This window comes from Piliocolobus tephrosceles, chromosome X (genome assembly GCF_002776525.5).
Source record: "Piliocolobus tephrosceles isolate RC106 chromosome X, ASM277652v3, whole genome shotgun sequence".
Classification (NCBI taxonomy): domain Eukaryota; kingdom Metazoa; phylum Chordata; class Mammalia; order Primates; family Cercopithecidae; genus Piliocolobus; species Piliocolobus tephrosceles.
The window spans coordinates 85,370,624-85,492,673 of NC_045455.1; the positions used below are offsets into that span (position 1 = coordinate 85,370,624).

The window sequence follows — 122,050 nt, forward strand, 5'->3', positions numbered from 1 at the left end:
GAGACACCGTGCCTGAAAATAGACAATGCAGTGGAAACCCTCACCAGGCTCCCCACTCTTCCCGTCTTATCTAGAAGCAGACAATTGAGGCTTACCAGATGTGTGAGTCTGTTTTGCATTGCCATAAAGGAATGCCTGAAACTAGGTGATGTATAGGAAAGAGTTTATTTGGTTCACAGTTCTACAGGAGGTCCAAGCATGGCACCAGCATCTGCAAGGCTTCTGGTGGGGCCTCAGGAAGCTTTTAATGACAAAGGGAAGAAGAGAGGAGCAAGAGAAAGAGCGGAAGCTGCCAGGCTCCTTTAAAAAACCAGCTCTTATGTGAACTGCCAGAGCAAGAACTCACTCGTTACGATGGGGATGGCACCAAGCCATTCAAGAGGGACCTACCTGATGACGCAGACACCTCCCACCAGGCCCCACGTCCAACTTTGGAGATCACATTTCAACGTGAGATTTGGAGGTGCCGAACATCCGAACTATACAACCAGGCAACTGAGGGACTAAACTCCTGAGCGAGGCACAATGAGGTGGGTGACATCACCCTGAGGGCCAGGCTTTAAGTGAAAGTCCTGCAGGCTAAGTCATGAGCCTCCCAGTTCTATTGTACTCATGCAACAAGTAGGGGTTGCTGTAAAACTGGAACACACAATCACAAAAGAATGCTGATGAATTTCAAAATTCCACCTACCACCAGTGTAAGTAGTAAGTCCTGGCAAGAGGGTGGTGGCCTGGGGTGCTGAAAACGAAAGCTTCGTACTGAGCAGTTGAAAGATAACGTCTAATGTTTCTAAGTGAATAAACAGAGGTAAGTATATTTATTCTAGAGTTAGGAAGGTAACCACAAAAAGGGCTGTATAAAGAAACTGTTAGAAGAAAAACAAAAAAGTTCTCTCTGAGTTGGGGATTTCAGGAGAGCTGGGAGGCCATTCTCTTCCAATGTAATTTGCTCGGTACTGTTTGATCTGGTGCTACACACGTGTACTACTTTATTAAAAACAAATGGAAAAAAGCAAATAGGATGATTGTGTCTCTAGTAATGAAGCCTGGAAATTCAGTCGCACCGTAGGCATCAAAGGCATGCTTATTAAGACTCAACAGGATTGGTAAGTTCCTAGGAGACACAGCCACCTGGTCAGAAACAATCCAAGACAGAAACACTTGGAGCCACTGTACAATAAGAGCAAACACTTAGTGGCGCTTACTGGATGCAAGGCTCTCTTGTGAGATATGTATTTGCCTATCTTCTCTAATTCATATAACAACTCTAGGACTTAGGTGTGTTTACAGCATCATCTGTGTTTTACAGAGGAGGAAACTAAAGCAGAGAAATAAGCGTCCCCAAGTCCACAGGCTTAGCAAGTGCTGTGATCAAATTTTAATATGGTCAGTCTGCCTGCAAAGCTACAACCTTAACCGCTGGGCAGTGTTGCATGTAAGCTAGTGCCCCAAACATTATCTAAGAGAATACTGGGCCATAACAATAGTGGGAGGTGAGTCCTACATTCTGTAATTACAGTTAAAGTCACATTGCCGGGTGTGGTGGCTCATGTCTGTAATCCCAGCATTTTGGGAGGCTAAGGCAGGTGGATCATGAGGTCAGGAGTTCGAGACCAGCCTGACCAACATAGGGAAACCCCATCTCTACTAAAAAACAAACAAACAAACAAAAAAACAAAAACAAACAAAAAAAAACACACAAAAATTAGCCGGGTACGGTGGCATGCACTTGTAGTCCCAGCTACTCGGGAGACTGAGGTGGGAGAATCGCTTGAATCCAGGAGGCAGAGGTTGCAGTGAGCTGAGACAATGCCATTGCACTCCAGCCTGGGTGACAGAGTGAGACTCCGTCTCAAAAATAGTAATAATAATAAACATAAAATAAAGTCACATCATTGGCATTCATTTATTTTGGGGGGGAAGGGGACTGATTGTTTTGCCCAAGAAACAGCAGCCCTTGCTCTGCCCACAGCATACACCATCTACGATGTGGTCATTTAGGGAATTCCACGGACTTATGCAACTTGATTTCTTGTACAAAGTTTTATACTGCGCACTGAGAGGCAACGTGCCTATGAGGGATAAGCATTGAGCTGGGAGCCTCGACTCTCTCATCCCTGAGTTGCACATCACCCTGAGCAGGTCACCAGCCTCTAGAGGCTGAGTTTTTGTATTTGTGAGAGGAGAGAGTGCACAACTTGCCTCTGGGCTGTAGTATGGATGTCATAAGGAATTTATGGAAAGGGCCTTGTAAACTGTGACTGTCTATTACGAAACGAAAGATGTCAAAATGCTATTTTCTTCAGGTCATTACCACGATTGGGAACCTTTATTGGATCCTCTCTAAGGCCCCCAATAAAGCCCTACCTTCACCAAGCTACCAAGCTCACAGGTCCTCCCCACTCTGTTGTTTCATCCAATCTTTTTTTATTCTCTCTCTCTCTCTCTTTTTTTTTCTAAAGACAGAGTTTCAGCCGGGCATGGTGGCTCATGCCTGTAATTCCAGCACTTTGGGAGGCTGAGGCAGGTAGATCGTGAGGTCAGGAGTTCGAGGCCAGCCTGACCAACATGGGGGAAACCCTACCTCTACTAAAAATATAAAAATTAGCCGTGCGTGGTGGCATATGCCTGTAATCCCAGCTACTCCAGAGGCTGAGGCAGGAGACTCGCTTGAAGCTAGGAGGCAGAGGTTGCAGTAAGCCGAGATCGTGTCACTGCACTCCAGCCTGGGCGATAGACTCCATCCCAAAAAGAAGAAGACAGAGTCTCACCCTGTTGCCTAGGCTGGAGTGCAGTGGCATGATCTCTGCTCACTGCAACCTCTACTTCCTGGGTTCAAGCGATTCTCGTGCCTCAGCCTCCTGAGTAGCTATAACTACAGGCACACACCAACACACCCAGCTAATTTTTGTATTTTTAATAGAGACCCGGTTTCACTATGTTAGCCAGGCTGGTCTTGAACTCCTGGCCTCAAGTGATCCGCCCACCTTGGCCTCCCAAAGTACTGGGATTACAGGCGTGAGCCACCGTGCCCAGCTTCTTCCAGTCTTTTTCTTGTCTCCAGGACTACTCATCTTCATCCCCACTTTGCCTCACTCAAATTAAACCCTGAATCCTCTGTGGTTTCTGTCAAATCTTGCATTATTTAACCATTGTCTCTGTTTTATAATTTAATTATAGAGGCCCCAACCAAGGGAAACAAACATTCTGAGAACTTGTGATTTCCTCAAATAAGAAGAGCCTTACAGCAGATTACATTTCCCATAAAATGCAAACTCACACTAGAACAAGCAACCCACTAAGATGTCCATGGCCAGTGTCGGGCTGGCTTGGCTCACCAGCCTAAGGAACTTGTTCCTGTTACCAGAAAGCAATGCTCAGGGCAAACCATGGCTCCTCATGGACTCTTGCCAAGAGTTGAAACCTTGAGGGTTAAATCCTACCACATTGCAATCCACTAGGAGCAGGTAGGTTCTGTCCCAGTTGTTCCTGACCCAGGCTGGGGCTGTTCTTCTAGGGCAGTGGCTCTCCTATTTTTGGTCACAGGACCCCTTGACAACTCAAAAAAAAGTACTGAGGACCCCAAGAGCTTTTATTAATGTGGGGCACACCTATCAATACTTACTGTATTAGAAATTAAAACTGAGAACTTTAAAAAAAAGTATGTATATTTCATTTTTTAATTATAATAATAAACCTATTACTGATAAACTCAAAAACATTTCTATGAAAAATAACTCTATTTTCTGAAACAAAAATACCATGAGGAAGATAGCATTGTTTTTTGATTTTTGCAAATCTCTTTCATGTCTGGTTTGATTGAGAAAACTAGGTTCTCCTCTTTGCTTCTGCATTGAGTTAGGTTCATTATCGCACACTCTGTCGCCTGGAAAATGCCACTGTTCACATGTGAGAAAGTGAGAGTGAAAAAAGACAGATAACATCTTAGTATTATTAGGACCTTAGTTTTAACCCTGATGATCCCCTCAAAGGTCTCAGGGACAATCAGGGGTCCCTGGACCATGTTTTCAGAACAGCTACTTTAAAGAGAGTTTGGAAACAGAAGGACCGTTTCTGATTGTCCCATTTATGAGCAGAGAGAGGTGCCCAGGTGTCAGAATGACCTATACAGCCCTAGATGGTTCTACACAGGAAAGAACTGCCCAGCCCAAAACAACAGAGTGCCCAGAAAGGAAGCTAGATTAGTTCCTGCGGTAGGTGATCTGGACTTCTGCATATTTGCCCAGCATAACTTTGTAAGAGCTTAATAAACCTTTTTACGTTTGTTAAATGAAAATAGTAGAACCAAATTGCAGATGAAATGGCTCACCTAATCATCCAAATCAGATAGCTTTCATCATGCAGCGTTTTAACTACCACAGACTGTGTAAGAGAAATTATTGCATGTCCCAGGCAATGCCTAAGAAACTGCTGTTTGTAACCCAAACAGTCTGGCAGTGGTTAATCACACGGCTTTCCTCATTTTCTGTTGTAAACTTCTGCTGGACCTATGACCAGCTATCTGTGCGAGATGGCAAGCCTTCCCTACCCCACAGGAAGGAGCAGATCTGATGGGGCTCCCTGATTAGGATACCGAGGGAACAGGCAGCACTCTGTAAACCTTAGTGGACAATGTATAAGATAAGCTGTGATAGGCTAGCATCCCTGCAATTTGGTGTTTAAAACCCCACAGTAAGTCATAAATCTGACTTGGTGTGGAATTGGTGGAATGAACAGGGATGTCGGGATCTGATTGTAGCCTGGAAGCCCCTGCTTTCTGAGGACCACACTGGAGGTGCACTCAGGATTCAGAAGGGTAGATCCTCCCACCCAGCCTCCCTCACCAGCTCCCTGGAGGTAACCAGTAGCTTTTCTCCTTTTGATAGTGTTTGTCATCAAGTCAATTTTACTAGTTGTTTGCTCTTTTTTGCATCCTGATTAACCTCCTCAGAACCTTGCCATTATCAAGTCTCTCTGTTGTTCAAAATGTTCAGTGCATCCTGTTGGCACATTGTATAAATATGCCATAGTTGTTTATACATCACCCTTTGATGACTGTCTAGGCCGTGTAAAATTTTCTGCAATTATGAGCACTGTTCCTAATGCAGTTTCCAGCCTGGTATTCAAGAGCCTCCATGCTGTGTCACCTATTAGGTTTCTTTACATCAGGCTCCACCCTTTGTAATCCTCTGCTTCAGCTGTGCTCCTGCGCCTGTGCCCACCCATCCATGCCTCTGTTCCTTTTCCTCAACATCACTAAAGGATCCTCTCACTTGTGGTCCCTGCGACTTGGGAGGCTGAGGCAGGAGGATCTCTTGAGCCCAGGACTTTGAGGCTTCAGTGAGCTATGATGGCACCACTGTACCCAGCCTGGGTAAAAGAGCAAGACCCTGACTCTAAAAAAAAGAAGAAGAAAAAAAAAAGCATCCTCTCCAATGGCTCAGTACTCATTGGTCCTGTGTAAGAGCGGCCCTCTCACTACAGCCTGACTGCGTGTTCGTATTCCCTTTCTTTCTCCTGTGCCATTTGGGGAAATAAATTTTTTTATTTCATTTAATTTTGATTTTTATTACTAGTGAGACTAATGATTCTTCCCGACTCACATTTGTGAAGCATTTACCATCGGTGCCATGCCGTGGCACTTACTGCCTTGAAACGTTTTTGTGTATATCCTGTTTCCACAAGTGGATTAATAAAGTAGACTGAGTGGGGTGGCTCAGGCCTATAATCCCAGCATTTTGGGAGGCCGAGGAGGAAGGATCGCTTGAGGTCAGGAGTTTGAGACCAGCCTGGCCAACATGGCGAACCCCTGACTCCACTAAATATACAAAAAATAACTGGGTGTGGTGGTCTGCCCCTGTAATCCCAGCTACTCAGGAGGCTGAGGCAGGAGAATCGCTTGAGCCCAGGAGGTGGAGGTTGCAGTGAGCTGAGATTATGCCACTGCACTCCAGCCTGGGCAACAGAGTGAGACTCTGTCCCAAAAAATATATATAAAATAAAATAAGTAAAAATTTAAAATTTAAAAATAATACAGTGACCTGCAGTCAGGAATAGTCTCTCGGAGAGTCTTAAATGGAAGGGAGATCCCTGAAGCATCAGCTCAATTCAGTCAATATCTGCTGGCTGTCATTTAACACAAAATGTATTAAGTATTGAAAGTATACTTTTTAAAATTAAAAACGTCTTAATATTCTCCTGTAGATTGAGTTATCCCACCCAAATGAAAACAACTCATAAAAAGGAAAAAAAAATCAGTGCAAATAGATTTTTTAAAAATGTTTTAAAAGGGTAGAAGTTATCTCTAATCTCAGGCACTCCAGTTCTTTTTGAATGAAAGCAACTTCATCACTGACGATTCACACCTTGTAAAATTCTCCCACAGAAGTGTGCGTGGCCCATAGACACCCTTTTCTCAGGTGAGTGAAAGAGTTGAGAAGAGAGACCAGCGTGACAGTTCCACCGTGTCTGGCAAAGCCCCCCGGTGTCCCTACCCACACACGGGCACTCCTCTACCCCAGACAGAGATCTGGCCAAGCATAACCACCTACCTCCCTCTATCTGTAATTTAGGGAAACTGCTGCTGCCTCTCAACCCTGGCCCTGCAAAGGACTGCTTGCAGCAAACTCTTGAGCACATACTGGAAAAGGAATAAAAATCACCACCCAGAGATAACTACTAATAATATTTCACAGAACTTTCCAAATACTGCACATGTGCACACACACATCCCATGTTGGGGCTCACATCGCGTATACAACGTGAGACAAAATTATAATATAATAATAATATCTGCCACCTAGGGCTGCTGAGCTTAAATGAGGTGATGCGTGCAAAGTGTTCTAGCAGCACCAGCACACGGAAAGGAGTATGCAACTACAAACTGTCAGATTATACAGTGCCACACAGTTCTCCGTTCTCCATCTTACCTTTGAACTTTACATTTTATCATGATCCTATGTTTTTAAATATCCCTTGAAAATATTGTTTTTGATGTCTATATAAGTCATATATTCTATTTTTAAAATATATCGCTTTTTTTTTTTTAAGACAGGGTCTTGCTCTCTCACTCAGGCTGGAGTGGAGTGGCGCAATCATAGCTTGCTGCAGCCTTAAATTCTTGGGCTCAAGCGATCCCCAACTTCAGCCTCTGGAATAGCTGGGACTACGGGCGTATAGCACCATGCCCAGCTAATTTTTTCTTTCTTTATTTCTTTCCTTTTTTTTTTTTTTTTTTTTTTGAGACAGGGTCCCGCCCAGGCTGGAGTGCGGTGGCATGATATTGGCTGACTGCATCATAAATAGAACTATCATATAATCCAGCCATCCCACCCCTGGGTATATTTCTAAAGGAAACGAAATCAGTACGCCAAAGAGATGTCTGCAGTCCCATGTTGATTGCAGTGTTAGTCACAACACCCAAGATATGGAATGAACCCATCAGTAGATGAAAGGATAAAGGACATGTGATACATATATGCAATGGAGTAGTATTCAGCCTTAAAAAAGAAGAAAATCCTGTCATTTGCAACAACATGGATGAGCCTAGAGAACCTACTAAATGAAATAAGCCAGGCATAGAAAGACAAATGCTGCATAATCTCTCTTATGTGTGTAATCGAAAAAAGTCAAATTAAAAAAAAATGTCAAGCAGAGAATAGAATGGTGGTTGCCAGGGACTCTGGGAAGTAGCAGGGGTCGGGGTGGAGGGGAGGGGATGGGGAGAAGTTGGTCAAAAGGTACAGAGTTTCAGGTAGACAGGTGTAAGTTCTAGGGATCTATTGTACAGCATGGTGACTGTAGTTAATACTATATTGCATGCTTAAAAATGGCTCACCAAAAATGTTCTCACCAAAAAAAATGATGTTTGGATATGTTAAACAGTTTGATTTAATCATTTTGACGTGTGTGTGTGTGTGTATACATCAAAACATCATATTATATACCATATACAATTAATATATACAATTTTTGTCAAAGAAAAAAGGCACATGACCAATATAATCATAAAAGTTTAGTCTAACTAGTAATAAAAATCAAAATTAAATGAAATAAAAAATTTCTTTCCCCAGATCGCAGCGTTGCACTCCAGCAACAGGGCAAGACTCTGTTTCCAAAAAAAAAAAAAAAAAAAATTCAGAAGTCAGGGAAAGGGAGAAGCCTTCAATGGCCATTTCAAACTGGAAGGTTATCTTAATTGCCACTCCCTCTATAAGGCTTTTTTGATGTCCCCTAAACCATGCATTCTCAACGGAGGCTATATCCCCCAAAATGGGGTGCGAATTGGTTCTTAGGAGGTGGCAAAAATCTTTATTCTTTTTATGTACGGAGCACAGATCTACATACAGTATACACCGATACACAACCTATCTATGTTCGTTGCATTTTATGGGGTGAGAGGTGATGAGATGAAAAACTGTCTAAAGAGAAGGGACAGTAGCAGCAACCCAGAAAAAGGGTTAGGCCCCCGAAGTCTGGGGCCTAAGCGGACGTGATGCTCCATCCTTTCAACCTGTGCAGCACGTGGTTCTTCCCTCCAAGCGTGTCGTATTCTGTCCCTGTGACCTGCTCCCTTTGGCAGGTTCTCCCCTGGGTCCCCGGTTACTGGTGGCGCTCCCGGCCGGCCGGGTGCCCGCCGCAGAGCAGGCACAGCGCGCAGCCATTGCCGAGTCCGGGCCGGCTGCGGACCACTGGCCGCTGCAGCCACGAGGGGCGCGCTTCCTCCCCAGAGAATCCCGGGGTCACGCGGCCTCGCCCGCCCCCTCCCTCGCGCCGGGGCTCGGCCTCTCCCCTCGCGATGGCCGCCGGGCACCTCGGCCGCTTCCGCCGCCTCCTCGGCACGCCCCGCCGCTGCTCTGCCAGTGCTTGGGGTGGCGACACCGAGGGTGGCGAAAGCCGCTGCCGGCTCCGCGGAAATCTGTACACACCGCGGCGAGGTCTGAGTAACTGGGTCTCTGTGGCGCAATCGGTTAGCGCGTTCGGCTGTTAACCGAAAGGTTGGTGGTTCGAGCCCACCCAGGGACGGCCAGTGCTTCTTTTCCCGAGACAATATTTACGAGATGGTTCATTTTAAAACTGCAATAGTGAGATTTTTAATCGAATAGGAGCATGACGCTACAACGTGTTTAGGACAAGGACAGGCAAATATCATCTTAATGTGTGGTGCATAGTGGCTGGGCCCAAGGGACAGGCTGTGTCTGCACTGCAAGCCATGGTTTGGTGATTTTATTCCTACCACTTATCCAAGGGAAACTTGCACGTGTGCTTCAGGAGACCTTCCCAATAATGCTCACAAATGGCAGTCTTTGAAATAGCAAAACATCAACTCAATTGCTCATTGACCTGTGAATTTATAAATTCCATTGGTGACTCTCAGAAAAATCTGGCACCACCGAAAAGCAAGTGTAGTTATTTCAGATTGCCTTCTTTGCTTCCAAAAGCATGAGCAGCCTTCCAGATGAAAACGTGTAGAGGAGTCATTTTAAAGCATATGGAACCTTACCATCTTAAGAAACTATTTATTCAGTTAAGATCTGTTACAGCTTTTGGACAACGGATTTAAATCTAGGGAAAAATGTTAATGTTTACCTTAGATTGCTGACAGAATTAACCCTGAAATTAGACTCCAGCAGAAAGTGTACGGATTCCTGTTACAAGCTCTTGAATGACATATTTTCAACTCTGGTCTAACAGAGGACACATATTTTTCAAGCAGAATATTCACATAAGACTTTAAGTAAAGACAGAAACACACATAATATGATCACATGATGATTTAATTTATTTCTACTAAGATTCAGGTCCTATGGTAGGTGCTTTGTCTCTGGGATCTACTTACCTCCAACAGAACTTAGAGGCCTGGAAGAAAGAGTAGTTAACAGAGTCACTAGGCTGTCTTTAAGGGAATGCCTTGGCAAATGTTTGCTGATAGTTATCAATCAAATAATTGTTGATAACACAATACCCTCTGTTGTTTAGTTAGTAGCCCTGGAGAAAGAGATACAATGTTGTGCTTACGGTGGAATTCCAGGCAACAGAAAAAGTAGCTCTCAAAAATTTTCTTGGAGGCTGGACACGGTGGCTCACACCTGTAATCCCAATACTTTGGGAGTCCGAGGTGGGTGGATCACCAGGTCAGGAGTTCAAGACCAGCCTGGCTAACATAGTGAATCCCTGCCTCTATTACAAATATAAAAATTAAATAGGCAGGCCGGGCGCGGTGACTCACACCTGTAATCCCAGCACTTAGGGAGGCCGAGGCCGGCAGATCACGAGGTCAGAAGATCGAGACCATGCTGGCTAACGTGGTGAAACCCCGTCTCTACTAGAAAATACAGGCAGTTGGCCGGTCGTGGTGGTGGGTGCCTGTAGTCTCAGCTACTCAGGAGGCCAAGGCAGGAGAATGGCGTGAACCCAGGAGGCGGAGCTTGCAGTGAGCTGAGATCACGCCACTGCACTCCAGCCTGGGCGACAGAGTGAGACGCCATCTAAAAAAAAAAAAAAAATTTTAACCAGGCATGGTGATGCACACCTGTAGTCCCAGCGGGAGGCTGAGGCAGGAGAATCACTTGAACCTGGGAGGTGGAGGTTACAGTGAGCTGAGATCGTGCCACTGCACTCCAGCCTGGATGACACAGCAAGGCTCTGTCTCAGAGAAAAAAAAAAGACAGTTCCTAGGTAGGAATCTTTCTGATGCCCATCAAATTCCAAACGTCCTATCTACACTTCTGGGTATCTTATAGTGGAAACAACACAATGAGGAGAAATTAGGTCATAAGATAATGTATGTATTGTTCAAACCTAGTTTCACATTTCAAGATGCAGGGCATAATATTTGCTATCACTACAATTACAGGGACTTAGAAAACATGCCCTTCCACTTTGAAGCTGAATATATTTACCCTAGGTGACAAGCTCCTTGGGGGCAGAGATCATCTTCTGTTATAAATGATCATGTTTAGGCTCCAAGGGATTTCCTTCAGGATACATTTCAAATTCTTGAGCTTAGCAAAAGGACTTGTATGGTCCACACCCTAGTCTCCTACCATGTTCCTTCATGAAAGCTTCACACAGTTACATGCAGTTACCAAGGGCTCCCTGAATGACCCACGCAGGCTTACACGCCCCACTTTGATGCCTCTCCTTGCTCTGCCCTTGTCCACCTCTGCCCCACTTACCTGGGAGACATCCACTGAGACGTCACCTTCTCAGGGAACCTCCCCTGAGGCTGCTTCGATCTGACGTAGACACTCCTTCTCCCAGCAGTCACCACAACCCCCGGAAATAGTGAGCTGCTTGTCACCTGCACTGAGACGAACTCCTTGAGAGTAGGGACCAGTTCTGCATTCACAGCACTTGCCCCTCTAGCACAGACCTGTCCCCTAGCACATGCTCAGTGCAGAGGCACTCTCTGCCTTCCCAGGGTATGGTTCACAGATGGACAACCAGATAAAAATGCATCTGATGGAGTGTCAGCAAGTCAGCCACAGAATAATGTTCACAGGCCGCGAACTCAGCGGCCAACATAGACTGGGGCTGTGAGTCTTCATGGAAGATTTGAAACAACCCTGAGAGATGTGGACAGGCAGGCGAGAGCCACTTAAGGCCAAGGAAAATTCAAGACAAAATGAGAGTGGAGGGTAAGAAATGAACATAACCAGTACATAGGACAAGTGTACTTCAAGAAGGTGCAGGGGAAATGTTCTTAGCTCCTGGAAGGTGCTTGAATACCTAGGATGTGGCTAACTTTACCCCATAAAGGAAGGGAGTAACTTATTAGAGGTTTCTGTTTCAGGGTTGAATGAAATAATATTATTTTAGGTGATTGGTGTGGCAACAGTGTAGGGCAAATAGTAGATCAGAGACTAGTTAGGAGGAAATTTTATTTCCAAGGAGGTGCAATGAGGCTCTGGGCTCAAATGGGCCTGGAGAAGGCAGTGTGGGTGGAATTCAAGGGAAAATTGGGCAAGTCTTGGGGACTGCAGCAGGAGGGAAGTGTCTATGGTGATGCTTACATTTAGAGCCTTGCTAACGCTACTAATAGGAATTCAAAATCTGAAAGGGTCTTAAAGAAACCTAGGAATAAATATTACAAATTGTCCAAACTCTTACCTTACCTTACATGTGGCTGATTCCCTACCATGGAGTTGCTCTGGAACCTAGAACCTAATTTCAGAAAGAATCTTTGGCTTTGAGGTGTTTTTTGTTTTGTTTTGTTTTTAATGCATAAAAAAACATCTTTCATTGGTTTCTGTTTTTCACTGAGATTTCATTTTAAGTTAAACTTCATTTATTGAAGTCAAATTGCCCAAGAGACTACCTTGTGGGTACATGGAGCCCTGTGAAAATACAAATGACAACCTGAAGACCCTCTCCCTAAAATATCCATATTCAGAGATGAGATTTTGTTCACAGTGTCCAAGAGAGTCACGGGCCCTCTAAAGCAGAGTTCTTGGCCCCCAGGTTTTGAAGACCTGGCTTTTACTTTATTTATTGGATTTACATTCTAACTACTGATAAAGGCCACAAAGCATGTCAAATCCGAAGTGTTTAGGTACAGAAAAATTACTGAACTGGAGTCTTTAAGGTAACACAAAAATTAAAAACCAGAATAGTTTAATACTATTGACAAGTCACAAAAAGAAACAAGTTTGATTTTTTTTTTTTTTTTTGGCTTAGTAATTAAGTAGGTCTATAAAATTAATAATAAAGGGGACAAAAAAAAAAAAAACCTACCTTGAGGTTTTAACACTTAATGCTTTATTGTTACAATCTGGAATGACCAGCTGGGAAGGGCTTTAATATATTGATCCTTTCAGAGTCACTTCCACAGAGATTTACTCCATCAGCAGATACCAATTTGCATTTTTTTTCCTTGTGAGTTACTTTAATGACACCCAGCAAATTGCCATATTTTAGTTACCTCTCACAGAAATGGAGCCATTTTTCACCATGCTTTTGTAGTAAAAACAAAACAACAAAAATTACTGTCTGTCAAAGATGACAAACTAGTTATTCCCAAACAGGTATATCAAATGAACACTTCAAAATAAGGAGATTCTGAATTACCTTAGCAATAAACTGAGCATATTATCATATGTGTGAATATGAGCATAATGATGGTTTATACTTAATTGAATGATATATTCACTTATACTTGAGTATAGGTCTAATCATTGGAATTCACTATAATAAATATCACATAGGGCCAGGCACGGTGGCTCACACCTGTAATACCTGCACTTTGGGAGGCCAAGGCGGGCGGATTGCCTAAGCTCAGAAATTCAAGACCAGCCTGGGCAACACGGTGAAACCCTGACTCTACTAAAATACAAAAAATTAGCCAGGCATGGTGGCGTGCACCTGTAGTCCCAGCTACTTGGGAGGCTGAGGCAGAATTGCTTGAGCCCAAGAGGCGGAGGCTGCAGTGGGCCAAGATCGCGCCACCGCAGTCCAGCCTGGGTGACAAAGGGAGACTCTGGCTCAAAATAAATAAATAAAAAATCACATAGGTGAAAATCTGCCATGGATAAGAGCCAATATAGAACTGAAGTTTAAAATATAGAATTTCTCTATTAATTACCAAGCACAGGGATTCTTTACACCACAAGCGCCACAACCAATGGGACACCAGTTTACAACTGCAAACATTTTGCTATCCTGCCGAACAGGGCTGGTTTATATTGCCTTAGGGCCGAGGGGAACATTCACTCTCAGGTGAGTTGTGGAGACACTTGAACCTCCTCAGCATATTTAGATACCATCAGCCTCCCAGCCCAGTAAAAAGACTTGTGAGAAAGAGAAAGCTGGCAAGAAGGATACTTTACCAAGCTTTTACATGCTTGCACTGCCTAAACAGGAAATGAGTGTTCGCTTTCGGATTTGAAGTATTCCATAGGGTTCCTTTTCTCCCTAGGAGCTCTGGCTTCTGTGTTAATCTACTGATTATTTTGAACTTCTCCAATACCAGATTTATCGTCACTGCAGTACTTTGCTATCCTGCAAATGTTAGTAAGTGCCTTTTCATGGATGTGTGGTACTTACAAGCATCCTAACGGGCTTTCAGCCGCCCTTGCTTCTTCCGTGGTTCCCTGAGGGAACACTGGCTGGGGAAGTAGGGATGTGAACCTCTTGGTGTTTTTGAAAAGCTGTCAAAACAGCAGAATTCCAACACATCGAGTGTAATACTTTAATTGGCTTTTACTAGCGATACATGAGTTGGGCAGCATCCCATCTATAAATAGAAGGGTACTTCAATGAGCTGAGCAGAGGAGATAGGTTTCATAGGCAGAAATAGACCAAAGAAAGCAGAAACCAAGAATAAAAGTAGATTGATCATTTCAAAGTTTCTTTCCTTGTAGGATTAAAGCAGAAGAGCCTCATCATGCTGGCCCAGGTTGACTGGGCCTCTTCTAATTGGTTGCTGTGAATCTTATGCTTTTTTTTGGAAAACCGACCTGTTTCAAAGTTCAATTTGAGTACATAGCACCTAGGACAAGTGAAGCCATTCAGGTTTGGTCTGTTCTTTGGGCCTAGGGCAGGAGCAAACTAATGGTCTCTTTAAATTTTACTCAATACAGCTAAAACAGACAGAGAAACAGTGCCAGATACGTTCACTGCGCAGGCCTGTTCAGAGTCCACGAACCGTGGGTGACTCTTTATACGTGGCAGGGGTGCCCAAACAGGCATTGCCTCTGAAAACAGCTCAGAATTTAGTCGTTAGTTTAATACAACTTTGGGATACTTTCTGTAATCCACCAGATTGGTTCCGCCTCTTCTACCGTGAACTCCCAGAGCATCCTCTTCCTCCAATGCCATAACACATGTCTTTTGGCCCTATGGCCTCTGACTATAGTCTTTTGGATTACAGCCTCTGACTCTAAGCTTGAAAAGGCTGTTCCATTTTGTGTTGATTTCTTCCATAGTATCCAGCAAAACTCTCTGGTCAATTGTATCTTTTACTTTTCTTACTCTTTTCCTGACAGTGCATGACCGTGATATGTTAGGTGGATGAAAGTTTGGCTAAAACTTAATAGACCTTCCTCCTGGCCTTTTTCCTTCTGAAAAATTGTTATTGAATCATTGTATTTACACTTTTAATTTGGCATTCAATAATAGATCACTGAAAAATTTTCCCTGATAATTTCAACGTATTATGGGAATTAAATGCAATAACAAATAACATTTGTTGGCTGGGTTGGTGGGTCACATTTTGTAATCCCAGCACTTTGAGAGGCCAAGGCGGGCAGACTGCTTGAGCCCAGGAGTTCAAGACCAGCCTTGGCAACATAATGAATTTCAGTATTTACCAAAAACACAAAAATTAGCCAGTTTCATAACCTGGTCTCAAACTAAATACATCAGTAGAATAAATGTTTTTAAATTTAAAAAAGTTATTAAATGTAGTATGAAAGATATGTGAATGGTGTATTCTAAATGGTTAAAGAATAGTGAAGGTTGTTCAGTAACTATTTGAACAATAAATTTACTATTTGGGGAAAAAATAGTACAAAATAGAAACTTCAGTGTTACACATCAAAATACATTACAAATAATTAAAGATTCATACACCAAAAGAGAAAGCAAAGGAAAAAAAAGAAACGTAGTTTCATTAGAAGATACATATTTTTTTTGGTGGAAACAATCTTGCTAAAAAACATGATGCCAGAAGGAAAAGAATATAAAATAATATTAAACTTCTACATGTTGAAACATTAAAAATGATGATCAAGCATAAACCAAAATTGCCAAATGACAGAGAAGATTTAATATCGTTACACCTAGAGCTGGCATAAATGAGATCCCATTTCAAGGACCCCAAGTCTGAAGGTAGGCCCACAGAGCTTCTCACACTTCTTGTTCAGACACACCCTGCGCCCAGTCTCTTTCTTCAAAAGATTCCTTGCCTTGCCTTTTAAACTGCCCAGGAGGCCAATCCCAAGAGAGATACAACAATTAGAACTCAGCCTCCCCCGCCTGGGTGTGGTGGCTCACGCCCATAGTCCCAGCACTTTGAGAGGCAGGTGAATCCCCAAAACCCTCTCACCAGGAGATCCGTCATAAGTTGCACTCTTTTCTTTGTTGTTGTTGTGGTTGTTTTTGAGACAGGGTCTCACGCTGTTGTCCAGGCTGGAGTGCAATGGCACGATCTCAGCTCACTGCCACCTCCACCTCCCAGGTTCAAGTGATTCTCTTGCCTCAGCCTCCTGAGTAGCTGAGACTACAGGTGCGCGCCACCACACGCGGTTGATTTTTGTACTTTTCGTAGAGATGGGGTTTTGCCGTGCTGGTCAGACTGGTCTCCAACTCCTGGCTTCAAGCAATCTGCCTGCCTTGGCCTCCCAAAGTGCTGAGACTACAGGCATGAGCCACTGCACCCGACCTAAGCTGCACTCTTGTTGATCTCTGTCACCCTGTGAAGACTGAACCTCCCAGAAATTGAAGCCTAGACCTAACCTTGCCCCCTGACCCTCCCATGGTGCCTTTTGGAATGTGTGGTCTGTCCTTAATCCCACTGTCCCAGATTTTTTCTGCCAACAGTTCCTTCCCTGCCCTCATGCTAAGTGGAACCTGAATATTCGCTGAATGTCCCTCTACAGCCCTGGCCAGTGGTGACTGTCTTATCTCCCACATTCCACATACTGTTGGGCCTGGAGATCAGAGAGGTTCTTCCCTGTCGCCATTTCAGCCACTCCCTCCCCTGCCCACTCAACCCTCCAGTGGCTCTGAAGCACTTTGGACTGAACCCCTGCCCCTGCTCCTTTGACGGTCATCTGCTGTTTTCATGGCATTCTGCCTGTCCTTGAGGATTTTTGCTCTGGTTCACTGTATATTTCTTTCTGCTAGGGCCACTGCTGCCATTTAGATCACTTTGCCTTGCACAGACACAATCCATGTGCCATCCCGACCTCTTGGTGCCTCTTTCTCCTCATTTTCCACAAATTCTTGCCAACTCTGGCCCTGCAGTTTCCTTGTCGTACTTCCGACTTTGTCATCACCTGTAACCTTGCTATCTCTGGAAGCTTAATTTCAAGCACACTACTTTCTAGTCAGCTTATTCCTCCACAAGTGCCTCTCTGCCATTCTTTGAACCTTGCTCCAATCCACTGAGCTCTGCCACCACTCAGCAGACAGCCACTTCCTGTGTTCCTTACTAATCCATCCCTACAATCATTACCCTTGCAGGAAGCTTTAGTTCCTTTTCTCCTCTATCTCCTTGTCCCATTTGCCTGACAATTCCTCTACGCTGGCTGAAACTAACTTCACACTTACTCTCTCTGTCCTGCACCTGAGCAGTTAAATACGACTAGAGAAAAACAAACCACCATCTTAGCTGGTCTCCATTAAATTGATGACCATAAACTTCCCATGGGCTCTCCACACAGCTTAGCAAGCCCACTGCATGCCCCTATTCAATTAGCTCTCCATTCTGAGACCAGTGTTTCATACCTGTCTTCCTCCATGTTCAACTCCTCCTCCCCTCATACCGTCAGCTGATGATCCATTTATTTCCCCAAAAATCAGAAGAGACCTTTCTCATTCTTTTATCAGCAAATCTCCTAGCATCTGAGCCTAAGTACTTTGTCTTTCCTGTTAATAAAATACTTTTTCTAGCTCTTAGGGTCACACCACCTCCTCTTAGACACTGGGTCCCATCCCTGGAGAAGTTTGCTCCCGCAAGTGCCCCTTCTCTCACCTACAACATCCGTGCATCTGCCTCTCCCATCTTCAGAACAGTAACAAAAACCTTGACCTCACATTGCCCCACGAGGCACCAGAAAATGTTTTAAGAGTGAGTCCATAGCTCTACTTTCTCACCATCCCTTCTCTTGAACCCACTCACACTTGTTCATGTGAAACCATTCATGTGGAGTTAGCGGGGACTTCCCTATTGCCAGAGCCAGTGGCCAATTCTCAGTCCTCCTATTACTCTTCTTCAGCAGCATCTGACAGATAATCATCCCTTCCATTAAAAAAAAGAAAAGAAAAGCATTCTTCCTTGTATTTTCAGGGCACCACACTCCTATTGAATGAAGCTAGGCAGACAACCGTGTGACTAAAGGAAAAACATTCCAGGAAGAGCAGAAGTCAGGAGAAAGTGTGCTTGGCCTTTGCCTTTGTCTGCTTGGGCTGCTATCACAAAATATCTTAGACTGGATAATTTATAAATATTAGAAATTTAGGCTGGGCATGGTAGCTCACGCCTATAATCCGAGCACTTTGGGAGGCCAAGGTGGGCAGATCACTTGAGGTCAGGAGTTTGAGACCAGCCTGGCCAACATGGCAAAACCCCGTCTCTACAAAAAATACAAAAATTAGTCAGGCATGGTGTCGTCCGCCTGTAGTCCCAACCACTTGGGAGGCTTAGGCACCAGAATTGCTTGAATCACGAAGTGGAGGTTGCAGTGAGCTGATATCATGCCATTGTACTCCAGCCTGGATGACAAAGCAAGGCTCTGTCTCAAAAAAAAAAAAAAAAAAATATATATATATATATATATATATATATATATATTTATATTTCTCCAGAGCCCCATTTTTGTTCTCCAGAGCTGTTTTAAGTTCCTAATGACCCCATCCTATACCATGATCCACACACTCCTAATTCCCAAATGGCTATCTCCAGTGTGTCCCTCTCCACTGACCTCTAGTGTTGCAGATCTATCTTCCTATTAAATCATCTCCACTTGGAAGTCAAATAGGAATCTCACACTTAACACACTCCGAATGGGATTATCTTATCCCCTTTAAATTCTCCTTCCCAAATCTGACCCATCTCAGGAAATAGCACATTTGCCCAGTCAATAAAACCTGGAATTCATTTTGACTCCTCTTCTACCTCACAGCCAATGCACACATTGTGTTGCCTCTACTTTTGAAATGCAACAATGATCCAACTACTCTTGAACACCTCCAGTTACCACTCTAAACTCCAAGGACATTGTACTAGACTAGGACTCCTATTCAGACCATCTGCAGACAGTCTCCCCATTTCAGTGATCCTTTTAAAACCCAGACCAGACCATGTTACTCTCTTGCCTGAAACTTTCCTGAGGTTATTCTTCTCAGCTTAGACAAAGTCCTCACTATGGCCTACAAAGCCATATAAGATCTGGTGTCTGCCAGCCCCTTTACTCATGTTCTAACTCTGCCTCCCTGATTACTCTGCTCAACCACACTGGCTTCTTCCTTGTCCTCAGTCATGCTGCTGTGGTCTCAGTGTTTGTGTTCCCCCAAAATTAGTGAAGTCTAAATCCCCAATCCAGCAGTACTAAGAGATGGGGCCACTGGAGAGACGGTTACATTCAGAGCTCTGTGCCCCTCTTACGCCATGTGAGGACACAGTGAGAGGAACCAGCCAGGAAGCAGAGCAGCTTTCACCAGAATGTGCTGATAACTTGATCTTGGACTTCCCAGCTTCCAGAACTGTAAGCAATACACTTCTATTATTTATACATTTTTACCCAGTCTAAGGTATTTTGTTATAGCAGCCCAACCAGACCAGACACATGCCTAACACTCACTCTTCATGACTTTTGCTCTCCTGGAACGCTATTCCTGCAATCACATGGTGAACTCCGTAACTTTATTGAAGCCTCTTCTTAAATGTCACCCACCTCCAAGAAACCTTCCAAGTCTACCTAGTCTAAAATACTTCTCCCTCTCATCCACTCCTCTTCTCTATAGTATTTAGTGCCATCTGACATGATAAGAATCAGTCCTCGTTACTCACAGATTGCATATTTGTGAATTAGTTTACTTGCTAAAATTAATTTGTAACCCTAAAAATCAATGCTTTCAGTGCTTCTTGTGGTCATTTGTGGACATGCATGCACAGAACAGAGAAAAATTTGAGTCACGTGACGTGCACATTTCCAGCTGAGGTCAAACAAGTCAATACTCCACCTTCCTCTTTCAGTTCACACTGTAAACAAGTGTATTTTGGGCCGGGGTCGGGGGGGCGGCTATTTAATGTCTTTTTGTTATTGTTGCATTTTTTTGTGTGTGCTTTTTGATTTCACTGTTTTTAAAACGTCCTCAAGTGCAGTGCTGAAGTGCCGTTTAGTGTTCCTAAGCACAGGAGGCTATGATGTGCCTTATGGAGAACATCATGTGTTAGATAAGCTTTGTTCAGGCTGAGTTACAGTGCTGTTGGCCATGTTAATGTAAAGAATCAACCATAGAGATCAAATAACATATCTTTAAACAGAAACAAAAAAGCTTATATATAGTGATTGTTTGACAAAAATGTCATGACCACAGGATAGCAGGAACCTGTTTCTCCCAGGAACGGTATTTCAGTTTATGCTAATTCAGTGTTCAAGGCGACTTTATTGACCGTAACTACTAAAAACGACACAAGTCAACTGTATGTATCTCCTATTACCATCTAACGTTATATATTGATCTCCATCTTTGGAAGGCAAACTCAAAAGGAGCAAGGATTTCCTTCTAGTGTACTGCCTTATCTCAGGTTTATAACAGTGCTTGGTCCTTAGCAGTAATCCAGAAATATTTGTTGAAAAGATAATTAGTACAAGCAAAGGATGGGCAATTCTTAAACTCTCCCCTACCAACCCCCCCAACAACAACAACAAAAACTCAAGTGGACAATAGTTACAGAAAATGTTCAGGCTCACTGGTAATCGTGGAGCAGCCAGGGTTGGTTCCCCCCTTCTCTCAGTACTACTACCTAGTGTTGGCGAGGGCCCAGGGAAGTCAGTCATGCAATCATCAAAAAACCTTAAATGTGCATTTCCTGTGACCAAGCAACTTCACTCCTGGAAAACAAAACTTGGATCCATGCAAAAATTTATCAACAAGGATACCTGCTGCAATTAACAATGGCAAGAGAGTATAAATCACCTCAGAATTTTAAAACATTAGTGAAACAATGATTATCCATAAAAACAGATACAATAGGATCTCACTTTTATTTAAAGTCTATATGCATAAAATAGGAAAATGTTTGTAGTCGCTATCACTAAGTATTAAAATGCATTGTCAAAAATCTTTTTTTTTTTTTTGTATTTTCCTAGTTTTTCCTTGACAATATGCACTACTTTTGTCAGAAAAAAAAGTAAAACAACACGAAAGCTTAGGAGAAAATTTGACAAATAAATTATGAAGTACTGAGTCCCTAGCAAATAATTTTACCACAAGGACACTGGCTGCCAGCCTTAAACCTCAGTAAGTACTGCTGTTAACTCAAATCTCTAGGGCAGTGGTGCTGTTTGGGCATCCTACTTTAAATGAAGCCTGAGGAGTGGAACATATATTGGTAAGCTCAGCATTCAAATGCTGTGGTAGCCACTCTACTCAATCTCAGCTCCACAACTGAATAAGTATAGTCTCCTTATCTGTAAGATGTGATAAAAGTATGTCATTCACAAGAATGTTGAGGTCTAAACGAAATAACATCTATCTAACAACCAACATATAACAAGCCTTATAAGCACTGGTTATTATTGTCTCCCAAAACAGAACCGTTAGATGGTGTCCCACTTTGGTTACAGAAGTAAATGTCTTGGGAAGAAAGATTGTATTTGTGATAACATGTAAACTTTTTGTACATCATCACAAAAATAGGTAACTTTTTTGTTATTATTTATAGATTTATTGATCACTTAACACTACTAAAGTTTAATAAGGTTTCCTGCCCTCCTCTGTATGAAAAGATAAAGGAGATAAGTGATATAGGGAAAGTTTACATTCCACAGCACTCTACGGGTGTAACAAACGGGTGTAGGCTCTTATAGAAGGCCACACCACCACAAGGAAAACTGTCATACATTCATATACCGTACACAACTTAAATTTGCATAAACTCTTGAATGAATGATGGTGGCAGGTGCTCCAGCCAGCCTATCATTCCAGCTGCAGCAGCCAGGCATGGCTGGGGCCGCCTGTTCCCTGGAGCAGGCAGGATCCCTGCCCTCCTGGGTGCCGCTGCAGACTCAGGAATCCCTGCACTTTTGGGAGCCTGCTTTTGCAGGTTGGGAAGTGCGTGTCCCCGCTGCTTGGCTTCTCCCTGCTGTTGGCAGCGGCTCTTGGATCAAAGCAATGGGGGAAACCTAGAAGCCACAAACAGGGAGGGCCTGAGGACTGGGGGCCAGGCTGCCAGTCCCACCTATAGGAGTGGGAACTGGTGCCTTTTCCAGACTCACCTGTGCCCACCCATGGGCCAGTCAGTATGTACTTCCTCCCCTCTGAGGCCCATAAAAAGCCCTGGGCTCAGCCAGAGCTGAGCAGAGGGTGGGATGACCAGCAACAGGGAGGAGACCACCTCTCTGCTAAGAGCTTCAGAGACCTGCAGAGACAGCAGAACCACCTGCCTATAGAGAGAAGCTATCCTTTCCAGGGCCTCCTCTCTCCTGAGAGCAGCAGACCTCGGGACAACCTGCCTGTGAACACAAGCTACCTTCTCCGGGCCTTTTTCTCTGCTGAGAGCTGAGAAGAGTTACTCTCTCCAGGGCCTTTTCTCTGCTAAGAGCTGAACACTTGAGGGATGACTCACCTGCCTAGAGGGGAGCTACCCACCGTGGGTCCCCTTCTGAGCTGTTCTAACACCAGATAAAGCTCCTCTTCATCTACTTCACCCTTCGTCTGCATAACCTGGACGGAGGACAAGAACTCGGGCACCGCGGGCAAAGGTGCCAACCAGCAACAGGTTTCCAGAGGAAGAAAACCACCCCAAAGATCACTCATAACATTAACATAACCAAAACTTCAAATCTGAAAAAAACTGTCAGTTTAATGCATCCAACTGTACAAACTGTCAGAAACTGATGCCACTTTTCACCTTTAACATTTTGAAATTCTCATACTCTCAACAAGAACAAAATGAAACCAAAAAGGAGAACATATTAAATGATTTTAATTTGTAAGACAGATTACATGCTTCATGGGCAGAACCAAAGGTCAAACCTTGCATTTTGTTTGTTATTACACAAGTAATTACACAAGTCCAGTGTATAAACACTATCTGAACACATAGTGAGTTCTTCTAAGAATAAATATTATATGAAAAAAAGTTAACAAGCATTAATTCAATAATTCTCAAACAGATATTCATCAAAATGAGGTAGGTCTAATGTGTCATTTGCTAAAGCGTTTAATGCTGAGGAGGAAAAAAACTCATCGAAAATATCAGTCTTCATGGGACTCTCCAAGTTTAATGTTCTAACGCAGGCATTGTTTGTCAGAGAGTCTGGCTGAACTTCACATGGATTTTTCTTGGTGGGGCTACAATAATTATGGTCCTGTCTCAGATGTGTGTTCTGGGAAACATCATTTAATTCACTTGGTACTGGAGGTGGGATATGACCATCTCCCATTCCCAAATACCTAAAGTCACCTTCCCCATTTTCTGACAGCTCTGTTGGAACAGTTGTAGGAGACAATAATTCTGCTAAAATTTCTTCGTGAGTTTGACTACCGTACAGGGAAACACCAGCAACAGTGGTGCATGCAGACTCACTGGCAGTATCAACTGGATATGGTAGCTCATTTAACAAGTCCTCTATTGATTCACAATCATTTGGAGACCCACCCTGGGGCACCTGTTCTAGATTTTCACTTGGAACTGTTCTGCTTTGCGGGGAAGACATAAGAGCAGCTAATTTCTTCTTTTCTGCCTTTAGCTTTTTACGAAGTTTTAGACGGAGTTTATGAATCTGACCTTCCACCAAATCTTCATGGTTTGCTGGAGACAGACCATTTCCATGAGAACTGTGGTTGAGTTGAGCTCCACACGAGGTGCTTCCAGACTTTTCCAAAACTTCTGAAGCAGCATGAGCATGTGGGTGGGCAGCTGTGCCATTAGACGATGGAGGGCCTGGTGGTGGCTTACTCTCGGGAGGAGGCTTATTTGCACTCCCATGCGCTTTCTTGGATACGTGGCGGGCCTTCTGGTTTATACCTTTAGTTTTAAAGCCACCAAAATTATTTACTCCTTTAACTGAAGGCTGTAAATCAGTTATAGTGTTTCTATTATGAGCTGAAACACAGAGTGGCATAAAAGAAGCACCCCTGCTTATTAAGCCTTTAACCCAACTTCCTACAAATGGCTTCTTCTGATTTTCTTTCAGAGACTGATTCTGCAATGACTTAGATGTTGTGGTTTGAGAATCTGCTGTAGTTTCTTTTTTCTTCAAATTAGATACCTGAGATGTGACATGTTCTGGTTTTAATTGTTCAGTTTTTGGTGTAAGGAACTGTTGTAACTGAGCATCCTTCTCAATTTCTACTGACTTCACTCCCTGTATAAGACCAGCAGCATCAGTATTATTCACAGATTTCGTATTTACAGTATCTTTTGTATTCAGCTGTACTGACTGCATGTTTGTATTTACAACTTGGGATGGAAAACTTATGTCCACAAATTGGTCTGGGATAAGCTTTTCATGACATGGAGCTGATACTGAAGAAGCCATTAGTGATTCTTGTGATTGCAAAGTATTTGTTTCGAGAATCCTTGTATTTTCTGCTACAGGTTTACTTTCTGACAGGAAAGCTTCAGAATTTAACTGTGAAACTGAGGTTGTTTTCTGGAGAGTTTCTTCAAGTGTCAAAGGTAAAATATTATTGTCAACCAGACCTTTTGGACCTGACAGTAAATGATCTCCATGAGTTACAGCTGTGTCCTGTGAAAAAGTATGAGGGGCAACTGATGTATCTTTAGGGTGAGTTACGGGGGCTGTTTCAGCTGAGGCAGCATCACCCACAGAACACGATGTTGAAGATACTGGTTTCTCATTACCGAGAGCGTGTTGGTCGTTAGTCTTTTTAAGTGGAAGACAGGCAGCTTCTTTATCTGTCACTTGGGATGTTTTTCTTTCCCAGATAACAATATGTATCTCTGAAGCAGGAACTTCAAATTTCTTGTGCCTTTCAGAACATGGGCCTTTTAAGTCATCACATTCCAGCCAACTTCCTGGAGGATGGGAAAGAAGTGAAGGTTAGATATCCAAAAACCACCATCCTAGGTTAACTTTCTTCTGGCCTTTTCAACTGTTGTATCATTGAATACCCACCAAAGGAGAAGACTCTAAAACATGGTCTTGACCTTGTCACCATCATCTGCCATGTTAAAGTCCTTAGACAGAGTATATTTAACTTTTGGAACTAAGAATTTCACCTAATTTATCCAATAACATCAGTAAACAGAATGTTTCATATATATAAATTTTCAGGATAAATGAAGCTTGTTACCTGAAGGATCAATACTCGTTTTAATTCTTATTTTGGAGCTTCCATTTTCACATTTGTCAAGAGAGAATGAGATGATGGATGACAAGGGAAGAGTTTAAAAACTAGGAGTAGGATGCACTGCCAAATATTGAAATATTAATACAAAACTTGGGAAAAGTCCATTACTTATAGCAGTGTGGTCGCTGGCAGTTATTTTTGCCTGCACAATTTCAGTGGTGCAGTAGGGACAGGGGTCCTTATGTAGTCAACTAAAGCATGAATGAGGAGTAAGAAGGTAACCATTCCTTTAAAAAAAAAAAAAAAAAAAAGGACATGCATTAGGATGGATATTATCAATTAAAACAAACAAACAAACAAAAAAACCAGAAAATAGCAAATGTTGGCAAGGATGTGAAGAAACTGGAATCCTGTGTAATGGTGGTGGGGATGTAAAATGGTACAACTGCTGTGGAAACAGTCTGGCAAAAGTTAAACACAGAATTACCATTAAGACCCTGCAATTCCTCTTGTAGGTAGATACCAAAAAGAACGAAAAGCAGGGATTTTCAATTCCTTGTCCAGCAATGTTCAGAGCAGCATTATTCACAATAGTCAAATATCCATAACACATAAATGGATAACATAAAATACTATTCAGCCTTAGAAAGGAATGACATTCTGCTCCATGCCACAATACAAATGAATCTTGAAAATATGCTGAGTAAAATAAGCCAGACACAAAAGGACAAATAACGTATGATTCCACTTCTATGAGGTATCTAGAATAGACACATTCACAGAGACAGAAAGTAGAATAGTGGTTACCAGGGGTTTGGGGTGGGAGGATGCGGAGTTATTGTGTAATGAGTAGTTTCTGTTTGGGTTGATGAAAGAGTCCTGATGGTGACGGTGGTTGCATAGCATTGTGGTTGCACACAATGTATTCAACGCCAATGAACTGTATACTTACAAATATTAAAATGGTAAATTTTATGTTATATGTATTTTACCACTACAACAAAAAAATACAAAAAGTACGGCTGAGAAGTAAAGGAAGGCGGCTAGGTGCTAACAGGTGGTGTGGGGTTAAGGGAGGGTATATTTCTTTACAGTTTACTTACTACCACATGATAATTTGGGAAAAGCTAACCACAGGCTTGGATGAGTAACAACTTTTAATCAATAATCAACAAATATCTGTACTTTCATTAGAAACTTATCAAAACAATCCACACTTCCACTGTATATATCAATATCTACACGTCTATGAAACAGAAATAGATACAAGAAGTGTAATGTCATGGCAATTGTGGCACAGCAAATACGCAGCTTACTCTATTTCTATGAAACCAAATGTGATAAATTAATAAATTATGATGTCAAACACCATCGTACTTACTACAAAACATTTCCTATTCCCTGGATTACAATAGTGCACACCCAAAGTACTGTAGTTTTTCTAAGGAGTATATTCTTTTAGAAAACATTGTTTTAGCAGTAGAGAAGTAATGACCAACACAGTGGTCATCATTTCATGTTGCAAAACATGTTTAGAGACACTTAATCTTAAATATTGAAAGTGCGCTCAGTTTCTCTTTTCCTTACACATGTGCATCTATCCTTTTTTGAAAAAAGATTTCTCAGAGCACACATAGAAAACTCGTTTGACGTATCTCCCATAGTCACTTTTTAATGCTGAGAAAGACCTTAAGATTGTGAGGGAAAAAGGGTACTTGCCACCAGGCTTCAAAGGCTTCCTACAAAGAACTAATATTAAGGAACGAGAAGATTAAGAAAGGAGAAAGAGACCTTTCCTTAGTTGTCAATTCAGGCCAATTTAGTTGCCAACAGGCTGGTTAATGTTAAGGTATCACTAGTGACTATCTGAGAACAACAAAGGTCTAGGACTCAACACAGACTTAAACCACATTCCCTAAAGAGAGAAATTTACAGATCAAATTAAAATATTTATTAAAATATAAGATATGGCTGGTTGTGGTGGCTCATGCCTGTAATCCCAGCACTTTAGGAGGCTGAGGCGGGTGGGTCACCTGAGGTCGGGAGTTCGAGACCAACCTGACCAACATGGAGAAGTCCCATCTCTACTAAAAATACAAAATTAACCGGGCATGGTGGTGCATGCCTGTATTCCAGCTACTCAGGAGGCTGAGGCAGGAGAATCACTTGAACCCAGGATGCAGAGGTGACGGTGAGTCAAGACTGCGCCAATGCACTCCAGCCTGGGCAACAAGAGCAAAACTCCATCTCAGAAAAAAACATGATATTAAAAAAAAAGTAAACGAGAGCATTAGTCCCGTAACAGACAAATGAATTCTCTGATAAGTTTCAAAAGGGAAAACAAAATATACTCAGAGATCTGCTAATCCCTCACATATACACAAAACAATACTGTTCATTAAGCACGTGGTTTATGTGGCTACACTCTTATCTACTACCTGCACCTACCCGTTAAATAGAAAACTTTATGTATCTTTTGTTTGCCTTTGTCAGTGGTTCTCTACCACATGACCCACACTGGAATTACCTGGGGAGCCTTGAAAACAATGTTTAAAACAGTATTGCCATAGCATGTGCCTGTAGTCCTAGCTACTCAGGAGGCTGAGGTAGGAGGATCACTTGAGCTCAGGAGTTTGAGAACAGCCTAGGCAATATAGTGAGACCTTGTCTCAAATAAAATAAAATAAAGAAGAAAATTAGGAGAGAAGGAAAGAAGGAGCAAAGAAGGAGACAGAGAGAGAGAATGAGACTGGGGAAGGGAAGGAAAGGGGAGAGGGAGGGGGAGGGAAGGGGGAGGGAAGGGAAGGGAGACTGCTCGGCCAAAAACAAATACCAAAAACACCCAATATTGATATTTGGGCCTAATCCCCAAGGCTGGTCTCCAGGGTACAGCCTGGACATCTTTAGAAGCTAACTAAATGTTTCTTCCATGCCGTCAGGGTTGGAAACCATGCTGCACCTGAAGTGGACTGATCATTCTTTGAAATGCAAAAAAAGTTAAAGTAAGTTGGTTTGTATTGTGAAGAACTACTGCCACTCAAATCTGAAACAGGGTAAAACCTTAAGGTAATAATTACATTTTATAATATAAGTTACAGTTTGTAAAGTGCTTTTATAATACAGTATTGTGTCATCCATTCAAACCATCCTCAGGAGGAAAATAGCAAGTATGAAAGAGTGTCCAAGTAACAGAAAATGGTTATATCAAAGTGAGCCCTTATCAATGGCTTGATACAACCCTTTAAGGGGACTGAATTATCTTGTCTAAGACAGAGTGAACATTATGAGAAAACAAACTCAGTATTTTACCACATCAGACAAATGCAAGGCGAAAATTCCCAAAATCCATGAACTGTGCTTACTTAGCTTTCTACTAAGAAGTTTAATTACTTAAATAAAGGCTTTATCTTGAAGGTAGCTGTTAGTAAACTGTATTCCACAATGACAGAAGGGCTACATAAGTCTCATGTTTAATAGTCCTAGAAATGTATGTCTAAAAAATAAAAGCAAAGATGTTAAGTAGGAAAACAAACTAAGCAAACATTAGTAAGCTCATCCTTTGTCTAAAAAAGAAGTATGCACATGCACATGTGTTTACCTATAATACATGATGTAAGGAAAGGAAAGAATGAGAAAGGATACTAAAACCACCACGTTTAATAGGTGTGAGGAGGGGCAGAAGGCAAAGGCTAGAATGGAGAGAGAAAGAGTCACAGCAAAGTTTGTCTTTTTTTTAAAAAACAAAACTAAAAAGTCCCCACATGCTAGAATTTAGTTTCCATGCCAATTATCTTAAAAGAAAACCTCTAAACACTTACCATCAGCATCTAAAATCCATGTTATAAAATGATTATTTGCTCGATACTGAATTACAGAAGTTATTTGATAAGGACAGCCTTCAAAATGAAATGTGTAGTGCTGCAAGTCATTCTGCGGTAAGCCTTCTACAAAGTGCAACATGAATATGGGAGATACTCTGTGGGAGAGAAAAGCAAGAGAATTTAAACAAATTTAATGCCATGTGTCTGGTTACACAAAAGATGTCTGAAGTGAACTAGTCACACATAACACTTCCAAGGCGAACTGCACTAATTTTTCTTGAGCACCTCCAGATGTGTGCCTTAATTAGAAATGGAGAACTCTCTCTAAGAAGTATGTAACACGGAACCCTTTTGAGAATGGTATCCCAGACAGTTGGAAGTCATCATGCAGTACGACTCTAATACAGACCATTAAACAAAAATTGCTCTGTAAGCAGCAATGCGGCTTTGGCTTAAAGATCTCATGGCTTAAAGACATACATTTCTAAGACTATTAAACTTTGTAAACTCCAAGGAAAAAATCCAGACCTTTTAGAATTTTCTTTGGCATCAAGTGCTCAGATTAATTGCTTTTGTTAAGCGGTGTAGGTAATATGTGAAAGAAAGCAACAAACCTAAGATATTCAAATAAGCATTAATTTGGCCTACTTCAGTTATCTCAGGAAGCAAAGGGAGTCTGTCAGATTAAAAGTTCTACTTAGGGAAAGTTCAATTTGTAACTAAGTAGAGAAAAAAATACAACATATCGGTCAATTTATTATTAACTTCAAGACAACTGTAATTTCAAAATTATATTTTACCATTACAGCAACATGCTGAACCAGAAAATAGAACCCAGTGGGTCTCAAATAGCTAAATTTAACAAAGCTCTTAGGATGTAAGAAAAATGTTGAATAGCCCTTTTCCCAATATTTAAACAGCTGTCAAAACTTACTTAGTTTATCAAAATTTATTCAGCCCAAATGAACTTGAATCATTGTCCAAACTGCAGATTATTCAGACTGACAAGGAATAATTTATAAATTAATCCTTGTCAATCATTTTGTTAGAGAATAATCAAGTCCTCAAAATTTAAGTACATATAAAATAAAAAGTCCTGCAAACTGTCTATAACACTAAACTTTCCCACTTTAAAAAATCATATTTCATCAAATCTAAGATTTCACTAATTATCAAATGTACCACTATGAAAACATGCTGCCACTTAAACTATATCATGGCATCAATTTCACGTATGACCTTTTCAGACAGGTTAAAATGTGAGCTGCACGTCTGAATCAATGAACCACAGGAAAACTTGAGATGTATTCTCATAGCGGGATATGCAGGCTTTAGGCACCTATCTGATTATTATTATTATTATTATTATTAGGCACCTATCTGATTATTATTATATTTAGGCATCTATCTGATTATTATTATTATTTTTTTTTTTTTTTGAGACGGACACTAGCTCTGTCACCCAGGTTGGAGTGCAGTGGCGTGATCTCAGCTCACTGCAATCTCCGCCTTCTGGGCTCAGGTGATTCTCCCACCACAGACTCCTGAGTAGCTGGATTACAGGCATGTACCACCACACCACACGCTACTATTTTTAGTACAGACAGGGTTTCACCATGTTGGCCAGGCTGGTCTCGAACTCCTGACTTCAAGTGATCTGCCTGCCTTGGCCTCCCAAAATGCTGCGATTACAGGCATAAGCCACCATGCCTGGCCTGACTCTTACCTAATATTTAGTTCCTTGACCTTATACAATACCTTTCAAGATACTTTCTGAGGCTAGTTACAAAAACAATCCCTTGATCCCTAGACTATGACATCTCACTAGTTTCCTGCCTTTACATAAGTTTACATGTGGAAAAAGATTTTAAGACATATTGACGTGATAAATAATGCATATAAAACCATCTGACACATTTTTATGCTTCTTGTACATTCCAAGTCTTCTATTCCTTTGCAAATTAATAAAAGTAAAAACTGCCAAGACCAAAATCCACACTCAGCCCAATTCCCTGGATGTCGAAGATACTCTGACTCTAGCTGAGTACAAGTACATTCCCCTAGGTAGTAAGAAATGACTTGTCAGAAACCTCCAAAGTCTTCTATGAGATTCAGATAGGATAGAAATTTGATTTTCTTAACCAGCAAAAAAACAGACAACAACAACTGGAGCAATTATATGTTAAGTTTTAAAATATCCTCTTAATTACACTAGCCTTACTGCCACAAGATGGACCAGTACACCAAAGCTATCCAGGGCCTGATGTGGGGTGACATGATGCAGAACAGAGATGATGCAGAATACAGCCATAATGTAGAGTTTTATGTCGAAAATCTTAGTGTGGCTTCCATACTACTTTACGTAACTATGAAACTTTGTTTTTTTGTTTGTTTTTGAGATGGAGTCCCACTCTGTTGCCCAAGTCTGAGTGCAGTGGCACAATCTCAGCTCACTGCAACCTCTGCTCCCTGTGTAACAAGCGATTCTCCTGCCTCAGTCTCCCGAGTAGTTGGGACTACCGGCACATGTCACCACACCTCACTAATGTTTGTATTTTTAGTAGAGATGGGGTTTCACCATGTTGGCCAGATTGCTCTCGAACTCCGGACCTCAGGTAATCCACCCACCTCAGCCTCCCAAAGTGATTACAGGCGTAAGCCACCGTGCCCGGCCAAAACTTTGCAAGTTCCAAATGCTGAATGAATTACAAATTTTTTCCTGTATGTTAACATCTCTGAAGTTGGGATACACCTTATCATTGATGGGACACAATTAAATAGGCAGCATTTCTGTCTTTCTTTTTTTCTTTGAGACAGTCTCACTCTGTTGCCCAGGCTGGAGTGCAGTAGCACAATCTCTGTTCACTGCAACCTCTGCCTCCCCAGTTCAAGCAATACTCATGTCTGAGCCTCCTGAATAGCTGGGACTATAGGCATGTGTCACCATACCAAGCTGATTTTTGTATTTTTAGTAGAGATGGGGTTTCACCACGTTGGCCAGGATGGTCTCAAATTCCTAGTCTCAGGAGATTCGCCTGCCTCGGTCTCCCAAAGTGCTGGGACTACAGGCATGAGGCACCGTGTCCAGCCAGCCTTTCTTAATGGCATATTTTTTAAAAGGTGCAACTTACAAACAGTAGTATCTTGGAGTCAATCAAATGATATCCTTCCCCTTCCTTTTTCTGTTCATATTCCTCTTTGATTCCCCTAGACTCTAGTGTCCTACCTACAATTCCAGCATGTCTTATTTCCAGCTTCACTGTGGGAGGCCAAGGCGGGTGGATTACCTGAGGTCAGGAGTTCGAGACCAAACTAGCCAACATGGTGAAACCCCATCTCTACTAAACTTTATCCCTAGGTTTTGTTCTCAGACTTCTTCCTATCCACAATGTCTGAAGTGTCAATGAAGAATGATGCTCAGAGTCTAGGAGAGCAAGTCAGGTTCTCCCTCAACCACTGGAAAAAGGGATGAAAGGAATTAACCAAACTGGAACCAAGAGTGAACCAGAGACTTCAGGCTAAGATCCATTTGCATTCACCTAACAACATGTGGTTAAACTCCTCCTATTTAAAGATCTACCCTCAGGAAAAGAACAGAAAACAGAAAAGAGAGAAAGAAAGCACAAGGGAGCTGTGTTAACCTCTGCTACCCAAAGATAGCAGAGAAACACTGCATCCCTGACCCACAAAGCGCGGCCACGGCCTTGCACTCAGAGAGATTGTGGCAGGAACCTTTGAAGAGTTTGTCAAGTAAAATGAAATCTGATTCTAAGTTCTTGGTGCTCCATGTCACCATGGTCTGAATGTAACTCCTAAACAACTTACTTAAAGAAAAGTAGCAGATTTGGGCAGGGTAGGCATAATTCACCTGATTTATCTATCAATGGACTCTTTTCCCAGTGGCGAGACATTAGAGATGTGGGTTATCTGAGATACGGTGTCCAAGGAACTTGATTAGTTTTTAGAATCCTATATGTTTTAATTACATATGATACCATGATGAACCCAATCACTTTTAGGTTATCCCTAAAAACTATATTAAATTTGTTTCTAAATTCAATTAGATACAAACAAATCAAGTTATACAAATTTCAAAATAAAAAAAAAAACACAAAGGACTTATATAAAGACCTTGTTATTTAAAATTTAAGTGAAACTTCACATACTAGTTCAATTTACTTTTGAAGAAAACAGAAAATGTCCACATTATAAATTCTACTCATAAATTGGCCCACTGGAACTCAAAACACGTTTTCCATTAAAAAACTGTTTTACCTAATGAATCCATTTCCAGATCACAACGTGAATCTTTAAGGAAAGCAACTTACTTGTACAGTTAAAAAATACATATGCTGCAAGGCAACCAATTAACAGATTAAACAAAACAATGGTATGAGTCTATGTTCAGTGCTGGGGCATGGGAAAAAGCAGGTATGAACAGCTAGATGAAATCATATCCACCAAGCAGCCTAAAGCAGACCCATGGTCTAGGGCAGGATGGCAGATCCCATGCTCTGCTGCTCTTCCCCTCACCTCATCGTCAACATTTACATCTCAAAACTGACACCTGGCAGCCAAGGCAGATTATAGACTTCTGTAATCTTCAGACACATACAGACACCTCCTCTTCCTTCCCACTTCGCCCTCCTACACAAATGCTATCAAATAATAGTGAGGGGCAAAAGAGATATGAGTCCAAAAGGTCAAAGAAAGGAAAATAAGCAAATAAGAAGTCAATAAATATTTAGAGGACAGAAAGCAAACAGAGAAGTGGCACCTTACCCAGCGGAATGGACAAAGTGAAGACATGAGTACTGTGGAATACGTATGCTGATGACAAAGAAGAGCTTATTTTTCCCAGAGAACCCCTAAAAGGCTGGATATTTATGGGCAACAGACGTGGTACAATGTGGGGATGAGGCCTTGGGCTAAAAACTAGGATAGTGACTGGAAGTGTGTACATAATAAAGGGCACCCTATGCCCCAGGCCCAGAGAGGAACCAGCACGGACTGCAGCAGAGAGTGAAAGCTGACAGGAAAGAGTTTCCAGGAAAAAAAGGGGAGGGGAACAGGGGTAAAAAACTGTGAAGCATCTGAGTATTGGAAATTTATTAATAAGTCTAAAGTATTTGGCAAAAACTCAGTACATAATAAAACAAATGAAAATAAGGCAAATAATTCCCAGAAAAATAAAGAATTGTAAAAGTGAAACCTAACTATGTATACTGCTTAGCTGAAGAGGGAATAACATACGTATATTAATAACAATGCAAACACCGAGTACTGACTTAGCCAAATGCACAATTGCATTGGAAGGACAGGGAAAGGCTAGACAGAGATGGGGCCCAGGTATTGGTGTGAGAACCCTAGTCTCAACTACCATAAAAGGAGAACAGACTGCATTATGGTAGAATAGGCACATCAATTTGAAATGTCAATGTAAATACTACCTTAATTTGAAGATTTAGAGTAGATCCCTGGGGGAGGGGACAGGGGACTACTGCCCTTTTTTCCTTTTGAGACTGTGAGCACTAATGAACTGAGAATTTATTACTTCAATGAGAATAAACCTTTAGGAAAGATTCTGAGGGGTTTCTGGCACATTCAAGGGCATAAAGGTTAATGTTCCTGGTTCTTTATTACATCAAATTAGACCTCAAAACATTTCCTTAACGTACAATTAGACTGAAAATGAAGAGTAAAGAGGCTGTGTACATGTGTGAGTGCATTAATGAGAGAGAGGCAAACTGCCTGAGATGGAACTGACCTGTGAGTTTAAAGAGATGGTGCTCTGGTAACACTGGAAAAGGTAATGCTGACCAACCTCCCCAACTGAGGACAAACAGCAAAGCTGGCAAAATATAATGAAAACATATCTGCCCAAGGCCTCCAGATAGCTTACAAGATGACGAGGAATTAGCATGCTGAGAGATCTAGGAGAAGATGGAAATTCAGAAAGATCAGCCTGTGGCTCATCTTTGAATCATCTTAGTTCTTGAAATCTGATTAAGGAAATCCCAGAATTCTAGAAACTCCATACACTTGGCAGAGGAGAGAAAAACTGAAGCTTGATACCCTTAAAGGGAGAAAAAAGGCGAAAAGAAGGAAAGACGCTAGGAGAGGGGGGCCAGAGAGTCAGCCTACGTTGGCTCTTCAGTGGCTTCACCTGTGACAGTGGGCTCACTGGCCAGACAGAGCGAGGCAGTTGGCAACCCAGAAATAGATGTTAACTCAGATTTCACAAAGGTAGATTATTGTCACCATTTTCAATCCTACAAAGAGGAAAATGTAAATCCACCTTCATTTTGTACTAAAAATTATAAGACAATTTTAACTCACTTTTCCAATACCATTTTTCTTATTTGTGATTTACTCTTGCAATTGTTACATGGACCAAAATGGGCAGCATTAAGTGGGTGCCACTCGGGGATGATATTTGTAAAGGTGACCAGACTCTTCATATGCCTACAAAAAAATGACATAATAAATTCATTAATGTTAAATGCATTTACATTAATTTAAACCAATGTCTAAAAGTATTCCTCCCCTTTTTCGTGATTCATACTTTCTTAATTCCCCAAATCATGTTAATATGGCAATGTTCCTCCCTACTACCCCTAGTAAAGAAGCTCTGTGAGGATGCTCCATGTTAATTTCCCATAGCTTTCAACTATGAGATGAAGCAAGAAAAAAAGACAGGGTTCCTCAACACCACCACTGACATTTTTCACCGGTCTTTGCTGTGAAGCACTGCCCTGTGCACTGTAGGAGGTTAAGCATCATCCCTGGCATCTACTCACCAGATGCCAGTAACGGCATCCAGTTGTCTCCAGATGTTGCCAAATGTCCCGAGGGGTACAAAATAGCCCTTGGTTAAGAACCACTATTCTAAGGTTGTCATATTTATTAGAGCTCACCCCTTACTCAAGTAACTCAAACTGCCTAGCCATTACAGACAACCAAAAATGAAAAGTGGAGTTTCTAAACATAAAATCAGGAATACATACAACTTAACTTTTTTTAATCCTTAAAAAAAAAAAGCACTGTGAACAAATTTTGTTTTCATAGGTTATACAAGTTCTAAATTTGCACTTTAGTCTGAATACTTGAAAGCATGGCACATGTATACATGTGTAACAAACCTGCACGTTGTGCACATGTACCCTAGAACTTAAAGTATAATTAAAAAAAAAAAAACAAAAAAAGATGACCTTTAAAGATGTACACTAAACCTCAACTGCATCCACTTTAATACAAATACTTGTAATTTAAAGAGCAGTTACGTATTACTTAAGAGACACAAGCTTCCTTGCTAAACAATAGCAAATACTGACAAATCCTGAGAGAAAGCAGTCTGTTAAAAACAGATTAGTACTCAGGGAAGTTAACATTTTAAAGAAAAGCAACATAAAGATATCAACAAAGGCACTGACTGTATTTCTGCTAAATTCTTAAATTTTCAAAGACAATTGTTATGTAAAGGCTCCTATGTTTTAGTTTATAAAAAGGAGACTGTCTCAGCAAGTAAGTGTTAATTCTCCGTAAGACATCTGACGTTTCTGAACACTTCCTATGCAAGGAGGGCATGGCACTGGACACTCACCCTCCAACCAACTCTCAGAGGCAGGTGCCATTCTTATCCCCATTTTACAGATGGGGAAGGTGACACATAGAGTGTAGTGATAAATAACAGACCTGAGATCTGCCTCTGAAGACTGTTTTTAACTACCTCTGGGTTACATTTTCCAAGTTGAGTAAAAAGCCCTTACGCTGGCACTAAAAACAGCTTCACAAAAACAGAGGAATTTGCTGGATGTTCTCCTTCAGATTAAGTGGAAGTAAGTTTTAAGTGATGACATATCAAGATATATTTAAGAAAATGTCACTTCATTTTAGCTTTTCCTCTATAACTACTTTCATTTTTTAGAACAAAGTAAGATTATTATTATTATTATTTTTTTTTTTGAGATGGAGTCTCGCTCTGTGGCCCAGGCTGGAGTGCAGTGGCCGGATCTCAGCTCACTGCAAGCTCCGCCTCCCGGGTTCACGCCATTCTCTTGCCTCAGCCTCCTGAGTAGCTGGGACTACAGGCGCCCGCCACCTTGCCTGGCTAGTTTTTTCTATTTTTTAGTAGAGACGGGGTTTCACCGTGTTAGCCAGGATGGTCTCGATCTCCTGACCTCGTGATCCGCCCGTCTCGGCCTCCCAAAGTGCTGGGATTACAGGCTTGAGCCACCACGCCCGGCCCAAAGTAAGATTATTTTTAAAAAAGAAAAAAGCAAACTAAAGCGGCTAGTGGCTTCCTTGAGCTCTCACAGTTTGTGCTATCTATCCCTAAACTGCATTTAACATCTTGCATTCAAAGTTAAGGTTAAGCAGCCCAAAGATCAGATTAATTACGAACTCTCCGGACCTCTATTATGTGGTCATGTATTATCTCACTACCTAATTAGTAAATTTGGCAAAGATACACTATTTCCAGTGCCTGAGTTCCTAGCACACAGAACATACTCAACCGAAAACTGTCAAACAACTAAGATATGGATTCCAGAAGAGCTACAATTAAGCTGATTTTAATCAGCAAGCTTATTTATATTATTTAAAACCCAGGTAGTGATTAAGGAGTATAGCACAGTGAGCAAGAAAGTCTGCGAGGCCAGAAAAGCCTAAGTGTGTCTCCTGACTCTGCCACTTACAGTGTGTCATCTTAGGAATCAATCTAACCCCTTTCAAGCTGTCATATCCACAACTGCCAAATGAGGACACTAGGATCTTCCTTACTGAGTTACTGTGAGGAGAAAACCAGGTAATTTCCATAAATGAATGATAGAAGACTGGAAACAGATGTGTTCTCATACTCACTTGCTTACACTAAATTATTTATGTCCTAGGTATGAATAAAACGTTAATACTCACCCTGTTCTAGTGGGGGTTTGGGGGACTATTACAAAAGTTTACTTAACAAAAAGCTTAATATGAAAATGTATCTGGGCCAGGCGCAGTGGCTCAAGCCTGTAATCCCAGCACTTTGGGAGGCCGAGGCAGGTGGATCACAAGGTCAGGAGATCGAGACCATTCTGGCTAACATGGTGAAACCCCGTCTCTACTAAAAATACAAAAAACTAGCCGGGTGTGGTGGCGGGCGCCTGTAGTCCCAGCTACTCGGAGGCTGAGGCGGGAGAATGGCGGGAACCCGGGAGGCGGAGCTTGCAGTGAGCCGAGATCGTGCCACTGCACTCCAGCCTGGGCGACACAGCAAGACTTCGTCTCAAAAAAAAAAAAAAAAAAATGTATCTGACCCAATTTTTACATCAGAGTAAAACAGGCCCTTTGGAGAGGGGACACGGATTTTTCTGCAGAGCAGCCATGATATATCTTTGTTCCACGGCTTCTAACACGATCAAACGATTTCCCTGTATCACCACCATGCCAGTATCACTCTGTTGCCTATCAGCTGCCATCTCCACACATTCATCTATCTCAGGATGCGTAAAGGGACCAAATCCTTGCGATATTCCTTGGATATGTCGGCCAACAGTTATTTTCAAGATAACTTCTTGTCCATAATTTTTTTCAACTCAGGAGGGTTAGCTTTGCTCATGGTGTCTACTCCGTGGCCTCCCTTACCCTGTTCTAGTAGATCTAACCAGTTAAAAACAAACAAACAAACATTTTGTTGCCTGCATTCCCTGGAGCATCCTCCCAGACTGAACTCTCCTTGACTACTCCTTAAATACATAAAAAATATTTCATATTTAGATAACGAATAGCTAAGTAATTTTTTTTTTTTTTTTTTTTGAGACACAGTGTCACTCTTGCTGCCCAGGCTGGAGTACAGTGGCATGATCTCAGCTTACTGCAACCTCCGCCTTTGGGTTTCAACTTATTCTCCTGCCTCAGCCTCCCAAGTAGCTGGGAATACAGGCATCCGCCACCATGCCCAGCTACTTTTTGTATTTTTAGTAGAGACGGGGTTTCACCATGTTGGCCAGGTTGGTATCAAACTCCTGACCTCATGATCTTACCTGCCTCAGCCTCTCAAAGTGCTGGGATTACAGACGTGAGCCACCATGCCCAGCCTTCAAAAGTAATATTTTTATATCACATTTTACTTTAGTAACTTAAGGAGACTTCAAGTTTTCTAACTTAAGCAGTTAAGTTAAAGAAAAGTGTGGCTGGGCATGGTGGCTCACACCTGTAATCCCAGTAATTTGGGAGGCTGAGGCAGCTGGATCACTTGAGGTCAGGAGTTTAAGACCCATCCTGGGCAACATGGTGAAACCCTGTCTCTACTAAAAACACAAAAATTAGCCAGGCATGGTGGCACACACCTGTAATTCCTGCTACTCAGGAAGCTGAGGAAGGAGAATCGCTTGAACCCAGGAGGTGGAGGCTGCAGTGAGCCAAGATCGCACTGCTGCACTCCAGCCTGCGCGACGGGAGTGAGACTCTATCTCAAAAAAAAAAAAAAAAAAAGTGGAAAAGAGTTATTTCTACTGTAATAATTTGAATACATGACCAATTGAGCCAGTTTGGTCATTTTCAATACCTTGCCTCCCTGACTCCTCTTCTAAAACCTGTTCCTCTCCTTCCGTGGTAGGTACAGGTTGAATATCTCTTATCTGAAATGTATGGGACCAGAAGTGTCTCCAAGATAAAGAGAGAACCTGGAGATGGGACCTGGGCCTAAACATGAAATTCATTATGTTTCATATACACCTCATGCAAAGCCTGAAGGTAACAGGTCCATCAATCATGGCCTTTCTAATACGCCGCTGAGAGGCATTAGGAAAAGTAGAAAGTATGGCTGAGACAGTTCACGTGTAAGGCTTCTGGAGGTGGTTGGTGTTTCACAGAACTATGGGAAGAAATGAGGAAGCTTGCATTACCTCTGAGAATTGCTGCTGGCCTCCAGGAGTCTAAAACCAGTGTCTATAATGTTAGAAACCTAAAGTAAACAAGCAAAACCCCTCGTCTCTAATAGAGGAATAAGCAAAAATGCCTATAGTTTCACAGCATTCTGAGAGGTATTCTTACTCAGCAAGGACTCTGGAGAAGGGAGGTGTACTATTCCCCTCATCATCCCTATTTCCCACTGAAGAACTCCTTAAGAAATCTCCTACTACCAGTCTATCAAACCATGAGGTTTTGACCCTTCCAGTTTAAGGAAGCAAGCAACTGCAGTGTCTGGAGCTCAAATTGTTCTCTTAACCTTAGTGGTAGAGAAACTAGAAGGACCCATTTTAAAAAACAAAAGAAACTAACCTTTTTTGATATTGGTGTCCACACTGCGAACATTCAAAGTCCCAAGAAAAAGAATATAGGAAGAGCTTCTCAATGTGGGGTTCTAGTTTTAAGAGCAGGGGAAATGCAAACACAGGGCTTTCCATATCACCTTCAATAAGAAAAGGAAAAATTACTGCTCATAATCAATAATGGCAAAAATTAAACCAAAATGATGAACTACTGTCTTTTTTTTTACCATATTTACAGCATGAATATGTGTTAACACAGTATGACAGAGTAAGTCACCCAGAGCTGGGAGAGGGGAAGTTTACAAAGCATTTCTCTAAAAATGTCCATCATAAATATTTAATTAACACTTTGATCTCTTTCCTTTTCCTTGGCAGACATTTACGAAAATGTCTTAAGACAAAAAAACACAAAAGACCCATACTGTCTTCCATCTTTCTAGATTTCTCAGGAAAAAAAAAAAAAAAAATCTCGGAACTATAATAGCCTTAGAGTATATTAAAACAAAAATTGATGAGGTGTGGTGGCTCACACCTTGGAATCCCAGCACACTGGGAGGCCAAGGCAGGAGGACTGCTTGCGTAAATTACCTCCGAGAATTGCTGCCAGCCTCTAGGAACCTAAAACCAGTTTCTGTGATGTTCGAGACCAGCCTGGCCAATATAGCGAGGCACTGTCTCTACAAAAAATAAAATGAAATAAATCAGCTGAGAGTGGTGCCACACACCTGTAGTCCAAGCTACTCAGGAGGCTAAGGCAGGAGGCTCATTTGAACCCAGGAATTTGAGGCTGCAGTGAGCTATGATCATGCCGCTGCATACCAGCCTGAGTGACAGAGCAACACCCGTCTCTAAAAAAAACAAAAAAAAAGAAAAAAAATTATGGAAATGGTTTGCCATAGATGTTAAAAAAATGTAACCAGTGAAACACTGTAGAAACACATCAGAATTGGCCATTTCTATTCTGATCATCTTGTTCCACCTGTGGAAAGGGCATGGCCACACAATGTTAAATGACCAGCCTCAACTCTTTGGACTCTTCATCTACCGTTTTTCTTAACTTTTCAGTCAATCCTTTCCTTTAACAACTTTACGATTGAAGATTTGAATCTTGTTGTCATTGAAAATAACTGAACAGTGAATGCTGGCTTCCAGCTTTGAGACTGGAAAGTAAGGTAAGTAGCAAAATCTACATGCTTCTCTTACATTATTTCTCCAATTGGTTTCTCTCCTTCCTATTCTCAGAGGAGCTTAGATGCTGCCTTACTGATTTGGCCCAAGAGACTGAGTCCTTCATGCCTTCCCTAACCTGGACAGAGCCTCACTTCCACGGTCCAGTTCTCCCCCTAGTCTGGAACTACAGTTGCCTGGAACAGTAACCTTGGCAGGACCACAAGGCAGACAGTAGGTGTTATTACCTAAGTAATAACAATCATGTGGGGTTTCTAAAAACTACTGATTTCCTGAGCCCCATCCCTGAGATTGTAATTCAAATGTCCCTATGATTGGTATTTACTTTTCAATTCCCTTGGTGCTTTTTAATGCACAGTTGAGGTTAAAAATGGTAGATCTGTCTACTGGGAAAAGTACTAAAGAAGCAACTAACAACTTGCCCCCTAAATATTCTCCTGGTTCTGAGAACTGCACCCACTCTCAAGAGGTGGGACACCAGCCTGCATATTTCTAGGAAACAGCTCTGCCCTACAATAACGTACCCAGTGGTAGATTCCTAAGTCAGACCACTCCGATTCTCTCTCCCAAGAAGATGATCATCCAAGGTAATCAGTGTTATACTTCCTTATGATGTACATATTTCTACATGGTAGATGAGTATAATACAAGCAAGCTATACCCTAACCCTAAGCATATTCTACAAATATCAATAGTTACAAAGGCTACTTTGGTCACCTTTGTGGGACAGTCTCACTGCTACTTTTGAAAAAAAACATAAAGTTTTTATTTTTTATTTATTTATTTATTTTTGAGACGGAGTTTCGCACTTGTTGCTCAGGCTGGAGTGCAGTGGCGCAATCTTGGCTCACTGCAACCACCGCCTCCTGGGTTCAAGCAATTCTCCTGCCTCAGCCCCCCCGAGTAGCTGGGATTACAGGCTCCTACACCACGCCTGGCTAATTTTTTGTATTTTTAGTAGAGACAGGGTTTCACCATGTTGGTCAGGTTGATCTTGAACTCCTGACCTCAGGTGATCCACCTGCCTCTGACTCCCAAAGTGCTGAGAATACAGGTGTGAGCCACCGGGCCCAGCCATAAAATAAGTTTTAAAAAGCTTTTTTGTAAGTAGAAATAAAAATAAATCTCCTAGAAATGAAAATATGCAACACTGTATGCATAAACAGTGCGTCACATAGCACAATTTTGTGATTCATTACCGCCCTTTAAATCCACATTCTAAGTAAAGATTAATTGAAAAAGCAAACAATTTACATTTCATAATCATAATATAAAATCTTCAGGTCGAAAATACATAAAGTTCTCCGTGAATTAAAATATCATGAAAGAGTTCAAAACACATGGTTAAGTAAGTTATATTTAATTAGTAAGATCTTCAGCTAAAATATAGCACCTATCCTTGAATGGGCAGTGAAACAAGAGAGGAATCCTCCTGCACTGAAAGAGCTGTATGCTTGCCCAATTATTATGATTACACAAAATAATAATTTAAAAATTCCTTCTGTTACACAGAAAATCAGGCCCATGGCGGAGGTGGAGCAAAAGATGTAACTTCGTTCCAAAAATAATTATCTGGGATAAGAAGGGCAGTGATTCAGGCTGGGGGAGAAACCATTCTTTAATTCAACTGGGAACTGAAGTAGGGACTCCAGAAGGGAAATGGTACCTGCTAAATGCACCACAAAAGCCCCTCCATCTAAACTCTAGGACCTTATGGAAAACGCTCCTTCGAAACGAGTATTTGCTCAACAGATCAGCGGCTGGGGGTGATGAACCTGGTTAACCACAAGGAGCCTGGTGAAAAGTTTTAGAGTGACAGAGTCCTACATCTTGACTGTAGTGAAGGTTACAGAGCTATACACGCTTAAAAAGGGTCTCACTATATGTAAATTATACTTTGATAAAAAGAAAAAAGAATATTCATTCCATCTCAGAGTCTATCTGATGCATAAATTAGAACAGTTCTTTAGGCCTAGAGGAGGAAACGTCAGAAATCTGGAATATGAAAAATCAGATTTTTATAAGAACAGAATATATATGTAAAAGTCCATAAAAACAAAGCAGATATACAATAATTATATATCAATTTTAATAAAATGTAGGAAAAAAGTGAAAATTAGGGGACAGAAGCATGAGTCAAAGAAATACGTCAAAAGCTGTCCAGCATGTACAAAAGACACCATGCTTCCAGATATATTATAAAATATATATATATATATATATTTTTTTTTTTTGGAGACAAGAGTCTCACTCTGTCCCCAGGCTGGAGTGCAGTGGCGCGATCTCGGCTCACTGAAACCTGTCTCCCAGGTTCAAGCGATTCTCCTGCCTCAGTCTCCTGGGTAGCTGGGACTATAGGCACGTGCCACCACACCCAGCTAATTTTTGTATTTTTAGTAGATACCGGGTTTCACCATGTTGGCCAGGATGGTCTCGATCTCTTGACCTTGTGATCTGCCTGCCTCAGCCTCCCAAAGTGCTGGGATTACAGGCGTGAGCCACCATGCCCGGCTGTATAAGTATATAAATATGTTATAAATATATTGTCAATATATTATAAAATATCATATTTTATAATGATCTGGAAGCATGGTGTCTTTTGTACATGCTAGACAAATCAGTTGCAACAACTGATTTTATTATAAAATATAAAAATCATTTTTTAATATAAGTTAAATGTCACTCATTGAGAGAAAAACTAGAAGGCACTGATATTTTACATAATATGGGTAATTACTAAGAGGGAGTATCGTATTCTGCTACTCTAACATTAATAGAAGAGTTAATACAAGAATAAAAGGAAAATAAAACAAAAAGCCCTTTCAAAACAAAAACAAACAAAAAACCCCACAGCTCCTTTTTGTAATACTAAAAAAATGTAGAAAGGTTTGGTCAGACACTCTAACTCACTTGCTGCACACCACTCCCACAGGCCAAACACCAAGTCACAGAGAACAAAGAGGTCCCATCCTGTGCCCTTTCTAAAGGTGAGGAAGCTTTCTCACAATGCCATCAGCATATTTCTCTTAATACACACTGGCCAAAACTGTACCATATGTCCATTCCCACAGCAATCACTGGTAGGGAAAAATAATTACTATGGTTGGTTTAGATGAGATTCTAAACCCTGTGTACATGTAACAATCATGTGGGGTTTCTAAAAATTACTGATTTCCTGAGCCCCATCCCTGAGATTCTAATTCAAATGCCCCTAGCATTGGCATTTACTTTTAAATTCCCTCGGTGCTTTTTAATGCACAATTGAGGTTAAAAATGCTAGATCTATCTGCTAGGAAACGTACTAGAGAAGCTATTAATGATATGCCCCCTAAAATTCTCCTGGTTCTGAGAACTGCACCCACTCTCAAGAGGTGGGACACCAGCCTGCATATTTATATAGAACGGCTCTGCCTGCAATAACCTACCCAGTGGTAGATTCCTAAGTCAGACCACTCCGATTCTCTCTCCCAAGAAGATGATCATCCAAGGTAATCAGTGTTATACTTCCTTATGATGTACATATTTCTACATGGTAGATGAGTATAATACAAGCAAGCTATACCAATTACTTACCTAATTTGCATCTAAGCTGGGGTTGAAGGCTAATGAAAATTTCATCTCTAACTTCATTCAGACAGGTCTCTATCTCTGCAAATATTTCTGAGGTAAGTTTTTTACAATCTCCATCTAAGAAAATACAAAGAACATTATCAATTCCTCATCGATGTATATCTTGCCACAGAAAACTGAGACATTCCTAAGAATGAAAGCTGAGTCAGTAAGTTCTGCAAACAGAAACAAAAAGCAAAACACAAAATTTCCTTAATTCTCTCTGTGGTATACCATATATTCCCTTAATGTATGTTATCAGCACAATATCATTAGTACTTACTGAATGGGTAAAATCTCAGGGAAAGCCTTTCTCACCCATATAATCACAGGTCTAGCAAAATAACCTTTCAGATACTACGTCTATATCTAAAACAGCTAAAGAAGTTACCTCCTTATGTGCAATTACTTATACTACAAATGATTTACTCATTTATTCCACTCTGCGTAACTTTTATTGAACTTAGCCAGGTCATAGGAACAGATAACTTTATAAGGAGTCTTAATAAAGTTACAATTATTTCCCAAACTAATACCTCGTATAGTTCTCTTCTCTGTCATTTTTGAGGGGTCTGAAGGGGTCTTCAGTGGCAACATAGTGTTTATTCGGTTCCACATCCTGCTTTGTCTACACAAATTTGCTTCATTAAAAACTCTGACCAGCCTGGGCAACAGAGTGACACCCCTATCTCTTAAAAAGAAAGCTGGGTATGGTGGTACACACCTGTAGTCCCAGCTACTCAGGAGGCTGAGGTAGGAGGATCGCTTGAGCCCAGGAGGGTTAGGGTTCTACAGGGTGCAGTGAGCCGTGATCTTACTACTGCGCTCCAACCTGGGCAAGTGAGACACTCAAAACAAAAACAAAAACAGAACAACAACAAAAAAAACTGGCTAGTTATACAGTGACTGAAACATAGCACTTGTGTGTGTGTGTGTGTGTGTGTGTGTGTGTGTGGTGTGTGTGTTTGTAGACAGGGTCTTGCTATGTTGCCTGGGCTGATCATGAACTCCTGGGCTCAAGCAATCTTGCAGCCTCAACCTTCGGAGTAGCTGGGCCTTATAGGCGCATGCCACTATACTCAGCCGAAACACTGCTTTATTTGTTCTGGTGTTAATCATTCTCCTATTGCCAAACATTTTAGTTATTTCTTTTTTCACTATTATAAATACTATCGTGATAAATACCTTTGGGCACATATCTATGTTTTGGATCACTTCTTTATGGTAATATTTATTATCTTCAAAATGGAATTACTGTGACAAGAAACTATCCAAGATTAGTAAGAAAATTATTTTGAATAAAAGACTCTACATGCATCTGACTCTACTTACTCTTAAGCTACAAATAGATCTTTTCACTCACATCTCTTATAAATAATTCATACAGCCTGATCACACTCTGCTTATATGTTTCCCTAATGAAAATATCTGGATTCTCCTGTAATATGAAATAAGCATTAACCAGAATTTTTGTTATCTGACCATGCCAAAAAACACTTACACTGCAAAGTAATGCAGCTCAAACATATAAACAACCAGATTATAAAAACTAAATTTATTCTGTAAAAAATTAGTAACAGATAAAAACATAAACTGAAAGTTAATTCCAATATTGAACTGCTGCTCTTCTGCAACAAACAACTGAACTGTCACCTACTTAACACTGGGGTTCCTGTAATTAGAGAAAGCAGAAATAGAAGAAAAGTCAAGGCAAAAATGCTTGTGAGAAACTGAATTTTAAAAATTGCAAAAAACTGTAAATGACTGACACATACAAAAAAGTTCAAAGAAAACCTACATTGAAACAAAGTATTTCTTACCAAAACCATAACGTCTTGAATGTTCTAACCAAAGGTGGTTAGAAAGCACTGAGGTATTTTTTTCTACATAATGAAAATGGAATTATATATCGGTACAACCATTCTGGAAAACTGTATTTAGCAAGACCTTTAATATTCATATTTTAGTATCTCTCCTAGGATACTAGTCAGTAATGAATTTGAAAGATATATGGATATTTGTTCTGGTGTTAATTTATAACAGCAAAAACTAGTAACAGCCTGAATGGTTAATAACAGGGAAACAATGTATAAGATCCATATAAAAGATTGTAAGACCAACTCAAAATTTTTAGCACATTAATGAATAAGAAAATACCTACAATGTCAAGCAAAGAAAGCTTGGTATGATGTCACATCTGTCCCCAAAATATATATGGCCAAGTAAGATCAGAAAAAATATGTTATCAAGACACTTCAAAAGAAGTTGAATGAAAGTAAGGATTCTTGCCCTACAAGGTAGCCGTAATAATTTTAAAAGTATGAGTGCTGGGTTAGACAAAGTAACTAAGAGGATAAAATTGAGAGTTAAGGAACAGCTGCACACATACATGAAATGTTGATACATGCTAGAGGTGGCAAGGCAGATCAAGTGAGAAAATAAAGTGGAGCTACAAAAACTGGCTATGCAAATGGAACAAAAATGGATCCTTACCTCATACCACACATCAATATGAATTCCAACTGAAAGAGGAATTTCAATGTCAAAAGCAAAACTTTGTAACTTTTCAGTGAAAATATAGGTGAATAATTTTCTGACCTTGGGAATAGCAATAATTTCTTTAAAAAGCCATAAACATTACTAGCTCCAAATGGAAAAATAAAGACTTCCCTATAAATCAAGATAGCTTAGAAAAAGTAAAAACACAAGCTGCAAATTAGGAGCAGATTCAGCAAAACATCTGATGTAACTCTAGCAACAATGATACAAGAACAAACTCATACACATCGATTAAAATGTGACAATCAATAGAACAAATAGGGATAAGATACAAAAGGCATTTCACAGAAGAGGGAACAAATATGAGCAATATATACACAGAGAGCCAACAACCTTTTCAAAATGTAGAAATGGCAAATCAAGATCACAGATGATTTTATACCACTCAAAGAGCAAAAATCTCAAGTGTGAAAATAAACCAAGGAGAATATATGGATCAGGAAGAGCTCTCATATACACTGTTAATGGGAGAACTGATTGGTACAACCACTTTGGAAAACTACTGTCATTATCTTGTAAATTTGGACACGAGAATCTGTAATTTTCCATTCCTCTGGTATACAGAAGGGAAACTCTTACACTGTGCCTCAGGAGACTTGCCCCCAAATGGTCACGGCAGCAGCATTTATAATGGCAAAAAAAAAAAAAAAAAAAATAAAACCAACTGTCCACTGACAGGTAGATGAATATACTGTTATATTTACAAAATGGAAGTATTATATAGTAATGAAAAATCAATGAGCCACAACTACAAGCAGTCCTATAAATTTTTACAAGAAAAAAAGGTCCCAGAAGACCTACTGTACAACCCCCTTGTTTAAAGTTCAAAACAAACTAAATTAGGCAATACAGTGGCCCCTCTTCGTCCATGGTTTTGCTTCCTATGATTTCAGTTACCTGAAGTCAACCATGGTCTGAAAATATTAAATGGAAAATTCCAGAAACAATTTATAAGCTTTAAATTTCAAGCTGTGTAGCATCATGAACTATCTTGCTGTCCTGCTGTCTTCCATTGGCAACGTGAATCTTCCCTTCGTCCAGTGTATCCAAGCTGTCTACACTCCCTGCCTGTGGTTCACTTAGTAGCCATCTGGGTGACGCGATCTATTGCCATGGTGTTGTAGTGCTCGTGTTCAAGGAACCCTTATTTGACTTAACAATGGCCCCAAAGCACAAGCATAGTGATGCTGGCAATTCAGATACGCCAAAGAGAAGCTGTAAAATGCTTCTTTTAAGTGAAAAGGTCAAAGTTCTCAACTTAAAGAAAAAAATCATATGCTGAGGTTGCTGAGATCTAAGAACAAATCTCTTATCCTTGAAACTGTGAAGAAGGAAAAAGAAATTGGTGCTAATTTTGCTGCCGCATCTCAACTGCTAAACTTATGGCCACAGTGCCTGATAAGTGGTAAGATGGAAAAAGCATTCAATTTGTGGGTGGAAGACACAGTAAGAAACAAGTGTTCCAATTGACAGCAACGTGTTGAGCCACATTTACTTTACTTTTTTTTTTTTTTTTTTGAGACAGAGTCTCACTCTATCACCCAGGCAGGCTGGAGTGCAGTGGTGTGATCCCAGGTTCAAGTGATTGTTCAACCGCTGCCTCCTGGGTTCAAGCAATTCTCCTGCCTCAGCCTCCCAGAGTAGCTGGACTACAGGCGTGTGCCACCACGCCTAGTCAATTTTTATGTTTTTTAGTAGAGATGGGGTTTCACCATGTTGGCCAGGCTGGTCTTGAATTCTTGACCTCAGGAGATCTGCCCGCTTCAGCTTCCTAAAGTGCTGGGATTACAGGTATGAGCCACTGCACCTGGCCCACATTTAATTTATTCTTAATTAAACTTGATCATAATTATGTAGGCATAGGGAAAAACACTATATATACAGGGTTTAGTACTATCCGTCCCCCATTATCTGAGAGGAATACCTTCCAAGACCCCAGTGGATGCCTAAAACCTTGAATAGTAACTAAACCCTTTACACATTATGCTTTTTCCTATAACTGCATACCTATGATCAAGTTTTATAATTAGGCATAGTAAGATTAACAACAACTAATAATAGAACAATTATAACAATACGCTGTAATGAAAGTTACGTGAGGCCGGGCGCAGTGGTTCAAGCCTGTAATCCCAGCACTTTGGGAGGCCGAGACGGGCAGATCACGAGGTCAGGAGATCGAGACCATCCTGGCTAACACGGTGAAACCCCGTCTCTGCTAAAAACTACAAAAAACTAGCCGGGCGAGGTGGCGGGCACCTGTAGTCCCAGCTACCCGGGAGGCTGAGGCAGGAGAATGGCGTGAACCCGGTAGGCGGAGCTTGCAGTGAGCTGAGATCCAGCCATAGCACTCCAGCCTGGGCGACAGAGCGAGACTCCGTCTCAAAAAAAAAAAAAAAAAGTTACATGAATGTGGTGTCCTCTCTCTCTCTCTCTCTCAAAATATATTAGTGTACTATACTCATCTACTTTCAGACCTTGGGTTAAATGAAACCAAGAAAAGTACAACTGTGATAAGCGGAGACTACTGTATACTGTTTAGATATATACATGTAAGAAAAACTGAGAAAAGATGGAATGATAAAACACACTCAGATGATGATTACTTATGGGGGGAGGTAGAGAATGGGATGAGAGGAACACATAAGTAAATGTAAGTTATTGGGAGCGTCTTAATTCTTCATACGTTGGGAGGTGGGTTCATAAGTATGCTATTTTACAGAGAATAAAATGAAAAACATATCCCTTAGGGTGACAAGAGATCTTAGGAGGTTGTGTGATTATGGGTGATTTTTATTCACTTCTTCATTCTGCTTTTCAGTACACTTAAAACTAACCACTATTATCCTGACAGGCTAAGTAAGATAGAAGCACAGTCTCACAGTTTTGAAAAAGACTGCCTAGGCCGGGTGTGGTGGCTCACGCCTGTAATCTTAGCACTTTGGGAGGCCAAGGCAGGCAGATCATGAGGTCAGGAGTTCAAGACCAGCCTGACCAACATAGTGAAACCCTGTCTCTACTAAAAATACAAAAATTAGCCGGGCCTGGTGGCAGGCACCTGTAGTCTCAGCTACTCATGAGGTTGAGGCAGGAGAATTGCTTGAACTTGGGAGGCGGAGGTTGCAGTGAGCTGAGATTATGCCACTGCATTCCAGCGTAAGGAACAGTGAGACTCCCTCTCAAAAAAAAAAAAATCACAATAGCAAAGACTTGGAACCAACCCAAATGACTATCAATGATAGACTGGATAAAGAAACTATGGCACATATACACCACAGAATACTATGCAGCCATTAAAAAGGATGAGTTCATGTCCTTTGCAGGGACATGGATAAAGCTGGAAACCATCATTCTCAGCAAACTAACACAAGAACAGAAAACCAAACACCACATATTCTTACTTATAAGTGGGAGCTGAACAATGAGAACATATGGACACAGGGAGGGGAACATCACACAATGGGGCCTGCTGGGGAGTGGAGGGATTGGGGAGAGATAGCATTAGGAGAAACACCTAATGTAGGTGACAGGTTGTTGGGTGCAACAAACCACCATGGCACACGCATACCTATGTGACAAAACTGCACGTTCTGCACATGTACCCCAGAACTTAAAAAAAAAAAAAAAAAGACTGACTTTAGGGCTGTCAGGATAATGTAACTGGTATTATCTCAAGCTTCGTGATACTGTTCCTGGGCTCCTTGCTCCTAGGCCTCCAGAAAACAGAAGCAATGGACGGTATCTTTCCCACATGCTGGGAGACAAAACTCAACATTAATGTTTTTAAGGAGTAAAGACAAATAGGCTGGAATGGTGGCTCATGCCTGTAATCCCAGTACTTTGGGAGGCCAAAGCAGGAAGGGTGCTTGAGCCCAGGAAATCAAGTCCAGCCTGGGCAAGATAGGGAGGCCCCCATCTCACTATCTTAGCTGGGTATGGTGGTGCACGAATGTAGTTCCAGCTACTTGGGAGGCTGAGGTGGGAGGCTCATTTGAGCAGGGGAAGTCAAGGCTGCAAGGAGATGTGATCACACCAGTGCACTCCAGCCTGGGTGCCAGAGTAAGACCCTGCCTCCAAATAAATAAATAAGTAAATAAAAATATTAGTACCAACCTTTAACGCCACTCAACTGATTGGTATACAGAAGTGTATTTGCTTGATTATATTTTGTAAACAACCGCCAGAATATAGATTCCTCCTTTGAGCACAGTCCAGTCACGGTGTTCTTTAACTCTTCCAAGTGCACCAAAGCTGACAGGATACAGTCTAACCAACAGAGAGCATAAGCATTTTTCCACTGGACACATAAAGTCTGGGGAAATGATGTACATTTGCTCTCCAACGGCATTTCCGGTTTAGATGTACATCCTTCATTTTGAGGGGAAAGTCCGTCAGTTCCAGAGACATCAACTGTAGCAGGATCTTTTGTAGTAACCATACCAACAGTATCAGCTTTCAAAATCTCATTTCGCTCCAAGGAATCAGCTGTCCTAATTGGATTCTGTTGACCACTACTATCAGGTAAGTTTGATGAGCTTTCATCATATACTTCTCCATTATGCTTGCTGTTCAAAATCTGTTCACCATCAGTAACAATATGATTTCTAGTCTTTTTGGAATTTGCTAAAAGAAACGAATCTTTATAGCTGCTTTCCATACTTTTCCTTTTCTGAGGCTTATGTGGAGTGTGACATTCTTCCGAATCAGGAGAAATTAGGTTATTAAGTGATTTAGAGCCCAAAGGATAGATGCACTGGAAAATAAAAATAAAATGATAAAAACGACAAAAATTCAAATAACTTCGTTTTATAGTTTTCATATCATGAAAAACATGTATAGAATTTTAGCGTTAATTTGATGACAGGTTATATTTATACACATAAATTTGAAAAAATTAGAGACAAACTACTTAATCAAAAATTGGGCCTCCAAAAGAATTTTTCAGTTTAATTTGAACAATCAAGGGTTTAATCTGAGTTACGCAAGGGTAAGCTAATAAGGAAAACATATTTTTGCTTTAATAAAAATCTAATGTTAAGTGAATTTAAAATTTTCCACAATGTAAAGAAACACTCTACAAGGAATGTTACTCTTTTGGGACAGACACATTACACTACACATTTTAAAAGTATTTTCAAATTAAAAGTGCATGGAGTAATTTCTATGTCTCCTATATTTTGAAACTGAATATGCATCTCAGAGCACTGCTGTTTTACATCTTTATTGGGTTTAGAGTCCAACTGGCTGAATTTTAATGACTTCATCAAATCTTACTGTGCATTAATACAATACATATCACTAAAAGAATCAACGGATCTTTCCTAAGTTTAAAAACTACCAGAATATTTTCAATAAAAGATCTGCTTTTTAAATATGCCTTATTTTTCAGGTGGGCATGGCAGTACACTCCTGTATTCCCAGCTACTTGGGAGGCTGAGGTGGGAGGACTGCTTAAGCCCAGGACTTGGAGGCTGCAATGAGCTATGATTACCCCACTCTATTGCTCCAGCCTGGGCAATAGAGCAAGACCCTGTCTCTAAAATAGTAATAATAATGATAATAATAAATTAATGCCTCATTTTACACAAGTATGGTAGACTACTATCTTGATGGCCCTCCTAAGACTAGAGAACTACATCTCCTGGTAATTTATGCCCTCCTGCAGCCAGTCCCTGCACTGTACAGAGTTGGCTTGGCCATGTGACTAGCTTTGAAGGAACATTAGCACACATGATATACATAGAGGCCTGATAAGCACTGGCTCAGGAGGACAAGCCCTTCTTCTGGAACACTCCTTCTTAGTCCCAGTTATCACACTGTGAAGAGCCCAGTTGGCCTCATGGAGAGAACCTCATGGAAAATAACTGAGACCCCTGGCTGACTACTTGAGCTCAACTGCCAGCTATCAGCTAGTACCAACTGCCAGCCATGTGGACATTTCAGCTGTCCCAGCTGACATGGTATGATGTAAAAGAATTCCTTAGTCAACTCACATAATCATATGAAATAATAAATGAAGCCACTAAAATTTTTCTTTGAGACAGGGTCTGGCTCTGTCATCCAGGCTGGAGTATAGTGGCACGATCCCAGCTCACTGCAACCTCTGGCTCCTGAGCTCAAGAGAACCTACAACCTCAGCCTCCCAAGTAGCTGGTACTACAGGCACCTGCCAAGGTATTTTCTGTAGAGACAAGGTTTCACTACATGGCCCAGGCTGCTCTCAAACTCCTGAGTTCAAGCAATCTGCATGCCTTGGCCTCCCAAAGTGCTGGAGTTCCAGATATGAGCTACCGTGCCCAGCCACCATTAAAATTTTTGAGCGACTAAGTTGCAGGGTGATTCGTTTCACACCAACAGGTAACTGAAATGCACTAAATCCACTCAGATAGCATCTTCTACCAATTGAACATTACTCTCATAATACTGTACTTACTATGAAATTCTTTAGTATAAATGGACAAGTTCTAGATTCTTCTGACCTTCCACCTAGCTGCAGTCACCATCAACTAACAACCTGTCAACATTATGCTTTGAGATTACTTCCTAAGTCCTACCATATGTCAGAAAACTGAGAATCCTTTAAAAATAGCATGTATGTATTCAAAGCATCATAAAAAGGTACATATACAAAAAAACCTCTAAAGCTGAATCTCGAAGAGATACCTGCACACCCACATTCATTGCAGCATTACTCCCAATACCCAAAAAGTGAAAGCAACTCAAACATCTGCAGATAAGTGAATGGATAAAGAAAATGTGGCATACACATACGGTGGAATATTATTCAACCTTAAAAATAAGGAATTCCTCCTGTCCTTTGCAGGGACATGTACGAAGCTGGAAACCATCATTCTCAGCAAACTAACACAGGAACAGAAAACCAAACACTGCATGTTCTCACTCGTAAGTGGGAGCTGAACAATGAGAACACATGGACACAGAGAGGGGAACATCAGACACCGGCGCCTGTCTTGGGGTAGGGAGGTAGGAGGATAGGGGAGGGACAGCATTACCTAATGTAGATGACAGGCTGAGGGGTGCAGCAAACCACCATGGCACGTGTATACCTATGTAACAAGCCTGCATGTTCTGCACATGTATCCCAGAACTTAAAGTATAATAAACAGAAATACACTGGAGATTAAAACTTAAAAAAAAACAAAACAAAAAGTAAGGAACTCCTATCACATGCTACAACATGGATGAATCTTGAGGACATTATGTCAAGCGAAATAAGCCAGTCACAAAAAAAGGCAAATACTGTATGATTCCGTTTATATGAGGTACTGAGTCAGATTCATAGAAACAGAAACTAGAGGCCGGGTGCAGTGGCTCAAGCCTGTAATCCCAGCACTTTGGGAGGCTGAGGCAAGAACACCTGAGGTCAGGAGTTCGAGACCAGCTGGCCAACATGGTGAAACCCTGTCTCTACTAAAAATACAAAAAAAAAAAAAAATTAGCCAGGCATGGTGGCATGCCCCTGTAGTCCCAGCTACTCAGGAGGCTGAGGGAGGAGAACTGCTTGAACCCACAGGCAGAGGTCGCAGTGAGCCGAGATCGCACCACTGCACTCCAGCCTGGGCGACAGAGCAAGACTCGAGACTCCGTCTCAAAAGAAAAAAAAGAAACAGACACTAGAATGGTTGCCAGAAGCTGGGGGAGAGGAAAATGGGAAGTAGTTGTTTAATGGGTACAGAGTTTCAGTTTTGCAAGATGAAAAAAAGTTCCAGAGATCTGCTGCACAAGTGAATATACCTAATACTCCTGAACTCTATACTTAAAAATGGTTAAGATGATAAATTTTTTGACAATTTAAAAATCAAAACAAATTTTTTTTTTTTTTTTTGAGACGGAGTCTCGCTCTGTCGCCCAGGCTGGAGTGCAGTGGCCGAATCTCGGCTCACTGCAAGCTCAGCCTCCTGGGTTTATGCCATTCTCCTGCCTCAGCCTCCCAAGTAGCTGAGACTACAGGCGCGCACCACCCTGCCCGTCTAGTTTTTTTGCATTTTTTAGTAGAGACGGGGTTTCACCATGTTAGCCAGGATGGTCTCGATCTCCTGACCTCGTGATCCGCCCGTCTCGGCCTCCCAAAGTGCTGGGATTACAGGCTTGAGCCACCGCGCCCGGCCAAATTTTTTTAAGAGAAAAAAAAATCCTGAGCTGAAAACCCTTTGTGAATCTCAAGCAGTCAAGACTATGGTATATGCATCCTACTTATACCTCTACTTTATTCAAAACAGTAATAAACCTTTAGTTCCAAAAGAATGTATATTTAAAAGAAAAAAAAAAAACAAAACAGTAATAAACCATAAGAGGCCCCAGAACTGCAAAACTTAGTGATTTCCACCCACACTCTTTGCAAGTGTCTTCACTGACTTTTCTTTATATAATCTGTGCTCCCACCATAGGCCAATCTGGAATATAATTTGTCCTTGCCCTGATTTTTCCCTTATAAATTAATGATTTCAGATTTTTATCTTTTTCTTTTTATGAAATTTTGTTGCCTCTTTCCACATGTTCTAAAGATTTGTATTTCTTTATACCTGACTTGTTTCTATTTACAGTGAACAGGTATCATTTTTATAACTAGAATAAAGCTTTTAAGCTGTCTTCAAAAAAGTCATAGAAATATACACACAGCATTAGTATTTTAGCCCAGCACAACCATCTATTATCATTTAAAAGCCAATGCCGAAAAAAACCTAATCCTGTCTCTTTCACTGAGTTTTGGAGCAGCTTAAGCAAATTCCTGTACTTATTCTTGTGAAATAGGAGAAAGGAAAACATATCATGTCTTCTTATATAAGTAATTATCAACAAGGTATGGCCAAAGACAAATTATAATAATAATGTATTCGTTTTACAAACGGAGAAAACAAAAAAATGTTTTATTTGATTACTTAACCTTAATGATTTAAAAACTTTATTATAAATTTCATGGGTTTTTAAAAAAGACTAATAAAATGTTCCAAAGTAAACGCTGAATGACAGACTACTCCACGAAAAAAAAAAAAAAGTTAAAACTTCCTGTTTAAAAACACTTGAGAGTTTCAATTTGGTATAATTTTGGACCAATCTTGAATATTAGTGTTTTTCACAAATCAAGGAACATTTTAATGTAAAGACCTGATTAAAAGGGGTTTTCCAAATGGTTCTTTGCAATTTATAGCACAGTAAACTCCAAATTTTATAACAGAACTCTTTGGAAATAATTTGATTCAGAGGACTTATACAGGGATCAGCAGAGTTTACTGATAAAAAGCTAGATGATAAATATTTAGATTTTATGAGCCACATAGTCTGTGACAACTACCCAACTCTGTTGTTGTATGCAAAAGAAGCCATGAACAATACATAAATGATTGAGCATGGCTATGTTCCGGTAAAACTTTATTTATGAACATTGAAATTTGAATTTCATTTAATTTTCACTTATTATGAAAGGGTATTCCTTTTTTTGTTGTTGTTGTTTGAGATAGTCTCCTCTGTCACCCAGGCTGGAGTGCAGTGGCTCAAATCTTGGCTCACTGCAACCTCTGCCCCTGGCTTCAAGCGATTCTCCTGCCTCAGCTTCCCAAGTAGCAGGGATTACAGGCACATGCCACCACACCTGGCCATTTTGGATTTTTAGTAGAGACGAGGTTTCACCATGTTGGCCAGGCTGGTCTCAAATTCCCGACCTCAAGAGAATCCACCCGCCTCAGCCTCCCAAAGTGCTGGGATTACAGGTGTGAGCCACCGCACCCGGCCCTTCTTTTGATTTTTTTCTGACATTTTTTCTTTTGATACTTTCCTAACCATTTAAAAAACATAAAAATCATTCCTTGCTTGTGCATCATACAAAATGTTTGCTCACCCCTGGTGTAAAGCAATCTACTTCATAAAGTACACTGGGCTCTCATTGCTGACTAGAAATTAAAAAAATAATAATAAATTACTCACGTTCCTTTTAATATTTCCAAAGTATATACCTAAAATTCTTGATAATATATTTTTTGCCTTATCACTTAAAAAAGAATGCTTCCAAAACCAAAAGTCCGGGCCAGGCGTGGTGGCTCACCCCAGCATTTTGGGAGGCCGAGGTGGGTGGATCACCTGAGGTCAGGAGATCAAGATCATCCTGGCCATAGTGAAACCCCATCTCTACTAAAAATACAAAAATTAGCTGGGCGTGGTCACGCATGCCTGTAATCTCAGCTACTCAGGAGGTTGAGGCAGAAGAATCCCTTGAACCATGGAGTCGGAGGCTGTGGTGAGCCAAGATCGTGCCACTGCATCCCAGCCTGGTGACAGAGCAAGACTCTGTCTCTCAAAACAAAACAAAACAAAACAAACAAAATTAAAAATCCATGTAGTACAGGCCGGGCGTGGTGGCTCAAGCCTGTAATCCCAGCACTTTGGGAGGCCGAGATGGGCGGATCATGAGGTCAGGAGATTGAGACCATTCTAGCTAACACGGTGAAACCCTGTCTCTACTAAAAACTACAAAAAAACTAGCCGGGCGAGGTGGCGGGCGCCTGTAGTCCCAGCTACCAGGGAGGCTGAGTCAGGAGAATGGCGTGAACCCGGAAGGCGGAGCTTGCAGTGAGCTGAGATCCCGCCACAGCACTCCAGCCTGGGTGACAGAGCGAGACTCCATCTCAAAAAAAAAAAAAACAACAAAACAAAACTCCATGTAGTACATCTAACTTTAACAGCCAAAAACCTACCTCCTGAGGACTAGGACTTCTCTATTCTTAGTCTGATCTTCTCCCCAAAACCTTGCTCTTCCAGGTCTTCCCAGTTCAGTAATTAGCGATTCCATTCTTCTAATTTTTTAAGCCAAAAATCTTGGAACCATCCTTGATTCCTCTTTCCAACCCCATATTCCAATCTTTCAGCAAATCCTGTTGGCTTTACCTTCAAAGTATAAATAAACTCCAACCATGCCTCAACACCTCTGCCACCACCCTCTACCCCAGAATACTGCAACTGCCTTTGACTAGTCCAAAGGGGAAAAAGCTTTTTTCCTTTCTACTCATCAATCTAAATAAAAAGAAAGAGAGAGGAGCTTTTAAAAAGAAAGTGACATTTATTCAGGAATCAAGTATTCCAATGGGAATACACATGCCATAGTAAACTGTGTTCAGGGAGATAAGGGAAGACAAAAGGTTTTTAAAGGAAAACGAGGAGGATCACATACTTGTTTTGAGATTATTACCCTTGGCTACATGGATCAATAACAAGGATGACACCAGTCCACGGCTGGACCAGGCAGTTGTTGGGCAGATGTTCTTGCAGAAGTATCTTCTGTGTAAGTGATGACGGTCTTTGTGCAAGGCTGTGGTTTTTGCAGTCTTTTGGGATATTTTGGTATTTATGCATGAAAGCTCTCTCTTCATAGCCTTTCCTGGCTCTATTTGTCTTTTTTTTTTTAATAGAGACAGGGTCTCACACTCTGTCATCCTGGCTGGAATGCAGTGGCACAATCATAGCTCACTGCAGCCTGGACCTCCTGGGTATGGTGCTGTGCAGCTGCAGTCCCCCTCCCAAGTAGCTGGGACTACAGACGCACACCACCATGCCCAGCTAATTTAAAATTTTTTTTAGAGACAAGGCCACACTATGTTGCATAGGCTGGTCTCCATTTCCTAGGATCAAGCAATCCTCCTGCCTGCCTCAGTCTCCCAAAGTGTTGGGATTACAGTTGTCAGCCACTTGCCTGACCAGGCAGGAAGTTTTTTTTTGGAACACAAATGACTCCATTTGGATTCTGACAATTTTCATATATTCTATCCTCCCAGCACAGTTTTGTGACCAGAGGTGTGGGGGCTTTTTCCCCACACCAAGCAATTCTCCAGAGGACACCAAATGGGTATCCTATAATCCAATTCCATTTTGATGTTATCTACCTAGAGACCGTGTCAGATCCTACAGGTTGAGGGCTCGGTTCCACGACTCCCTTCACTTCAGATGCCAATCCCACATCCAGAACACCAGTATATCTGACTGACTGGCTACAAAGGTTCCCACTCCTGCTTCTTGGGCATAACTAGTTTGCAAGGACGGCTCACAGAACTCAAACACGTACGTTTACTGGTTTATCCTAAAGGATATTCTAAAGGATACAGATGAAGAAATGAGTAGGGCAAGGTACGGGGCAGAAGAGGTGTGAAGCTTCCCCTTCCTCTCGGCACACCACCTCCCACATGGCACCAGCCCCTCCAGCAACCCAGACACTCATCAAATCCAAATCTTGATATTTTTATACAGCGTAATCTCCAGCCCCTCCACTCCTTTCCTGGAGGCCTGCAGGTGGGGCTAAAAGTTCTCACTCATTAATTCTCCAATCATGTGGGCTTTCCAGCTACTTGCCCCATCTGAGGCTACCCATGGCTCCATCCTAGGTCACCACATTAGTATGAACCCCAGTGTTAGCCAACAGGCTCATTATGAATAACAGGACACTCTTGTCACTCAGGAAATTCCAAGAGTTTTAGCTCTGTGACAGAAACCAGAGGCAAGGACCAAATATAATTCATATTATACTATAACTAATCTCCCTGCTTTAGATCTTGCCCATTACATATATTTTCAACAGTGCAGCCACAGTAATGCTTTTAACACTGAAGTCAACTTGTGTCACTCCTCTGCCAACATCTCTGCCATGGTTCCTGGTTCCACCCATAGTAAAAGCCAGAAAGCTTACAATGGCCTATAAGACCCTACTTGGCCCAGCTCCCCCATTATTTTTCTGATCCACCTTCTATTGCCCTGCTGGTTTCATTGCAGTAGCACAAATATCACAGGCAGCCTCCATTCTCTCAGGGTCTCCCTGGAACTTGCTTCCCCTGCCTAGCAAGCTCACTGCTCTTCACCTCTTTCAGGCTTTTGCTCGAATTTCACTTTCTCATTGAAGCATTGCCCTCACCAACTTAATTAAAATTGCAAACTCCCCCTACTTTGGCATTCCAGTACCTACTGCCTTATTTTTCTCCACAGCACTTTTTATCACATGACACAGAAACACATATTTGTTTATTGTCTTTCCCACTCTACAACATAACCTCCTTAAGGGCAAGAAATTTTTGTTTTATTATTGTATCCTAACATTGTATCTGGAACAATGCCAAACAGTGACACTCATAAAAAAATTATTGAATATATGCATAAAGAAATTTATATTTGTAGACATGCCTGGGATTACTTTACTTCAAATTATACCCAGCATAAGTATCTATTAACAACCACGTGATTAAGTCTAGTATTTTCCAAACCTGGCTGGCTGATGATCAGACTCATCCTCAAATGTTACAAAACCACAGAATTCTGGGCCAACTCTACTGAACCAGCATCTGGGGTTGATACTCAGAAATTTATTAAAAGCACTCTAGGTAATTCTGATGAACTGTTAATTTTTTGCTGGAATAAACAGATCCAAAATTAGAAGTCTGTATTCCAACCGCAGCTCTGCCACTGTATCAGGATCCTATGTTCCTAAACCCTCTGAAATCCATCTATTTTCTTATTCATGAAATAGGAATACAAATCCTGCAAAGTTCTGAGAATTAAATGTGTATGAGACAGTCTCATAAACTGTCAAATACAATAAAATGTGGAGTATTATAGAATTTAATGAGCTGCTATATAAAAGCTGTACCAGTGGGTACAAATTACTGTAATTTTAAAAGCTATCTAGAGCTTCTAAAAGGGTCTTTTAGAATTTACAAGATTCTATGTTCTATTTGGTTCAGAGTATATATACTGGTTTTAGACTAACCAATTTTCAAAATAATCTTCCAGGTACATTAGAGATTCGCAACTTTTCCCATCAGTTGCAAAGATAAACCAAAGAGATGAGAGAGTAACTACTAGATGCTAATAGCTAACAAAGACCTCCAAAAGGTTAAAAAAAAGAACTTGAAATGTATTTTCTCCTCTCTCAAGTCAAACAGCAATAAAAACAAAGATCTTTATGCAACCAGGGAAAGGTAGGTGGAAAAATAACATTGTATACCACACAGATTTAGAAACTGAGATTACATATTAAAAATCCAGCCTAAAAAACAAAAAATGAGTAAACTTTTAAAAAAACAAAAAAGAAAAATCTTATATATACTATATAAGATTAATACTTTACCTGCAGATCCTCACACAAAAAGATAGATTCTTGAAAACTAATTCGGTAAGTCTTTAAGGCTTTTAACTTTCCCTTCTCTCTACAAGCAGGGCAATACCCATCTGATGGAACTTTAGCTGAATCATAATTCTAAAAGAGAAATAAAGCAAATTAAAATACAGACATTCCTAGAATAATTCAAAATATTAAAAGTTAGATGGAAAGGTAACCAGAAAAAATTATAATTTTCTATTACAAGTATCCTGGCAAGATATTTTAAATATGGCAAATAAAAGAAATGCATATAAGCCTTTAAATACAGCTATTATTCCAGAAAGAATTATGTTATGGTTTTAAATATTAAATGTTAAATGTTAAGAATAGCATCAATTTTATTTGCAAGAAAAAAAGTAACATCAACTACCAGGGAGATTTTATGTACCATATTTTCAAAGAACAGTAAATCATAAGGTCTATGTTTTATTTCCACTTTCATGTATCAATAAAACACAAGAGAGGTAAAAACATTAAAACAATCTTTCGCCATTACTATAAGATTTCCGTGGAAGACACTATTTTTTTAGAAGTTAACTGGTAACATCAAAATTGAATTTAAGTCTCAAAAATACAGAAAAAAAAAAAAAACTTTGCACTCAGGCAAAAAATAAGTTCACTAACTTTTCCCAAATACCCCACCATGTGGAGTGAAGATATCCCTATATCAGTCCCTGGTCCAATCACTGGCAAACCATTTCCAATCTTCGGAGAATCCATCATTCCGAGTCATTGGCTAATTTATGTCACTTGAGACATGTCAATATCACTAACGATTTTTTCAATGAACCCTGGAAAAAAAAAGTCAATATACAATTAAATAAAAATTCTATTTACTATAAAAAAGAACCATGCTATTTTACAAGACATATATATTAAGTAGATTTTGAGGGCTATATGTCCTGGAATAAACATATTCTAAAATTATAATCTTGAAGTGCAAATGATACCTACATTTACAAACCTAGCAAATTTGTGAACAGAGGGCAGTGACCAGTTTTCATAGCAGACTCATTTGTGAACAAATTAAATAAAACTTGCAGCAGAGGTAGCTACTATTTAAGGCAAACTATATTGACCAGAATTGGAAAACCTAACTTCTTAGAGTCTATGTACACTTTGAAACAAATATGCCAGCATTATACAGAGAAAAACCCCAGATCCATTGTGCCACTATCTGACAGGAACAAAAGAAACAATGAACCATCTATTCCATACATTCCTATTGTTTTCAACTACCAAGAACATGAATACTCATCAGTTGGGAAAAATACTACAATACTACTTATTAAAAGCTGCTAACAAATTATTATTTGTAAATGATCTAATTTACACCACATTTAACTGCTTCTGTTATCAGAACAAAAATATAAACACCGTCCTAGTACAAATTACATATGTGGCAAGCTTGTTTTGAGCTTAGTCCCATGGCGTAGAACTACATTTAATAGAGTAAAAATTACGAGAGACCGGAGCTCAGTGTAAGCAAAAAATAATTAAGAGTATTTTAATTGTGGGTTTACAATTATAGGAAAATCAAATACAGGAGACCTTTAGGGCAGAGGAGAATTACCACTTAGCAGAAATGTTGTAAAATAATTCTAGGCATAAGTCTTTCCCAAATCCGAATCCATGATTCTATGACACCCATCTCCTGGGAATCGATGGCTCATAATTCACTTTAAAAGCTAATTATGCTATTCTGGTTCAGCTGTAGAAACTTCACAAACCTTTCAAGCCAAGGAATAACTTCAAAAATAAAACTGCTTTTTAAAGAAAATCAGTGAATCTTAAGTTTCTATTCCTTTAGAAATAACCGTAAGACAGCGTTTCTCAACTGCAACATCACAGATAACTTTGACCAAATAATTGTTTATGAAGGCTGTCCTATGCACTGACGATGTGTAGCAGCGTCACTGACCTTTACCCTCTAGATCCAACAGCCAAAAGTTTCCTGACTTGCCAAATGTCCCCCGGTAGGCAAAATCACCCCTTCTGGTGAGAACTACTGATGCTAACTTTTTTCTTTCTTTTTAGGCACAGACAACTTATTACCCTTTGGCTGGTTCTATTTATAATCTACTTACAAAAGGGAACAATGTAGGAGTCAAACTTCCACGGTTCCTGCTTCGCAGGCTTTGTACCTGTGGATGTTGGTTCCGAAACTTACTTGTAAAATTAGTTTCTTCTAAGAATTAAATGAGATACAGCATGTAAAAAGTTTAGCACCTGACAAATTAAAGCTACTATTTGGTGCTCATGTTATACTTCATTCTGCGTAGAGAAGCAGTACACGTTGTATCATTCTGCGGTACTCTCAAATAGGAAACTAGTAGGCTATGTACCTTGAATAAACTGTTTTTGATGAAAATTTCCAACTACCTGAGGGAACCTAGAAAACTTTTTCAAATCAAACGGTTTTCTCTTTGTCTCTCTCAATTATAAAATATAAAGAGCCTCCAAATCTGCTCTCCTGATTCCGTCACCCAACATTTCAGCGGGAAAAAGATAGGCTGGTGGTTGAAATCCTGAATATAAGAATCCCCCAAAAGAAAATTCATTTACTACCAGAGGTTTATTTGTCCATACGGGGGACATAAAAAAAATACCAGAGGTGGGCTCCCCAGGTCTTCTTCCAAATACAATTCACTTTGAGTTACATACAAAATTCTGGGGTGGATTTTACAACTTAATTTGACCCTAAGTAGCTGCTCTTCCTCCCTTCAAAAACAATCTGCTCCTCCTTCCCAGATCGCACTTAAATGTGGGCGTCTCCATCCTTCGAAACACACAGGCTAGAAAGTCTGAGTTGTTCCCTATTCCTTATTTCCCTGTTCGCACAGTAAGTCACCAAATTCTGTGGACAGTCTCAAATCTCTACCTCTTTCCCTTCCATACCACTGTCAAAATGATGCCACCATAAGATAAGTCTAAGCCTGTCAATGCTTAGCTTAAAATTCTCTATTTACTCCAGCCTGATTACAGCAAAGTCCGTCAAAACAGCCCATTATAACCTAAAGGTAGTACTATAACCTAAAGCTCATTGTACTGTGAAAACAACCCAGCTTTCCAGTTCTATCTTCCTCAGCTCTACTTCACCCCCAGCATCTTTCTTCTAATATCCCCTTTTCATACTTCTGTGGGCCACTTATACTCCAGAAGCCTTAATGTGAATTATTAGCCAAGCATGAAGCCAGTTATATAGCACAATGAAAGTGTCAAGCTGGCCCTGGGAACTGCAGAAACTATGCAATTAAACTTAATTCACACTCCTGAGTGCAAAATGGAGAAACCCAGGGAAACAGCTGTTCGAAGAGGGGGCCTTATACCCACCCATTTGAGCTTGCCGAGCGAGTAGGCTCGGCACGTGAACTGTCAAGAGCGAGGCCACAACCGACCTGGAAGCCGAGGAACAGGGTCGGCTTTCTGCACCCAGCCCTGTCTGGTACCAAACCCAACTATCTTGAATCAGAGACTAACAGCACCAAAGGAGGTAAGTTTCAACACCCAACCTAAGAAGCCCCAAGAGGCGGAGGGTCCGTTAACCCTGCCCAACTCAACGCTCGTTGGAAAACGAAAACAAACTCTGGTTTCTCTTCAGCGTTCACCTCTCTGAGCCCAAACGGATCTGTAAGTCCAACTCTATACTTTAATCATCAATCTTTCCCACTTGAACCTCGTCCCAGCCCAGCCCACCCTTTCAGCGCGCCGACTACCCCATAGGTCATCCCAGCTCTGTTTCTTTTCCCAATTTCGGGAGCGGAAAGAAACCCCTCCCTCTTCTCCGTTACCTGCCGCGGGCACTTCCCCTTCTTGGTACCGGGTCGATCGGAACTCTTGTTCCAGCTTGACCTCCACCCTAGTTGCAACGTTCAACCCACGTTCCCCTCGGACTGCTCCTCCCCCACTCGCGTCTCCACTAGGAAGGCGGCTTCCGGCTTCAGTCCGCAGTAAAAGAGTCCTCCTTCCTGCTGCACGCAGGGCCTGAAAGAACGGATGCGTGGCGGGGAAGGTGAAGACATGAGCACTTCCGGTTGCGCTCCGCAGAGGCGTGGCTGTCCGCCCTGTGGCCGCAGACGCAGTTGCGACTGCGGCGACGAGGAGGGGCGGGGCCGGTGGTTGTTGAGCCCGCCATGTGTGAGTGGCTGGGTTTGGGGAGGCGACGTTTCTGGAAGCTGCTGGAAAGCGCCCGAGTGGCGGAGGTGGCGCCAGCGGCCAGGGGGTGGGGCGTGATTAAAACTAGTGCGCGGCCTGCTGCGGAGGGATTACACTGAGGAAAGAGACCGGCTTCTGCGTCGCTGTTGCGTGGTCCGCGCGAGCGTGATCGGGAGCCGCTGGGCCCTGGGGTGACCCGCGGAGGTGGGAGAGGGAAGGGCTCCGGAAGCTGGCGGGGGTGCCATGGAGCCTCTCCGCCGGCGCGGCCTTCACAGCTGGGTCGCGCTGGGCATCCGTAGTCCGCTCTCCCAAAGCCTCGGTGGAGCCGAAGCTGCCACAGAGTGCATGTTCACAAAGGGTCATCACACACGGAGCTGCCCCTCCCTGTCTCCCTAGAGCCCATCTTCGAGGCCAGGGGCTTTTCTACCAGGATTCTGGGGTGTTTCTCCTCCTTTCCTCCCTCCCAGATCTTCTCACGGTAAGGGGAGCAGCGAAAGCACAGGGACTTTGCATTCCACGACCCGTTCTGACTAGTCAGCAGCCGTTCTGTCCCTGCTGCACTAATTCCAGCTGCCCTGCCTTGTTTTAACTTCAGAGAAAGGGGGAGTTCTCATTTATAAGTTTAAGCCTCTGCTTTCGTAGGAAGGTCATGTGGCTTAAGGGACATCGTGACCGCGTATGCTATTTCTGCCTGTGCATTCTAAATCTTGGGGGCAGCATATTCCAGAAGTCCTTTTGGTCGATTGGTTGTGTGTCCTAGGATAACATTTTGTAGTTTCAGACCATTTCTTTACAGACTAACCACAATTGGTATTTTGGAGTGTGGGGTTTTTTAGTCGTTTCAAACTAAATGATTATATTCTGGAATAATGCTGATAATTTGGGTAGGGTGGTATGGAGGAAACAAGTCTCGTGTGGAATAAATTATTTAGTAAAAAGGATTTTAGTTTTTGGTGCTTCTGAATGCATATAGCCAAGGAATCCAGCAGAGTTTGTTGGGGTTTCTCCAGACAAAAATAGGCTGGTTAGTTTACCTTTATCTGTTGCTTTACTAGATTATTAATGTATTTGTATATTTCTAGCTAGTTAGGTTTTTCTTTTTTATGAATTGTGAATAAAATTGGAGAAAGTAGTGCTTCCTCCTGAAACAGCCAAAACTCAGAGGGTTGTTTTCTTGCTCACCACTGCTACTTCCATTTTTAGAATGGAATACACTATTTGTAAAAAACACACTTGCTGAGTATTAACTTATAAATTGAACAAAACAATTGGTTCAGTTAAAATATAGCTGAAATTGTAAGACTGCAAAACAACATCACCAAACTGAATTATGTTTTTTAAAACATTGTTGTCTGCAAAGTTGAATTTTAGTCTTTTAGTGTGAATTTAATATTTTTTCAGAAAAATAATTAGTAACAAACAAAATGGAAGTGGGGCTTGAGTTGTAAAGAGAAAGGAAGGGACTTTAGCGTGTTCTGTGTTTTCGCTCTGGAGCTTTTTCCCTTTGTAAAAGATAGTACAAGACTCACAAGAACTTTGATACAGGAGATCAGCAGAGATTGACTAGAAAACAAACCCCTTTCGTTTATATTACAGAGTAACGGTCCCAAGTTGAGAATAGTGTATACCTATCTCCTCATTCCTATATATTTGAAATGCTTTTTTCTACATATCCTGGTCCTAGACAGAGTGCAGTACCTTCCAGTGGGATTAAAGCTCATTGCCTCCATCCGCTTGTGAGCAGTGTGGGACAGAAATTTTATTGACCTATTTCCAGTTATAAACTCCTGGTTTAAAGGGAGGAAGCTTTTATTAAATTAATAACTAACGAACAGCTGCAGTAGTTCAGTGCTGTATGATTAGGATTTTCTTTTTTTTCTCCCCCTCATTTTAGCCACTCACGATGTCAGCTCTTGCGTCTTCTGCTAAGTTAGATTCCTTAACCACAGTACAAGTCTTTGGCCCAAACCTGGAATATAAAAGCTACTTGCTATGATTTATTTTTCTAGTCTCATCAAAAAGATAAGAGTCGAAGTGACTGGCTGTGCTTTCTAGAAGCACTCTATGAGTACAGTCTGTAATCCCACATCTCAGACTAACATTCAGAAAGCTCTGAAAACCAAAAACTTTTTAAGCTTGGCAACAAAATTCATTTGGTAGCAAAATATGACCTGAACTATTGAGAAGCTGTATATAGTCTTTAGCCCATGTGTTTTGCTGAAACTATATTAATATGTTTGATTATGGGGCGCTGCCCTTGGCCCCTGGTATGTGGGATGTTATATATTGGTTTATATACCTTGTAACACTTAAAAATTGTATGAAATTCTTATTTCTAAAACACATCCAACCCTTGGGTTGTAGTTAAGGAATTGTAAACCTGTATTCATATTTTTGGCAACACACTTGTGCTATGCATGTGTATATTTAAAAAATGAAGACATTTTAGTTCTTTCAGTAAATTCAGATATGGTAGGATAGAAAAAGTACGTGTATCATATTGTGTATCTGTCATATCGTGCATCTATCATATTGTATACATGCAATGATAGAGGTATGCACAGCATATTTGTAAGTTTAGCCATATAGTGATCCAAATAAGAAATTAGTAGTTTCAGGGCTGAAGGTTAGTTTATACTTTAGGCTCTAAAATTTAGATAAAACATGACAACTCGGCTGGGCATGGTGGCTCACACCTGTAATCCCAGCACATTGGGAGGCTTAATCATGAGGTCAGGAGTTCAAGACCAGCCTGGCCAAGGTGGTGAAACCCCGTCTCTGCTAAAAAAAAAAAAAACACAAAAATTAACTGGGCACAGTGGGAGGCGCCTGTAATCCCAGCTACACGGGAGGCTAAGACAAGGAGAATTGCTTGAACCCCGGAGGTTAGAGATTGCAATGAGCTGAGATCACACCACTGCACTCCAGCCTGGGTGACAGAGCGAGACTCTTGTCTCAAAAAAAAAAAAAAATGACAGCTTGTAATGTAGCCCAAACTTACTTGGTTCTGTTTTGCCCATAGAAAATGAGAAGATGGTATGATAATAGTGTAAAGTTGATACTGGAATGTCTGACATCTAATCCCATCTCTTCTGCTGTGTGACCTTACGCAAGTCACTAAATTTTTAAGGTCTCAGTTTACAGATCTATAAAATGAGAAGTTTGGAATAGATGGCTGTCTTAAGGAAAGTTCCTTACAGTTTCAATATTCCATGTATGGGTATTTACTCTTAGAAGTACCGCCTACTTCAAAAAGTTTTTCCTACTAAGGGTGTGATCACATTTCATCTCAAACTGCTGTCTTGCTGATCTAAACTTGTCATTTTTGTTCATAGGAAACACATTTATTCACATGGTTCAAAATTCAAAAGGTACAAAAGGATACTCAGTGAAGTCATTTTCTGCCTAGGAAGCAACGAGTGCTACCAGTTTCTGGTACATTTTTCAGAAAAATTTTGCACATGTGAGAGCAAATAAATTACTATATATATTTTAATTGTCTTCCCCTTTTCTATGTAAATGGTACATACCATGCATGGTGATTATGTACCTTATTTGTTCACTTAACCTTAAAAGTTGTTCTGTTATTATTTAAGGTATTTCCTGATTTTTATGGCTGCATAATCTTCCATTTTATAATGTACCATTCTTTCATCAACCCTATCCTTTTGAACATTTAGGTGTTTTTTTTTTCAGATCTTTATTAAAGAGCATTGTACAATGAAGACCTTTCTACGTACATCGTTCTGCACATATGTGAATGTATTTGTGCCCTAGCCAATGGTACAGCTGGGTCCTGTGTACTTTGACTTATGTGTTCTCTATGCCAGTATTGTATAGTGGAGTCAACACCCTGTTGACTCTAAAGTAAGCGTATGAGATAAATCACATCACCTGAATGGCTGTTTTTTCATGTGAGCACTGATAGCATGTATGTACATACATAATATACATATGTATGTATATGAAGCAAGTAGATTATGTGTAGGGACTTTGTCCTAAACAAACAAACAAATAAATCTTCTTTAAACACTAAAATCATGCCACTGAGCAAGATTTACAATGAGCGGCATGTGAGAACAGAAATGAGTGATGTAACAACAGGTTTGTTCTTTCCAGCTCATGCTTATTCCAAGGCATGTACTCTATTAGTACTCTTAAGCTGATACTTTTCTTTAAAATTTTTTGCCAAGCATATATGGTTGAATTTGTGTAGCATGCAAATTCTAGATATTTCTACTTTACCAGTAAGAAAACAAGGTGTAAGGCTAGGCACAGTGGCTCACACCTGTAATCCCAGCACTTTGGGAGGCTGAGGCAAGTGGATCACTTGAGGTCAGGAGTTCGAGGGTGTGGTGGCACATGCCTGTAATCCCAGCTACTCAGGAGGCTGAGGCACGAAAATGGCTTGAACCTGGGAGGTAGAGACTGCAGGGACCCGATCGCGTGCCTCAGCACTCCAGCGTGGAGCACAGAGACAAGGCTCTGTCAAAAAAAAAAAACAAGGCCTAAAAGAAATAAACCATTTACTCAAATTTGCGTTAACAAGGTGGCTGACCTGGTACTAAAACCTACATCCTCTCATTTCTAATCCAGGGCTTTTTCCAGTATATTCTCATAATTGGATGTGTAGCTCTAGCAGATTTGAGACTGTCCAGTAATTAGGAACTGCTTTAGGTACATTCACTCTTCCTAGACTCTAGAGCAACCTAAACTTCAGAAAGCAGCAGAGCGTTTTTCCAGTGACAGAATAACGTTCTGTAAGTACTTGTTGAAGTAATCACACAACATGCTGATTAGCAATCAGGAAGCCTCCAAATCAAAAAATTAAGTGCATATAAAGAAACACTCTTTCCTAATTGGGACGTAGTTGTCACTTCAAGATGAATTGATCAGTCATAAGGACTGGAAGGAATTTAGGATTATTTGGAAATAGGTAGTCTTAGTTTCCCCAGAGTTCATGCCATCATTTTAATTTAGCCAGAAAATTTAAAATAATTATCACCAGAAAAGGAGAAGTGGTAGTAGAAACAATAGCAAAAGAAAAATAGAAAGTTGGAGGATATGCTTTAGTAACTACATTCACATAGGAGGTTAGATATGCTTTAGTAACTGTGTTCGCTTGAAGCTGGCATTGCAGCACATGACCCTCCCCTTTAGGGCCTCAGCTACCTGCTGACCATGCTAGTCCCCTTCTCTTTACGTAACTGACTCTTCTCATCCTTGGAGTCTTAGCTCGAGTGTCTTGTGTCAAGCTGTCCACCCTATTTGAGAAGCCCTCTGTCCTCTACCCCCACTCTAATTGTTACCACCTATTTGTTTTCCTTATAGCGTGTGTGTGTGTGTATGTGTATATGTATATATACGTGTATGTGTGTGTATATATGTATACATATATTTTTGGCCCCATAGTAGGTTGTGAGATCTGTGAGAGCAAGGACGACATCTCTTTGGTTCACCATCACCTACGTAGTGTCTAGTATACATAGTGCATATTTGTTGATGAATTATCTTGGTGACTCCCAATTTTCAATTTACATGGCTGATCAAACCTACATTTAAAACAATGTATTAAATAGCCTATTTCCTTCATGTTTGTTAGTTCAGATGTATGCATAATTGATAAGCTTTTCTTATTGAGAAACCTATTATTCATCAATGGCCTTTTTTTTTTTTTTTTTTTTTACACTTACTGGTTTTTTATAAAGGATGTTTTAGAGGGTACAGATGAAGAGATGCACAGGGCCAAAAAGCTTGTATTGAATGTGCAAAGGGCTGCCATAAATGCAGGGAGAATACAATGGTGAATAATGTACAGTCCTTATTCCTAAAGAGAAGTAGAAATGTTTGTAAACAAATAGCTTTCATACAAGGTGGAATGAAATAAGTGCTAAATAGAGTTGTACAAGTAATGTTTTGTAGAAGCTATGGAGGAAAAAATGATTAATTTTAATTATAGGAAGGCCCTCACAAAAGTGAATTTTTACTTTGGTCTTCAAAGAAAAATGGAGCACAAGTCCCTATAGATGAAGAATAGGGATGAATAAATGTTTAGCTTCACTTTTTAAAAAGTCCTTAAAATAGCTGTAATCCCAGCACTTTGGAAGGCTGAGGTGGGCGGATCACAGGGTTGGAGACCAGCCTGGGCAGCATGGTGAAACCCCATCTTTACTAAAAATACAAAGAATTAGCTGGGCATGGTGGCACGTACCTGTAGTCCCAACTACTCGGGAAGCTGAGGCAGGAGCCTCAGATCCAAGATTGCACCACCGCACTTCAGTCTGGGCAACAGAGCGAGACTCCGTCTCAAAAAAAAAAAAAGCAGTATTAACCACAAAGAACTCTTACAATGCATTGTTATAAAGCAATCTTTTAAAAAAATTAGTTAAAAATGACTCCAGCCATAAATATTATACTTCTGCAACTGAGGATGACTGTAAAATCACTTTGTTTTGACTAGGTTGACAGCTAAGTTGAGGTTCAATTTAATGATTGAATTGTAACTGAGTGCTAATTGGAGCTAGTAATTGTTTAGTAAATGTATCAGTTGAGACAAAAACTATTGAATAATGAAAACAGATTCATTTTTTAAAAAGAGATTTTTTAGCCACTTGGTGGTCTTTAATATATAGTTCTCTGACCACATAAGTTAAAATGGGGACTGGTTTTTGGTGGTCTAATCTGATTTTTTAAGTTTATATTTGCTTCCCTAGGTCTGTTTTGCTAAGCAATATAGACCTTCCCACTCTTTTTTTTTTTTTAGTGTAGGTATTAGTTTTACAGATCTCATTTAAACTTGGCCATATATTAATCCCAGTTTTGTTACTTCATACAGAATATGTAACCTCCCTGAGGCTCAGTTTCACTGATAAAATGAAAACATCTACTAATCCCACTTCTGTCATTTAACTAATTTTGTGGCCTCAGGCAAATTATTTAACCTGTCTGAGCTTCAGTTTTTCCATGTATGAAATGAAATTCTCTTAAACGAGGTAAGACATAGGACAATGTCTGGCAGTTCATATGCCCTCACAGCAGATGTTGGTTTTCCCTCACGCTTCCACCTCATCTAAACCTTGCATGTCCTTTACAGATTGCTTTAAATTGTTTTCTCTTTCCTTTGCCAGCTCCTAGCACTCTCTTCTAGAGTTGTTGCACTTACCATATATACCATGGATTCTTAAGTAGGTATTATTACAATTGACCCTTGAGCAATACAGGGGTTAGGGACCACCCCCTCCTTCCCCATGCTGTTAAAAATCTGCATATAACTTTTGACTGCCCAGAAAATGTAGCTGCTAATAGCCCACTGATGACCGGAAGCTTGCTGATAGCATATATTGTTGACTAACACGTATTTTATATTTCATATGTATTATATACTGTATTCTTACAATAAAGTAAGTTACAGAAAAAAAGTTACTAAGAAAATCATAAGGAAAAGTAAATATATTTACTTTTCTTTAAGTGGAAGTGGATCATCATAAAGATCTTCATCCTTGTCACCTTCACATTGAGTAGACTGAAGAAGAGGAGCCGAATGGATAAAGAAAATGTTTATGTACACCATGGAATACTATTCAGCCATACAAAGGAATGAAATAATATCTTTTTCAGCAACTTGGATGGAGCTGGAGGCCAGTATTCTAAGTGAAGTAACTCAGGAATGGGAAACCAAAAATGGTATGTTCTCCCTTAAAAGTGGGAGCTAAGCTATGAAAACACAGAGGCGTAAGATTCATGCAATGGACTTTGGGGATTGGGGTTGTGGAGGAAGGTTGGAAGGGGGTTAAAAGACTACATATTGGATACAGTATACACTGTTCAGGTGACAGTTGCGCCAAAATCTCAGAAATTACCGTTAACAAACTTATCCATGTAACCAGAAAACATCTGCACCCCCCAAAACTACTGAAATAAAGAGGATGGGTTGTTCTTACTGTCTTAAGCCTCATGGCAGAGGCTTAAGAGCAGGAGCATGTTGGGAGGGAGGAGAGGCAGGCACACTTGGTGTAACTCTTACTGAAAAAAATCACATCCATTTATAAGTGGACCCAGGCAGTTACAAACCTGCATTGATCAAGGGTCAACTATGTATTGGGAACTTGTTAAAACTGCAGCTGCTTGGCTCCCATGCATGATTCCATGAAGTTGGCATGGGTCCTGGGCATCTATACTTTTTTCTCCCTCAGATTTTCTTACGCTTACCAATGATCACAGTTTTTCACCTGTTTGTTAATCATGTGTTTTTTATAGTTTATATTTAAAGCCATTCAGGTGTTTTAGTTTAAACCTCAAATATACTATAAACTCCATGAGGGCACAAAATTAAACTTAGTTTAGAGGTTGATAAGCAATGCCCCCACCTTTTTTATCTGCCTATGTTTGGATTCAGTTAAATCAGATAGATGAAGATTGAAATGTAAGTTTACTGAAAAAAGTTGTTTGGAAAAGGTAGCTGAGATTTGCAGCAACAACGAGCTCCAAAGAACTAGGCAGATTTAAAATTAAGAGTTTTTCTATCAGCAAGAATAGAGCTTGTCCCACTGCATCTACTGTGTAACAGCAGGCCAAAACAAATGACCCTCTTCAGTCAGCCAAATCCCAAGTGGAAAGGAGAGAGAAAGTTGGCCGAGCCTCCGAATTTTTTCTCCGAAACCTGCTGTCAGATCATTTAGCCCCTCCTATCCTAGAAAGAAGTTAAGAGTAGAGGTCAGCCATGAATATTACAGTAAGGAAGTTTTATGTGGAGTATGAAAGAGCTTTCCTCATGCCTTCAACAATACTCAATAGGTATTAATGGATTTTTTTTAATACTTTGCATTGGGTTGCTATGATTTTTAGTACCTAAATAAGTTATGAAGTTACAACTTCAGTTAGATCAGTATATATTATTGTATTAGTTATACTTTGGTATGTAACAAATTATTTCCCAAACAGCTTAAAACAACATTTGTCATTTCATACATGGTGCATGAAATGATACGTGGTCAGGAATCTGGGAGTGGTTTAGCTGAGTGGCTCCAGTTCAGAGCCTCTTATGTGGTTGCAGTCATCTAAAGGCTGCTTGAGTGTCTTCACAACATGGCACCAGAGCACGTGATCTGAGAGAGAGGCAGAAACCACAGTGTCTTTTACAACCTAACTTTAGAAGTGACCTACTGTCACTGTGTTGTATTCTGTGGGTTACACAGACCTACCTACACAAGAGTATGAATACCAAGAGGTGTAGGATTCATTGGAGGCCATCTTGAGGGCCGACTACCACACTTTTATGACATGTTAGTTTCACTTTATATCTCACAGAACGAGTAATTCAGTAATGTCTAATATCCCAATAAAATTGTTTCATGGTAATTTTGTGAAATAATTGTATTTTTATATATATTACAAAATTTCCTACCTAGAGATCAGGCTGTGAGAATATGTCCAGAGGATGATTCTCTACTCCCAGCCCCTTCCTGTCTAGTTCTGTTTCTGAGTCAGAAATTTATATAGCATGATCAAGAACTACTCTGGTTGCATGTTCTAGATAGTCTGTGAAAGTTCAGGTGATTTATAGACAGACTTACCATAAGGTGATTGTATTAGTCTATTTTCACACTGCTGTAAAGAACTACCTGAGACTAGGTAATTTACAAAGAAAAGAGGTTTAATTGACTCACACTTCTGCATGGCTGGGGAGGCCTCAGGAAACTTGCAATTGTGGCAGAAGGCGAAGGGGAAACAAGGCACATCTTACATGGTGGCAGGAGAGAGCGAGAGCGAGGAGGAGGAAGTCCCATGCATTTAAACCATCAGCCCTCGTGAGAACTCTATCACCAGAACAGCAAGGGGGAAGGCCAGCCCAATGATCCAGTCCCTTCACACCAGGCTTCTCCTTTGATACTTGGGGATTACAATTCAAGATGAGATTTGGATGGGGACACAGAGCCAAACCATATGAGTGATAACAGCTACAATTTTGATTTTAGTATGAGTTAATATTCTAGTCTCTTGGGAGGTGCCTCATGAAGTCTGATTTCCATCTACTGATTTATTCAAGTGAAGGTTTCTTTTGCAGTGGTAATTAGAATAAGGTGGACTAGATGGCTAGTGAAAGTCACTGAAATAGTCCATAGGCCCAAAGGAGCCAAAAACCATCACTGTAAGCAAGTGGCAGTGCTTTGATTAAAATTCTATTGTCAAAGCTTAAAAGAAGTTCAGTAAGTGAAATAAAATGATTAAGAATGTAATTTATTTCTTAAAATATGCTAAGTAATCTTAGTTTTTGTAAGATAGCAAAAAATACTACAGTGTAAGTGAGGAAACTTGAAATGTTCATTGAATTCAGGAGTGCACAATTCATTTGTCCTCTATAGCTACTCAACACAATAGAAAAGATAATAACTTGAAGATTGTGACAGAAGATGTTCTAACATAACCTGACAATGCCTAAACATTCTTTGGAATTCTAACCATAAGCATTGTTAGGTGAGTTTGCATGTTAAGTTGTTTTGAGTCCTTACAGATGAATGACCAGTTGTAGAAACCCAAATATTTGTATAATCCATTTTCTCATCCAGATGTAAGCTGTTTATTACATAGGCATAAGCGTGTAGAGCATATTATTACCAGACCCAGTGAACTCATTTGGATGTCATAATTTCCAGTCATGTAGGCATATTTGACAGCAACTTTCACCCCCAAGTGTTAGGAGGCACTATTTTGCTAATCGGGGAAGAAATTTTAGGAAATTCATTTTGCTTTCCAAACATAATTTGTCATGATCAATAAAATGTTTGGTTTGGTTATTGATCAGCTTTAAGACATGCTCTCCTATGAATTCTTAGGGTAGATGAGAGATGGTAGTAGTTTTTTTCTGAATATAGAGTATATAAACCCTGAAAGTTGCTCAGTTGAGTCTTCAGAGCTAATAAGTGATGATAAATGAAAAACAAATCTTGGAATAATTGATTTTCTGAAAATGAAAGGGCAGAGAGGTATAAGGAGATCGGGAAATGTTAATTTTAGACTACTGTGCCAATAGTAATAAATGTATTCACTACCCGAAAAAACTATCCTTGTAGAATAGAAAAACAAGTTAAATGACATAATCAGTCAGATTTATTCTATAAGACAGGTCTTCTCAAAAAGTCGTTATTATTAATAGAGACCAAAGACACATGACAACAAAATGCTGTTCATGGACTTTGACTTGATCCTGGTTTGCAAATCACATATTGGGGAAATTGTAATATACCCAGCTATAGAATATATTTGGGAATAAATTTTTTATTTTCCTAGGTGTGTTCCTGGTTACTATGGCTATGTAGGAGAATGGACTTATTTTAGGAGGTATATCAGGTATATTTACAGGGGAAGTTATCTTCAAACAATACACAGTACATACAGGGAAAACAAATACGGCATTAAATGTTGAATCCGTGGTAAAAATAAGTGTGGTTGTCAAACAGTTCTTTCAGCTTTTTTATATGTTTGCATATGTAAAACGAGAGAAAAAAAAATTCCTCTCTGGAACCCTGTTTCTTCATTCAGCTTTGCAAGAAAAGACCTCAAGAGAATGTCTCATTGTTTATGGCTACCACCTCTACCCTTCCTCTGCTGTTCTCTCTCTTGAATTCAGACCTGTGAGACTTGTATTGCTCTCTTCCCACCAAAACTCTCATTTCCACATCAGCATTGGCCTCCATGTTGCCAGACCTGGTGGTCCTTGCTTAGTCCTCAGTTTGCCTGACCTCTAAGCAGCATTTGTTGCAGTCGATCAAATGAGTATGATTCTCTCAGACTCTCAGTCCTGCTGCTTCTTGGTTTCTCCTTAGTATCTTTTGGTGTCCTCTTTTTTAAACATGGGAGTGCCTCTGGGCTCAGATCTCACCTCAATTTGTGTTTAGTTCCTGTATCACCTTATCCTGTTCTATAGCTTTCAATAGTATTTAGATGTGGAGACTCCCAAGTTCATATTGCCACCCCAGCCTCTCCCCTGAACTTCGTACTCATTTATCCATCTGCCTACCTGATATGTTCACTTGGTGCCAAATAGGCATTTCAAGTTTAATATATCCAGAACTGAGCACATTGGTGCCATCAGTCTCTGCTGCACATGCCCCAACAAAGCAAGCACATGCTATTTATCTGCTGTTCCACGTTTTTCCTCATCTCCATATGAGGAACTTCATTCTTCTAATTGCTCAGGCAGTAAACCCTGGTGTCTGATTAATATTTTCCCCTCATACCTTACATTTAATCCCTCAGCGAATATGGTCAGCCATACTTTAAAAACATTCAGGCCGGTCGCGGTGGCTCACGCCTGTAATCCCAGCACTTTGGGAGGCCGAGGCAGGCAGATAATGAGGTCAGGAGATCGAGACCATCCTGGCCAACACAGTGAAACCCCATCTCTACTAAAAATACAAAAAATGAGCCAGGCGTGGTGGCGGGCGCCTGTAGTCCCAGCTACTCGGGAGGCTGAGGCCAGAAAATGGCGTGAACCCGGGAGGTGGAGCTTGCAGTGAGCTGAGATCGCACCACTGCACTCCAACCTGGGGCGACAGAGCTAGACTCCATCTCAAAAAAAAAAAAAAAAAATTCAGAAGCTAAGCAGTTCTCCAGATCTTACCACTACCATCTCAATCCAAGGTACATTCTAGGACAGATTATAACAGAGTTTCTCAACGTTGGTACTATCAACGTTTTGGGCCAGCAATGTTGGGGTGAAGGGCTGTCTTGTGCATCGTAGGATGTTTAGCAGCATCCCTAGCTTCTACCTGCTAGATGCAGTTAGCAGCCTGCCCCAACAGTTGTGACAGCCAGAAATGTCACCAGACATTGCAAAACTGTTCCTTGGGAGGACGTTGGATTATGAACCACTGGATTATGGCAAAATCCACCTATCGTCTCTGCTTCCTCTCTTGCCCCATACAGCTTGTTCTCCATCTAGCAGCCAGTGTGTCAGATAGAAACATGAATCAGATCATGTCATTTATTTTCTTCAAAACTTTCCTGAGGCTTCCCATCTCATTAGCGTCAAATCTGTAAGTGCCTACAGATCCCTTCCTGACCAACGTACATACCTGACCCGCCCAACCCCCAACTTGGAGAGCAGCTTTTTCTCTTTGTGCAGATCGAAAAGGGCATCATTTCCACTGGATGGATGCAGCCTCTTCCCCTGCTTTGTTTTTCATCACAGCATTACCACCACTTTACATGTTCTATTTGTTGAATGCATGGTAAGATGAGAAGTATAATTGTCAAAATGTGCACAGTCGGCCCTTGGTAACCATGGGTTCCACATCTGTGGATTCAGTCAACTGTGGATCCATAATATTAGAGGGGAAAAAAAGGCATCTATTCTGAACGCGTGTGGACTTTTTTCTTGTCATTCCCTAAACAATACAGTGTAACAACTATTTAGTATTTTCATCGTATTAGGTATTATAAACTAGAGATGATTTGAAGTATACAGGAAGACATGTAGGTTATATGCCAATACTATACCATTTTATATAAAGGACTTTGTGGCTTAAACATGATTTATTATTTGTCACGATCATGTAGGTGACTATAAAGTGCCTCTGCTGGTCTCACCTGGGCTGCTCATGCAGATTTTGATATCTTTAGGGAGTCCTAGAACCAATTCCCCACAGATACTGAGGGATGACTGTTTTTAGTAAAAAGGTAAGTTGCTAAAAGTTCACCTAACCCAATCTGAGAATGTCAAGAAAACCTTAGTGCCTGTCATAACCTCAGAGATTCTACAAAGGTCTCCCAGAAGAAACGATGCCTAAATAAGGCTTAGTGTGGTCGTGTAGAAGGAGAGAAAGGGAATTAATAGTAAAGAGGAGAAGGAGTGGAGCCAATGCCCAGTTCAGTTTTGAACTGCCTCCTTGATACTTGCAAGAGGAGAGAGACTTCCAAGAGGAGTTTCTGCCATCAGGTAGTTAGAGAAACGAGTCTTGATCTTAGGAGAGACAGCTAGACTGTAAACACAGATTTGGGAATAATCACTAGATAAGCAGAAATGAGGGACTGTTTACATGTCAAAATCGGAAGGAAAGCCTTGAGATTTAGTCTGATAAACTAAAGAAACTCCCTAAACAATTTGCCAGAGAGAAAAATACAGAGGAAAATTTAAAACAAGATAGAAGGCCGCACGGTGGCTCATACCGGTAATCCTAGCACTTGGGGAGGCCAGGGCAGGCCTATTGCTTTAGCCCAGGAAGTCAAGATCAACTTGGGGCAATAAGGCAAAACTCAGTCTCTACCAAAAAAAAGACAAAAATTAGCTGGACATGGTAGCATGTGCCTGTGGTCCCAGCTCCTTGGGAGGCTGAGGTGAGGATCATCTGAACCTGGGGAAGTCGTGGCTGCAGTGAGCTGTGATCACACCACTGCCCTCTGGCCTGGTGACAGAAAAAGGTAAAACGGGAGACTCCTAATGTGTTTCTGTCAGACAAGGAAAACGAAACGAGATAAGGTTATTTGTTCTTGAGGAAGAACAATTATTTAGCTTAAACCAGACTAAAGCCAGGGAAAGAGTTCTAAATCTGAAGAGTTCTAAAACCTCAGTGATTGTTGAAGTGTTGAGTACAACAGATAATAAAGCCAGCTAGCTGTGCTACTCATATAAATTCTAAGGTTATTTTAATTTTTATGCATTATAAAAATCAGTTTTTCAAAGTTGGAAGTTTTTGGAGGAAAAAATAACTTTTACAGTATGAAGTGTTCTTTTTCTCTCATTCTTACACTTTTAATTTAGTATTGTAAATGAACATGTTTTTAGTCGAACTGTAATGGTTATCTAATTTTGTGTAACAAACGCCACTCCAAATCTTTGTGGTTTAAAAAACATTTATTATTTGTCATGATCTAGTAGGTGACTGGAAGATTCCTCTGGTCTCGCCTAGTTCTGTTCATGTGGCTGTAGTCAGTTAGCAGCTGGGCTGAGGCTGAAGGGTCTAAGCGGCCCTTGGGGACATGTCTGAGGCCGTGGTGCTGGTGTCCGTGGTGACATGTCTGAGGCCGTGGTGCTGGTGTCCGTGGTGACATGTCTGAGGCCGTGGTGCTGGTGTCCCCGGGGACATGTCTGAGGCCGTGGTGCTGGTGTCCCCGGTGACATGTCTGAGGCCGTGGTGCTGGTGTCCCCGGGGACATGTCTGAGGCCGTGGTGCTGGTGTCCCCGGTGACATGTCTGAGGCTGTGGTGCTGGTGTCCCCGGTGACATGTCTGAGGCTGTGGTGCTGGTGTCACCTGGCTTGTATGCTCGTACATGTGCACGTTCTGTTCACCCCCCTGCTCCGAGTATGCTCTCTTCATTCATAGTCTCCCCAGAGTTTTTTTTAACATGGCAACAGGAGTGTTCCAAGAGGGCAAAAGCAAAAACTGCAGGTCTCTTAAGGAGTAGTCTTAGTCACACGTCATCATTTCTGCTGCATTCTATCACACTATAATATATGTAGATTAATTCATTTCAACTTCACTACAATGCTGTAACAAGTAGGTAGGTACCTTATTACCCTCATTTTTAAAGTGAGGACACTAAAACTCAGTACTTGTAGTTTGACCCACAGGCCCCCAACAGGTAAGCCACAGAACCAGGTGGGGTTTCAGTCTCTCCTTTGCTATCAACAAGCTCTGAGATGTTCATTTATCTGAGCCTGTTTCTTCTTCTGTAAAATGGGATTAATACAACTTGAGTGTCCCTTGCCTGAAATGTTTGGGACCAGAAGTGTTTCAGATTTGGGTTTTTTCAGATTTTGAAATACTTGCATTATATTTAGCCAGTTGAGTATCCCTAATCACTTGAACCCGGGAGGCGGAGGTTGCAGTGAGTCAAGATTGTGCCATTGCACTCCAGCTTGGGCAACAAGAGCGAAACTCCATCTCAGAAAAAAAAATAAATAAAAGTTTCAGATTTTTGGATTAGGGATACTCAACCTATACTATTATACAGAATAATTTTTAGGATTGAATTGAGATGATTTCTAAAATATCCAGCGAATGCTTGATTCCTAGCAGGTACTCAAAAATGTTAATTTCATCACATTCTTCTTACTGTTCTCAGGTTGCTTTATTAGATGAGGAAATGTTTTTATACCTGCTATTTGTCTCATTATCTTCAACAAAATTTAAATGACCTACACCAGAATTATTATTAAAGGAGACAGTGATTTAACATTCCAGTAGTAGAGCAGTAATAAAGAAAATTTCATACTGATGGAGTTTATTTTAAGACTGTGATCTGAGCTGTTCTACCCTAAAGTGTTAGTGGCTGATGATCACTTACTAGATTGCTCTCCCAGAGATTGTTTACATTTTCAGGGGAAATAGAATGCCAATGAAAGAATAGAGTAGAAGAATTTTAGGTTTTGTGGCAAGCCAGTGAGGAAACTATGATTAGGAAAGGGATCTTTCAGTGGTGATCTTTGTGGTCTATCTACCACCATAGATGAGTCCTGGCAAGGTATCAAGTAACTCACCACAGTTTGTATATAATTTATAGGTTTGGGTTTCTATAGGAAAAAAATGCCTTTTAATAAATTCAGATCATCATGCTATATTATTTCATTTGGGTATGACATTTAGATAAGCACAGATGCAGTTAATATACTATAAATCCAGCTGGCGTGTTGACAAGTTAAGGTCTAGGCCTGTTATGGGCTGAGTTGTGCCCCACCCCCAATTCATATGTTGAAACCCTAATCCCCTGGACCTCGGAATGTGACTGTATTTGGACCATAAAAAGGTGATTAAGTTTAAATGAGGTCTTTATGGTGGACCCTAATCCAATATGACTAGTATCTTGATAAGAAGAGGAAATGTGGATACATGGGGAGACACCAGAAACAGACAGAGGGACAGCCATGTGAAGACATTTCAAGAAAGCAGCCATCTGCAAGTTAAGGAGAAAGGCCTCAGAGAAACCAAACCAGCCAACAACTTTATCCTAGACTTCTAGCCTCCAGAACTGTGAGAAAATAAATTTCTGTTGGTCCAGCTACCCAGTTTGTAGTGTTATCGGGGCTTTTTTTGTTTTGTTTTGTTTTGTTTTGTTTTTGAGACAGAGTTTCGTTTCTTGTTGCCCAGCCTGGAGTACAATGGCCTAATCTCAACTCACCGCAACCTCCGCCTCCCAGGTTCAAGTGATTCTCCTGCCTCAGCCTCCCAAGTAGCTGGGATTACAGGCATGTGCTACCACACATGGCTAATTTTGTATTTTTAGTAGAGACGGGGTTTCTCCATGTTGGTCAGACTGGTCTCAAACTCCTGACCTCAGGTAATCCACCCACCTCGACCTCGTAAAGTGCAGGGATTACAGGCATGAGCCATTGTGCCTGGCCTGTAGTGTTATGTTATGGCAGCCCAAGCAGACTAACACAGGGCCCAGTACCGACCCTTCCACATGGGTGTTTAACATTTGTTATTTTTTCAAAACCAAAACTGTTGCTACTTGGGAGGCTGAGGTGGAGAATTGCTTGAGCCCAGGAGTTCAAGTCCAGCCTGGGCAACATAGTGAGACCCTATTCTTTTAAAAAAATTATACACATACAGACATGTACAATGTATTGTATATGTATATACACATATATATGTATATACATATATAATATATACATATATAAATATACATGTGTACATGTTATATATAAAAGATCTACACACAAATATATAAAATAAATAATAAATTTTTGTTGTAGAAAAATCAGGGATGGATTATAGATGCTGTTTCTCATGAAATAATCAAATTCAGTTACACAACCCAGCATTTGAAACAGACCATTTTAAAAGAGTCTTCTTATCCTTTATTTTGCCACCAAGGCTATAGCCCCTTTCCTTCCATTTCTCTGTCCTCTTCACCCTACCCTCCACTATTCTGTCCTGTTCCAACATACGTGCATATAAGCCAGCTAGAGCTAGCCCTTTTACCCTCACTTCCTATATTTTCAGGTGTATTCTGTCTAGAAAGCTTTAGTTATTTTTCCTAAGCAACAGGATAATCTTCCATGTTGTTTTTCTATTTCACTCTGTAAAAAATGAGGAGGCCAGTTAAAGAAGGAGAGAAGGCCTTAACATTTATTGAGCACCTATTTTATGCCGGGTACTGTTATTCACTTTACATAAAACATTTCCTTTAGTGAGAAAACAGCAGTGGCCACATTTAGAAAAATGAAAAGCAACAGTGACGATCTTGTAACATTGCTTTAAAATGAGTGTCTGGCCATTGCCCTACTTTCTGTACATGTGCTTAGCTCTGCCATTATCAGATCTACTGTACCTGGTAGTTATGAAAAGTACCTTAGTTATTTAAATCTCTAGATGTAAGTCATTTTGTGAGATGAGAAAGCAAGATAACCTTGGGGTATATGTCTTTTAGAACGGGTTTAGAAACAACGCAGGGACGCTGGTGCTTCTGAGAGTATGTCATTGATATAGTCACAAGTAATTTGCTGGTGCGTACCTTCTTAATGGAAAGGAATTGAAGGAAAAATGGAAAAAGTTACTAACTTCTGGACAATTAGACAGTAATCTGAGGAAGGGACAGCTACTCTAAGGCTATCGGAAGCATGCCTGGGTTGGTGTAAGGTGTCCCACTTAGGAGAGAAAAGGATTTGAAAAAGATAGTTTCCTTTGGCTTGGAACGCTGAAAAAAAGGAGCCCAAGGGAAAGGAGGCTTGTTAACCCTACACACCAGGGGTCAGACTATGGGTCAAATGTGGCCTGAGGTCTGCTCTTGCAGTCCTTTGGGATGAAAGTGATTTTTACATTTTTAAACAGTTGTAAAAAAAAAAAAAAATGTAACAGAGACCTTATTTGTCTCACAAAGCCTAAAATGTTTACTATCTGACCTTTTGCAGAAAAAGTGTGCTATTCCTTGCATCTGAGTGTAGAGGATTATGAGGGTCTGTTTGTATTTTCAACTGACAGGCTTGTGGTATAGTGTAAACAGTTGAATATGAGAAATCTTCCCAAACATTTGTAGCGTTTCATAGAATCATCCTCTTTTAGCCCAGTGTTAAGAGTTCATTTGTATTAGTTTGCTAGGACTGCTGTAACAAAGTACCACAAATTGGGTAGCTTGAACAACAAAAATTTATTGTCGCATGGTTCTGAAGACTAGAAGTCTAAAATGATGTATTGACATGGTGGCTTTCTTCTGAGGACTGTGAGAATCTGTCCCATGTCTCTTTCTAACTTCTGGTGATTTGCTGAAAACCTTTGGTGTCCCTTGGCTTGTAGGTATATCAGCCCGATCTCTGCCTTCATGTTCGTGTGATATTCTCCTTGTTTGTGTGTATCCAGATTTCCTTTTTTTAATAAGGACACTGGTCATATTGGATTAGGTCACTCCATGACCTCATCTTTATCACTTGCAAAGACCCAATTTCCAGATAAAGTCACATTCACAGGTATTGCAGTTTAGGACTTCAGCATCTTTTGGAAGGGACATAATCCAACCCATAATATCTTCTAGGCCTTTGTTTTACAGACAAGAACAGAGAAACTATGAAAGTATAAAGAAGTCATTCAAATCGTACAGCTGTCTAGGAGCAGAACCAGTATTATAATGTAGGTCCACTGACCGACCCAGTATTTGTTCACCCACATACTTTATAATCAATTGCAGTGTAATGAGGTTCAATCAAGTGTAATACTTGTTTGTACCAGTTACACTATTCCAGTCATCTTTCCTATGCCTTCCATTAATCATGGAGCAAAAATAAATTACAGATGGATCAGAATTAATTCATTTCCAATACAGAAATGAGCACATCATGCACCATTGTTAGTGTATTCCATTCTGTATCCTTCGTGTATTCAGTTCTGAAAGAATTGACTCAAGGCCTGCTGTTTGCTAAGGAGTATCTAAGCATACTTGCATAGTAAAGTTGTAGAGAATGCGCTTTGGTCTGGATTTCTACATTGCCTATTTCAACAGGTTCTAGTCACAACTCCGCTACAAATTCTAAACTCAAGTCTTGCTGGTTTTGTCCGTTGATAAATCACTTTCTTAAGCCTTAATTCTCATGAGTTGTTCCCATGAGATTTTCAGAAACCCCAGGTAACTTTAGGATTCTATGATTCTGTGACTGTGGTGAGACATGTTTGCATTTGGAGCATCTGATGGCTAAGGAAAGTACATGTAACTTCGGGCTAAGGCGTGTATGGTAAACCACTCTAAAGACAGACTTATCTGGCCAACATGGAGTGATGTTTGTGAATGCTAATTGTAGGGCCCTAGTATCTGATTATAAAAATAATACCAAACAATTACTTGTGACTTTGTAAGTCTTCATATTTATTCTGGTGTGTAATTGATTATAAGAGGGAGAGAATATTGTCAGAGTGTCATATTTTGTATTATAATTACTGGCCAGATTATTCAATGAAGAACTAAATTAAAAAGGTTACACCCCAGAGATCACCTACTAGTTCTTACTATTGGCATATACCAAGGAATTGAGTTTAATTGCACCTTCTTTGCACTTCCCTCGTGTTTTCTGTGTAGCCAGCTTCCAAGATGGCCCTCAAGGATTCTTGCCTCTTATTACTCGTGCCCTTTTGAAGTCCCTTCCCAGACTAAATAGGATTAACTTGTACAACCAGTAGAATACTGTGTAAATGACAGTATGTCACTTCTGAGGCTAGGTCATAAAAGACATTGTGGCGTTCACTTTCCTGTCTTGGAATACTGACTGTAGGGAAGGTCATGAGGACATTCCAGAAGCCCTGTGGAGAGGTCCGTGTGATAAGAAACTAAGGTCTCCTCCCAGCACCCAGCAGTGACTTACCCACCATGTGAGTGAGCCATCTTGCAAGTGGATCCTGCAGCCCTCAAAGCCCTCCAAGGACGACTGTCCCAGCCGACATCTTGTCTGCAGCTGAGCCGGATCCACCCGGTTAAGCTGCTCCTGGATTTCTGACCACAGAAACTTTATGAAATAATAAATGTGTTTTGTTTTAAGCTACTAAGAGTTAGGGAAATATGCTACACAACATGCTACACAACAATAGATAGGCTACACAACAACAGATAAAAATACAACCTTTGTTGATTCTGCCTTTTTCTCAGATCATTGTTTATATCGTCTGCCACTAGATTTTTACCGAGCAGAGCTTGTGTCTGAACTCATTTTTGTAGGCCTTACAGAAGTCATTACCGCCTTCAGATACTTCTTAAATTGCATGTGGTTGACTTGGATCATGGCTAGAACATCTGGGTTGCTCCTATTGCTTCTGTTTGGAAAGGTGCAAATTACCTCTACCATTTTATTTAGAAACAAATGCAGTATTTTAAATGAATTTCCTTTAAAAAGAATTTAGAGCATTTGAAATATGTAAAGGAAATAAAAATACAATTTTTAATCTGAGGCTACATTTCAACACAGATCTAAACAAATGGGGACAAACTCACTAGAACCAGGAACAACTGTTGAAGGGGGTGGTAATCTTTGAAGAGTTTACTAAAGAATGACTTTTTTTGCTTGCTTTTATTCGTTTGAAAATAATTTCAAACTTAAGTTGAAGAAAACAACACAAAGAACATCTGTATGCCTTTTACCTAGATTCACCTGTCATTAAGATTTTGTCTTATTTGGATGCAAATCAAAACCACAATGAGACACCATCTCTAACCAGTTCAAAATGGCTACTATTAAAAAGTCAGAAAAGAACGTATATTGGCAAGGCTGTGGAGAAAAGGGAACACTTATACGCCATTGGTGGGAATGCAAATTAGTTCCACCCCTGTGGAGAGCAACTAAAAATAGAAATACTTATTTGAGCTAGCAATCCCATTAGTGGGTATATACCCACAGGAAAATCAATCATTCTACCAGAAAGACACCTGCACTCAGATGTGCATCGCAGCACCATTCACAATAGCAAACACATGAAAGCAATGTAAGTGCCCATTAACTGATGAGTGGATAAAGAAAATGTGGAATACTACACAGCCATTAAAAAGAATGAAATCAAATCCTTTGCATAACATGAATGTAACTGGAGGCAATTATCCTAACTGAACTAACGCAGAACAAGAAAACTAAATATTGCATGTTCTCACTTGTAAGTGGGAGATAAGCCTTGGGTACACATGGACATAAAGATGGGAACAGTAGATGCTGGGGACTCCAAAAGCGAAGAGGGATGGCAGGTGGGAGGGGGCAAGGGCTGAAAAACTCCCTGCTGGGTACTGTGTTCACTGTTCGGGCAACAAGAACATTAGAGGTCCAATACCTCAGCTTCATACTATATACCCATGTAATAACCTACGCATGTATCCCCTGAATCTAAAAGTTTAAAAAGCTGAAACTTTAAAAATTAAATTTAAAAATAAAGATTTCATCTCATTTGCTTTATCGCTTATGCACATGTGTGCCTTGCTCTCTTCCACTAATACACGTGTATGTAGGTACGTATGTTAATGAATATATACACATTTTTGTCTAAACCATTTAAGGGTAACTTACATACTTACATATCTGTGTGCCTAATTTCTTAGGTGAATAATTCCTAAGAAATACAGTTAGCAACTTCAGGAAGTTTAACATTGATGCTTTACTATTGTAATCCAATTTTGTCAGTCAATTCAGTACTGTCCTATATGCCATTTTTTCTGTTCTTGCATTTAACTTTAGTCTCCTTCAATCTGTAGCATTTCCATAGCCGTTCTTTGTCTTTTATGGCATTGATATTTTTGGAAGAATAAAGACCTCTCCCCACTCCTTTTTTAGTAGAATGTTCCACATTTTGGATCTGTCTGATTTTTTTTTATGATTAGACTCAGGTTGTAGATATCTTTTTAAATGTTCTAAAATGTGGAAACAGTATTCCATTCAAAGGATCAATGTAAAAATTTAGGTCACACAAACTTTGAAAGAATTATTAGAAGCCAAATCGAAAAACTGCAACGTGTTGTAGAATCAACTTCCTAGAAAATGTTTAGAGCACGATAGTTTTCAGTCTTTCACGTTTCTGTAGATAGTGGTTCAACAACTGGATTTTCCAAAATCGAGAAATGTCTTGGCATTGAGGTGAACTTAGGTGGCTTTCTTTAGCTTCATCATGAGCTCTGGCTCCCCAAAAAAGCCAGTGATACCTTTCTGTAGAAACAGGATTTTTCTTTCAACTTCTGCTACATTTATTCAACAAACATTACTAAATTCTTATTATCCTGACATTGAGGTGAAACCTGGGAATACAAAGAAGGGCATAACAGAGACTTAATATGCCACACTGTTTATTAAAAGATAATCAGAGGCTAACGTGCCACAGAGGACAGGAGCAGCTTCTGTGGGGGGTTGAGGGGCGGGGGATGGTCTGTAACTGCGCTGGAGGGGGAATACCTAAATGCTACTTTCTGCCCAAAGTGGGAAATCCCTGTTGTTCCTGTAAGAGTCACATCTGTCTGCAAAAACACTCCGGCTGGTGCTTGGCATGTTTACCTATTCTGGCGCATTAAAAATGACTAAGCCATACTGAATAGTTTAGTACAGGCAATCCTTTTCAGAGACTGGCGGATAAGAGATTATTTCTTTCGATGCTTGAATTCTTGAATTGTTGTTTTGTACAATATGAAATGTCCTAGGGATTTGCTTTATTTTTTTTTCTTTTAAACTCTAAATTTTAAATTATTTTTTTCATCATTTCCAACAGTATCACAGGTAAACAGTAAAATTATTTTAAAATGGAAAATTTTTTTTAGTTTGAAGACAAAGCAACTTTGCATCTTCTGATGCTATGATCCTAGTTGTGGCTTTGTTCCTGCTTTCTTTAGATTTAAGAAAGATGCTTTACGACCTTTAGCAAAGTCTTAACCAGGTCATTTTATCTGAAGACTACCATATTCTAAACCACAACTTCATTTCTCTGGTTTCTGCAGGGAATAATTCATTAAACTTGGGGTGCCCAAAATACTGTAACTTTAACCTGGAAATAAAATACCAATATGCTGAACCTGGGATAATTTCTAAGAGTACTACTAAAGATACTTCTGTTTTTTTCCAAACATAACATAGGGGAATGGGTATTGGTTGTACTATGTAGATGTTCTTTAACTTCAATTGTATCACCTGGGAACACTGGTAACTTTCATGTCATTCTCAGTGTAAGAATAAAGAAAATATAATAGTTATCCATTCTAAATTCTGTTATACATTTTCTTAATATAGTAACTAAATATGCCAAAGAAAAGGAGCTGTGATTTCATATTGTCAGAAATATGACTTTTGAAAGCACCTAGATAACAGGAATTCAAGAAGACCCATGAATGTAATACGGGGAAATTTTTTTTTTAATTTTGTGACGATATTATTTACTTCTATATTGGCAAGTATTGACCAAAGAGAAGTATTTTATTGACTAAAAATATATTTTAATCAAAATAATTCTGATAGGACATTCTAAATAAGCTAATTTTGACAATTTTCCTTCTGTTAAAATTGAGAGGAAAGAACACAGTTGCTTTCTCCCATGCAATTGAAATGCAGTAAATTATATTATATACTATAACTGGTCTTTCAGATTACCTTAGTTATTGCGCTACCCACAATAGGACAGTATTATAAAGCACAAGGGAAGCTCTGAATCTGAATATAAATGAAATAGAGATTACTTAGAGGTTATTTGTTGTCTATATTGTTAATATAGAATAAGAGTTGACTAGGTTGTCTTACATTTTAAAATCCCTGTTGCGACCGGGCGTGCGTGGTGGACCAAGGTGAGAGGATCGATTGAGCCCAGGAGTTCAAGACCAGCCTGGGCAACATGGCAAAACACCATCTCTACAAAAAATTAGCTGGATGTAGTGGCATGCGCCTGTGGTCCCAACCACTCGGGAGGCTGAGGTGGAAGAATCGCTGAGCCCGAGAGGCAGAGGTTGCAGTGAGCCAAGATTGCGCCACTGCACTCCAGGCTGGCTGACAGAGCAAGACCCTGTTCAAAAAGAAAAAAAAAAAAATCCCTGGTGCTCTTTACAGAGCTTAGAGAGCAGAATGTAAAGTGCTTAAAATTCCTTAGCACAATATATTATATAAAATTGCCAGGTGTTTCTTTTTTATATCAAGACTTACTGGATATCATGCATTTTATATGATTCAACGTTGAACAGGCTTATCTGTAAAAAGATTCTGCCTCGGCCAGGTGCAGTAGTTCACACCTGTAATCCCAGCACTTTGGGAGGCTGAGGCAGGTGGATCATTTAAAGTCAAGAGTTCAAGACTAGCCTGGCCAACATGGTGAAACCCCGTCTCTAAATACAAAAATTTAGCTGGGTGTGGTGGTGCATGCCTGTAATCCCAGCTATTGGGAGGCCGAGACAGGAGAATTGCTTGAACCCGGGAGGCAGAGGTTGCAGTGAGCCAAGATCGTGCCATTGTACTCCAGCCTGGATGGCAGAATGAGGCTTTGTCTTTGTCTCAAAAAAAAAAAAGAAAAAAGGCTCTGCCTCCTTTTCTAACCTGCTTCCTGCCTTAGTCCACCTTTGTCGTAGTCTATTCAGGCTGCTATAACAAAATACTTTATACTGGATAATTGATAAACAGCAGACGTTTATTGCTCACAGTTCTGTAGGCTGGGAAGCCCAGCATCAGGATGTGGCAGATTCAGCGTCCGGTGAGTGCTCACTCTCTGCTTCCAACATGGTGCCTTCGTGGTGTGTCCTCACATGGTGGAAGGGTCAAAGAGGCTACCTCAGGTGCTCATCCCATTCATGAGGGCTCCACCCTCAAACCCAAATTACCTCCTAAAGCCCCAAATTCTTAATACTGTTGCATTGGGGATTAAGATTTCAACATATGGATTTGAGGAGACACAGAAGTGCAGATCATTTCAACCTTGAATTTCATCCTCGAACAGCATTGAACGGCTTGTCATTTCTTTGCTCACGTCTGACTTTCACATCTCACAGTTGCATGTGCAGTATGGTAGCCACTACCTGCATGTCACTATTTAAATTTAAGTTTAGGTCGGGCATGGTGACTCACACCTGTAATCAATCCCAGCACTTTGCAGGGAGGCCAAGGCAGGTGGATCACTTGAGCCCAGGAGTTTGAGACTAGCTTGGGCAACATGGTGAAATGCCGTCTCTACCAAAAATACAAAAATTAGCCAGTCTCATAACCCAGTCTCTAAATAAATAATAGATTAAAATTTAAAAATAAAGTTTAAAATGCTGTATTGCAAATAAATTTGTTTAAATTCATTAAATTAAATTTAAAATTCAGCCTCTCAGTTGTACTAGCTACATTCCAAATACTCAGTGGCCACATGTGCTAGCAGCTACACCTTACTGGACAGTGCAGATATCAAACACTTGCATCATAGAAAGTGCTGTTGGACGGTGCTGCCTTACAGCGCTTTGTTCCAAGTAATCTCTATTTCATTTATAATCAGATTCAGAGACCAGCCTGAGTAACCAACCTAAGTAATCTCTGATTACTTAAGGTGGTCTCCTCTCACTGCCCACCTCTCTCCTTTCGTATCTATTTAAAGCATTCTTCTTCAAGATTTATATCAGGTGCAAGAAGCATTTTCAGCCAGTCCTGCTCATTCCCAATTTCAGGGTTCTAGTCCTCGAGTCTTCCTTTTTTTTTTTTTTTTGAGACAGTCTCCCTCTGTTACCCAGGCTAGAGTGCAGTGGCACAGTCTTGGCTCACGGCAACCTCTGCCTCCCAGGTTCAAGTGACTCTCGTGCCTCAGCCTCCTGAGTAGCTGGGATTACAGGTGTGTACCACCATTACCAGCTAATTTTTTGTATTTTTAGTAGAGATGGGGTTTCCCTGTGTTGCCCAGGTTGGTTTCAAACTCCTGGGCTCAAGTGATCTTCCTGCCTCAGCCTCCCAAAGTGCTGGGATTACAGGCATGAGCCACCATGCACGGCCTCTGTCATTTTGGCATTATGCCTTTATTATTGACACTTTACTGTGTGAAAATTTAGGTTTACATATATGTCTTCTCTTCTGACTGTACACTTTTGAAATTTCACCTCCTAAATATTTCTTTAGTCCATCTACTTCACTCTAAATATAGTGGAAATGGTACAGGCTTAGGAGTCAAGCAGGTCTCATTTTGAATTCTAGCCCCTCCACTTACAATATTTGTGACCTTAGACAGCTTTAATCTTGTTGAACCTTAGTTTCCTAATGCATAAAATAAGAATGGTAGGCTGTGTGTGGTGGCTCACACTTGTAATCCCAGCCCTTTGGGAGGCTGAGGCGGGTGGATCACCTGAGGTTGGGACTTAAAGACCAACCTGACCAACGTGGAGAAACCCCATCTCTACTAAAAATACAAAATTAGCTGGGCATGGTGGCACATGCCTGTAATCCCTGCTACTCGGGAGGCTGAGGCTGGAGAATCACTTAAATCTGGGAGGCAGAGGTCACGGTGAGCTGAGATCGTGCCATTGCATTCCAACCTGGGCAATAAGAGCAAGACTCGGTCTCAAAAAAAAAAAAGAATGGTAAACTAGGCATTCAGCTTTACAATTAGAGGCCAGCCATACATATCATCAGAAAACAATAGTAAATGTTGTTTATTTTTATCATTTTTTTTTTAAACGGAGTCTTGCTCTGTCACCCAGGCCGGAGTGCAGTGGTGCGATATCGGCTCACTACAATCTCCGCCTCCTGGGTTCAAGCGATTCTCCTGCCTCAGCCTCCTAAGTAGCTGGGACTACAGGCATGAGCCATCATACCCGCGTAATTTCACCATGTTGGCCAGGCTGGTCTCAAACTCTTGACCTCAAGTGATCTACCCGCCTTGGCCTCCCAGAGTGCTGGGATTACAGGCATGAGCCACTGTGCCCAGCCTAATTGTGTTTAATCTTCTATTTCTAATGCTTTCATTGTACTCTTTTGACTCAACTTTAAGACCTTTTGTATCCAAGCACTATCTTAACATCAAACCTTTTAACCATGCGGTTTCCCATTATTCTGTTCCCCCTCCCGCCCCACGCAGAGGAAGATTTCTTTACTGTTCCGTTAACATCTCACGGTCAGCCCTGTCTCCTAGTTTTTACATACGTTGTATCCCCGATCAGGAACTCCATTCCCCGTTCTACATGATCCACCTGCCTATCCTTCGGGATCCAACCCAGATCTCATCTCCTTCATGAAGTTTTTCCTGATTATTTTAATTTTCAGAATCTAACTATTCTGTACCTCATAATTTACAGATTATGTTATCTTTGCTTGAGTGCCTATGTGTAATTATACATTATCTTTCTGTGTTGCTGTGTAATATTTTTAACATGGTTTCTTGTTTTCTATTATTTGTATTAATGTTATTTTGTAAGAATAGATAGAATAGATATTATGCTTTTTATTTACTCTTCGGCAGGGCTGAGCACATGATAAATCTTCAATAAATGTTTGTTTCTTAAATAATATAATAAATAGACTGGCAGACATGCATGACAGCATATGATGGTAATTTTTACAGGAATTTGTTTTGCTCATAAATTTGTTCACTGCTGATTGATTCATTTTGCATAGTTTGGAGAAGAGCCTTCCATTCTCACATTTGCTTCTTTTCAAGAGATTAGTCATTATGTATTGAGCTTCTAGAAGGAGTGTTGTAATGGACACAGTAGCTCCCTCATTACCAGTTTGTTCCTCAGAAATATCTCTCTGTTACTCTTTTTCCAGACTCTTCAAGATAAAAGGAAATCCTATGATGTTGTTGTTGCTAATGATGGGGTGATATAAGAATGTGTTAATTTTAATAGCCCTATGAGAATAAGTAGTTCATTTGCTTGGCTATTCTGTAGCTGCTTGGCTAAGCATCACACCTTAGTATTTAGCAATGTAATAACTATATTAGGAGATATAAAAGATATACCTGTACCTCAAAGAACTTTCTGGTAGATGTAAATCCAAGTTATTTAATAAATCACTAAAAATACTGTGAATCTTGGTTAAAGACCCCACTAGTCTTACTCATACACACACTTGAGAAATTCAGAAAGCTAAATATTTCTGCTGGGTGTGGTGGCAGGGACCTGTAGTCCCAGCTACTTGGCAGGCTGAGGCAGGAGAATTGCTTGAGGCTAGGATGCTGTAGCATGCCGTGGTCAGGTCTGCAAATAGCCACTGCACTCCAGCCTGGGCAACATAGTGAGACTCCATTTCTTAAAAAAGAAAGATGACTACTTCTGATTTAAAATTCCAACTTGGATGGTAAACTTTTAGCCATAGCACAGCTGAAAATTTTATTACTATGTAAGTTGGGAAAATCCCTTGCCACACACTATATTTATAAAATTATGAGATTATGATTTCTTTGACACCAGTACTGATTTAGCTGTTGTTTTTACGAAGAAATAGTCCTGAGGGAGCACAAGAGGAAGCCCTAGTTTTAATCAAGTAGAGAAGTTATATTATTTATTGTTGGTCTCTGTTTAAAAAATAACAATCCTACAAAGTAAAGTTTTTAAAGAAAATAAATATTACATTTTAATTATAATAACTAGGGAGAAAAGAATTCTTCATAAATTTACAGCAACAAATACTTGGGGAACAAACATTTATTCAATATATGAATATAAGAATGATAATATTAGTTATTGAGGGAGGTAGGGATAGGTTTGGGAGGGAAAGTCACGAGGTGTATTTTGAACACATTAAGTTTGAGATGCCCATTAAAAGTCCAAATGGATAAGTCAAGTAGGTCAATTAAGAAATCATAGGGAAAAGATTGGGATATAATAGTTATTTCAGCCAGGTGCAGTGGGCTTATGCCTGTAATCCCAGCACTTTGGGAGGCTGAGGTGGGCAGATCACCTGAGGTCAGGAGTTCGAGACCAGCCTGGTCACATGGTGAAACCCTGTCTCTACTAAAATGGAAAAATTAGCTGGGTATGGTGACACACACCTGTAATCCCGGCTACTCAGGAGACTGAGGCAGGAAAATTGCTTGAGCCTAGGAGATGGAGCTTGCAGTGAGCCGAGATTGCACCATTGCACTCCAGCCTGGGCGACAGAGTGAGACTCCATCTCGAGAAAAAAAAAAAAAAAAAAAACAGTGATTTCAGTGTTTCAATAGATAGTATCTAAAGTAATGGGACTGACATCGCCCAGGAGCAGTACAGTAAGGGGGAAGAAAATCTAGGTTCAGTCTTTGTTAATGTTCTTAACATTTAGAGGTCAGATAAAGAGAAGCCGATAGAAGAACTGGCTAAAAATGTAGGAGGAAAATAATAGGGTTTCTTAAAAGTTGAGAGTGTTTCAAGGAGGGAATTGTCAGCTGTGTTAAAGATTGAGTAATTAGCCAGGCATAGCTGTGCTTGCCTGTAGCCCCAGCTGAGGTAGAAGGATCTCTTGAACTCAGGGAGGTTAAGGCTGCAGTGAGCTATGATCACAGCACTGCATACCAGCCTGGGTGACAGAGCAAGACCCAGTCTCTTGAAAAATAAAAAATAAAAAAAATTAGAAAACAGGAAGTGTCTGCTGGATTTGGCAACATGAACGTCATTGATGGCCTTCATAAAAGCAGTTTTAGTGGAGAGTGCTGAGAACTGATGCCAGATTGAAGTCGGCTAAAGATAAGTGGATCAAGAGGAAACAGACAACTCCTGAGAAGTTTTGTGGTCAAGAGGAAAGAAATGGGCCAAGGGTTGGAAACCGCAGTGACAGGACAGTTTTTTCCCCTTAGTCTGGGATTGTAGATTGTATAGAGCCTGTTTACATACGTGTGTTTATGGGAGTGAGCTAGCAGTTAGTCATAATGCTGCAGACATCAGAGCTTTGTGATTTTAGAAAAGATATTTATACTTTTTTAAGTCCCTGCAGAATCAACTGTGTACTTTTTCTTTTTTCTTTTTCTTTTTTTTTTTTTTTTTGAGATGGAGTCTCCGTTACCCAGGCTGGAGTTCAATCTTGGCTGACTGCAACCTCCACCTCCCAGGTTCAAGCGATTCTCCCCACTTAGCCTCCCGAGTAGCTGGGATTACGGGCATTCACCACCATTCCTGGCTTTTTTTGTGTTTTGCATTTTTCACCATGTTAGCCAGGCTGTTCTCGAACTCCTGACCTTAAGTGATCTGCCCACCTTGGCCTCCCAAAGTGCTGGGATTACAGGCATGAACCACCACGCCCAGCCTCTATACTTTTCTTTATACTGGATTTAACATTTCAACAATGCATTGGGTTTTGTTTGTTTGTTTGTTTTGTTTTCTGTTTTTTGTGTGTTTTTTGTTTGAAACTGAGTCTCTGTCACTCAGGGCTGGAGTGCAGTGGCAGGGCTCACTGCAGTCTCTACCTCCCAGGCTCAGGTGACCCTCCCACCTTAGCCTTCTGAGTAGCTGGGACTACAGGTGTATGCCACCATGCCTGGCTGTTTTTTTTTTTTTGAGACAAGGTATCATTCTATAGCCCAGGATGGAGTGCAGTGATGCAATCATGGCTTATTGCAGCCTCAGTCTCCCGGGTCAAGCAATCCTCCCACTTCTCAGCCTCCTGAGTATCTGGGACTATAGATGTCTGCTATTATACCCAACTAATTTTTGTATTTTTTATAGAGATGGGGTTTTGCCATGCTGGCCAGGCTGGTCTCGAATTCCTGGTGTCAAGTGATCCTCCCTCCTCGGCCTTCCGCTATGCTAGGATTACAGGCGTGAACCACTGCACCCAGCCTGGATTGCTTTTTATTAGTGAAAAAGAGTTCAGTGTATTCTGTCTAGTGATGAATACATATTGCTAGATAAAATTGTGTTAATTGTAAGCATTTTTAGAAGCTACCTGGGTGCTAAAATAATGTAGGAATTCTGTTTGACCAAAATAGTAAATATTTTATTTAAATAATTAGAATATACCTGCAAAAATCAGTAATAATTACATTTCAAAGTGTTCATTCTGCTGAGAAAATGAAATTATATAAGTAAAATGTGTCATAGCTAGTCAATAAACAAATTTTTGTTAAGTATTTGGTATGTTCCAGGAACTGTCTTAGGTGCTGATGACACAGGACTGAAACAGTCTCTGCCCTCAAGGAATGCAGATATGTTAGGAGGTTGGGGAAGGACAACAAGCACATTCTAAGGAAATGTTTATGTACTGAAATGTACGATGAAGAAAATAAAATGGAATAATGTAGCAGAGAATGACTGGGATAAATACTTTTGCTAAGTAGTCAAGAAAAGCTTCTTTGAGCTAAGATTATGTAATGGGTGGAGGAGATTCAAGTCAGAGAAAAGAAAAAGTGCACGTGTTCTGAGGTAGGATTCTGTTTGGCTGGTAAAAGGAAGATAAAAAGGTCTTGTGGCTGAAAGATGGAGTAATCTGGGAATAGAATGGAAGGAGCTGTTCAGAGAGTTGGAATGAGATTATTTGATTCTTGTTGATTAGGGTAAAGAAGTTGCATTTGGGTTTATTTATTTATTATTTTATTTTATTTCTTTTCCTTCCTACTTTCTCTCTCTCTCTTCTTTTCCTTTCCTTCTTTCTTTTTGTTCATTCATTCATTCTTTCTTTCTTTTTTTTTCTTCTTGAGAGACAAGGTCTCACTCTCTCCAGACTGGAGCACAGTGGTGCTGTCATAGCTCACTGGAGCCTCAAATTCCTAGGTACAAGTGATCTTCCTCCCTCAGCTTCTCAAGTGGTTAAGACTGGACTGAGGATTTCTTCTTTTTTTCTTTCTTTTTTTTGTTTTTGAGACAGTCTCGCTCTGTCTGTCTCCAGGCTGGAGTGCAGAGGTGCGATCTTGGCTCACTGCAGCCTTCACCTCCCGGGTTCAAGCAATTCACCTGCCTCAGCCTCCCAAGTACCTGGGACTACAGGTGCGTGCCACCATGCCCAGCTAATTTTTGTATTTTTAGTAGAGACAGGGGTTTCACCATGTTGGCCAGGATGGTCTCGATCTCTTGACCTCGTGATCCGCCTGCCTTGGCCTCCCAAAGTGATGGGATTACAGGCGTGAGCCACCTTGACCCGCTTCTTTTTTTTTTTTTTTTTTTGAGGCCGGGTCTCACTTCATCCAGGCTAAAGTGTAGTGGCATAATCACAGCTCACTGCTGCCTTGACCTCCAGGGCTCAAGTGATCCTCCCAACTCAACCTCCCGAGTAGCTGGGACTACAGGTGCACCACCATGCCCAGCTAATTATTGTATTTTTTGTATAGATGGAGTTTCACCATGTTGTCTAAGCTGGTGTCGAGCTCCTGGCCTCTAGTGATCCTCCCATCTTGGCCTCCCAAAGTGCTGAGATTACAGGCATGAACCATCACACCTGGCCAGGTTTTTTTCTTAATGTGAATTCATTGAAGGGTTTAATCAAGGAAGGGGCATGATTAGATTTATGCTTAGAAAGATCAGTCAGGGTTAGGCATGGTGGCTCACACCGGTAATCCTATCACTCTGGGAGGTTGAGGTGGGAGGATCCTTTGAAGCCAGGAGTTCAAGACCAGCCTAGGCAACACGGCAAGACCCTGTCTCTACAAAAAATTTTTTAAAAAAATAGATCCGTATGGATGGTGTGTGGAATGGAAGCAAGAAGACTCTTTCAGAGTCATCTACAGTAGTACAAGTGAGAGATCATGAGAATTCAGACTGAAGTTGTAGCAGCAGAGATGGTAGGATATGTGTTAGATTCAGGTTATATTTGGGAGTCAATGCTGAGAGGATGTACTGGTGGGTTGGATGTGGGGTGCTGGTGGGTTGGATGTGGGGTGCTGATGGATTGCATATGGGGTATAGGGGAAATAGAATCATCAAATTCAGCAGAAACATTTGTTAAATACCTGTCCTTATGTGCGATTATATTAGACAACAAATATACCAATTGATTTAAAACAGCTATGCCCCTTCTTCTTGGACTGTAATTTTTCATCACTTCTTCCCATTTTGGTGGATGGTTTTTTTTTTTTTAAGACGGAGTCTCGCTCTGTCACCCAGGCTGGAATGCAGTGGCGCCATCTCGACTCACTGCAACCTCCACCTCCTGGGTTCAAGCCGTTCTCTTGCCTCAGACTCCCAAGTAGCTGGGACTACAGGCACCCGCCACCATGCCCAGCTAATTTTTTGTATTTTTAGTAGAGACGGGGTTTCACCATGTCAGCCAGGATAGTCTAAATCTCCTGACCTTGTGATCTGCCCACTTTGGCCTCCCAAAAGTGCTGGGATTACAGGCATGAGCCACCGTGCCCAGCCGGTGGATGTTTTTTAAACCACCTAAATGGTATCATAATTTTCATTCTAGCTTTTAAAATAATGTGTTTTAAAATAGTTTTTAAAGATTTTGATTGCAAAATGAAAGAAACAAGGATAAGTTGTACTAATTCCAATGAAGTATGGAGGCCATGGTTTTAGCAACATTCCTGGATCTCCTCTTGCTTAAGTGTCCAGCTCCTGGCACACAGAAACATCCCACATTAGAGCTTCCTTAGGTCTGAATCACCCCATTTCTTTGACTGTGTCTTGTTTTGCTACCTTCCTGTTGCTGAGTTCAGTTTTAGTGTCCATTTGTTCACCCTTAGCTCTATTTTCAGATTATATTCTGTTTGCCTTCTCTACCATGATACAGTGATTCTGTCAGATAATCATAAACCACTTCCTTCAGTAAGCCCTGGGACACTTTTACTCCCATATCTCCCTACCTTCCCAGAAAGTCTTGAGACTTACTGAAGAAAGCAGTCTTTACCAAGGAGAACAGGTATCAAAACGTGGTTACTAAAGGTGAAATACAGAGCTGAGCACTTGTTCACAAGGGGAAATGGACTCAAAACTTTTCCTGCAGAAAATTCTGACTTTGCCTGCAGGTGTCTCCCTCCTCGTTAAGATGGCCTTCTATCAAAGCAAGAGTCCTGATTGGGAACCCCCATTTCCATTGTATTAATAGGTGAACAGCTTTACCACCTGCTGGTCTAACTTCTAATACTTGTGGTTCTATTGTTAATCAGCAATATAGAATACTTGTACACTCCAAGGATCAGCAAACTTTCTGTAAAAGGTCAGATAAGTATTTTAGTCTTTATTAGCCATATGACCCCTGTCCCAACCACCCAGCTCTGCTGCTGTAGCGCAGAAGCAGCCATTGACAGTGTGAAAATGAGTGGAAATGACTGTATTCTAATAAAACTTTACAAAAATGAGCAGCAGGCAGGATTCAGCCTGTGGGCCATTGTTTGCTATCCCCTTCTCTAGCCTTTGTTAGACAAACTGTTAGTCTGTTCAGCTATCATCAAAAGCTGGGCTGAGAAAAGTACTATTTATGGAATATGATAAGAAGGGCCCACTGTATGCAATGGATCTAGAGCAGATTATAGATCTGCTCTTCTAAGAAATCTAAGTTATAAGAATCACTTTCTGGATCTGATTCCCTCTTTTGCGTTATTTTTTTTTTTTCTTTTTGTATTAGGCAGGTAGACCTACTGCTATAAGTCTGCTTTGTCTATAGTAGAAATGCCAAATAGGCTGGCATGGTGGCTCATGCCTATAATCCCACCTCTTTGGCAAGAGGATTGCTTGAGCACAGGACTTCAAGGTTATAGTGAGCTATGATGCACTCCAGCCTAGGTGACAGAGTGAGACGCTGTCCCAAAAAGAAAATGCCCAATAGGAAGAATGGCCTCCTATAGCTGCTGATTTCAACGAAAGGGTGTCTCAGTTCTAATGACCAATGGGGATTAGCTACATGGAAAAATACAGGCAGTGGATAAAGACAAGCTATTGAGCAAGACATGATAGAAATTCTCAAAAAGGCTTATCTTTGCTCTTTCTTGCCTCTTTGTGTGTCGTTCTAGTCTCTAATTTTATTCAACTAATAGTTATTAAATGTCTATTATGTGCAAGGCATGGTGCTATGCACTGTCTCCTGAGAATATCTTTCTATTAGAAAAAAAAATGCCTGATGTAAATGATTGGTATCTGTTTTCCTGCCGTATATAGTCCATTCCCTGGCATGTAGGAGATGCTCAATAAATATTTGTGGCTAAATTAATATCTCACATTATAAATCAATAAATTTCTCTTCTTTTTTTTGGTAAATTGCTCTCTTGTGAATTCCATTATCATGCATCAGTGGATGAATTTATAAGTAAAACGAGCCATAGCTGCTGTCCAACCGTGAGCCTAAGGTGATTCCAAATAGCCTGGGATGTCTAATGATTTTAACAAGATTACCAAATATCTTTTCCTTTCTCATAGTGCCACATCCAGCACTTGAAATTAAATAAATACAATATAGGGATTTAGGAGAAAAGAAGTGAGGGCTAATATGCGGGTTAGAAACAGGCAACTATTTGGTGGCTAACAAAGCAGAACTTATATTCTTTTTGATCACCTACTAAGTTCTTGTTTCTGATGTTGCACTAGAACTTTTTAAATGGAAATACTGTGAAATTGTAGTTATTTATATTTACAGATGCAAAACTGAATCAGAGATTAATTTATTTGAGGGAAGCCCTGGTTTTCTCACTGTCTCTTTGTATCAGAAATAAAGTTGTGGTTTAGGAGACTGACAGTCCGGTGTCCTATTTCTTTTGTCTGAAGTAAAATTATATATTCACTTGTATTATTTTTCATTTTCTCCCAATTGAGCCATTTCACTATTGTACCAGATGAACATGACTTTGTAAGTAAGTCTTAATTCATTTTAAACAGGAGTCATTTTTTATTTCACTGTAATCTGTCTTATGCGAGCAATGACCTCTTAACCCATTGGTATCAACTATCAATGTAAGCATGTTTGACTGAAGAAACTAACATTTTTTAACTCTCTTACGTGCCAGGTACCGTGTTGTTATCATCATTATCATTGCTAAGATTTATTGAATAAATACAAGTGCCAGGTATTTACATACATTCTCTTATATATTCCTCACAACACTCTATGAGGAAGATCCTATTACTGTTCTTAGGGTGACTTCAATGAGGAAACTAAAACTTGTGGGTAAGGTTAAATGTTTTGTAAAGTATCAGAGCAAGCTATGATATGAACTCAGGGTATCTAACAAATTTATTTTCACATCATTTAACCTTCCCACAAGGCTTCATGGTAGACTTATATTATAGTTGAGGTTATTACGAAAATAATAAATTGTACTAAGAAATGACTATATGCAGCGTTTTCCAAGCCTCTTTTAAAACCACACTGTACAATGGAACATGCATTTTACATTTCAGCCCAATACACGTGTACACATGTGTGTGACGGAAACAAAAATTGTGCCCTGTGATTTTTTTACTATTCTCTTTTTCATAATGGATCATGACCTATAGCGTGAAAAGTGATGATATAATGTGATTCTGTCCTCAGTATATATTCTTAGTGTGACAGTATATTACACAATAAGCCTGTTTTTTCTCACTTTTTCTAGCCATTCTATTCATTAACTTATTTAAAAACTACAGACATACTGAGTGTTTATTATGTCTCAGGTACAGTTTAGTTCCCAGGACATACAAAGACGAGACTGATTCCGTCCTTGCCCTTGGGTTCAAATGGGCAAGACAGACACAATTATAATAAGTTGTGGTAAGTACTCTGCTATCTGTATGTGCTGTGGGAACAGAGAGGAGCAAGCAGGCGACTCTCCTAGTGGATGTCTAAGAAAGGCTTCATAAAGGAGTGACTTCTGAAATAGGTCATATGGAATGAATGAGAATATCCCAGGCATAAGAGAGACGGTATACCTGACAGAGCGAACTGCATATGCAGAGTCAGGGAGGTTTGAAAGCGTTGAACTTGTTCCAGCAACAGTAAGAAGTTTAGCATAGCAGGCGTATAGGTGTATATAGAGAAGTGAGGTGGAGCCCATTGAAGACCTATGCACCTTGCTAAAGAGGTTAGACTTTCTTCTTAAATGGTGAGAAACCCAGAGGGGTTCTGAATCTGGGATATGTAAGATAGGATATTTGTGCTTTAGGATGACCATTCTGTCAGCTGTTTAAAGGATGGTGTGGAGAAAAGAGAGATTAGAGTTAGGAAATCCTTTGCATTGCTTCAAATGGGAAATAAGGACTTCAACTAAGACAGAAGTGATGGATATGGAAAAGATGGTCTAGATGCCAGAGTTCAGTTCCATTCAGTTTGTGAAACATTTACTGACATTTACCATATAGCAGGCTGCTAAACACTGTGAAACAAAAAAAAACAAAAAACAAAAGAAAGAACAAGAACTGATCTCTGATCTTGAGTTTTCTGTCTAGTGGGGAACAAAGACACACCGACAGGTCACTTCAGTATGATAATGGTTAAGTGTCAGTAATAAAGGCTTGCAAAAGGTATGAAAGGAGCAAAGATGGGTTCATAACCCACGGTAAGGTTCATAAAGGCTTCCTGGGAGGGAAACGTCCAAGCAGAATTGAGGAGAATGAATGGGAGCTGGCCAAGGGAAGCAAAGGGCAAGGATGTGGCAGGCGGAGGGCTGGGGAGAGTCTGCCTGAGGGTCAGGGAACTACCAGGAACTGCACGGAGTCTCGTGCTGTTGACCTCCTTGTGGATGAGGAGTGACATGAAGGAGCCTGAAGTTGGAGTGGAAAGTTCACCTATGTTCCCATATTGGAACTTGTGGATTCATATGGAGCCTCTAAGAAATGCTAAGGAAGCTTGGACTTTATCCTGTTGATGGTGGAGAGCCCACTGAAGTGTTTTAAAACATGAGGATGATGTGGGCAGCCCTGTGGCTTAGGTGGCTTATTCTGGTAACGGATGAGATAATAGTAGCTTTCGTTGAATGCTTATAATATGCCAAGCTGTGTTGGAAGCATTATACATGTATCGCCTTGTTGAAACAACCCTGCTATTATTAGCCTTATTTCACGGGGAGGTTACTGACACACAGAGAGATTAAGTAACTTGCTCGAATTTACACAGGCAGTGGCAGAATGAGGACTTAATCCCCAGTGATCTGACTCTAACCCACAGTGATACTTCTAGGTAGATAGATGTGAGAGAGTGGCTGGACTCTAGGGAAGAGAGGATCATGAGCTACCCTGTGGTAACAGAGAGGAGGTCCCTGATGAGTCAGTTCGGGCTGCCACAGCAAAATACCACAGACTGGGCGGTGCAAGCAACAGAAATTTTCTCACAGCTGTGGAGGCTGGAAGTCCTCCAGGTCCTATCAGGATTGGGTTCTGGTGAGGATGCTTTCCTGGGCTATGTATGGCTTTTTTTTTTTTTTTTTTTTTAGAGACTGGGTCTCTGTCACCCCGGCTGGAGCACAGTGGTGTGATCACAGCTTGCTGCAGCCTCCAATTCCTGGGCTCAAGCCATCTTCCTGCCTCAGCCTCCTGAGGAGCTGGGACCACAGGTGTGTACCATCATGTCTGACTATTTTATTTTCTTGTAGAGCTGGGGTCTCACTATGTTGCCCAGGCTGGTCTCAGACTCCTGGCCTCAAGTGATCCTCCCACCTCAGCCTCCCAGAATACTGGGATTACAGGTGTGAGCCCCTGTGCCCAGCTCTAGTCTCTTCTTATAAGGACACTGATCCTATCAGATCAGGGCTCCACCTTTGACCTCACCGAACCTTAATGACTCCTTAGAGGTCGCATCTCTAAACCCAGTCACATCAGGGATTGGGACATACGAATTTGGGGGGACACAAATAATCAGTCCATGACAGCAACCATTCTGGAGAATATTTGGAGATAAAATCAGCACAAGTTGGTAATGGATTTGATGTAGGGAGTGAGGTGGAAGGAGGAGTTTGGGATGTCTCTTAGGTTTCTCACCAAGACGCAGAGGAGGGGCTGGCCTGGGGGGAGAATGAACAGCAGTCTGGTTGAGGTGACTGTGGCTCAGCACTCGGAAAGCTTCCAGGAGATAGTTACGATGCGGATGTGAAGAGAGGCAGAGATGTGTGTGGATGGCAGTGGAAGCCACAGGCTGCGTCACATCACTTAGGGAAGACATGTAGAGTGAAAAGACATGTAGGACTGCCAAGGTGGAAAAATATTTACGAGCAAGCAGAAGAAAGCAAAGGGAGACTTAAGAAATAACATCCCTTTATCCCTGAACCTAAAGGAAGAGAGAATTCGAAGCAATAGGGAGTGGTTGACACATCCTGAGCCCTCTTTGTATCAGATTGTATTCTTAGGTGAGAAAAGGGAACAGGCTTAGAATCATAGCTTTTTATTGCCCAATAGGACCAAAGAGATGATTCTATGATTCCTTATTCTACACACAAGGAAGCTGAAGCCCTGCAAAGCCTTGTGATTTGTCTCTTTCATGGTAGAAACAGGACTAGAATTTAGGTCTCCTAAGCCATTTGACTTCAATCCAGTGCTTTTTACAATGTATCAAATAAAATCCACCATTGTGGGGTTTGAAAATTGGGTCTATGTTATAAAAAGAAAATTACACTAAATGGAGAAAGAAGCGTTCAGGTTTTACTTGTATATGCATTTGGGGAGAGGAAGACATAGTATAGTATAGAAAATGCCAAAGACTTTGTCTAAGAGGAGAGAATACCAGTGCTGACCTTGAATGGGGATGATGAGATTGACTAGTGGAAGAGGGCCTAGAGAAAGGGATTCTGTCCTTACCGTGTTCGCAGTGGAAATGGCATGTTACCAGTGGCTCCTGTTGTGCCCTGAGCACACTTAAAACGAATTTCTTTTTAGAGACAGGGTCTCACTCTCTTGCCCAGGCTGAGTGCAGTTGCACAATCATAGCTTACTGCAGCCTCAAACTCCTGAGCTCAAGGGATCCGCGTGCCTCAGGCCCTGGAATAGCTGGACTACAGGCGGGCGTCACCATGCGCCTGAGCACACATTTTTAAATGTGACTCCTTCTTATGTTTTTTTCCTATCATTGACTAACCCCACATTAGATATATAGTAGTACTGTATTAGAAAATTGAAGTCAGTACCTTATTACAGGCTCGAAGCTGACAAACTTCGTTACTTGGAGAGAGGAGTGGGTTCTTTTACAGGATTTCAAAATTGCCTTCAGCTGCAGAGACTCCCTTACGTGAAAATTTCTGTAAGTAACAGACAGTTTATCTTAGAATTCAGTTAATGAAGTATATATTGAGTATCTACTATAAATGAACCACAGTGTGAAGCACTTCAGGAGGTATTAATGAATTGAACAGGGTCCCTGTATAAGACATGTATGGCGTGTTGCTAGAGTAAAGGAACATCATATGAACCTTTAGACTCACAAATATTTTAATGGGGTCAGTGTAGTCAATAGGGCCAGTACATCCTCTTCAGTACTTACTGAAAATATGAGCTGACTTCGAGCTATATTTATCATTTTCAAATTTTAAAAAACATAAACTAAAGCAAGTTTAACCACCATCATGGTTTATATGTTAATTGCTTTCCTGTTTTTACTAGCTGAAGAAGCATGAACTTAACGCAATATAAAAGGCTACTATTTTTTCATTTTATAACTTTATGGCATGAAAACGTATAAGCTAATATTTAAAATAGTAAACATATGCACACCATGCGGATACTTTTACTCGGAGTTTATATTTTTGGTATATTTTAATGTATCAATTAACATAGAATTATACAGAATAACTGATTCCCCAACAGACACATCTTTAGTACCAGGCCATTAACAGAATTTTTATGTAGTATATGCATACTACGAAGAGTACATTCTATGGAAAATAAACCAAGCTAGATTCCTAGATTCCTAGCATGGTTTATTTAATGCAAGTATTAAATTAAAAAGTCTGGTTAGCATGCAGTTAGCATTATAAAAAGAATTTGCACGTACGACTATGTTAGTATACATTTCTGTATTAAGGACAGCCCTCTACAAAATTACGAAGTATGTAGATATCTTGGCACAACCCATAACATTTTTTATTCCAAATATTAGAACTCTTATCACTGAAGGCATTTCATGAAAAGTTTGATCCATAATTCTGCACTAGTGAAGACTTTCAGTAGAATGGGCATCTTATTACATTCATCTTTATTTTCCTATTTCCTACCAGGGTCATGGAAATTAGCATGTTCTCAATGAACGTTTATTAAATGAATGCTTTCTGCTGAAAGTAAACAGTAAGAAGAAATTTTCACCATCAATTATGTTACCATAGTGCTATTATCACAAGAGAATTCATTTAGCAACCATTTATTGAACATCATCTGTGTGTAGACAGTGTGTTAGCACTAGGAATATAAAACTTAATAAGACCAGCCTTTAAGCAGTGGGATTGGGGAACAGTGGATGGAAGAGGCAAAAGAACTTCAAACAGCTGTGATAAAGGGGAAAGATAGTAATGCTATCAAGGAAATATCTACAAACAAGATAGTGTTATGCTATTAGAAAAATACAGAGTGCTGTGGGAGCCCAGAAGAGAAATTAATTCCAGTTGGAGGTAGGAGTGTTTGTCAAGATTTCACATGTTAAGTGGCTTTTGAGTTAAACTTTGAATATCTCACTGGCATCTTGGGCATCTCTAATCCACTGTGTCCGTATGTGTATTCATAATTTATTCATCATTTTCCCCTTCCATTCATCCCCAGCCGGCATGTCCGATAGTCTTGAACATGATTACTGATATTGCCATTCACCCCTGGGTCCTTCCTTTTAGAAAATGCTAGATTAGGCCGGGTATGGTGGCTCACACCTGTAATCCCAGCACTTTGGGAGGCTAAGTTGAGTAGATCACTTGAAACCAGGAGTTCCAGATCAGCCTCAGCAACATGGTGAAACCTCGTCTCTACAAAAAATACCAAAAAAAATTAGCCAGGCGTGTTGGCGCATGCCTGTGGTCCCTGCTACTTGGGAAGCTGAGGTGGGAGGATCACCTGAGCCTGTAAGGTTGAGGCTACAGTGAGCCGTGATTGCGCCATTGCACTCCCACCTGGGTGGCACAGTAAGACCCTTTCCCCAAAAAAAAACAAAAAAGAAAGAAAGAAAATAAGAAAATGCTAGATTCATTTGACTCCTTTTCTTTCCCCTCCAATATTTATTTGGTCACTGTAGTTATGTGAAGTTTTGAATAATTTCCAATTATTTTTACAATTTATATGGTTTGTACATAATGAAAAGCTTATCAAAAGTGTTTGAGTATATCAGTCTACTAATCAAATATTTTTAAAATTTTTAAATTATACACAGAAATATCCTATTTTGAAACAATTCACTCATTTTTTTCACATTAAAAAGTTCAATTTTGATTTCAAACAATCAGAAAATCATAAAGTATTATAGAGAAGCTATCCTGGTATACAATTATGACAGTATTTTTTATTTTAAATGATACTGTCCTTCTAAGAATGTATTTCTGTTCATTTGTCCTTATCTCTACAGAACCCTAAAATTGTAGCACTACTGTAGTGTTTCTAGAGAGTAATACGTTTCTGCTGCCATTTGGAGGAGCCTGCATCCCAGAGTAATGAGTTGAGTCTGACTTACAAAGATACCTCCTTTGAAATTCAGACCCCCCAGAAGAATTTGCAGTCAAATTCCTATAATTAATGAATTGTGTCTTCTAGATTCCTTTAAGTACTACACCTGATGGAAGTTACAATTGTAACTTAATTGTTTTGTAGAGATTCTGATGGTGTGCTTACACCACTGAAACAAAAGATATTCTGAAAACTGAAAGTGAAACTGTCAGCCCTTGGCATCTGTAGTTTAACAAACTACTTGAGTTTTGTTGCTAGATATCTAGATAATTGTGAGAATAAGCCAAGAGTGTGGGAGGCTTGCTTTGCTCTTCTAATGAAATAGCTTAAGTTTTGCCAAATCCATGAAGGGTAATCACGGTCTCTTTTAATCTCAAGTTTTAAATGATACCCACAAATAACTTACTCTTTCGAGTGGTCTTTGGAATTAGAGAAAGCAGAAATATATTAAAAATGTATTTCATTCACTTTTTTTCTGATCCTTACACCAGAGTCACGGAGTCACTAAGAATTAGCAAAGTTCATTGGTAAGAGATTTACCCTTCTGATATCTTGCTGTGGTGAAATACTAGAAAAATGTCTTAAGAAGTAAAAGGCAGACGTGAGAGTTAAAGGAAATTTCAGTTAATTAGCAGAGTTACGTTAAAATAATCCTACCATGATCGTGAAGTCTTGAATTCTAATTTTGCCTTTGCTGGTATAATCCTAAATAGATATTTTACTCAATTTTTGGATTTTCATAATAAATAACCCGCTTCTGTCAACAAAATGAAGACTTTGCATTTAGAATTGCCTTCAAAATGCAATCAATTCTGATGTCATTACAAAATGTAACTGAACGGTCTCTAAAAGCTACATTGAACACTTTATCTCTGAGATGTCCTTGCATTCTATTGCGGTTATTTTCTGACATGTACAGGGGAAGAAAGGTATTTCCTACTTTGATCATTTGTCAACACACTTGCCCTAATACCTGTGAACAGTCCCACCTCTGCCTAGCATTGTTTTATACTTGCTGTCGTCACATTCATTCTTCAAGTTTTAAGTCAAAGTCAGTTCTTTGAAGTCGTGCTTACTCTCCCATCATAAACTTGCAAAATTAGGCCTGAAGCTATTTTATTTCCTCTCAATTAATGTCTGCTATTCAGGTATATATCGATACAGAAACAGCCTCAGGTGTAGTCTTAGGGTATAGACAGCTGAGTTTATCCTACACTAAATTTACTAAAAGCAAATATAAACATACTAATCCATTAAATTATTTTAATATAGATAAACTCATTAAAATTGTAGGAATGTAAATATTAACTATTAGTATACTATAAAAATATAAAGTAATACTTCTAATACTTCTCATTTGTAGAGAATGAAAACTTGAATCATTATTACTTTTTTTTTTTTTTTAAATAGAGAAAAGGTCTTGCTATGTTGACCAGGCTGGGCTTAAACTCCTATACTCTTCATTTGTTAAGACTCCTTAATCCTGAACTATTTTCATTTTCTGCTTAGCTAATCTTAGTTTTCTGTAGACTCAAATAGATTTAAATGTTTTTTTGTAAACCTGCTTGTGGCTTCAAAACCACTAGGCACTATGCCAGCTATTAAAAGTAGATTTTTATTCTACAGCTTAATTGTCCATAATAAAACTTGGCCATTTAGGCCGGGTGCAGTGGCTCACACCTGTAATCCCAGCACTTTGGGAGGCTGAGGCAGGTGGATCACAAGGTCAGGAGTTTGAGACCAGCCTGGCCAGCATGGTGAAACCTCATCTCTACTAAAAATTAAAAAATTAGCCAGGCATGGTGGTGCACGCCTGTAGTCCCAGCTACTTGGGAGGCTGAGGCAGGAGAATCACTTGAACCCGGGAGGCGGAGGTTGCAGTGAGTCAAGATGGCGCCATTGCACTCTAGCCGGGTAACAGAGCAAGACTCCGTATAAAAAAAAAAAAAAAAGCCATTTTTTGCTAATCCTGGAAGAGGGCTTTCTCACACTCATATTACTTTTTTAAGTTGTCAAACTTTCTACATTGTTTTTTGTCTTACCAAAATCAAAACAAAACAATACAGAATAAAATGACTAGATATATCAAAAATTTCCTTGTGATTGTGCATTCCTAATCAGAGTAAGATTTTCCACCTTCTAGCTACCCTTATTCTTTTAAATTTGAATTTATGAAAATATATCTAATGAATGCACACATTTATTCATGAGCCTGACTTTTGAACATGACTATTTTTAAAAGGCCTATGATACTATTTTTTGAGAATTGATTTATGTGAAAAATCTTACAAGCATATGAAAATGAAAGCACATTAGGTAATATATTTAGAGAATTGCCTTTATTTAAGAAGAAGGAATTGCATGAAATTAGAACTCCCCCAGAAAATACAGAATATAGAACCATCATCTCTATGGAGTATGGTCCTTATCTATTTAATGGTGTATTGGTAGAGTGCTTAACACGGGGGCACAAAAAGATGGCCATTTAATAATAGCTTTTAATAACCGGGAGATGAACTTCCTTTGATATGAAGAAGTAACCAAAATTGTGCTTTTATTCTCATTGTTCCTAAGGGTGTAGGAAGCAGAGCATTTAATACAGTGCTTAAATAAGAAAGCTGCACACAAAATCAGAAGTGTACCATGTAGAAAGATGATTACATGAAGGATATGTAAGTAGACCCCTATGTGTCAGCGTGTGGATGCAAATTGATAAACACTTACTGAAATTGCTTGTCAGAAAGCTAAGTGATCATAAAGATGCAGAGGTTCATGGTGAAAAAGCCATCTTAGACTAAGTAAAATGAGAATCCAGTTATGCATTAAGACAGTTTTGCAATACGTAAAAGTTTTCACTAGCATTTGGAAATTCATAAGTGAATTTTGTAGAGAATGAGAACTTGAATCATTATTACTTGCTTTTTTTTTTTTTTTAAATAGAGAAAAGGTCTTGCTATGTTGACCAGGCTGGGCTTAAACTCCTGGCCTCAAGTGATCCACCCATCTTGGCCTTCCAAAGTGCTGAGAGTAACAGGCATGAGCCATTAGTGTACTTGCTGAAGCAGAGTGAGGCTTCCAGGCAATGCCTCAGACCTCTTTTTCCCTCCTACTCTTTCGTGAGTCATCACAACCAGTGTGCTGTCCTTCAGTTACAAAGAAATCGCTGTTGACCCATCAAGGGGGAATGCATTGGGTTTGTAGTAATCTGTTCTGCTTTCTCTCGTCTACCTCCTACCAAAGCCCATGCCTTTACAAACTTCTAGGCAGACTAGGGAACAGTTGCTGCTGGCTGTAGATCAGGATTGGCATCACCAGACCTAGAGATAAAATGCATGACCTTTAGCCTCATGAACACAAGCACTGATTCAGGTGGTAAAGTATTTACATTTGGTTTTGGTGTCTGAAAGTCTTCTTATTTACATATTTAATCTTCCCACCTCTACAGTTTTCTGCTGCCTAGTAAGTTACACTTTCTGCTCTTGGTCCATGAGAGCGCACCCTGGGAAAGGTAATATAGGAAAGAAGTTGACGTGATTAAGAGCAGGAGCTTTGGAAATCAGACTCAGAGTAGCTTGAGGCCTGGTTCTGCCACTGAGTAAATATGTCATCTCAGACGTATTTATATGTCTCATAAAGTGAGGCATTTATGAACATCGTTTTCTCAGTGTTCTCATCTATAAAATGGGGATAATGCATACTTCCCAGAATCCTGTAGAGGTTAAACAAGGTAATGTATTTAAGGTGCCTAGTACACTGCCTAGCATATGCAAATGCATACTAGATAGCCAAAATGAAAAAGGAACTAGGCTTGTTTACACTAAGACTGGTGCGTTTAACACAAGGATAATGTCTTATCCCACAAAAATTCACTTTTTTGACAGCATATAAAGACATAGTGTCTAGTTGTGGAATGGGAAATAGTACAATTGGTGGAAAGAGGCCATATTTGAAATGGGCCTGTCCCAGGACTTTCATAATCATATACTCATAGGTACATGCCTGTGTTGCTTAATGCAGAACTACAGACCTTTAACAACTTCTTTTTGCTACTTAAGACTTGGCTATGTCCTAGGATGAAGGAGTCTAGCTCTTTTGCCCAGGCTGGAGTGCAGTGGCATTCACTACAACCCCCACCTCCCGGGTTCAAGTGATTCTTCTGCCTCAGCCTCCTGAGTAGCTGGGATTACAGGTGCACACCACCACGCCCAACTAATCTTTATTTTTAATAGAGACAGGGTTTCACCATATTGGCCTGGTTGGTCTCCAACTCCTGACCTCAAGTGATCTGCCCATCTTGCCCTCCCAAAGTGCTGGCATTATAGGTCTGAGCCACCGCACCTGGCCCTATTATTATTTTTTTATACTGCGTATTAGAGTCCTAATACTACCACTGCCGTAACAAATGACACACAAACTTGGTGGCTTAAAACAACAGAAATTGATTCTTCACAGTCCTGGAGGCCAGAAGTTCTGGAGGCTCTGAGGGAGAAACCATTCCATACATCTTTCCTGCCTTCTGGTTGTAGACAGTCCTTGGCACTCCTTGACTTGTAACTGCATCTATGCTTTCCGCTTCGTAAGGCCCTCCCCTCTGTGTCTGTCTCACAGTTCCCTGTACCTTTCTTTTGTAAGGACAAATGTCATTGGATTTAGGGTCCATCCTAAATCAGGATGATCTTATCTAAGATTCTTTATTACATTTGCAAAGACCTTTTTTTCTTTTCTCCCGAGAGAGGGAGTCTCACTCTGTCACCCAGGTGGACTGGAGTGACACGATCATAGCTCACTGCAGCTTGAACTCCTTGGGCTTGAGCAATCCTTCTGCCTCAGCCTCTCAAGTAGCTGGAACTTCAGGTGCATGCCACCACACCTAGCTAATTTTTTATTGTTTATAGAGACAGGGGTCTCAATATGCTGCCTGGGCTGGTCTTGAACTCCTGGTCTCCAGCGATCCTCCCACCTTGGCCTGTCAAAGTTCTGGGACTACAGGTGTACACCACTGCACCTGGCCCCATTTTTCCAAATAAGGTCACATCCACAGGTGCAAGGTTAACACATGGACATATCTTTTTGGGGGGGCCACCATTTGGCCCACAACACACTAGGTAAGAGAAGAAATGGAATCTGGAATCTGGAAGAATGGGAGGATGAGCTGGGATGGGAAACGCTACATCCTGGAAAATTCCACGCAGGGGGAACACTAGAGCTTCACTGCCCGTATGTTGTCATGGGACCACTGAAATTAATTTTCTAGGTACAGTTAAGCAGCTGCCCAATGGGCGAGCCTTCATCTTTAGCTGCAGTTGCACAGCAGTTGGGGTTTGCCCGATTGTCTTTTTCAAGTGTGTCAATGCTATTTAGTTCCCAGGGTTTGCTAACTATATTTGGGTAAAGAGCAAGCAGGGGAGCTAAAAGTACCTTCATGTAGTGTGGGCCTGGGAGCCGTGATGGAGTGTTCTAACAAGAAAGAGCTGTAGAAGATTTCAGCAGCTGTCAGTATGTTAGTCCCTCAATTGCCTCACCACCACCACCCTCTTTTCAGCAGGCATTTACTGGGCCTCAAGTGTGTGTGATTAGAAATTTGGTTAACAGGCTGGGCGCAGTGGTTCTTGCCTGTAATCCCAGCACTTTGGGAGGCCGAGGCGGGCGGATCACGAGATCAGGAGTTCAAGACTAGCCTGGCCAACATGGTGAAACCCAACCTTTACTAAAACTACAAAAAAATTAGCTGGGTGTGGGGGTGCACACCTCTAATCCCAGCTACTCGGGAGACTGAGGCAGGAGAATTGCTTGAACCAGTACCCAAGAGGCAGAGCTTGCAGTGAATAAAGATCATGCCACTGCACTCCAGCCTAGCGACAGAGTGAGACTCAGTCTCAAGAAAAAAAAAGAAAGAAATTTGGTTAACAAGTGAAATCAGTGGTTAACAAGTTTTAAAATAAGGTTATATTCTGGACATTTTTGGTTTTTCTTTGAATGGAGCACTGGAACTTGACTACAGGGGCTGAGAAAGGAAAGATTAAAGAAATCATCTAATTGTATTCACCACAGTAGTTTGACTTGTGACCACAGAAAGAACAGTGCTAATACCAGGGCAATTTGCCTGAGACTTGGAACTAGTAACTCTACCTAAAATGGTTTGAAATGGTAGTTCAAGAAAAATGTAGAGTGGTAGAGAGCTGTGACTTCAGGATAAATTTTTCTACCAACTTGCGTAGCAAGCTGCCCACCAAAGCACTGAGTATTGCACAAATTTTTTGAAATCAAAACTCGTGTTCATCAAATCTCTAAACCAAGATATCCCCCACGTTGGTTACTTCATGATTCCTTTTCGCATCCGTGGTTCTTCTCACAGTTTCTATTTCGGTGATGTTTAATTAGCCCATTATTTCATGTATTTTATCACTGCTTACCTTTTAAGGTGCTTTAATTGATTTTTATAAAGATCAAAATTTTGAGGAAGCCAATGACATGATCTCAATGCGGACTTGGGTGGATATAATCTCTTTGTTATGTAGAATAACTTCTTGTTGTCATGGTCAGAAGAGATGAGAATTAAATGCATGGTTTGTAGGAGAAAAAATTGTGGGTATAAACTGGATCAAGATATCATTGCTTCAGAGCAAGGGTCAGCAAACCCAGCCCACTGCCTGTTTCTATATGGCCTACAGGCTAAAAAGGGTTGTTACACTTGAAAAGGTGGGGAAAAAAATCAAAAGAAGAATATTTCATGACACATGAAAAGTTTATGAAATTCAAATTTCAGGATCTACAAATAAAGTGTTATTGGAACACACCTATTCATGTATGGATTGTGGAGGGCTGCTTTTGCCCTACACTGGCAGAGGTTATAGTTGGAACAGAAACCGTATGGGGCCCAGAAACTCTAAAACATCTACCCTCTGGCCCCTTGCAGAAAAAGTTGGCTGACCACTGCTGTAGAGCCTGTGTTTGATAAAATTGCTGATTTTTGAACCTTTGTACTGTGTAATGAGAACTTGAGTGTGTCCCCTCAAGTTCCAGTTTCACCTGAGGAAAGTAGCGACTCACTGTATCAAATATTAATGGCAAAACCACAGTTACTTTTGCACCAAACTTACTAGCAGCCACGCTTCCCTTCTATGCACCAGGGGTGGAGTATAAGCCCTTGTCAGCTGGGCGATGCTCCATGGTACTCAGAAAATGGCCCATAACCAAACGGGCCAGGCAGGTAAGCCACAAGCTGAATAGGACCCTGCCACCAGCACCACTGACAGACACCCAGTGCCGCCAGCGCTGGAAATTATTTCTAAGTTGTCTTTGCATCTTTGCAACATAATCTCAAGGGTCATGGCCCTGGAAAGAATTTTCTGGTTGGCCACAATGCCCGTACCTACTTGTTACAGATAATAGGGAAGTGAGGCAGACACTTAACTCGCTCTTAATTTGCTGCTTTTCAGCTCGTCCCTCCCATCATGATGCACAAAGAGATCTCACCTAAGTGAGAAACCCTGCTAGGCAGCCGGAGACTAAATATCAGACATCTTTTTTGCTACTCTAAGTGCGGTCCATGGACCAGCAGCATCAGTGTCCTCCGGAAGCATATCAGACATGCAGACTCAGACCTAACCTAATCAGAATTTGCATTTTAACAAGATCTCCAGGTGATTTGCTTATGTGTTAAAAATTGACAAGCAGTGCAAATGAAGTTCTAATTGGGCAGGATTTCAGGCAGTATTATGAAGTGAAAGGAAGTATTTAGGCAGTTTGGGCACATATATTTTTGGCCCTAGGAGGTTACCCATAAGCATGACAGATCTGCCTGGCAATCTGCCCCCTGAGTAATGCCTGCTTTTTCCAATTTCTCTCTTTCTTAAGCCCTCGGATTTACAACTCCAAAATTACAGCATTCCCCTTGATAGCACGCTAGGAGCCCTGATGGTAAAAGTGGACGGTGAGACAGTGGCCATCTAGATGTGTGGGTTGTTTGTAAATAACAGCTTGCCCATGTAGGTCACAGAGCCAAAAATTATTTTAAAAGGACAAAGGTGAGTTATTGACCTCTAATATAAATTCAGAAATGGAAGCTTAATATGAACCCAGTCACACTTGGATTCAAATCTTAGTTCTGTCTCTTATTTTGTGATTGTTATATAACTTACATAACCTTCCTGAGCCCAAATGTTCTTATCTCTAAAATGGGGTTAATAATCTAAGAGATAATCTATGTAAAGGACGTACCTGGCCGGGCACGGTGGCTCAAGCCTGTAATCCCAGCACTTTGGGAGGCCGAGACGGGTGGATCACGAGGTCAGGAGATTGAGACCATCCTGGCTAACACGGTGAAACCCCGTCTCTACTAAAAACTACAAAAAACTAGCCGGGCGAGGTGGCGGCGCCTGTAGTCCCAGCTACTCCGGAGGCTGAGGCAGGAGAATGGCGTAAACCCGGGAGGCGGAGCTTGCAGTGAGCTGAGATCCGGCCACTGCACTCCAGCCTGGGTGACAGAGCGAGACTCCGTCTCAAAAAAAAAAAAGGACGTACCTTTATGTAGTGCCCAGCCAGGACTATGTGCTTCATTAATTGTAGCTATCATGTGTTTTAATTTGCTGCATTAGGTGGACATGGTTCTTTATGCTTTAGTTCACTAAAGTGTTCCACATTATCAGCTCATTTTGCAGTGGGATTGTTAGAACCACTAATGCTGAATGGTCTATGTTGAGTTTTAGAATTACAGATTCTTAGGCATTCAACTTCTCGTTCTGCCTCCAGTTTCTGTACTATGAGGCATCATAGAGTACAGTTTATATCATGAGGTCAGTTTGATAAATTGCAATCATGAATGTTGGAGAGATAAAAGTACATATTTGAAAAACTGCTAAATCCACTAAAGATATTCCTTAAATATGACTTCTGGAATATTGCCATTACTGGCCACAATAGAAAAATATCAGCAGAACCTTTCATAAGACAGAAGTCATTACTTTTAGGTATTATAAACCTTCTAAAATTTACTTCCAACAGTCTTTAGTGGTAAAGATAAACAGATCTCTCCAAGCACAGGGCAGTGGTTGGTTTCTTTTTGTCTGTTTGTTTGAGACTGAGTCTCTCTCTCTGTTGCCCAGGCTGGCGTGCAGTGGTGCGATCTTGGCTCACTGCAACCTCTGCCTCCTGGGTTCAAATGATTCTCATGCCTCAGCCTCCCAAGTAGCTGGGACTGCAGGTGTGAGCCACCAACACCTAGCTAATTTTTTTTTTTTTTTTTTTTGCATTTGTAGTAGAGCCTGGTTTTTGCCATGTTGCCCAGCCTGGTCTTGAACTCCTGGGCTCAAGCAATCCACTCACCTGGGCCTCCCAAAGCGCTGGGATTACAGGCATGAGCCGCTGCACCTGGCCCGTGGTTAGTTTCTTAATCATGTCCTATAACTGGGCATTTGTCCACTTTTCCTTTGAGAATATGTCACCTTTTAGCATTGATTCCAAAAAATATGAATTGAAATTATTTTCACAGCTAAAATGTTTTGGCCAGCATGCCCATGAAGTTATTAAAATAAATTATTTATTGAAAAGCAAGATAGGTTTTCCATTTACCATTTTAATTTTTATTGTCTTGTAAATTAAAGAACACAGTTATAAAGTAGAGACCCAGCTAATAAAGCTTAAACAAGTTGTTAATAAATGAACTGGGTGCATAAAATCCTTAAACCACATCTTCATTAGCAGTGAGGCATCTTTATCCTCAATTGATTAATCGTTTCACTCATGTAACAGTTTTGCCAAAGACACCTCTAACATGAAGGTCCTAGGTTACTTTTAGCTAGAATCTAAATATAGAACTGCAGAAAAATAATTGTACTAGCCTTTGAAGTGCATGGCTATAATGTACCAAAAGAAATAAATGGGTTTTTAATTTTTATTTTATTTCTTTTTTTGAGACAGAGTCTCTTTCAGTGTGTTGCCCAGACTGGAGTGCAGTAGCACAGTCACAGCACACTGCAGCCTCAACCTCCTTGGGCTCAAGTGATCCTCCCACCTCAGCTTTCTGAGTAGCTGGGACTACAGGTGTCTGCCACCACACCCAGCCAATTTTGAAATTTTTTATAGAGATGGGATCTTGCTATGATGTCCAGGCTGCTCTTGAGCTCCTGAAGTTAAGTGATCCTCCTGCCTCAGCCTCCCAAAGTGCCAGGATGACAGCTGTGAACCACTGCGCCCAACCACAGAAATGTTTCATTAATAATAGCCAAGCAATATTATCACTACTGGCCAGGCAATATGGGGAACACTCTATCAGAAATTAAATTTGTGGGGATTTTACCCCATTGTTTGAACAGAGAATATCTAGATACTTCTATAAATGCAGAAATCGATTGGACCTTGAAGCAGAGCTTCCTTGTTCTAGTAAAACTTGCCTGAGTAATTGCCCTTAGAATTACTAGTTATAATTCCTGCTGTAGACTAGTAAACTGCTGTTAATAGTACTTGAGGCTTAAAGCCCTGTGCTCTATAGGCTGACACTTTTTTTACCCCCCAAACTATGTAGAACATACATCCCAGACCTGGCTTTTACATGGCACTGCCATTAACACTTGGTCTACTTCCTTCCTTCTTGAAGCCAATCCTTTATGGTTTACTGATCTTGTGCCTCCCATAAACCATCTTCACCACCACCCTTTGGGAACACACTAGTTCAGATACTGACAGAGGAAACCAGAATTTTTCCCCCTGATTTGCTAGTTATCAAGGCCAAGCGTCTGCCATTGTAATAATAGTGCTGTACCTCCTCCAACCAACCCAGCGCCAATTCTATCAACTTCAGATGTGTTGGCCATACCCTGACCTCAGTGTCTCTAAGAATGAAGTCTTTGTACCTCTCAGATTCATAGCCCTGTCACTGGTGTGGGACTGCTTTTCTTTTTCACTACTGGAAATGGATAACTTACACTTCTATTATGTGAAATCGTTCTTGAGAAATATTTTTTTTTTTTTTTTTTTTTAGGCGGAGTCTCGCTCTGTCACCCGGGCTGGAGTGCAGTGGCCGGATCTCAGCTCACTGCAAGCTCCGCCTCCCGGGTTCACGCCATTCTCCTGCCTCAGCCTCCCGAGTAGCTGGGACTGTAGGCGCCCGCCATCTCCCCCGGCTAGTCTTTTTGTATTTTTTAGTAGAGACGGGGTTTCACCATGTTAGCCAGGATGGTCTCGATCTGCTGACCTCGTGATCCGCCCGTCTCGGCCTCCCAAAGTGCTGGGATTACAGGCTTGAGCCACCGTGCCCAGCCTCTTGAGAAATATTTATTGTCACTATATAAACTTCTGTGTAACAAAAATACTGTAATATAAAAAGTAAGTTGATATATAATTTAATTCATATACTTTTCATATAAGAGTATTTTATAGTCATTTACGTGGAATTTTATATGTAAACATAAGGTTATATATAAATTTTATAAACCTCTCTGAGTATTTTATAGTGGTTCTATATAATTTTATATATAAATTCACTTCATATTAGAGAGTATTTCTTATACAGAAATTTATGCAGTGATAATAAACACTTTTTTTTTTTTTTTTTTTGAGACCAAGTCTAGCTGCATTGCCCAGGCTGGAGTGCAGTGGTGTGATCTCGGCTCACTGCAACCTCTGACTCCTGGATTCAAGTAATTCTCCTGTTTCAGCCTCCCTAGTAGCTGGGATTACAGGCATGCACCACCATGCCTGGCTAATTTTCTTTTATTTTTAGTAGAGGCGGGATTTTGCCACATTGACCAGGCCAGTCATGAACTCCTGACCTCAGGCGATCCGCCCACCTTGGCCTCCCAAAGTGCTTGGATTACAGGCGTGAGCCACTGCGCCCGGCCAAATATATCACAACTTCTATATAAGACACTCTTTTCTCTGACTCCATCATTAACCAGGAGATGATGCAGTCCTTTGCCTGATTATATCTCCACATTCACTCAGAAGTTGGGGGACCAGTTGCTGATGTTTCACTGTCCTTCTGGCCCCTCCCTCATGTCTGCATTTCCTGTGGATGGGATTTTCCTCTCTCATTTCAGTAAATTCCACTCTTTTGATGACCCGCTTTCTCTTCTGTCTTCCAGGTCTGTGAACTCCGTCCCAGCAGCATTTAAATCATGCTTACGTATCTTCAATCTGAAAGAAAACTTCTTGCTTAGCCACAAATTCCTTTCTGGCGACTCCCCTTTATTTCTAACTATGCCTCTTCAGTGTCTCAGAAGAATGGTCTGCCCTCTGTTTCCACTCTTCAACCTGGTGTCATCTGTCATCGTTCCTAACACTTCACTGACTTTTTTCTCGCAACAGGGTCTTTCCTTGTCACCAACTGGCTGACTCCTTGGCAGCAGTGTCTTTCCTTTAAGAACATCTTCTGCCTCTTCTCCAAGTCCACCATCCTACCTCTCATGACAGCTGCTCAGTCTCCTCTGCAAGCTTCTCTTCTTGTGTTGTCACCACATCCCCACTTAAAGTCTGTGCACCTCAGAAACTCCTCGTCTTTCTTCTCTTCTCATTCGACACACACAGGCTAGGTGACCTCGGCTACCTCCGTGATCTTCATACCATCAGGTAGAGTTGCCTCCTCCTCCTGAGCTTCAGACTAGAAAGTCACTGTTGACCATCCCCTCCTCTGTGAAAATACTGCCGTCTATTGGCCGCCCTGATTCCAGAGTCACGTTTTCCTCCAACTTTCTTACCAAATGTGTCTTAGTCTTCTGAAATCTGTCACTCTCCTGCTTAGAGCCCTTCTATTGTTGGAATTCAGTGTAAATTAAAAATCCAGGGGGTACCTGAT

General features: G+C 40.6%; 1 protein-coding gene, 1 long non-coding RNA gene and 1 other non-coding gene across 4 annotated transcripts; 2 read left to right on the plus strand and 1 right to left on the minus strand.

Moving 5' to 3' along the window:
• The first annotated feature begins 8,950 nt into the window (after window positions 1–8,950).
• On the plus strand, window positions 8,951–9,024 carry TRNAN-GUU. Its single transcript has one exon. It is a non-coding gene; the product is annotated as a tRNA-Asn (tRNA).
• Window positions 9,025–22,859: 13,835 nt separating this feature from the next.
• On the minus strand, window positions 22,860–65,946 carry USPL1 (ubiquitin specific peptidase like 1). 2 transcript variants are annotated; one of them, XM_023208766.2, is made up of 9 exons: window positions 65,582–65,862; window positions 62,415–62,581; window positions 61,758–61,886; window positions 51,752–52,391; window positions 45,047–45,160; window positions 40,296–40,425; window positions 35,370–35,495; window positions 29,028–29,185; window positions 22,860–24,934 (listed from the first exon to the last, which is right to left on the minus strand). In XM_023208766.2, the coding sequence occupies exons 2-9, from the start codon at window positions 62,511–62,513 to the stop codon at window positions 23,049–23,051; spliced, it is 3,282 nt and encodes a 1,093-aa protein (XP_023064534.1). In that variant the 5' UTR covers window positions 62,514–62,581; window positions 65,582–65,862; the 3' UTR covers window positions 22,860–23,048. The 2 variants fall into 2 exon arrangements, with proteins under 2 accessions (XP_023064534.1, XP_023064535.1); XM_023208767.1 differs by lacking the exon at window positions 62,415–62,581 and having other exon boundaries at window positions 65,582–65,946.
• Window positions 65,947–66,029: 83 nt separating this feature from the next.
• LOC116418591 lies at window positions 66,030–75,302 on the plus strand. Its single transcript, XR_004228692.1, has 2 exons — window positions 66,030–66,423; window positions 73,414–75,302. It is a non-coding gene; the product is annotated as an uncharacterized LOC116418591 (long non-coding RNA).
• The last annotated feature ends 46,748 nt before the right edge of the window (window positions 75,303–122,050 follow it).

Bases quoted from the DNA above. Each gene is read 5' to 3' on its own strand.
- USPL1 (XM_023208766.2), bottom strand. From the start codon at position 62,513: ATGATGGATTCTCCGAAGATTGGAAATGGTTTGCCAGTGATTGGACCA. The intron at 29,186-35,369 runs GTGAGTTAAAAT...TCTCTCCCACAG, and splicing joins AGAAAAATGGTATTGGAAAA to AGTATCTCCCATATTCATGT. The intron at 24,935-29,027 runs GTAAGTGTTTAG...CCCATCCTCCAG, and splicing joins ATGGATTTTAGATGCTGATG to GAAGTTGGCTGGAATGTGAT.